Here is a 129,263-nt window from a genome sequence, read left to right on the forward strand (position 1 = left end):
ACCTGTACCCCTCAAGCAGAGAAGGTACTTCAAATGCAGTTTTCGGTTGATGAATACACTGGAACATTGTTTATCCTGAACTCTCTTAGGCTGCAAACACTAAAAAGGCATAGTGGGTTAAAATAAAACCATTCCCTCTTCGTGGGTGTGATTTCTTTGTATTTCGTTTGGAGCTTGTTTTAGTGAGAAAGAGAACTGGGGATTCGGGAGATTCACTGGACCGATATTTCCAACTTGTACTGAAGAAATCAGTGGGCTGAAGACAGAGATGAAACTTCATGCCAACTTCTGAAATTATTAATGTGTTATGGAAGGAAGAAAAAGTAATTTTTGCACAGATGGAGTCTTATTTCATATTAATTCCAGTGCTACATTTGAAATATTCATGTGCACCATTTTCAATGGTAGAAAGTTAATAGCAATATTCAGACCTAAGACTAAGTCTGTCTTATCTATACTCTTTCTACTGAAGAAAGAAAAACAAACTAGGGCCCATAAAAAGAGATGGGGGTCAAAAAATAATAAATTTAATCTAGAACGATCTGAATGTCACGAAGTTCATGTCAAAAAATTGAGTCGATTGTGGAACCATTGTTTGGAGTCAGCTCCCCATAGTCCACATTAGGTTAGAAAATGTGTTGTAAATTTGATTTTTTTTGTGTGTTTGGTTTCAAGCATAATTTGAATGCAAGTTACAGGGTAACATATGTCACTTCTTACAGTTCAGTGATCAGAGCAATTCATTTTGAGTTTAATTAATGATGCTGATTTGAAAGTATAAAGATCTGACATCTTTTTGGCATGTTCCTCACTCTGTGATGCCACATAAATTAAATGTGGGTGGATTTCATAGCAGAAGAGTGATGTGCTTTTTATAGATACTATTCAAATCTTCCAGCTTTTCCTGCATCAGCACTTTTTCACTGGGGGCTGAAAGCAGATGAATTCAAATTCATTTTCTTCCCATTTACCTTTGAGACTGGCAATGGGAGGGATGCCCTGCTGGTTTAATAGGTATATATTCAAACTTTCTGTGCAGATTCACATTACAGATCTTTAACATTCCTGGTTTGTGCCCAGATTGTGGAGTGCATTTGTTTTTATTCTTTTGTGGAAGTGGGCGTCACTGGCTGGCCAACATTTATTGCCTGTCCCTAGTTGCCTTTGAGAAGGTGGTGGGGAGCTGGCTTTTAAACTGCTGCAGTCCACTTGCTGTGATTGACCCACAATGCCCTTAGGGAGGGAATTCCAGGATTTTGACCTAGTGACAGTGAAGAAATGGTGATATATTTCCAAGTCAGGATGGTGAGTGGCTTGGAAGGGAACTTGTAGGGGGATGGTGTTCCCATGTATCTGCTGCCCTTGTCCTTCTGGGTGGAAGTGGCTGATAGTTTTGGAAAGTGCTGTTTAAGGACCTCTGGTGAATCTTGGGCTGCGAATGAGAAACAGTCCACTTAATCCTGGCTGAACTGTGTGAGAACATGTCAAATAAGAACAAATTTAAAATTGGCTATGATGCTTCCCCCCCCAATGGTTACAAAGTTAATTGATACTTGATACCTAGATGCACTTATTTAAAGCACTTATTTTCTCAGTGTCACTGTTCTGTGCGCATTAGCGATGTCTGAAACCTATGTTTGAGCAATGAAGGAGTTGCTCATGATGCATCTCAGTTGTGTTGAAAATTCTGGCTGTTCATTGAAAGGCACCAGACTTTCACACCATTCAATATGATTGGGGGCAAGTGGAGTCCAATCACCTGGCTGAACTCTGGATTGTTGGTTGGCACCAAGGTGTCCATGCTTCCAGCTTCTCCACATGATACCCCCAAATAAGAAGGAAACCGTTGTTAACATTTTAAGGAGTTTATGAAAGGAATGAACACAATTACTAAGAAAGAGACTGATGATGAATGTGATATATCATTTGGCAGTTGTTGATGGACTGAAAGTAGTGGGTGATAAAATTGCAGTCCTCTTTCCATTTTTCCAGTGAACCTGATGGAGATGGTGGATGTGGTGATTGTTGTAGGATCTGTGTGGGCAGGATCATCCCAGTTTAACTGGAATGGTTTGGTAATGTGAAAGCTCAAAAATCTGAGCTATCTTTAAAGTTTGCAAGAAAGTGGATCTATTTGCTGGAAACGTACTTCTTTAATCTCATCATTTTCCTTTTGTTTAATATAGTCTTTCTTTAATTTTTTAATAGGCAATAAATAACAAGGACCAACACAGTATTTCATATACACTCTCACGTGCTCAGACAGTGGTGGTAGAATATACACATGACAACAATACAGATATGTTCCAGGTAACTTGTGTTTTGTTTTATTAAGCATTAATGTTCTCGTACAAGTGAAACATTACAGGTAGTTGAATATGACTTTGGCCTAGTTAAAATTCCACAGCTGATTATCTTTTATGTATTTTCATATGAATCAGCTAGGCTGCAATATTTTAAATGTTTTTAAAATAGGATCTTAAAAGGATGTACGTAATTTAGATTAAAGGCTCAACATCTTCATGGTACAGGATGTGCTGATCTCTGACATTTGAGGTTACCAAGTGTAGTTTTTTTTTGTGAAATAAACTCATTATAAAAGCAGCTTTTAGAGTCATAGAGTCATACGGCACAGAAACAGATCCTTTGGTCCAACCAGTCCATGCGAAGCATAATCCCAAACTCACCTAGTTCCACCTGCCTGCTCCTGGCCATATCCATCCAAACCTTTCCAGTTCACCAGTGGTGTGCTACAAGGATCAATGCTGGGTCCACTACTTTTCATCATTTATATAAATGATTTGGTTGTGAACATAGGAGGCACAGTTAGTAAGTTTGCTGATGACACCAAAATTGGAGGTGTAGTGGACAGCGAAGAGGGTTATCTCCGATTACAACACGATCTTGATCAGATGGGCCAATGGGCTGAGGAATGGCAGATGGTGTTTAATTTGGGTAAATGTGAGGTGCTGCATTTTGGTAAAACAAATCTTAGCAGGACTTATACACTTAATGGAAAGGTCCTAGGGAGAGTTGCTGAATAAAGAGACCTTGGAGTGCAGGTTCATAGATCCTTGAAAATAGAGTCGCAGGTAGATAGGATAGTGAAGAAGGTGTTTGGTATGCTTTCCTTTGTTGGTCAGAGTATTGAATACAGGAGTCGGGAGGTCATGTTGCGGCTGTACAGGACGTTGGTTAGGCAACCTTTGAAATATTGCATTCAATTCTGGTCTCCTACCTATCGGAAAGATGTTGTGAAACTTGAAAGGGTTCAGAAAAGATTTACAAGGATGTTGCCAGGGTTGGAGGATTTGAGCTATAGGGAGAGGCTGAACAGGCTGGGGCTGTTTTCCCTGGAGCGTCGGAGGCTGAGGGGTGACCGTATAGAGGTTTATAAAATCATGAGGGACATGGATACGATAAATAGACAAAGTTTTTTCCCTGGGTTGGGGGAGTCCAGAACTAGAGGGCACAGGTATAGGGTGAGAAGGGAAAGATATAAAGGGAACAAAGGGGCAACTTTTTCACCCAGAGGGTGATGCATGTACGGAATGAGCTGCCAGATTGGAGGTAGTGAAGGCTGGTACAATTGCAGCATTTAAAAGGCGTCTGGATAGGTATATGAATAGGAAGGGTTTGGAGAGATATGGGCCAAATGCTGGCAGGTGGGACTAGATTAGGTGAGGATATTTGGTTGGCATGGATGAGTTGACCGAAAGGTTTGTTTCTGTGCTGTATGTCTCTATGACTCTATCCATTCAAATGTCTTTTAAACATTGTAATTGTACCCACATCCACCACTTGCTCTGGAAGTTTATTCCACATGCGAAGCACCCTCTGTTTTAAAAAAAATTGCTTCAAGTCTTTTTTAAAATCTCTGTCCTCTCACCTTAAAAATGTGCCCCTGATCTTAAAATTCCCATCTCAGGAAAAAGACAACTGCCATCAACGCTGTCTATACCTCTCATTATTTTATAAACTTCTGCCAGATCACCACTCAACCTCCTATTCTCCAGTGAAAAACATTCCAGCCTTTCTTTGTAACTCAAACCTTCCATATCTGGTAAATCTCTTCTGAACCCTCTCCAGTTTGATAATTTCCTTCCTATAACTGGGGGATGAAAACTGGACATAGTCCTCCAGAAGAGGCCACACCAATGTATTGTACAACCTCAACATAATGTCCCAACCCTTATGCTCAAAAGGACTGAGCAATGAAGGCAAGTATGCCAAACATCTTTTTAACCACCCTGTCTATATGTAATGCAAATATTAAAAAATAATCCACCCTGTACTCCTAGGTCCCTCTGTTCTACAACACAACCCGAGGCCCTACCATTAATTGTATAAGTCCTACCCTTGTTTGTTGTACCAAAATGCAATACTTTGTATTTATTCAGATTGAACTCCATCTGTCATTTTTCAGCCCATTGACCCATATGATCAAGGTCCTTTCGTAACCTTAGAAAATCTTCTTCACTGTCTGCTATACTACCAATTTTGGTGTTATCCACAAACTTACTAACCACACCTTCTATGTTCTCATCTACATCATTTATATAAATGACATACAAAAGAAGACATTGAATGCTGTGAAGACTAGATGTATCTGTCACCAATTTTTACCATAAATTATGTCATGTTGTTAATTATTACTGATGGGATGGAATTCTAAGTGGCAGTAGGAAACAGCAGTATTCCTAATGTAGATCATAAGATCTGAGTGAAGAAATCTGAATTGTGAAACATTTCAAAATAACTCCAGATTCTGGTGTTCATTGTTGAAAATAATGTTGAACTTGGTGTTCGACTTTATTTTACTTTTATGTAAATTTATCTTGCAATATGTGTGATTTGATTTGTGTTTTAGTCTGAAATGTACAGTCAGTCAGCATTTATTTTCAGTGCTATAAGGAGGTAAATAGGATAATGTATTGCAACTTTTCCTCATACCATCCTGAAACATCTCCTTCTCTGCGGGTGTGTATATTTACGTTTTTAATGCTACAGCCCAACCAATCAGAGGCTGATCATCAAACAGAATTTCCTTAACTCAAGGACTCCATCTAGAATTCTCCTTGAACTATTTCAAAAACCAACATTGTATTTCACAGATTAAAAGTATGTCGCACTTGATTTTCAAGTTGCAAAACTCTCCTGATATTTCAATTGCATAGTAGTCCAACTTCCATTCAATTTATAGTCACAAAAAAGAAAAGAAAAACTATGGTCTCTTACAAATGGCTATCTGAATTATTAATTCTGTTGTCCAGTAAGTTGTTCATTTGATGAATGATGTAAAATGTTCAGCTCACTGATAACAATTAGCTGCACTGTTCCTGTGAGCACAAGTAGGGAGACTCCAATTCACGGGTTGTTGTTTGCTCTGTTGCATGCTATCACTGAGACTAGGTCCAGTTTGATTTTGATGAACAATGTAAATGGTAATATAGTTCTCAATCCCATGTGGCTACATCTGTAAGGAATTGTAGTTGAAGCGCATAGCATTGGGCATTTTTAAAAAGAATTCTGTGAAAGATTCCATGAAAGGTGTATTGCAAGAACGTTATCCATGTTAAAAAGATGGATTATCACGCAACTGATAAGTTTGTATGTTGTAAAATATTGACTTGATCACAAAGTTTCATGTATCAAGAGTTCTCATTCATGTGAAAAATTCCAAATGGATCCAAATATTGCATTCAGAAGACTGGCTATCTGTCTTTGGGATGGACGCTTTTATATTGGTCTTCAATCAAAAGTAATTCTAGTTCAGTGTGCATACAATAATTCATCAAGTATGCAACTGGTGATGAGCATGCTTATCATCAAGAATAAGATCCTTCTGACTTCTGTGCATTTTAATACTTTCTAGTGAAAGATTGGTTCAGTGGTGCTTCGTCTCAACTGTGCAAAACCCAGTGTTCTGGATTGCTTGCCAAGTGGGTAATTCCATCATGGCCTGTGTCCTGGATCTTGGTTCAAAATCCTTCTTGAGTATAGTCTTGACAAAGTTTTGTTTTGTTGTCTTGGAACAGATTGTGGTAGTAACCTTGCAGTGCCACATATTGTATCTAAATTATCATGAGGAACTTTCAAGTTTCCTAAACTGCCGCTCTCTGAATTCAAATTTATTCTTCGAGGTGGCTGATCCCAGTTGAACTTTCTAACTAGGTTCTCCATCTTGGCAGGAAAACTGGGAATGGTCAGTCCTTCCAGTTAAGACTGGTGTTGCACTTCCATGGTGTAAATGGGTTGGAGCACACAGCTTTGCTTGGATCATTTTATTCTGCATTGGTTTCTGAAGAATAAGCATTTTAATTCAAAAGAAAATGAGAATAGTTTGAAAAAATATGGAAAGTACCTTCTGTTGGATACCCTGCACGAAATGTAACCTGTCAATTTTCTTTTTCAGATGTTGTATCTTGCTGTATATTTTTGCTTCATTTTTCATTCTTGTTTAATTTCTAAACTTTGATTTTTTTAAGATCTACAATGTATGTTGCGATTGAGCTTGTGCTTTACCTTTGCCTTTGTATGCACCTCCCCAGTTTTCAAGTATCATTCTTGTGCTCAAGCATTTAAGGGACCCATGTCACAACTAAGTCTGTGCTGCTTAGAATTAGCCTAATGGTTACTGTCAGTTCAACATCTAATACTAACAAGTTTGTAGGATGATAGTAATGACTGCCGATGGAGGGAATTGTATTTATGAAATGTTTTGTCTGTTGTTGTCTTTTATTAGATTGGCCGTTCAACGGAGAGCCCAATTGATTTTGTGGTGACGGATACTGTGCCAGGAAGTCAGAGTAATGCTGATACCCAGTCTGCTCAAAGCACTATATCCCGATTTGCCTGTCGTATTATATGTGAAAGGAATCTTCCTTACACTGCCAGGATATATGCAGCTGGATTTGACTCATTTAAGAATATTTTTCTTGGAGTAAGTCAAATTGAAAGTAAGCTGTTGACTGTATGATATTGGGTTTGAAGTGCTTTTGCCCAGTGGAGATTCATTTTTGTTTTCTCCTGCTCCTCTTTCAGGAGAAGGCCGCCAAATGGAAAACCTCTGATGGTCAGATGGATGGTTTAACCACAAATGGTGTCCTTGTTATGCATCCAAGACTTGGTTTTACAGAAGATTCCAAGCCAGGAGTCTGGAGAGAAATATCTGTCTGTGGCAATGTTTTTACCCTGAGAGAAACTAGGTCGGCACAACAGCGAGGAAGAATGGTTAGTTACTCAGAAAAAGCTTAGAAAAAGATATTGAGACAATAAGGAGGACTTCTTGAATTGAATGAAGTACTCAGTTAAAGAAGTAGGATTTTAAACTTGAATAATCCACACACTCTCTGCCACTTGTTGACCACCATACTGCTGGCTGGGGAGCCACTGTTTCTTTAATACTGAACTTTTTTCCACAAGCCTAGATGCATTTTAACTTTAGATTCGGCTTTTTGCTGACTTGTGTTTACAATCAGTTTCTTTATGCCAGAGTATGATATGGCAAATTACCTCTCCACAATATGTTCTTCTGATTCCCTTTTTGTTTTTATTTCACAGGTTGAGAATGAAACCAATGTATTGCAAGATGGTTCTTTAATAGATCTGTGTGGAGCAACTCTACTTTGGCGCACGGCAGAGGGACTCGCTCACACTCCAACTGTTAAACATCTGGAAGCCCTTCGTCAGGAGATCAATGCAGCCAGGCCACAGTGTCCGGTTGGGTTTAATACACTGGCCTTCCCCAGTATGAAAAGGAAAGATGTAGATGAGAAACAACCATGGGTGTATCTTAACTGTGGACATGTACATGGCTTTCATAACTGGGGAAACAAGGATGAGCGAGATGGAAAAGAGAGGGAGTGTCCTATGTGCCGATCATTGGGCCCATACGTTCCACTGTGGCTGGGGAGCGAGGCTGGATTTTATGTTGATGCAGGACCTCCAACTCATGCGTTCAGCCCTTGTGGACATGTTTGCTCAGAAAAGACTACAACTTATTGGTCCCAAATCCCTCTTCCTCATGGCACCCACACTTTCCATGCAGCCTGTCCTTTCTGTTCCACTCAACTCACTGGGGAACAAGGATATGTTAGACTTATCTTCCAGGGACCTCTTGACTAAGAACACAACTTTATTAACTGCAGGGGAAAACAGATCGTAGAAAGACATTTGATATCTTTGAGAATTATAAGCTAGTTTTCTATAATGAATTCCATGGGTTTTGGATTTTGTCTGTTCTGGAACATAACCTGACTTCGTAGTTCTTCTTGAGGAAAGAAACCTCGTTTTCATTGATGTTGTCTACAGAACTGCTTTTGATATGTCTGCATTTCTTAAACACAAGTATTTTGAAATACAGAAACTTGTTGCCCAAATATTTAAAACAAACGAACAACTCTTATGTTGGTCCTCTTCACAAATACAGTACCAGTTATAAGATTTGGAGATTGTGTTGCTTTAATAAAATATGGATTCATTTTTAGCTGATTTGACCTAATTTGTAATGGGCTGAATAAATCTAATGCAACTTGATAAGATAGTCTATTAGTCATAGAAGCTGCAGTATGATCCAGTAAAATACACCTTGTTTCAACACCATTTGTGTAAAGAATTTAATCCTAAAATTTAGGAACAAAAGGTTTGATTTCTTACTTTGAGCTATCATTATAAGATACTGCAATACCCTTGTAGTATCTGTGTAAGAGGAGTTGGGCAGAATAATTACCTCTAGCTTCCAAAGGAATATCAGCAGAGTTAATTACAGGTAACATTAACAGATCTTTGATCTGTTGATTACAGTTGAGACCCAAGGTAGATGCAACTTCACAAAGCCTCATGTGTTTTATTCAGTAGCAGTAGGCTAGGGGTAAGAATGCGTGTGAATTGGGCACACTGAATATTTTGTAGCTATTTACTACAAAGTAATAACAGGCTACTGTAATGTAATTGCATAAAGCTAGCTCTGTGCAAGTGTCTGCATTTAACATCCCAATAATGGCCAGTGCTCCATGTCATTGTGCCAAAATAACATTTGACATGCTGTCACAGTGATAAAGGTGTACCACCTTGAATTTCATTACAGTAATTGTTTACACAAGCTTACCTGTTAAACTACTTCCAAGCTGTAACTGAGGATGTGTGAAGCTGGCTTATTTTACTGTATTGCAGCTTTCAAGTTCTGTCGGGTCTTTTGTACTAAATTATTGCCTGAAATGTATGTAGCTTTAGGTATTTGTAGGGGATGCTTAGCATATATGGAATGCTAACTTATAAAGTCTTGATTTTGTGGAGTCATATTATCTTGGGATGTGCAAAACTGTTCTCTGATTCTGGTCAACTAACTTGTACCCTGAGCAATGATTAACTTTGTCCCTTTAACTTGATGATATTGCTGCCCTTTAATTCAGTTTACTGTATAGAATAAACCTTCTCATTACAGAGCAAATTTTAGAAGAAAAGAAATGCTGAATCAGCTCCTTTTGTTAACATAAATGAGTTAAATAATCTCTCAAATTTGAGCTGATTTACTTGATGCATTTTTTAATGTATTGTGTTCTCTACCTTGTCTGATTCCCTTACTTGTTTTCTCACCCTCTCAATTTACATCCACTGCAGAAAAAGGGACAAATATGTAAATGTGGCCACAACATTACCAGTTACTTGTAATGCAACGTTTCCTAGCTCTGATGGATAATACTGACAGTAGTGCATTAAACTGTCTCAGGGTTTAAGATGTGGATTCCGTACTCATTCATGAATTCTGTTTGACCATAAATTTGGTAAGTGATTCTATGTTGCACAAATATATGGATTTTAAAAAAAACTTGATTGCAGTCATGTTTATTTGTTGCTGTTGGCATAAACAGTTCTATTAAGGATATAAATCATCTGGTTTTTAATCAACGTGCTTGTGTCTTCACAAGTCACAAGGTCAATTTCAGGTGCAGCTGATTCTGTAGATTACCACCCTCCTTTCACAGCAACACCCACTTCCACTGTTTAATGAATGCTATGTCAAACCATCCACTAGAAGAATGAATTAAGTAGAACATTCTGAACTTAGAAGCTGACGTTTGCCATATCATTAATGCCTTCGATAGACTGGCCTAATTGTAATAAAAGAGAATATAATGTTGTTGAACTTTGCCAAAGAAGCAGAAGCTTTCAAAAACTAGATTTTCAAGGCTACAGGGAAAAGGCAGGACAATGTTATGAGATAAGTTGTTCAACCTAAATAAAAATAGAAATTGCTGGAAAAGCTCAGCAGGTCTGGCAGTGGGAAACCAGTTTTGGGGAAGGGTAACTGAACTTGAAACATTAACTCTGATTTCTCGCCACACATACTGCCAGACCTGCTGAGCTTTTCCAGCAATTTCTATTTTTGTTTCTGATTTACAGCATCCATAGTTCTTTCGGTTTTTATTTGCTCAAGTATAAGGCTGACATAGAAATGATGGGCTGAATGGTCACTTGTGGCCATTCTGTGATTCTATTAAACTAAATTTACACAGTTTGAGCTGCAGACAATTTTCTCCAAAGGTGGCAATTTCTAAGTATTAGACCATGTTTTCTGTTTTTGTGGTGGGATTATAAAGTGAAGTGCAAGTCTGGCTGCTATAGCTGGAATAGCAAGAAAGTTTTGCAACTTGAAGATCAAGTGTTATATATTATTGAGCTGTGCAGTACAATGTTTTTTGGAAGCAATGAGGAAGAATTTGAAACTGAACAGCATTGAGAATCTTGACTTGAGGAAATTCTGCTTGACAACGGCCCTCTGATTAAGCTGCAGCGAGTTAAGAAGCTGCAAGTTCCAAGAGCAACAGACTGAAAGAAACGTCCAGAGCCTGCAGACAAGAAATCTCCATTTCTCTTTAAACTAAGAAAGCTTAAAAGGTCTTGTCTTGGATGAATTTGAAATTCACTTGATTAACCATTTGAATTGGAAGACAACCATCACTATACAGACAACAGCATCTCATCTTTGTGATCTGGACTTTTGAGCTTCAGAATTCTGCTTGCCCTGCTTCAGTCTTGTTACACACACCTATGTTAAACTAGTTGTCTGTTGTCAATCTTATTCGTATGTGTGTGTTTTTGTGTGGTGGGAGGAGTGGAGTGGGAAGTGGAAATGGTTGGAGTTGCCGAAATTCTTTTCATGGTAAGTCAAATAACACTTCAGTCCTACCAGATCATAGGGCTACTCTCTTGATCAAGAGAGATGACTGGAGGTGGTTTAACCTGAGGGTCACCATGCCTCAGGTGAAGGGAGAGCTTGAAAAGGAGGATCCTTCATGGTAACCTCAGCTGGTGCAAGAATTGAACCCATTCTGTTGGTGTCACTTTGCATCACAAACCAGCTATCCAGCCACCTGAGCTAAGTGGCCCATCTCTGTTCCACTTTCCCCTTAATGTATGTTGCAACAATTGCTTTTGTCCTGAGTAGCAGTCAGTCTGGCAAGTTTCATTGGGCTTTTATATATCCACAATCTGATTCACACATTTGGTAACAGTGAGGACAATTATTGGTATACACTTACTAGTTAGGTCATGATGTTACAGCTTGTTTGGGTTTAGTAGTGTATATTTTTACTGGAGTTGTGACTGCATTTGAAGAAATGTTAAATAAAAAGATCCCTTTATCACAGTTCATCCCAAATGCTTCTGCAACATCTGTAAATATTTAAAAAACCTCAAACTGATCCATTGACATTGGAAGATATGGGGGGTTAAAGTGCTACTGCGAAGTAGCTGACATTAAGTGACATAACCTTTGAATGACAAATAGAGGATGACCTGGTTGAAGACTGAGTGAGAAACTAGTCGAGAAAAATAGAGAAAACCAGGAGAGTTTCTCAAAGAATGGGAAAAGCAACAAAAGCACAGATAAAAATGTTATGGGACTGAAAGAGTGAGTGGTTGCAGGTGACAAAAAAATAGTGGAGCCAATTGCTGGAATTCTTTCAAAACAAAACTAAATGAATACATAAAGTGAAAAGGGAATAGAGCAGGAGGTGAAAGCCTGAGACAAGTTGGATGGAATGGGAAGGAGACTGAGCTGGACTGTATGTCCTATCGCTGATGAGTTGGGCTGAATGACCGATTTCTGTGCTGTACCTTCTATGTAAAAGGAAAGGCTGACTAGAAAATTGTTTTAATGATTCTAGGCAAGGATTGGGAGAGAGTGAGACATGCCATGTTTTTCTGATATTATGCTCTAAACTTCTGTTCAAATATTAATGAAGATTTTCATATATCTCAGTGTCAGTGATTTGATATATAACTTGTCTGTCAAATGCAGTGATCCAGCTGAATTCATGTGTTGCTTAAGTCCTGTTTAGGCCTCTATGGAACTGCAATAACATTCCAGAACTCTATTCTTCAAAATCCAGACCTGAAGATGGTACAGTTAAACTCTAATGCCAAAAGTTGATTGTTGTGAAGCATTTGCTGTGGTTATGTCCACAGAATGTGCCAGACCTGCTGAGTATTTCCAACATTTTGTGTTTAAGTTCAAAATGATTTGCTTAGCGCTTTAGTATTTCCTAAACAGGCATTTTTCTTTTTGCATAATATATGGCATGATGGGTATTAGTTTGATGTCTTTAGAAATAGTTCGACATGAACCAGTTACTCAATTTTCTGTAATTATTGCATTGTAACACATTTACCAGATTTGCTCTTATGTTAGATATCAAATTAGTGTCTGCAGAATTAACTATACACAATAGGATGGGGCAGCTCTCTGAATAGTTCCTTCCAATGACCATGAAACCTGATAAGCAGGCAGAAGTAGTGTAAATAATTGGATTCCTGCAGGCACAATGCACCATGGACTACTCCCTGAGTGGCTGCAGTGAGGAACCAGCTGTTTCTCAACAGGAACATTCATGTGATGTTCAGCTCACTTTTAATATTTTTAGGCAAGTTCGTGCCCAGTTTCCTGGCTGTAGTTATGTTGCACTCATACTGCACTGGTCCTCTGTATCCCCCCAGTTCCACCCCGTTCATTGAATGACTTTTATTGAATGACGACCCCATCTTCAACTTGCTCAAGGAGCTTGAACAAAACCTGGGCATATGTTCAGAACAGGAATCCATCCCAACAACACCCAAAGCTCTCAGAATGCAAAGGGTGAGCACCTGGAAACAAAATCCACTTTAGTCCATTCAGGTTGATCTCTTTCATTCAGAGCATCCATGGGCCAGCACAGACTCATGATGGTGAATGATGTTGGTGGAGGCAAGATGGCATCCAAGAATGGCAGCCTGGTTGCAATGACAGCAGTGCAGGGTGTAAGCTGTGCCAGGACCTAGGTACCTGATGGCCGGGGCAGTGATGTTCTAGCTGCAGCTGCGTGTGGGGACCCGGGGCACCTGAGTGTTCGCAGACTGAAGGATGGGCTTTATTGCTTTGTTTTTCTGGCAGCGAGGACTCATGGCAAAGGGTGGGGGAATGGTCTGGATTTTCTTTTTGTGACTGTTTTTAACCCTGTTTTGTATACTAAGATGCCGCTAGAGAATGGTGACTACTTTTTACTGTACTCCAGTATTCCTGTGCACATGACTCAATCTAAATTAATTAATATTAGTTGCATGCTGAACTGCTTTGCCCATTAACTGGAAGTAGTAGTGGAACCCCAAGAGATAAATGGGGTTGAGAAAGAGGACGATGCGGTCTCAGAGCAATAATGTGAGCTGCCAGAGATGAGCAACAGGAAGTTGACATTTCTCAAAATTATCCTTTGGTTAAGGACCAACTCTTTCTCTTTCTTTGTCCCAGTTCTTACAAGCATTATTTCAATATCCTGCTTTGGAGTCAACTTCACAGGTTTCCCTGCACTATTGTGAGGATTATGAATAGCAACAGATACTGACAAAAAAAAATTACTTCATTGTTCAAAAATATACACATTGATTTCACCAATTCATCTATTTATGTTCATTAACAAAGCAGACTTATGCAAAGCTTCTAATGTTTGGCCTGTAAATCCCAACCCATACTGCTGCTGGTTTCCCACTGAATACACTCGAAGGTGCAGAGTCCATGCAATTCTAATGAAGGCATCTGAGATATCCCTGGTTTCTGATGTCAAGGAGCTCAAGCTGTTTAGGATCTTCTGGGAAAGGTCTGCATCTGAACTTGGGCTGGAGCAGTTTGGTCCTGCTGGTTATCGATGGGCAGGCTGATGAGTAAGCAGCATGGCGACACACTGAGAAAGGACAACTATTAACCAGATCCATTCTGTTGACCTGAGTGCTAACATAGTGCAGGCAGGCTTGGAAGTTCTCAAAGCTACTTCCCAAGGCACCTTTCAGCTTCTGTAAAACTGCCAGGGTAGCAGCGGTCTTCATTTGCAGACCTCACCACCAGAGGCTGTAACCATACAGAAATCCCCTAATGCCTCAACAATTGATCACTTGATCCAGGCAGGCTATATAGCCTTATTGTCATTTGCAAAGAGAGTTTACTAGTGGAACTGTGAACTCCAATTCCAGTCAACTCCATATTCCCACTGACCAGTAATAAACTTTCATTATTTTGTTAGTCAAAAATGTATTCATGTCGACAGCATAGAAAATACTCAGTGACCCATCCTCCTTTGTTCTGTGGGGAAGGGTGTTCCAAAGACTCATGACCCTTCGAGAGAAATAAATTTTCTTCAGTTCAGTCATACGTGTCTTTTTGAACTGTATCCTCTACTTCTAACTTCCAGGTCAGCCATGATCTCATCGAATGGTGGAGCAGATGTGAGGGGCTGTATGGCCTACTCCTGTTCCAGTGCCTCTTTCATGAGGTAAATATTTCCTCAGCATCGGGTCACCTCTTGTTCTTCTAAACTTCAATGGTTAACAGGCCCAGTCCAAACTTTTCTCCTAAGCTCATCTCCGCAAACCCCCAACTCAGAGATTTTTCAAACGAACCTTCTTTGAACTGCTTTAATGTTTTTACACCCTTTCTTAAACAAGGCAACCAAAACTTTAATCGTCTTCCACATGTGCTGTGTAACAGTAGTAAAACATGTCCACTTTTAAATTCCATTGCCCTGGCAATAAGCATGAAATGGCAATCCTCTGCAGAATTCCCTCAGTAATTCAGTGCGTAGGTTTTGTAGTTGAGTCATAAGATCGTAAGATTTAGGAGCAGAACCCTGTTGAGTCTGCTCCATATTTCAATGAGATGAGTTTCAACTCCTGTTTCCTGTTTCCTTTCCCTGTAAGCCTGGATTTCCATACTGATTAAAAAGCTATCTCAGCTCTGAATATATTTCATGACCCAGCTTCACTAGCCCTCTACAGGAAAGAATTACCATTAGATATAGGAGCAGATTTTGGCTATTTGGCCCATCGAGTCTACCCCGCCATTCAATCATGGCTGATATGCTTCTCAAGCCCATTATCATGCCTTCTCCCTGTAACCCTTGATCCCCTTACTAATCAAGACTCTGTCTCTGTCTTAAATACACTCAATGACTTGGCCTCCTCAGCGCTCTGCGGCAATGAATTCCACAGATTCACCACCCTCTGGCTGAAGAACGTCCTCCTCATCTCACTTCTACAGGATCCTCCATTCACTTTGAGGCTGTACCACCAGGTCCTAGTTTCTTTTATAATTGGATACATCTCCATGTCCCATCTATCCATGCCTGTCAGTATTCTAAGTTTCAATCAGATTCCACCACCCCCGATCCTTCTTAATTCCATCAAATACAGACCCAGAATCTGCAAACACTCATTTCACAAAGCCTTTATTCTCAGGAACGATCTTGTAAAATTCCACTGGATCCCTCTGATGCCAGGACATCCTTTCTTAGATACGGGGCTCAAAACCCTTCACAACATTCCAAATACAGACTGAACAGAGCCTCAACAGTACATCTCTGCTCTTATATTTTAGTCTTCTTGAAATTAATGGCATAATTGCATTTGCCTTCCTAACTGCCAACTAAACCTGCATGTTAACCTTAAGAATTATAAACTAGGACTCCAAATCCCTTTGCGCTTCAGATTTCTGAAGCCCCCTTTCCCCATTTATAAAAAAAAAATGCATCTTCTTCCTACCCAAGTGCAGAACCTCACACTGTTGTGGTTCTGTTCGCCGAGCTGGAAGTTTTTGTTGCAAACGGTTTGTCCCCTGGCTAGGCGACATCATCAGTGCTTGGGAGCCTCCTGCGAAGCGCTTCTTTGATGTTTCCTCCAGTGTTTATAGTGGTCTGTCCCTGCCGCTTCCGGTTGTCAGTTTCAGCTGTCCGCTGTAGTGGTTGGTATATTGGGTCCAGGTCGATGTGTTTGTTGATGGAGTTTGTGGATGAATGCCATGCCTCTAGGAATTCCCTGGCTGTTCTCTGTCTGGCTTGCCCTATGATAGTAGTGTTGTCCCAGTCGAATTCATGTTGCTTGTTGTCTGCGTGTGTGGCTACTAGGGCTAGCTGGTCGTGTCGTTTCGTGGCTAGTTGATGTTCATGTATGCGGATTGTTAGCTGTCTTCCTGTTTGTCCTATATAGTGTTTTGTGCAGTCCTTGCATGGTATTTTGTACACTACATTCGTTTTGCTCATGTTGGGTATCGGGTCGCATTCCTGAAGAAGGGCTAATGCCCGAAACGTCGATTCTCCTGTTCCCTAGATGCTGCCTGACCTGCTGCGCTTTTCCAGCAACACATTTCCATCTCTGATCTCCAGCATCTGCAGACTTCACTTTCTCCCCTAGGGGTCGCAGTAGTCTGGCTGTCAGTTCTGAGATGCTCCTGATGTATGGTAGTGTGGTATGCTAGTGATGGTACAGAGAACACCGAACAGAGAATTCACTACAAGAGTATACAGGAAAGCCACACACACAGACCAAGTCCTAAACTATGAAAGTAACCACCCCAACACACACAAACGAAGCTGCATCAGAACACTATTCAAAAGGGCCACAACACACTGTAGTACACCAGAACTGCAAAAAGAAGAGGAACACCTATACAAGGTATTCGCCAAAAACGGATACCTGCGCAACTTCATCAACAGATGCCTAAGAGAAAGACCACGGAACGAGGACATACCACAACCAAAAGGACTAGCCACACTACCATACATCAGGAGCATCTCGGAACTGACAGCCAGACTACTGCGACCCCTAGGACTCATAACGGCTCACAACCAACAGCCACGCTCAGACAACAACTCACCAGAACGAAGGACCCGATACCCAACATGAGCAAGACGAATGTAGTGTACAAAATACCATGCAAGGACTGCACAAAACACTATATAGGACAAACAGGAAGACAGCTAACAATCCGCATACATGAATATCAACTAGCCACGGAACGACACGACCAGCTAGCCCTAGTAGCCACACACGCAGACAACAAGCAACATGACTTCAATTGGGACAACACTACTATCATAGGACAAGCCAGACAGAGAACAGCCAGGGAATTCCTAGAGGCATGGCACTCAGCCACAGACTCTTATCAACAAACACATCGACCTGGACCCAATATACCAACCACTACAGCGGACAGCTGAAACTGACAACCGGAAGTGGCAGGGACAGACCACTATAAACACCGGAGGAAACATCAAAGAAGCGCTTCGCAGGAGGCTCCCAAGCACTGATGATGTCGCCTAGCCAGGGGACGAAACGTTTGCAACAAAAACTTCCAGCTCGGCGAACAGAACCACAACAACGAGCACCCGAGCTACAAATCTTCGCACAAACTTAGAACCTCACACTTCCCACATCGTATTCCATCTGTCACTTCTTTGCCCACTCTCCCAGCCTATCCAAGTCCTTTTGCAGCCTCCCTGCTTCCTCAACACTCCATCCATGTCTTTGTGTCATCTATAAACTTAGCAAGAATGCCCTCAGTTCTTTCATCCATGAACAGTCATAGTCCCAACACAGACCCCTGTAGAACTCCACTACTCAATAGTTGCCATCCTGAAAAGACCCCATTCTTCCTATTGTCTGGCCTCTGACAGTACCTTGTCCTTAACACCACAGGATTTACCTTATTTCGTAGCCTCCTGTGTAGCACCTTTTTGAAGGCCTTTTGGAAATCCAAATAGATTGTGTCCACTAGCTCCTTTTTTTTGTCTAACTTGCTTGTTACCTTCTTAAAAAAAATTAAGATTTGTCAGGCATGACCTCCCTTTGACAAAGCTGTGATGGTTGAATCCTATTTCGCCATGCACTTTCAAGTACTCTGCAATCTCATCCCAAAGATTCGCTATCCTCTGAGAGAAATTCCTGCTTATCTCTGTTTTAAATGTGTGCCCCCTTGTCCTGAGATTATGCCCTACAAGAAAACACAGAGGAAGAGGTCTGCTATTCAGCCCATTGAGTCTATCCCACCATTCAATGAGATCATGACCAATCTGATAATCTTCAACTTTATTTTCCTGTCCTTTCCCCATAACTCTTACTTCCCTTCCTGCTGTGCCTATCTCAGCCTGAATATACTCAACAACCCAGCCTCAACTGCCATCTGCGATAAAGAATTCCACATATTCGTTAGCCTCTGAGAGAAGAAATTACTCGTTATCCCCGTCTTAAATGAGCGACCTCTTACTCTAAGAATTTGTTTGCCCAGGTGGGAGAGTCTGGGATTAGAGAGCAATCTTTCCACATCTCTAACCCTGCTAAACCCCTAGGAATCTCATGTTTCAATGACCCTTTGTGCAGTGGAATATGAATCCTTTGGGACCCGGGGGTGAATAGAGATCTACTAAACCACAACTGAAACCCAAGTTAGCAGAATTTGATAAGGGGGGGCAGGTTGACATATCAGCCTTGTTTTTCAGTTGTGCCTGTGAACAGATTAGTTTGACAGCAGTGTCCAGTTGCCCCGCTGTGCGTTTGTAAATCCATTTCTTCCATTCACAAGAACAGCTGCAACATGCCTGCACCCCAATTGGCTGGTGTCACTGTCAATCAGATCGGGTGACGTAGCGGGCCCGGGTCCCGCCCCTGGCGCCTACGCGGCGCCTGCCGGGACGGGCCGGGGGGAGTGGGAGGACTGACTGGGAGGACCGATGGTGGCTCCGGGCGGCAGCAGGAGCAGGTGAGGGTTCGAGGCGCTCGCTGGCTCGGCTCGGCTCGGGGCGGATGAGGGATGAGGGTGCCCAGGTGAGGGGCTACTCCCTGACCGGATGCCGATCTCCTGGTGGTTGTGGGGCCTGGTTCCGGACAGGACCGGCTCGGCTCGGCTCGGGACGGGACGTTAGGCCGCGGAGCCGGGGCTTCTGGTTTCTCCGGCTTCGTGTAGGGGGGAGAGGGTCAGCGGACACCGCTTCCAGATACCCCCCAATACCACCCCGCCCCGCCTTTCCCCAGGGTTAGACACACACCGGGCTCGCAGAATCAACACAGAGTGACCGCTCAGCCCATCCTGGCTATACTAGCCCCCCTCCCCTCCTGATCAACAACAAAAACAGGCAGGTCTGTGCAGAGAAACCAGGGTTAACCTTTCGGGCCGGGTGACCCTCCCCATCCTGATGTCTTCCTCCTATATCTTATTCTTCCTGTTGTTGTAATCTCTCCCCTGAGCTGGTGCAAGACCCATATACTGTGTTCCTCCTGATTTGGGATTTGTTTGGATTCTTTGGAAGATATTCTTAATAAAATATCCAAATGGTTCATGCAATGCCGCAGTACACAGGAGGCCATTTGGTCCATCATACCTGTCCAGGCTCTTTTGAAGAGGCAGCCACTCAGTTGTGATAATGGATCCCCAAAAGATGTCTCCTCTTCCGGGAGAGACTAGAACTGGGGAGCACAGTTTCAGAACAAGTAATATAAGCAGAATGTGTTGGAGAAACTCAGCAAGCCCAACAATATCCCTGGTGAGAAAGAAACAGGTAACATTTTGAGTCCAAAGATTTCTTCAGAGCCAAGAGATCTCCCGTTTAAAACCGATGAGGTTCTTTTTGTCTGTCAGCAGACTATTAGTCTGTGGAATTCTCTCCCCCAGAAAGCAGTGAAGGCTGGAATATCGAATGTATTCAAGGCTGAGTTAGATAGAGTTTTGATAAACATGGGAGTTGAGGATTATGAGCGTAGATAGGAAAATGGAGCTGAGATCACTTGTTAATGAATGGTGATGCAGACCCAATTAGCCTAATTCAGCTGCTATATCTTATGGTCTAATGGATACTGGTTTCCTTAGCAATGCCTTAGTTTTAAAATTCTCTTCGTTGTTTTCAAATCTATCTTGACCCTCCCTTTCTTGGAAATCTCATTCAGCCCTCCAGATATGACGTCTTGAACATCCTGATTTTAATTCCTTCCTATTGGCAGTCAGACCCATTTGATCATGGCTGTTATTAGATTCCCTTTGGCCCAACAGGTCCACACCGACCCTCCGAAGAGTAACCCACCCAGATCCATTCCCCTACCCTATATTGTACCTAACACTATGGGCAGTTTAGCATGGCCAATTCATCTGATCAGCACATCTTTGGATTGTGGGAGGAAACCAGGGCACCTGGAGGCCATTCCTGAAGAAGGGCCTGTGCCCGAAACGTCGAATCTCCTGTTCCCTGGATGCTGCCTGACCTGCTGTGCTGTTCCAGCAATAAAGTTTCAACTTTGATCTCCAGCATCTGCAGACCTCACTTTCTCCACCTGGAGGAAACCCATGTAGTCTTGGGGAGAATGTACAAACTCCACACAGACATTTGCCTGAGGTGAGAATCGAACCTGGGTCGCTGGCACTGTGAGACAGCAGTGCTAACCACTGAGTCACTGTGCTGCCCCTGGTTTTCAATGCCTTCCACATGCATCAGAGATTTACCTGCACTTGTCATTTACTGTATCCATTGCTCCTGATGCGGTCTCCTCTACACTGGAGAGACAGGACGCCTATCTGCAGAGTACTTCAGAGAACATCTCCAGGACACCCGCACCAACCAACCCCACTGCTCCATGGCCGAACACTTCAACTCCCCATTCCGCTCTGCCAAGGACATGCAGGTCCTGGGCCTCCTTCATCACCACACCCTAACCACCCGACGCCTGGAGGAAGAACACCTCATCTTCTGCCTTGGGACCTTCCAACCACACAGCATCAATGTAGACTTCACCAGTTTCCTAATTTTCCCCTCCCACACCTTAACCCAGTTCCAACCTTCCAACTTGGCACTGCTCTCATGACCTGCTAATCTTCCTTCCCACCTATATGCTCCACCCTCCTCTCTGACCTATCACCTTTACCTCCATCTCCGTCTACATATCGCACTCCCAGCTACCTTCCCCCCAGCCCTACCCCCCTCCCACTTATCTCTCCACCCCCTCTGCTCACAAGCTCCCTTCCTGATGAAGGGCTTTTGCCTGAAATGTCAATTTTACTGCTCCTCGGATGCTGTTGGGCTTTTCCACCACCACGCTCTTGACTCCAAAATGTTTCTCAACTCCATTCTCCTGATTTCTCCTTGTAACCCTTGATCTTCCTAATCAGGAACCCACCTGTCTCTGTCTTAATGACATTCAATGACTTGGCGCCCACAGTCTTCTGCAGCAATGAGTTCCATGGGTTCACCACCCTCTTCACTCTAAATCTTTTATGCGTCATATTCCTGTTTAGAAAATAGTTTACACCTCTATTCTTCCTACCAAAATGCATAACCTCACAATTTCTCACATTGTATTCCATCTGCCACTGACCTAACCTGTCCAAGACCTGTAGCCTTCCTGCTTCTTCAATGCTATCTGTCCCTCTACCTATCTTTGTGTCACCTGCAAGTTTAGGAATGTTAATGAGCTTCGAGATGATGGGGTGAACTGGATTTGGTCCACATTAGGACATGTATAACTGAGCATTGGGTGAGCATGAAGGCTGGAAGTTAAGAGGAGTGTGTTGGCATAGTCATGTCTAAGTTGCAAAAGTCACAGAGAAAGGTTTAAGTTACTGAGGAGCTGGATGTTGTTACAGAAATGAAATTGTCTGTTTCTCTGATGATGTGAATATGTGATTCAAGTATTAATTTAATCAAATGTTGTATTATAAACTTGTGATGGATATATGTTTGTGTCCAGAAAAAATTTAGTTAAAAATCATGTTAAATGAATCTTTCTTCTTTTGGATTTTTCTAAATGAATGGTACATAGCTGATATCGGTTGACTTTCCATCTAATTGGCTCAAGCATAATAGGCTGAATGGCTGCCCGCTGTTTCGTATCTTTCAAATATCACAAGGTGATGCTAGGCTAATCCTGTTTATTTTCAGGCAGCTTGTGAGGTGAATGTATTATTAATAATGTAAATTGTTGATGCCAATTCTGGTTTTTTAAATGATTTTAAATGAGAACAATTGATGAAGGTACTATAGTTCTGTAGATGGTGCCTGTAAGATTAACATCTACATTTTAATGCCTGCTTTGAGCAATTAACAGTAGGAGCAGGGACTACACATATTGCTTCTGAAGTGTACGCAGCTTATAAAACAATGTAAGCAGTGGAAGCGGGGCGACTATTCAGCTCTTTGAGCCCACTTCTTATTTTGAATCCTGTGTGGAGGTCACCCTGACGTTTAGTTCCTGTAGTTGAGATGAAATGTTGATTACATGCAGCTCCTTGATAGTGTCATTCTGCAATTTGCCAGAATCCATGTGGCAACATGGCAGCCAAGAGCTGAGGGGAGCCACCAATGTGGCAAGCATCTGGCAATCTGTTGGCTTTGGTTTGATTCTTAATAATTAATTAATTATTTGGAATTCTGCCAATGTTTTACATAATGTCTTGTCAAATTTCCAGTGAGACTTATGAAATATGTTGCAAGTCTGCTATTGTGGCCATAGATTTATTCTGTCCTCTGCAAAAAAAAAGAGTCCCAGTATGTCTGGTCTCTCCTCTCGGCCAGAGCCCCTTATTCCTGATATCATCCTGTGCACACCTTCTCAATGACCCTTGCGTTCTTCATGAAGGAAGACACCAAAAACTGAACAGCATATGCATATTGAAATAATGAATGAGTTTCTATTAATACGGTATTCTAGCTAAAGTCTAACAATGATTTGCATAGATTTAGCATAACTTATCGCTTGCTTGTGCAGTCTGACTGTTTTTGAGACTTCATAAGTTTTTAAAACAGCTTTACCAATCTACCATTCCAGCCAAAGGTTAACTATGTGAACTATCTCCCACTTTTAAAGTCCTACCCTTGAGGTTGTTCATCCTTTCTTTAATCTTTCATATAAAACATAACATTCTTTATTCCAAAGAGCAATCATAATGGACTCAGTGTTAACCTTGTTTCTCTCTCCACAGCTGCTGACAGACCAATGGCGTTTCTTTCACACTTTCTGTTCTTATTTCAGATTTTCAGCACTGGCAGTATTTTGCTTTTATTACCACTCCCACAATTAATTTCATCATTTATCTGCCTGACTGGATGAGATGTCAGTATCTTCCTGAAATTGATTACAATCTGCTTCAGTTCGTCATGTTTCTTATTTGTGTGACATCTGCAAGTGCTGCAATGCTTCACCAAGTACGCAGGTTCCAAGGATTAATGTATGTTAACTAAGAAGGGGAATGGTCCCAACGCAGACTGCTGGTGTGCCTCACAGCTTACTTTGTAAACTGTGACAATGTTGCTATTTTGTCAGCATAGATAGTGTGAATATCAGGCTTACTGATGGCTGACTTACTATCCCAGTGGTTTTGGTTTCAGTTTGGCTGATATGGTTCTGTTTTTAGTGTACTGGGCACGCCTAACTGTGTCTTATAACAGCTTAATTTTGCATGAATTTTGGCTTTTGCTCATTATTAATTTACCAGATTACTAAGATCCAGAAAGTGTGTTTCTGAAATTAAAAAAATAATTTCAATAAATTGTCAAACAAAATTATTTAGAATTTAATGTTTTTTTGAAGGATTATGTTTGGCTACATTAGGTTTTGTTTTCAATGACTTGTTCGAGAATGTGTTGCTCCAAGTGTATTATTTTTCTGAAGCTACTAAATATAATGTTTTCGTTTGATATAATTCCCTCTTGCGGGGTGTGTTGAGAAGCTAGTGAAGGAAGCAGTAGGTTCCTGGGTACGTTATTTTGAAATCCTCTTGTTCATAAAAGGGCCAAGTCTCTCTCTGAGGCAAGTTCAATGATATAAAGTCGTTTCCAAGTGTCGCTTGTTTTCTCTCAGTTTATACATTGCAGTATGGACAGAGAAAGTCAATAGGCATTAAGGTACCTTTAGTTGTTTTTAGGTCTTACGAAAATGTCCTAGGCAAGTTGCAACTGAGAGGCCATATTTATCTCTCAATATTGAGCAGGATTGGAGCTCTGTTCTCTCGAAAAGAGAAGACTGAAAGGTGACCCTGAACAAAATATTTCAGATTATGAACAGTTTTATTAAAAGCCTCCACTTGCAGTCAAGGTCAAAACCAGAGCTTAGAAATACAAGAGAGCTACTAATAAGTCCAGTAAGAAATTTGGGAGAAATTTCTTTACCCACATAGTGATGAGAATTTGCAGTTCACTTCCCACAAGAGAGTAGTTTAGGTAATTAGTACTGATACTGTACAAGATGTATTTAAGAAGCTGCTAGATAACCAGATGCCAGCAGTTGGAATGTAAGGATGAAGTAGAGTGTTGGGAGGTTCATGTGGCGTACAAACACCATTTGGGTCAAATGGCTTGTTGCTTTACTGTAAATGCAGTGTAATAAGGTGAATCTAAATTCTTTGAGGAGAAAGTGAGGTCTGCAGATGCTGGAGATCAAAGTTGAAACTTTATTGCTGGAACAGCACAGCAGGTCAGGCAGCATCCAGGGAACAGGAGATTCGACGTTTCGGGCACAGGCCCTTCTTCAGGAATGAGCAGAGAGTGTTCAGCAGGAGAAGATAAAAGGTAGGGAGGAGGGACTTGGAGGAGGGGAGTTGGAAATGTGATAGGTGGAAAGAGGTCAAGGTGAGGGTGATAGGTCGGAGTAGGATGGAGGCGGAGAGGTCAAGAAGAAGACTGCAGGTCAGGAAGGCGGTGCCGGGCTGGAGGGATTCGGCTGAGACAAGGTGGGGGGAGGGGGGATGAAGAAACTGGTGAAGTCCAAGTTCATCCCCTGTGGTTGGAGGGTTCCCAGTCGGAAGATAAGACGCTCCTCCTCCGACCGTCGCGTTGTTGTGGTTTGGCGGTGGATGAGTCCAATGACCTGCATATCCTCGGTGGAGTGGGAGGGGGAGTTGAAATGCTGTGCTACAGGGTGGTTGGGCTGGTTCGTCCGGGTGGCCCAGAGGTGCTCTCTGAATCGCTCCGCAAGTAGGCGGCCTGTCTCCCCAATATAGAGGAGGCCACACCGGCTGCAGCGGATGCAGTAGATGATGTGGGTGGAGGTGCAGATGAATCTGTGGCGGATATGGAAGTTTCCTTTGGGGCCTTGGAGAGAAGAGAGGGGGGAGGTGTGGGCGCAAGTGTTGCACCTCCTGCGGTTGCAAGGGAAGGTGCTGGGAGTGGAGGTTGGGTCGGTGGGGGGTGTGGATCTGACAAGGGAGTCGCGGAGGGAGTGGTCTCTACGGAAAGCTGATAGGGGAGGGGAGGGAAATATATCCTTGGTGCTGGGGTCTGTTTGGAGGTGGCGGAAGTGACGGCGGATGATGCGCTGTACATGGAGGTTGGTGGGGTGGTAGGTGAGGACCAGTGGGGTTCTGTCCTGGTGGCGGTTGGAGGGGCGGGGCTCAAGGGCAGAGGAGCGGGAAGTGGAGGAGATGCGGTGGAGGGCACCGTCGACCACGTCGGGGGGGAAATTGCGGTCCTTGAAGAAGGAGGCCATCTGGGTTGTACGTATTTTGAACTGGTCCTCCTGGGAGCAGATGCGGCGGAGACGAAGGAATTGGGAGAATGGGATGGCGTTTTTACAGGGGGCAGGATGGGAGGAGGTGTAGTCCAGGTAGCTGTGGGAGTCGGTTGGTTTGTAGTAGATGTCCGTGTTGATTCGGTCGCCTGAGATAGAAACAGAAAGGTCTAGGAAGGGGAGGGAGGAGTCCGAGACTGTCCAGGTGAATTTGAGGTCGGGGTGGAAGGTGTTAGTGTAGTGGATGAACTGTTCAACCTCCTCGTGGGAGCACGAGGTAGCGCCGATACAGTCATCAATGTAGCGAAGGAAAAGATGGGGGGTGGGGCCAGTGTAGTTGCGGAAGATGGATTGTTCCACATACCCTAAGAAGAGGCAGGCATAGCTGGGGCCCATGCGGGTGCCCATGGCTACTCCTTTTGTTTGGAGAAAGTGGGAGGATTGGAAAGAAAAGATGTTCAGGGTGAGGACCAGTTCGGTCAGTCGAAGGAGGGTGTCGGTGGAAGGGTACTGGGTGGTACGGCGGGAAAGGAAGAAGCGGAGTGCTTTGAGTCCTTCGTGATGGGGGATGGAGGTGTACAGGGACTGGATGTCCATGGTGAAGATGAGGCGTTGGGGACCGGGAAAGCGGAAATCCTGGAGGAGGTGGAGGGCGTGGGTGGTGTCACGAACGTAGGTGGGGAGTTCTTGGACTAATGGGGACAGGACCGTGTCGAGGTATGCCGAGATGAGTTCGGTTGGGCAGGAGCAGGCTGAGACGATGGGTCGTCCGGGACAGTCAGGTTTGTGGATTTTGGGCAGGAGGTAGAAACGGGCGGTGCGGGGTTGTGGGACTATGAGGTTGGAGGCGGTGGATGGGAGGTCCCCCGAGGTGATGAGATTATGGACGGTCTGGGAGATGATGGTTTGGTGGTGGGGGGTGGGGTCATGGTCAAGGGGGCAGTAGGAGGAGGTATCTGCGAGCTGGCGTTTGGCCTCAGCGGTGTAGAGGTCGGTGCGCCAAACTACTACTGCGCCTCCCTTGTCAGCTGGTTTGATGGTGAGGTTGGGGTTGGAACGGAGGGAGTGGAGGGCTGCGCGTTCCGAGGGTGAGAGGTTGGAGTGGGTGGGAGGGGTGTGGGAGTTCAGGTAGCGGTTAATATCGCGGCGGCAGTTTGCTATGAAGAGGTCGAGGGCAGGTAGGAGGCCAGCACGGGGTGTCCAGGTGGACGGGGTGTGTTGGAGGTGGGAGAAGGGGTCGTCAGAGGGTGGGCGAGAGTCTTGATTGAAGAAGAAGGCGCGGAGGCGAAGGCGGCGGAAGAATCGTTCAATGTCACTCCGTGTATTGAATTCATTGACCCGAGAACGTGTGGGAACGAAGGTGAGACCTCTGCTGAGGACTGATCTTTCATCCTCAGAGAGGGGCAAGTCTGGAGGGATGGTGAACACACGGCAGGGCGGGGAGCTAGGACCTGGTGTGGGACTGGAGCTAAATTCTTTGTTAACTTGATATGAGGTAATTGTTCGTATATATTTATACAAACAAAACACACAATAAAAGCTAGCGGATACCAAACTTGGAGGTGTAGTGGACAGTGAAGAAATTTACCTCCGAGTGAAGGATGGTTTCCTGAACCAGCACGTAGACAGGCCAACAAGGAGTGAGGCCACATTACATTTGGTACTGGGTAATGAATCTGGCCAGGTGTTAGATTTGGAGGTAGGAGCGCTTTGGTGATAGTGACCACAATTTGGTTATGTTTACTTTAGTGATGGAAAGGGATAGGTATATAACATAGGACAAGAGTTATAGCTGGGGGAAAGGCAATTATGATGCAATAAGGCAAGATTTAGGATGCATTGGATTGGGAAGGAAACTGTAGGGCATGGGCACAGTTGAAATGTGGAGCTTATTCAAGGAACAGCTACTGTGTGTCCTTGATAAGTATGTAACTGTCAGGCAGGGAGGAAGTGGTCGAGCGAGGGAGCCGTGTCTACTCAAGAAGTTGAATCTCTTGTCAAGAGGAAGAAGAAGGCTGATATTGGGTTGAGACATGAAGGCTCAGGGTGCTTGAGAGTTACAAATTAGCATGAAAAGACCTAAAGAAACAATTAAGAGGAGCCAGGAAGGGACGTGAGAAGTCATTGCCAGGTAGGATCAAGGAAAACCCAATGCTTTGTATTGGTAAATCAGGAATAAAAGAATGGCTATAGAGAAAGATTAGGACCAATCAAGGACAGTAGTGGGAAGTAGATAGGGGATGAGCTAAATTTTTCATCAGTATTCATGCTGGAAAAAGACAATGTTGTCGAGGAGATACTGAGATACAGGCTACTAGACTAAACAGGATTGAGGTTCACAAGGAGGAGGTTTTAGTAATTCTGGAAAGTGTGAAAATAGATAAGTCCCCTGGGCTGGATAGGATTTATCCTAGGATTCTCTGGGAAGCCAAGGAGGAGTTTGAAGAGCCTTTGGCTTTGATCTTTATGTTGTAATTGTCTACAGGAATCGTACCAGAAGACTGGAGAATAGCAAGTGTTGTCCCCTTGTTCAACATGGGGAGTAGAGACAACCCTGGTGATTATAGACCAGTGAGCCTTACTTCGGTTGTGGGTAAAGTGTTCAAAAAGGTTTTAAGAGATAGGATTTATAATCATCTAGAGAGGAATATGTTGATTAGGGATAGTCAGCATGGTTTTGTGAAGGGTAGGTCGTGCCTAACAAACCTTATTGAGTTCTGTGAGAAGGTGACCAAACAGGTGTATAAGGGTAAAGCAGTTGATGTGGCGTATATGAATTTCATAAAGGTGTTTGATAAGGTTCCCCATGGTGGGCTATTGCACAAAATACGGAGGCATGGGATTGAGGGTGATTTAACGGTTTGGATGCGAAATTGGCTCACTGAAAAAAGACAGAGGGTGGTGGCTGATGGGAAATGTTTATCTGGAGTTCACTTACTAGTGGTGTACTGCAAGGATCTGTTTTGGGGCCACTGCTGTTTGCTATTTTTATAAATGACCTGGATGAGGGCATAGAAGGATGGGTTAGTAAATTTGCAGATGACACTAAGGTCGGTGGAGTTGTGGATAGTACTGAGGGATGTTGCAGGTTACAGAGGGACACAGGTAAGCTGCAGAGCTGGACTGAGAGGTGGCAAATGGAGTTTAATGTGTAAAAGTGTGAGGTGATTCACTTTGGAAGGAGCAATAGGAATAAAGAGTACTGGGGTAATGGTAAGATTCTTGGTAGTGTGGATGAGCAGAGGGATCTCAGTGTCCATGTACATAGGTTCCTGAAAGTTGGCACCCAGGTTGATGCGGTTGTTAAGAGGGCATAGGGTGTGTTGGTTTTTATTGGTAGAGAGATTGTGTTTCAGAGCCATGAGGTCATGCTGCAGCTGTACAAAACTCTGGTAGGGCTGCGTATAGGTCTGGTCACCACATTGTAGGAAGGATGTGGAAGCTTTGCAAAAGGTTCAGAGATTCATTAGGATGTTGCCTTGTATGGAGGGAAGGTCTTACGAGGAAATGTTGAGGGACTTGAGGCTGTTTTTGTTAGGGAGAAGGTGATTGAAAGGTGAATTAATTGAGATATATGAGATAATCAGAGGGTTTGATAGGTTGGACAGCGAGGGCCTTTTACCTTAGATGGTGATCGCTGGCATGAGGGAACATAGCTTTAACTTGAGGGGTGATAGATATAGGACAGAGTCAGAGATAGTTTCTTTACTCAGAGTAGTAGGGGCGTGGAATGGCCTGCCCACCAACTTTAAGGGCATTTAAATGGTCATTGGGTAAATGTATGGATGAGAATGGAATAGTGTATGTTAGATGGGCTTCAGATTGATTCCACAGGTCAGTGCAACATCCAGAGCCAAAGGGCCTGGACTGCGCTGTTATGTTCTGTATCTTTTCCTCAGGGTTGAGGAGTCCAAAACTAGAGATCATCAGTTGAAGGTAAGAAGAGATTGAAGGGGCAATTTTTTCAAGCAAAGGGTGGTGTGTGTAAGGAATAAGCTGCCAGAGGAAGTGTTGGAGACTGGTACAGTTACAACATTTGAGAGATATCTGGATGGGTACGTGATTAAGAAGTGTTTAGAAGGATATGGGCCAAATGCTGGTAAATTGGACAAGATTAATTTAGGATATCTGATTGTCATGGACAATTTGGATCGAAAGGTCTGTTTCTGTGCCATACATCTCTATGACGCTGTTAAAAAGAAATGATTTACATTTTGGTCAATTTACGATTTTGTAAATATGTATGTTCCAAATTCTCATCAAATACCAATTGGCATTTTCCTGTTGCCCGCTGATGAAGTAATATAGCTGTAACAATAAAATGAGGGTACAGTTATAGTATAGGTTGCCTAATTGTAGAGTATATCTAAACTGTCTGAATCCCAAAACTATTGTTTGTTTCTGATTTTCCTTTTAAGTCAATGCTACGTTGAGTTTGATTGAGTTTCTGCTTTTGCTGAGCCAAACAAGGCAACTTGTGTTAAAGGAGAAAGTGAGGTCTGCAGATGCTGGAGATCAGAGCTGAAAATGTGTTGCTGGAAAAACGCAGCAGGTCAGGCAGCATCCAGGGAACAGGAGAATCAACGTTTCAGGCATAAGCCCTTCTTCAGGAATCAGTGTTAAAGAGATGCTGAACTCTTCAAACCCTTAATCCCTTTAAAACACTGGTTCAAAGTTTGTTTTCCTTGAGTATCACAAGTGTTTGGAACTCTTCTGAAAAGCTGATAGCAGGCATTGAATATTGGTAAGACAAAGGTAGATGGTTTCTTGTTAAGCAAAGGGGTGAAAAGTGTCAGGGTGAGATGTAGATTTCAGATTACATTCAGGTTCGCCATGGTTTTATTGAATATGGAGCAGGCTTGGAGCTGAATGACTTACTCCTGCTCCTTGTTTCTATGTCATGTGATGGATGCAGAGGAATATCAATCAAACTTTATTGTAAAAGAATTGTGATCTGATTGCAGATATATATTTAGTTTTAAAGAAGACTGCATGGAGAAAAATTCAGATGCACTTCTAGACAGGTCACTAACCACATTGGATTTATTAATTCAGTTTTATCTTTGGTTGGTTTTATCTTCCTGAAGAAGGGCTTATGCCCGAAACGTCGGTTCTCCTGTTCCTTGGATGCTGCCTGACCTGCTGCGCTTTTTCAGCAACACATTTTCAGCTTTGGTTTTATCTTCTGCCCTGCAAATAGCTTCCTATGTGCTGTAAATGTTGTACATTTTCTGTGATTCAATCCAAACATCATATAAGAACATAATTTTTTCTTATTTCACAAATCATCATACTTCCCTCTCTGTAAAATATCTGTATTCGATTATTTCTAGACTTGAGGTCAATGAACACCTCACTTAAAACTCCCCATTTGTACAGCTGATGTGATAAGCAGTATCATTGAAACCTATCAATATTTTGAAAATCTGAGTCACGTTTTTGAAATGCGAGCAAATTTGACATCCTTAAGTTTGCAATATAACTGAATAATGGATACTGCTGTCACTTTCACATAGGGAATGTAAAGGGCTTGACTGACTTCCTTTGTTTAAACATTGTCAAAATAAATTCTATTTCATGTCATTTGGTGAAAATTAACAATAAAACAAGACCGTTACACCCACTAAAATTTTACTTTAGATGTCTTCACCCAGAGAATGGTGGGCCTGTGGGATTCACTGCTGCAGAAAGTGGTTAAGGCCACTCGAGCAGGAGGTAAACATAGCACTTGTGGTTAAAATGATCAAGCAAAATGGGGGGGGGGGATGGGGAGGGCAGGATTAGTGTATTGAACTCAATGAACAGCAATGATCATAATGAATTCTGGACCAGGCTTGAGAGGTCGAATGGCCTACTCAAGAAATTGCTATCAAGAGAAACTGTAAATGCAAGATAAGTTTGTTATTTTTAATTAAGTTATTTTTCTTTTCTATCTGTACAGCTAGGCACCTTCTTGTGATGCCCAAGTACAATGGCTTCAAGCCATAGTTCTCCACCAGTGCTCCGACCAAGCAGCAGTGATGGAAAGTTCAAAAAGGAAATGGACCCATCTAAAAAGTCTTTCAAAGCTATTCGATCATTACCAGATGTCTGTCCCAAGGAGCCAACAGGTAACCCCAAGACTGCAGCAATTCAAGAAGGCAGTTCACCATTACCACCACCCCCAGGGCAATTAGGGCTGGCCTTTCTGGCAACATGTGCATCCTATCATCTAATTTTTAAGAAAATCTTATCATTCCCTTTGCTGTCTGTCTGTTTGCTACGTACTGAAAGCACACCCTGAATCATATGGATAATTTGGGGTACTCTGTCGGGAATTTCCAACATAAACCTATATTTTTCCCAGAGGTTTGAAAAAGGGGGTAGGGTAGGAGAATTAGAATGAGAGGAAATCTCTTTCAGACAGCTGGCCCAGGATCAGGATGAAGCTACCAGTCTGTGGTGTTGGTTTGAATCAGCAAAGGCACAATGAGATTAATCAGCAAATCACTTCGGTGGTGTGTCCTTCTAGTACAATATGAACGTACTTAAAAATTTAGTACTGTCTGTAAATATTTAGTAAGCTTACTTTGTGTAGATTTTGTGAACTTATACGGAGGGGAAACCGTGTTCCTGAAATTCTGCAGGACAGAAACCTTGAGGATTTAGAGGATTTGGGTGAAGAGCTCCATTTTTAATAACAGTATTGCTGTAGAATCTATTGCTCCATTTGCAGAATTTGGAAATTGCCCTAAAATTGTACCATGTTTGGCCTCATTCAATATAATTGGACTTAAGAGTCGAAGAGTGTGGTGCTGGAAAAGCACAGCCGGTCAGGCAGCATCAGAAGAGCAGGAGAATCAATGTTTTGAGCAAAAGTCTTTCCTCTGGAATGAGGCTTGTGGGCCAAGGGGGCTGAGAGATAAATGGGATGGGAATTGGGGCTGGGGGTGGAAGGTAGCTGGGAATGCGACAGGTAGATGAAGGTGGGGGTGAGGATGATAGTTTGGAGAGGAGGGTGAAGCACATAGATGGACAGGACAGTTCAGTAGGACAGTGCTGAGTTGGAAAGTTTCAGAGAACATCTCTGGGGCACATGCACTAAACAACCCCACCGCCCTGTTGCCAAACACTTTAACTCCCCCTCCCACTCCACTGAGAACATGCAAGGCCTGGGCCGCCTCCACTGCCAAACCCTATGCCTGGAAGAAGAACAGCTCATCTTCAGCCTTGTCTCCCTCCAACCACATGGGATCAATGTGGATTTCACCAGTTTCCTCATCTCCCCTCCCCCCACCTCATCACAGGTCCAACCTTCCAACTCGACACTGCCCTCTTGACCTGTCCTACTGCAACAGTAGTATACTTGTCAACTTTAAGGGTATTTAAATGGTCATTGAATAAATATATGGATGATAATGGAATAGTGTAGGTTAGATGGGCTTCAGATTGGTTTCAGGGTGAGAGCCTGTACTGCGCTGTAATGTTCTATATTCTGTGTTCTATGCACCTGTCCATCTTCCTTCCCACCTATCCGTTCCATGCTCCTGTCCGACCTATCATCTTCACCCCCACCTCTATCTACCTATTATATTCTCAGGTACCTTCCTTCCCAGCCCCACCCCTCTCCCATTTATCTCTCAGCCCCCATGAGCCACAGGCTTCATACCTCATGAAGGGCTTATGCTTGAAACATCGATTCTCCTGCTCCTCGGATGCTGCCTGACCGGCTGTGCTTTTCCAGCACCACACTCTTCGACTCTGATCTCCACCATCTGTGGTACTCATTTTCTTATAATTGGACTCAAAATGGGACTGTAAAATACACTGACTTCTGTCTTGAGTTTGTAACCGTTGGTTGCCATGTCACTTCATCTGCTGTTCACAATGTTCAACTTTCATTAGATGTACAATTGTCTTGCTCCTTCAAGAACCAGTCTGGTGAGAGATCTGATCAGATCATGTCTGAAATGATAGATTTCCCTACTTCAATTAAATTTGTCACAATTTTCAATCCATTATTTAAAATGTGCTTGACGTTAACAGTTTCTGCACAAACACAAATATTTTGATTGCTGCTAAAACACTGTTTTAGTTCAGTAACAATATGCATAGTTTGAATTATTGCTCATTAGAATCACAGACGTACAGTATGGAAACAGGCCCTTTGACTTGTCCATGCTGACCAGATATCCTAAATTAATCTAGTCTCATTTGCCAACACTTGGCACATATCCCTCTAAACCTTCTTATTCATGTACCCTTCCAGATGCCTTTTAAATGTTGTAGTTGTACTAGCCTCCCCCACTTCCTCTGGCGGCTCATTCCATATACGCACCACCCTCTCCGTCAAAAGGTTGCCCCTTAGGTCCCTTTTAAATCTTTCTCTTTTTCACCCTAAACCTATGCCCTCTAGTTTTGAACCAGAGGGGTACCAATATCTTGGGGTGGGGGGGATATTTGCTAACGCTCTTCAGGCGGGTTTAAACTAATGCAGCGGGGGGGGGGGGGGGGGGGGTGACACCTAAATTGTAGCTCCAGTGTCTAGGAGTTTGAGACTACTGAGGTGAGAAACATGGTTTCAAGGTTGCCAGAGTGTACCGCCAAGCAGGAAGGTGTGTCTACTTCAACACCAGGAGCATCTGGAATAAGGTAGGTGAACTTGCAGCATGGGTTGATACCTGGGACTTCGATGTTGTGGTCATTTCGGAGACATAGAGCAGGGACAGAAATGGTAGGTCCGGGATTTAGATGTTCCAGTAAAAACAGAGAAAATGGTAAAAGAGGGGGAGGTGTGGCATTGTTAGTCAAGTACAGAATTACGGTAGCAGGAAGGACGTTTGAGGACTTGTCTACTGAGGTAATATGGGCTGAGGTTAGCAATAGGAAAGGAGAGGTCACCCTGTTGGGAGTTTTCTATAGGCCTCCGAATAGTTTCATGGATGGAGAGGAAAGGATTGCAAAGATGATCCTCAATAGGGGTGAGAGTAACAGGGTAGTTGTTATGGGGTCTTTAATTTTCCAAATATTGACTGGGAATACAGTAATTCGAGTACTTTAGATGGATCAGTTTTTGTCCAATGTGTGCAGGATGGTTTCCTGATACAGTATGTAGACAGGCCAACAAGGAGCAAGGCTACATTGGATTTGGTACTGGGTAATGAACCTGGCCAGGTGATAGATTTGGAGGTAGGTGAGCACTTTGGTGATATTGACCACAATTCGGTTATGTTTACTTTAGCGATGGAAAGGGTTAAGTATATAACCCAAGGGCAAGAGTTGTACTGGGGGAAAGGCAATTATGATGCAAGTAGGCAAGATTTAGGATGCATAGAATGTGGAAGGAAACTGCAGGGGATGGGCACAATTGAAATGTGGAGCTTATTCAAGGACCACCTACTGTGTGTCCTTGATAAGTATATGCCTGTCAGGCAGGGAGGAAGTGGTCGAGTGAGGGAGCTGTGGTTTACTCAAGACGTTGAATCTCTTGTCAAGAGGAAGAAGAAGGCCTATGTTAGGATTCGGTTCGGTTAAATTCCCTCCAGTGTGGAAACAGGCCCTTTGGCTGAACAAGTCCACACCGACACTGCAAAGAGTAACCCACCCAGACCCATTACAGTACATTTACCCCCGACTAATGCACCTAACGCTATGGACAATATAGCGTGGCCAATTCACCTGGCCTGCACATTTTTGGATTATGGGAAGAAACCGGGGCACACAGAGGAAATCCACGCAGACACGGGGAGAATATGCAAACTCCACACAGGCAGTTGCCTGAGGATGAGACGTGAAGACTCAGTTAGAGTTACAAGTTAGCCAGAAAGACCGAAAGAGAGAACTAAGAAGAGCCAGAAGGAACATGAGAAGTTGTTGGCAGATATGATCAAGTAAAAACCGAAGGCTTTCTATAGGTATATCAGGAATAAAAGAATGACTAGAGTAAGATTAGGGCCAATCAAGAATTGAAGTGGGAAGTTGTGCGTGGAGCCCGAGGAGATAGGAGAGGTGCTAAATGAATATTATGCATTGGTATTCACATTGGAAAAAGACAATGTTGTCGAGGAGAATACTGAGATACAGGCTACTAGGCTAGACAGGATTGGGGTCCACAAGGAGGAGATGTTAGCAATTCTGGAAAGTGTGAAAATAGATAAATCCCCTGGGCCAGATGGGATTTATCCTAGGATTCTTTGGGAAGCCAGGGGAGAGATTGCAGAGCCATTGGCTTTGATCTTTATGTCGTCATTGTCTACAGGAATAGTGCCAGAAGACTGAAGGATAGCAAATGTTGTTCCCTTGTTCAACAAATGGAGTAGAGATAACCCTGGTAATTATGGAGCAGTGAGCCTTACTTCAGTTGTGGGTAAAGTGTAGGAAAAGATTATAAGAGACAGGATTTTTAATCGTCTAGAAAGGAATAAGTTGATTAGGGATAATGAACACAGTTTTGTGAAGGATAGGTTGTGCCTAACAGACCTAAATGAGTTATTTGAGAAGGTGACCAAACAGTTAAAGTGGTTGATGTGGCGTATATGGATTTCAGTAAGACGTTTGATAAGGTTTCCCACGGTATGCTATTGCAGAAAATATGGAGGCATGGGATTGAGGATGATTTAGTGGTTTGGATCGGAAATTTACCAGCTGAAAGAAGACAGAGGGTGGTGGTTGATGAGAAATGTTCATCCTGGAATTCAGTTACTAGTGATGTACAGCAAGAATCTGTTAGGGGCCACTGCTGTTTGTCATTTTTATAAATGATCTGGATGAGGGCATAGAAGGATGGGTTAGTAAATTTGCAGATGACACTAAGGTCAGTGGAGTTGTGGATAGTGCTGAAGGATGTTGCAGGTTACAGAGGAACACAGGTAAGCTGCAGAGCTGGGCTGTGAGGTGTCAAATGGAGTTTAATGTGTAAAAGTGTGAGGTGATTCACTTTTGAAGGAGCAACAGCAATAGAGAGTACTGGGCTAATAGTAAGATTCTTGGTATATGTCGATGAGCAGAGGTGTCACTGTCCATGTACATAGTGTAATTAGATTCCCTACAGTGTGGAAACAGGCCCTTCAACCCAACAAGTCCACACTGACCCTCCGAAGAGTAATCCACCCAGACCCATTTCCCTCTGACTAATGCACCAAACACAATGGGCAATTTAGCATGGCCAATTCAAATAATAATAATTCCTATCATAGATCCTGAAAAGCTGCCATTTAGGGTTGTTAAGAAGGCTTGTAGTGTGTTAGCTTTTATTGGTAGAGGGATTGAGTTTCAGAGCCATGAGGTCGTGTTGCAGCTGTACAAAACTCTGGTGTGGCTGCACTTGGAGTATTTTGTACAGTTACATTATAGGAAGGATGTGGAAGGTTTGCAAAGAGTTCAGAGGAGATTTACTAGGATGTTGCCTGGTATAGAGGGAAGGTCTTATGAGGAAAGGCTGAGGGGCATGAGACTGTTTTTGTTAGAGAGAAGAAGGTTGAGCAATGACTTAATTGAGACGTATGGGATAATCAGAGGGTTAGATAGGTTGGACAGTGAGAGCCTTTTTCCTCAGATGGTGATGGCTAGCACAAGGGGACATAACTTTAAACTTAAGGGTGGTAGACATTGGACAGATGTCAGAGGTAGTTACTTTACTCAGTAGTAGGGGCGTGGAACGGCCTGCCCACAACACTAGTAGACTCGCCAACTTTAAGGGCATTTAAATGGTCTTTGAATAGACATATAGATGTAAATGGAATAGTGTAGGTTAGATAGGCTTCAGATTGGTTCCATAGGTCGGTGCCAAGGGCTGAATGTCCTGTATTGCACTGTAATGTTCTATGACTCCCCCACCCCAGGGAAAAGGCCTTGTCTATTTACCCTATCCATGCCCCTCATGATTTTATAAACCTCTATAAGGTCACCCCTCAGCCTCCGACGCTCCAGGGAAAACATCCCAGCCTGTTCAGTCTCTCCCTGTAGCTCAAATCTTCCAACCCTGGCAACATCCTTGTAAATTGTTTCTCAACCCAAGCATTGTAAGAATCTTGTCTAATACAAATCAGTAATTTCTGATAAAGTAATGTGTATTGGTTCCTCTGCTCTAGTTTTCCCGTCCATTTTAGTGTTGCCATAAGCCAGAGTGTCTGCTTAACTGGCAAGTGCTATCACATGGGGAGAAAAAGTGGTTTGAAGTATGCAGTTTTCTTGTTAAAGTGCAATGATGGGTTCAATCTCTGACAACTACTTTCTGTAAAATTATTCAAGTTCTTAATTTGCTATAACGTCAGTAACACGTTCTGTCTTTACAGGCGATTCTAGCAGTTTATGCGACAGCCCATCAGTGGTGGCAGATCAGCATCGGTGGACTGTGTATCATTCCAAAGTGAACCTTCCAGCAGCACTGAATGACCCAAGACTGTCCAAAAGGGAATCTGATTTCTTCACAAAAACATGGGGACTGGATTTTATGGAGACCGAAGTTATGCCTTCCTTCTACCTCCCACTAATCACCAAGGATCACTTTGCTCCCTACCTACACGATATGACTTTGGTAAGGATTGGTAGCAGTCAGAACCTTACTTCAGCATTTTGCAACACTTGTATCTTGAGTACTGCTGAAAAAGACACATTTTGTTGAATTTATATGTTTTGCATTCATCAGAGAAATTCACAAGCTATATCAATGTATAGAGAAAACAACATGCATGAGAGGAGAATGCTGGCTGATTGGCAAGAGTATTCTAATTGGTAGAACTATTGCCATGGAGAATGTACGAGTTTGCCATTGACAGGATGTGTCTGTCAAGCCAAAGAGGCATTCTGCCTACTACGCATACTAATTTCAGCATCATCTAAGCTATGTATTCTCAAAAACTGGCGATTGTATAAAATGGCATATTCCCTTAGCCATTCACAACAGGCTTACTGATTTGTATCCAACTAACCCATGCTTGCAAACACAGTATTAAACATTAGGTATGACTGTGCAATTGGACAACATTGGCAAAATAATCCAGGGTGTGCTAAGGATAATGCTGACAACCAATTTAAGATAATCAGCAGGGCTCACAGAGTGGCACAGTTGCACATACCAGAAGCTGCTTACATTAATACACACAGCCTACGTTCCTTCTCAAGCTGCGTGCTCCAAGATTCCATGCATGGTGATTGGCATTGGCATGCTTATGGCTGTATTAGCTTCTGTTCTGGAAGTTGCTGCCACCCATGGACCTCTGAGACCTATGCAGTCAGATAGAAAAGTACATCACCTGTGTAGACTGAAAAAAAAACACACTTTGTGCCATGGTACACCTCAGCACTACAGGTGACAACCATTCGGTGGTTCATTTCTCAATCAGAGTCAACCTACCTAATTTTAAACAAAGCTTGACAGCTAACTATAAGTAGTTATCTAACAGCTGCATTCTCCATGCAACGCCTCTATCTATCATAGGTAGAAAAGCTAAAAGATCTAAAAATTGATAAATCTCCTGGCCCCGATGGGCTACATTCTAGAGTTCTGAGGGAGGTGGCTGAGGAAATAGCGGAGGCGTTAGTTGTGATCTTTCAAAAATCACTAGAGTCAGAGCAAGTCACAGATGATTGGAAAATCGCTGCTGTAACCCCCTTTTGTTCAAGACAAAAGATGGAAAATTATCGGCCGATTAGCCTAACCTCGGTTGTAGGTAAAATTCTAGAATCCATGATTAAGGATGAGATTTCTAAATTCTTCGAAGTGCATGGTCAGCATGGATTTAGTAAGGGGAGGTCATGCCTGACAAACCTTTTAGAATTCTTTGAAGAGGTAACAAGTAGGTTAGACCAGGGAAACCCAGTGGATGTTATCTACCTAGACTTCCAAAAGGCCTTTGATAAGGTGCCTCACGGAAGGTTACTGAGTAAGGTGAGAGCCTGTGGTGTTCGAGGTGAGCTACTGGCATGGATTGAGGATTGGCTGTCTGACAGGAGGCAGAGAGTTGGGATAAAAGGTACTTTTTCGGAACGGCAGCCGGTGACAAGTGGAGCCAGTGTTGGGGCTGCAGCTGTTCACTTTATATATAAATGATCTGGATGAAGGGACTGGGGCATTCTGGCGAAGTTCGCCAATGATACGAAGTTAGGTGGACAGGCAGGTAGTACTGAGGAGGTGGGGAGGATGCAGACAGATTTAGGAGAGTGGTCCAGGAAATGACTGATGAAATTCAACGTGAGCAAATGCGAGGTCTTGCACTTTGGAAAAAAGAATACAGGCAAGGACTATTTTCTAAACGGTGAGAAAATTCATAAAGCCAAAGAGGTATCTGGGAGTGCTAGGTCCAGGATTCCCTAAAGGTTGATTTGCAGGTTGAGTCCGTGATTAAGAAAGCGAATGTAATGTTGTCATTTATCTCAAGAGGGTTGGAATATAAAAGCAGTGATATACTTCTGAGACTTTATAAAGCTCTAGTTAGGCCCCATTTAGAATACTGTGTCCAATTTAGGGCTCCACACCTCAGGAAGGACATACTGGCACTGGAGCGTGTCCAGCCGAGATTCACACGGATGGTCCCTGGAATGGTAGGCCTAACATAGGATGAACGGCTGAGGACCCTGGGATTGTATTCATTAGAGTTTAGAAGGTTATGGGGAGATCTAATAACAACTTACAAGATAATGCTTGGCTTAGAAAGGGTGGATGCTGGGAAGTTGTTTCTGTTAAGACGGGGAGATTAGGCTCTGTGGGCTCAGCCTTAAAATTAAAGGGGGTAAATTTAGAATGGAAATGAGGAGACATTTCTTCAGCCAGAGTGTGGTGGGCCTGTGGAATTCATTGCCATGGAGCGCAGTGGAGGCCGGGATGTTAAATGTCTTCAAGGCAGAGATTGATAAATTCTTGATATCACAAGGAATTAAGAGCTATAGGGAGAGTGCCGGTAAGTGAAATGCCCATCAGCCAAGATTGAATGGTGGAGTGGACTCGATGGTCCGAATGGCCTTACTTCCACTCCTATGTCTTATGGTCTCATCAGGGTGCCCCTTGTCAGCCAATCAGCACTGTGTTGTGATATAGTATGAAATGTCGGTTCCTCATCACACTGGCCTGTGTTTGCAAATTGTGCCAATGAATGCATGACGAAAGGTCCTTGTGGTCCAGAAGGATCAGATTCAAGTCCGACCTGCCCCAAAGGCGTGTTAGTCTAACCTCAGTGGTGGGTTGACTATTAGAAGCACTTCTGAGAGACATAATTAATCTGCATTTGGAGAGGCAGGGATTAATCCAGAACAGTCAGCATGGTTTTGGTAAGGAGAAGTTATGTCTGACCAACTTGATTGAATTTTTAAGGGATATCCAGATGTGTAGATGAGGGCAATGCTTTTGATGTAGTCTCCCTGGTCTTCAGCAAGGCTTTTGATAAGGTTCCTCCTGGAAGATAGTGAAGATAAGAACCCATGCGATCCAGGGAAATGAGGCAACTTGGCTCCACAGTTGGCTGAGTGGCAGGAAGCAAAGGGTGAGTATTGAGTCTTTTTTTTTGTCTGGAAGTCTGTGTCCAGTGGTGTCCCACAGGGGTCAGTGTTGGACCTTTTGTTGTTTATGGTTGAAATCAATGATTTAGATGTGAATGTGGGCGGACTGATCATTAAGTTTGCATATGATACAAACATTGATGGGATAATTAAGTAGTGAGGAGGACAAATTCAGGCTGGTCACGATCTGATCAATGGCAAATGGAATTCATTGCAGATAAATGTGAGGCAATGCACTTGTGCAGGACCAACAGGCAAGGGGATACATGATGAATGGTAGAGTTCTGGATTGCTCGGAGGTTCAGAGAGACCTTGTGTGCATGTACACTAGTTTCTTAAGGTATCAAGACAGATGGGTAAAGTGGCTGAGAAGGCGTATGGGGATACTGGCCTTTATTAGTTGAGGGGTAGAGTTTAAGAGCAGGGAGGTTATGGTGGAACTATATAAAACATTGGTTAGGCCACATTTAGATTATGCAGTTCTGGAATCGATATGATGGGAGGGGTGCGATTGCAATGGAGAGGGTATGGAAGAGATTTACCAGAATGTTGCCTGAGCTGGAGAGTTTCAGTTATGAAGACAGATTGGACAGACTGGGGTTGTTTTCCTCAGAGCAGGGGAGATGGAGGAAACTCATGATTGAGATCTACAAAACTAGTGACATCAAAGAATAAACAGGAAGTAACCTTTCCCTCTGGTGGAGGGATCAAAGACCAGTGTGGGGCAGAGATAGAAGGTAAGGGTCAGAAGGTTTAAATGAGATTTGAGGAATTGCTTTTTCACCCAGAGGCTGGTGAGAATCTGGAACTCACTGCCTGTAAGGGCAGGAGAAGCAGTAACCCTCATCACATTGAATAAGTATTTAGATGTGCCTTTGCAATATCCAGTGTACAAGGCTACAGGCCAAGTTCTGGAAAATGAATTAGGATAGTTAGGTGGTTGTTTCTGACCAATGTGGACATAATGGGCTGAAGGGCTCTCTTTGTGCTATAAATCTGTGTTTCTCTGAACATGTCCAAACAGATTGATGTCAAACCGAAAAGGTGGCACCGTGGCTCAGTGGTTAGTACTACTGCCTCACTGTGCCAGGGACTCAGGGTTCAATTCCACCCTCAGGTGACTGGCCCTGTAGAGTTTGCATATTCTCCCTATGTCTGCGTGAGTTTCCACCAGGTTTCCTCCTGAGAAGTGGCAGATGGAGTTTAATTCAGATAAATGCGAGGTGCTGCATTTTGGGAAAACAAATCTTAGCAGGACTTAAACACTTAATGGTAAGGTCCGAGGGAGTGTTGCTGAACAAAGAGACCTTGGAGTGCAGGTTCAAAGCTCATTGAAAATGGAGTCTCAGGTAGATAGGATAGTGAAGAAGGCATTTGGTATGCTTTCCTGTATTGGTCAGAGTACTGAGTACAGGAGTTGGGAGGTGATGTTGCGGCTGTACAGGATATTGGTTAGGCCACTTTTGGAATATTGTGGGTAATTCTGGTCTCCTTCCTATAGGAAGGATGTTGTAAACCTTGAAAGGGTTCAGAAAAGATTTACAAGGATGTTGCCAGGATTGGAGGATTTGAGCTACAGGGAGAGGCTGAACAGGCTGGGGCTGTTTTCCTTGGAGCGTCGGAAGCTGAGGGGTGACCTTATAGAGGTTTATAAAATCATGAAGGGCATGGATAGGATAAATAGACAAAGTCCTTTCCCTGGGGTCGGGGAGTCCAGAACTAGAGGGCATAGGTTTAGGGTGAAAGGGGAAAGATATAAAAGATACCTAAGGGGCAACGTTTTCACGCAGATGGTGGTGTGTGTATGGAATGAGCTGCCAGAGGAAGTGGTTGAGGTTAGTACAATTGCAACATTTAAAAGGCATTTGGATGGGTATATGAATAGGAAGAGTTTGGAGGGATATGGGCCGGGTGCTGGTAGGTGGGATTAGATTGGGTTGGGATATCTGGTCAGCATGGACGGGTTGGACTGAAAGGTCTGTTTCCATGATGTACACCTCAATGTGCAGGTTAGGGTGGATTGGCCATGCTAAATTGTCCATAGTGTCCAGGTATGTGCAGGCGAGGTGGATTAGCCATGGTAATTGTAGGTAATATGGCCAGAGTGGAGGGATTGAGTCTGGGCGGGATGCTCTTCGGAGGATTGGTGCAGACTCGACAGGCTGAATGGTCTCCTTCCCACACTTCAGGTATTCTATGATTCAAAAAGTGGTTTGACAAAGTATCGTTTTTCAGCAGTACTAAATCTGTAGTGCCCAGCAATTATTCATTAGGTATCTGTAGACACACACCCGCTTGAATAACTCTTTCTAACAAACAATATTTTTGAAAAAAAGCTTGCAGAATATTAATGAAAACAGCTTGTTTGACAGAATTAAATTCTATGATTCTCTCAAATCATTCAAATCTGGATCCAAAAACAAAACGTAATGTTCACTAAACCAACAATATTACTTACCTTGTCAAGATTTTAAATTTTGAGCATTGTTTTGTGGAATTGTTTAATCACGTTTAATGTGATTCTCATTTCTAGCGACAAAAGATTCATGAGAAGTGCAAGAAAATCTGCCCACTGAAGGATGGACTAAACCAAACACTTGCACCAGTTGTACACAACCACGGTAAGAACTTGTCTAATAGAGCCCTTTGTTGAATAGTTGAGAAAATTTGTACATTTGCTCCTAATGGCTGTGAACTTGCTATTTCTGCAAGCAAGAATTCAGCTGCAGTGATGTGAAACGTAGTTGAATTGCCAGCTCTCTTACCCTTTTACTATTGTTAGAAGTAATATCCTCATATTGTGCAGATTGTGTTCAAGTTATTTGAAATAATCAACTTTTGAATACAGCAAGTTAAAGCGTAACCTGAGCAAATGTTCATTTCTGACAGGTTGATCTTTTTAAATTCTTGGACAACTGCCTGTGCTACACCTTTTGGGATCAGGCAGGCTTGTTTGAAACAACCATGCAGATCAAGTCCTTTCAGCTGGTCTGCGATTTTCATATTTTTCTGCACAATTTTCATCCTCATAAGTTCATAAGGTATAGAAGCAGAATTAGGCCATTCTGGCCAATTTAGTCTGCTCTGCCATTCAATCATTCACTCTGCTCCTCACTCGCATTTTCCTGCCTTCTCCCCATATCCCTTCAACCCATTACCAATTAAGAATCTGTCTAACTCTTCCTTAAATTTATTCGCTGTCCCAGCATCCACCGTATCCACTGTCCCAGTTACTGTTTGATCTGTTTAGTTGTTGTGAATCAATATTTAATTTCCATCCCCTCCCAACTGTAGCATTTCTTCTACTAAACCTGATAACTCCTTTATAAGCATCATGCATTATAAGAATCATACAGTGTAGAAGAAGCCCTTTGGTCCATCGAGTCTGCACCGACAAAATCTTCTCTAAATCTCAACAAGTTGCACTTTCCATTCCTAGGCCTAGAACCTCGAATAGGCAAAAGTGAGGACTGCAGATGCTGGAAATCAGAGTCTAGATTAGAGTGGTGCTGAAAAAGCACAGCAGGTCAGGCAGTATCTGAGGAGCAGGAAAATCGACGTTTTGGGCAAAAGCCTTTCATCAGGAATGAAGGCAGGGAGCCTCTGGGGTGGAGAGATAAATGGGAGGGGGTTGGGGCTGGGGAGAAGGTAGCAAAGAGTACAATAAGTGGATGGGGGTGGGGATGAAGGTGATAGTTCAGAGAGGAGGGTGGAGCAGATAGGTGGGAAGGAAGATTGGCAAGTAGGATAGGTCATGAGGGCAGTGCTGAGCTGGAAGGTTGGAATCGGGGTGAGCTGGGGGAAGGGGAAATGAGGAAACTGGTGAAGTCCACATTGATGCCCTGGGATTGAAGTGTTCTGAGGCAGAAGATGAGGCGCTGTTCCTCCAGGTGTCAGGTGGTGAGGGAGCGGCGGTGGAGGAGGCCCAGGACTTGCATGTCCTCAGCAGAGTGGGAGGGCGAGTTGAAATGTTGGGCCACAAGATGGTGGGGCTGATTGGTGTGGGTGTCCCGGAGATGTTCCCTAAAGCGCTCTGCTAGGAGGCGCCCAGTCTCCCCAGTGTAGAGGATACTTCATCGGGAGCAACGGATACAATAAATGATATAGGTGAATGTGTAGGTAAAACTTTGATGGATATGGAAGGCTCCTTTGGGGCCTTGGATGGAGGTGAGGGAGGAGGTGTGGGCGCAGGTTTTGCACTTCCTGCGGTGACAGGTCTGGGTGCCAGGAAGGGAGGGTGGGTTGTTGGGCGTGCGTGGACCTGACCAGGTGGTCACTGAGGGAACGGTCTTAGCGGAAAGAGATGGGGAGGGAAACGTAGCCTCGAATGTTATGACATTTCAAGTGCTCATCCAAGTACTTTTTAAAGTACTTCCTTCTTTTCAGTTTTTTTTCTTTGTTTTGCTTTAACTGTCAAGATGTGTTCTTTCTTCGCTGTGTCTGAAGTTTAACTTCAATTAGTACTGCCTTCACTTTACTTCTTGTTCTCTTGAATTATTGGCCCCTTAAGATCTGGATATTAAATAAGTTTTCCATTATTTTGACTTTGCTCCACTGTTCCCTTTACCTTGGTCTGCTTCTAAGTTTAACTAGTTTAAAGGTCTGCAATAGTGATCTATAAAGCCCAGTCCCCTCACCTTGGAATGACGATGTTTAAAATAGACAGCTGATAATGCTGGGTTAACGAAAACCTTGATCATTGTCCATAAACATTGATTTCAACATTGTTGGTTTGAGCATCTTGCTGTTTCGCACCTTGTTGATGTGATTGTTGAATTAATTTATGAATTACTTGTGAAAAATGGGATACATCTCTTAAAGTTTGTATCTGTATTTAACAAAAGTAGTATGTTCTTGGACCATAATTACTGCAGCAGAAATTATGTTCAGTCATTAGGGTCAATTACACCAAATTGTGTATTGAATCTACAGCACATAAGTGGGCCAATAACCTGTGCTGGTGTTAGTACTCCATGACCAATAACCTGCGCTGTGTTAGTACTGCATGACCAATAACCTGCGCTGCCGTTAGTACTCCATGACCAATAACCTGCGCTGTGTTAGTATTCCATTACCAATAACCTGCGCTGGTGTTTGTACTCCATGACCAATAACCTGCCCTGGTGTTAGTACTCCATTACCAATAACCTGCGCTGGTGTTAGTACTCCATTACCAATAACCTGCGCTAGTGTTAGTACTCCATGACCAATATCCTGCGCCACTGTTAGTACTCCATGACCAATAACCTGCGCTGGTATTAGTACTCCATGACCAATAACCTGCGCTGGCGTTAGTACTCCATGACCAATAACCTGCGCTGGTATTAGTACTCCATTACCAATAACCTGCGCTGCTGTTAGTACTCCATGACCAATAACCTGCGCTGCTGTTAGTACTCCATGACCAATAACCTGCGCTGGTGTTTGTACTCCATGACCAATAACCTGCGCTGGCGTTAGTACTCCATGACCAATAACCTGCGCTGGTATTAGTACTCTATTACCAATAACCTGCGCTGGCATTAGTACTCCATTACCAATAACCTGCGCTGGTGTTTGTACTCCATTACCAATAACCTGCGCTGCTGTTAGTACTCCATGACCAATAACCTGCGCTGCTGTTTGTACTCCATGACCAATAACCTGCGCTGGTGTTTGTACTCCATAGAGATCTCCTCTCTTTCCAACCACTTCTCAACTTTTCAGTCGATCTCTCTCTCCATTTCTCTAATGTACTCATCTAGTTTCCTCTTGAAATGATCTACAGTATTGCCAAACTAATGTCCATGGTCGCAAGTTGCACATTTTAAACACAAAATAAAGAGCTTTTGTTTCCTAATTTCTCAGATGGATGTATTAGTCACTGTCTTGTTTATTGACCTAGTTTGGATCTCTCCCAGAAGGTCAATAGAGTTTGGCTTTGGGATATTGGTAGGTCTAGGGTCAGGCAATCACTCAGGCAGTGGCTCAGGAAGCTGCAAAAACCAATGTGCAATGACAATGTTTTGGTTTATGACACAGTATTACTCTAGGCACTTGTGTTAACCCCAAGTATGTGTTTTGTTATTGTGGAGTGGATCTTGTTTGTAATACAGATTCATACCAAAGATAAAACAGTGAATGGATGTCATGCTGTTGGGTGAGGTAAGGAGAAGGTGAGGACTGCAGATGCTGGAGATCAGAGTCAAGAGTGTGGTGCTGGGAAAACACAGCAGGTCAGGCAGCATCTGAGGAGCAGGAGCCTGATATATAGGGCTTATGCCTGAAACGTTGATTCTCTTGTTCCTTGGATGCTGCCTGATGTGTGCTGTCCTTTGCCAGCACCATACTTGTGGCTCTGTTGAGTGAGATAAGAACCGTTATGATAACTATCTGAATTATTTGAATGCTGGTTCCAATGCAATTAGTATTTTTATTTTTCCTTTTACTCAGCTGCATAATATACCTCGATTTTAATTGAATTGATTCATGTCATTGCAGACAGATCAAGGACAGATTTGGATCAAGTACCTAAGGTAACACACAATAGTTATGTTTTCCTTTTTTTGTTTCACTAATATGTGCAAATGGATCAATGCATTTTATAAGTACAAAAATGTCGCCTTAATGCCTCCTCTGGCATTGGACCAAGTGTGAATTAATTACTTGTTCTTTGCTGGATAATGCTGACTGGGATTGTTGGTTGGATTTGTATTGTGACGCTCTTGTGTGTTCTGGAAGCTAAATTGTTTTGCAGAAAGACAGAACTTGTACACACACTGCACTTTTTCAGCTCAACAAAATAGGTGACAACTTTTCTTCGGGGCAAAGTCTTGTCTAATTAGAGTCAATCTGCCTGGTTTAGAATTTAATCAAATATTGACTGTCAACTGTCCCCTTTAATTTTCTTTCTGGTTGCCTGGGCCTCCACGGTTTGTGCGTGGCAGCAACTTCTGGAACCAGAGTCAATGCCATGATTGGAGTGCCCATTGCTGTGAGTAAAGTCTTGGAGCAGTGTGCACATGCACAGCTTAGAGGGAATGTTGCTATTAGTCATCATCCAACTGGTGCATTCTCCATGGCAACCACTTCCTAGATATCATAGAATTCCTACAGTGTGGCAGCAGGCCGTTTGGTCCATACTGACTCTCGGAGCATCCCACCCAGACTCGCCCCCCCCACTCTCTGTCCCTATAATTCTGCATTTCCCATGGCCAATGTACCAAGCCTGCACATCTCTAGACTATAGGAGGAAGCCGGAGCACCCAGAGGAAACCCATACAGTCATGGGAAGAATGTGCACTCAGACAGTCGCCCAAAGGTGGAATCGAATCCGGGTCCCTGGCTTTAGCTGACAGCTAATCACTGAGCCACCGTTCCACTTCTCTTGTGTGGTACAAATGTTGTCTTCTCTATGTATTAGACTTTCTTGCTAAAGCTAGATTGAGGATTGCAAATTGAAAAGCTTTTTTCAGCAAAAACTGAAATTCTGTATTGGTGGGTGGCACGGTGGCACAGTGGTTAGCACTGCTGCCTCACAGCGCCAGAGATCCGGGTTCAATTCCCGCCTCAGGCGACTGACTGTGTGGAGTTTGCACGTTCTCCCCGTGTCTGCGTGGGTTTCCTCCGGGTGCTCCGGTTTCCTCCCACAGTCCAAAGATGTGCCGGTTAGATGACATGGCCATGCTAAATTGTCCGTAGTGTTAGGTGAAGGGGTATGTGTAGGGGTATGGGTGGGTTGCACTTCGATGGGTCGGTGTGGACTTGTTGTGCCGAAGGGCCTGTTTCCACACTGTAACTAATCTAATGACTGATTGTGATTTTATAGAGCAACTACTCACCAAATAGTCAGCGCTGAGGAGGGTTTCAAAGAATCCCTACATTGTGGAAATAGGCCATTTGACCCAACAAGTCCACACTGACCCTCCGAAGAACGTCCCACCCAGACCCGTTCCCCTCACCTATTAACCTACATTTCCCCATACTGATGTACCTAGCCTACACATCTTGGATACTATGGATAATTTAGCATGGCCAATCCACCCTAACCTGTACATCTTTGGATTGTGGGAGGAAACCCACACATACATGGGGAGAATGTGCAAACTCCACACAGTCACCCGAGGCTGGAATCGAACCTGGGTCCTTGGCGCTGTGGGTAAGCAGTGCTAGCCACTGAACCACTGTGCTGCCTACGGTTTGTTAAGATGCAAGGCATGTGGTTGCATGTTGCAGTTTGGAGAGGAAAATAAATAATGTATTTTTAAAATTCAAAACTATAAATTGCATTTCTATTTAGTATTACCTAATGGTTATTTCAGTTGTTGTCTAGGACTCCTCCCAGCTGTTTTCTTTGATATTTAAACAGAATCTGAACTATGGTTTTGAGAAAAATTTATTTACTTGTTTTATTTCTCTCCTTTACAGATATTTTTGAAGTCTGACTTTGCTCTGGAAGATCCTTTAACATTTTCTACTGTTTTGCCTTGGTCACATTTCAGTGGCCAACATGGAGCCAGTGGGAAGGGGGCTCGTGATGGAGCATCGTCAAGGTTATTGCAAGAAAAGGTATCCAGATACACAGCTCATGATTTTTTTTGTAAGGTTCTCCTATGCTATTGCTCTGTTGTATTTCAGATGCGGAAATTTGCATCAGTAGGAATCAAGAGAGATTCCAACTTGCCCGTTCATTTGAGTTAAATAGTTACAGACTTGAAACATCTCTGTTTCTGTCTCCACAGATTCTGTCTGTACAGCAGAGTATTTTCAGTATTTTGTTTTCATTATACTGGAATGAGCATGCTGTTTTTATGTAGAGGTGGTTTAAATGATGTCATCTAGTTCGATTTTCGTGAGAAGTTTAATGAACTTCAATTGAATCAACTCCAAATGTACTGTATTGAGTGCAGGCAAGTGATTAGTGTTTGACTTTGCCTATCATTAAGGATTCAGGCCATCAAGCCAAAACAGCCCTCCCCAAAATACATATTATGTACTGTACTTGAGGAATCATTTGATTATTTTTATAAGCCGTTGTAGTATTGCATTCAAGTAGTCCATCCAATAGATCTAGTAAGTATTCCGAAATGATTTTGCAGTTATTTCTCTTGCCTGTGATGCTTGTAATTTGATGAGGTCAGGTGCAAGACCAATTTATGGAACTTCTGTTGAGATCAATATACAGTCTATAAATTAAAGAAACTCTGGCTTGGATTTACTGGTTTTATTTGGAACTAGGATTCCTCAGATTGAGCTGACCCACCTCTTCAAAGTAAGGACTTTGGTTCAAAGTTGGAAAGGTCTGTTTTCAGCATAACTTATCATTTTGCCCACAATGTATAGTGGAAGGTGCCCAGTATCTGGGTGATGCACTTTTTCCTCTTTGATTATTCATTACCATAGGTGTTTAAAGATTGTAAATTTGTAAACCTTTCAGTGGGCGTCCCACAATTATTTCCATGTATTCATGCATAGAAAACTCTATGCTAGCTGGTCTGCTTAGCAGGTGAGAAATCTGTGCTGCAGACCAGATTTGAGGTGTCCGAAATGACAAAGATAGGGGGTGATGCTGAGGAGGAGAACCATTGACAGTTCCAGATAGAATCAGAAACCAAAGGAGGATCTATAAACTGGATAGATAGTTCAAAACTAAACATTTATAGCAGAGTATGGAAATACACAAAAAGCTGTTGAACATAATTGTGATTAACCAGATGCCCACATCCAAGTTGTAAAATTCTGAGATTTAAATTCTTAATGGATTTTATTTTGCAGCTAACACATTATTTAGATGTTGTGGAAGTGAATATAGCCCACCAGATTTCTCTCCGATCTGATGCCTTTTTTCACGCTATGACTTCTCAACATGAACTGCAGGACTACCTCACCAAAACCTCGCAAGCCGTAAAAATGCTTCGTGATAAAATTGCCCAGATTGACAAAGTAATGTGCGAAGGATCTTTGCAAATTTTGAGACTTGCTGTGACTAGAAATAACTGTGTAAAAATGTACAACAAACTAAAGTTAATGGCCACTGTTCACCAAACACAGCCCACAGTACAATTATTGCTGTCAACCTCAGAGTTTGTTGGGGCACTGGACCTAATTGCAACAACACAGGAGGTGCTACAACAGGAACTTCAGGGGATTCATAGTTTCAGGTAAGTGATGGTGCAAAGTTCATTTTTCATTAACTCTTTTGCAGATATTTCCTGCATTCTTGAATCTTCTGATGGTCTGAAATGAAAATTTGCATATAGAAGTTCTGATTTAAAGACAGAAAATGGTGAGAATGCAAAGCAGGGCTATTAGCATTTCAATGAGGTAGGCTGATCAACAGTTGAAACTTTATTGCTGGAACAGCACAGCAGGTCAGGCAGCATCCAGGGAACAGGAGATTCGACGTTTCGGGCACAGGCCCTAGATCAACAGACCAGGTTTGAGACCTCTCCCCAGAAAAATTCTGTCGGGCTGGAGAAGTCCCCTTATAAAATATGATTAAAAACTGGAGAGAGATTGTTTTGACTGCAAGTCTTACAGCAGAATCTTTTTTTTCCCAGACATGTTTGTGCTTTGTAACAGAATATTGATCAGTTCAGAATCTCTGCGTAACTTCAGTTTTCATTATTTTCTGTCAGATGGTCACTTTGGCCTTTTTTAGCAAACTAATTGCAGATTAACGCACCATAGATTAGCAACCTAGATTAGATTAGATTACCTACAGTGTGGAAACAGGCCCTTCGGCCCAACAAGTCCACACTGACCCTCTGAAGAGTAACCCACCCAGACCCATTTCCCTCTGACTAATGCACCTAACACTACAGGCAATTTAGCATGGCCAATTCACCTAACCTGCACATCTTTGGACTGTGGGAGGAAACTGGAGCACCCGGGGGAAATCCATGCAGACACTGGGAGAATGTGCAAACTCCACACATGATGGTGTGTCTCAGTACAACAGATGGGAGAAAGTGAGGTCTGCAGATGCTGGAGATCAGAGCTGAAAATGTGTTGCTGGAAAAGCGCAGCAGGTCAGGCAGCATCCAGGGAACAGGAGAATCGACGTTTCGGGTATAAGCCCTTCTTCAGTACAACAGATGGCAATAAATGGTGCAATTACTTGTTGAGTATTGAGAGTTGAGATAATATTTTCAGGGGAGTTCTGAGCAGCAGTGTGCAGGAGATGAGAATCAGATCTTATAATTTCTCCTCCTGGATTTCCCCTGGTTTGTTTATGGGCTGTAGGTGTTGTTGACCTTTGCTGCCCATCCCTAACTCCTTTTGAACTGAGTGATTTGCTGGGCCATTTCAGAGATAAGTTAAGAATCAAGAACAGAAATTGCTGGAAAAACTCAGCAGGTCTGGCAGCACCTGTGGAGAGAAAAACAAAGTTAATGTTTCACGTTCAGTGACTTTTGATCAGAACCTTCTCTCCACAGATGTTGCGAGACGTGCTGAGTTTCTGCTGCACTTGGATTTTGTTTCAGATTTCCAGTATCCGCAGTTCTTTGTTTTATATGACAATCAATTGCATCGGGTCTGGAGTCACATGGAGGCCAGACCAGGTAAGAATACCTTGCCCACCACCGATGTCAGGCTCGCCAGTCTATAGTACCCTGGCTTTTCCTTACCACCTTTCTTAATTAATGGCACCCTTCCTGCGTTCTTGAATCTTCTGATGTTCTGAAGTGGAAATTTGCATATAGAAATTCTAATTTAAAGACAGAAAATGGTGAGAATGCAAAGCAGGGCTATTAGCATTTCAACGAGGTAGGCTGATCAACTGACCAGGTTTACGTCGATTTCACCTGATGCTGCCTGACTTGCTGTGTTCTTCCAGCCTCCTGTCTGTCTAACCTCCCACAAAAGGCATTTGTGAATTGAAATCAATAGATATTTCATGACCCTATTACTCAGACTAGCTTTCACTTCCATTAATTGAATCAAAATTCCATGACCTGCGCTGTGGGATTTGAGCCTGTTTAGCAGGGTATTAACGTCTGGTTTATTCATCCATTACCAGTGGGCCATGGTCTCCACTTGTAGAGTTTATTTGGAATGAGGTGCTTATAAATAAGAAACAGGCAGCATTGTGAGTCTTGATTCAAGATTTTCTGGCACAGGAAGAACCATTTGTCTCGTGTTGTGTGGGTTTCTATAAGTTGTTGCATCGAGCTCCTTACCTCTCCCATTTGTTATTACTTATCTTTCAAATATTAGTACATTTTCTTTCCAGGACCTGTTTGGATCCTATTTCATATGGGTTATTTTTAAATTGTGCAAATCTTCAGCTGTGTTTATTTTTGCACCAAGAAATTGTTGCCAAATTTTAATATCTTTCCTTCAGTTCCACATTGAGAATTATGGAATGGGGTTAAAGGGCATCAGTCCTTGTTTGTTGTCATTGAGGCTGCTTCATTTATAATTATTTATTCAAAGTTTGGGTGAAGATTTGTAGCTCGGGTGCTCGTTGCTGTGGTTCTGTTCGCCGAGCTGGAAATTTTTGTTGCAAACGTTTCGTCCCCTGTCTAGGTGACATCCTCAGTGCTTGGGAGCCTCCTGTGAAGCGCTTCTGTGGTGTTTCCTCCGGCATTTATAGTGGCCTGTCCCTGCCGCTTCCGGTTGTCAGTTTCAGCTGTCCGCTGTAATGGCCGGTATATTGGGTCCAGGTCGATGTGCTTGTTGATGGAGTTTGTGGATGAGTGCCATGCTTCTAGGAATTCCCTGGCTGTTTTTTGTTTCGCTTGCCCTATAATGGTAGTGTTGTCCCAGTCAAATTCATGTTGCTTGTCGTCTGCGTGTGTGGCTACTAAGGATAGCTGGTTGTGTCGTTTCGTGGCTAGTTGATGTTCGTGGATGCGGATCGTTAGCTGTCTTCCTGTTTGTCCTATATAGTGTTTTGTGCAGTCCTTGCATGGGATTTTGTACACTACATTAGTTTTGCTCATGCTGGGTATCGGGTCCTTCGTTCTGGTGAGTTGTTGTCTGAGTGTGGCTGTTGGTTTGTGTGCTGTTATAAGTCCTAGTGGTCGCAGTAGTCTGGCTGTCATTTCAGAGATGTTCTTGATGTATGGTAGTGTGGCTAGTCCTTTGGGTTGCGGCATGTCCTCGTCCCGTTGTCTTTCCCTTAGGCATCTGTACCATGCAAGGACTGCACAAAACACTATATAGGACAAACAGGAAGACAGCTAACGATCCGCATCCACGAACATCAACTAGCCACGAAACGACAGACCAGCTATCCCTAGTAGCCACACACGCAGACGACAAGCAACATGAATTTGACTGGGACAACACTGCCATTATAGGGCAAGCGAAACAAAGAACAGCCAGGGAATTCCTAGAAGCTTGGCACTCATCCACAAACTCCATCAACAAACACATCGACCTGGACCCAATATACCGGCCACTACAGCGGACAGCTGAAACTGACAACCGGAAGCAGCAGGAACAGGCCACTATAAATGCCGGAGGAAACACCACAGAAGCGCTTCACAGGAGGCTCCCAAGCACTGAGGATGTCACCTAGACAGGGGACGAAACGTTTGCAACAAAAATTTCCAGCTCGGCGAACAGAACCACAGCAATTATTTATTCATTTATGATCATCTAATAAAACAGAAAGCTGAAATTCTAATAAATTGTTTAATACTGTATTTATTAACAGTTTCCAGATTTCTGTTAATGGTCCACATAATGAAAGTTTCACAATGGTTGTTCATTTCCGTTGGTGCATTGAAAGTTGCTTCTCGTCTGCTAAGGGACTATTAAATTTGTACATGTTTATTGATGTGAATACTCTGTATATCCACTGAACATAATAACACATTGTATACTGCTCAGGATCACCTTTTGATAGAAATATTGTTTTACCAGTAATGGTTTGTAACTAATGGACATGGCCAAAAGACCCTTTCTAAAACACTGATCACAAAATAAATTGTTACATATTATATCGAATGAATTATTACTAAAAAAAATGTTATACAATGTAGACAGGAATGCTTCCTATATAATCCCTGAGTGTGTTTAATTGTTTGAGGTATGTTTGTTTCAGAAATATTTCTACAATTGCATTTTTCAGGCACCTTGGTTCACAACTGTGCGAGTTGGAAAGACTCATAGATAAGATGATGATAGCAGATTTTTCTACATATGCTCATAGTGACTTAAATAGGCCCTTGGAAGATGATCAGTTGCTAGAAGAGGTATGTGAAAGTACTTATTGAATTACAAAGTGTCGCACTAAATGTTTGATTTTACAACTAGATGTGTAGATTCTGTGTTATAATTTCAGTCTGTGAATATGCAAATTCATCCACAGAGTGATGTATTATTAACATTTCACCCTTTTTAAAATCATTCAATCCCTCCAGTATGGAATGTGGCCATCCGGCCCTTCGGGTCTCTACCCACCCTGTGAAGAGCTTCACTCTCAGACACAGTCCGCTACCTTGTCCCCATAACCCTACATCTACAATGGCTAATCCACATAGCCTGCACGTGCTTGGACGGTACGGGACAATTTAGTATGGCCGATCCACCCTAACCTGCACAGCTTTGGACTGTGGGAGGAAACCGAAGCACCAGAGGAAACCCACATAGATACATCAGGGAGAATGTGCAAACTCCACACAGACAGTGACCCAAGGCTGGAGTTGAACCCGGGACCCTGGTGCAGTGAGGCAGCAGTGCTAACCACACTGCTACTATCCTGCAACAGAAAGCAGTTGATGTAAAAACGGGTGCCTGAATGGATATCACTAAATCCTGAGCTTATTTCACAAAAACAGAAGATAAGTACACAAGGCCATAAGGAATAGGAACAGGAGGAGGTTATTTGGCTCCATGGGCCTGCATCTCCATTCAACAGGATCATGTCTGATCCAGTATTCCTCACATCCACTTTGCTGTGTTTTTCCCATAAACCTCAACACCCCTATTGATCAGCAGGACCCTGCCCACACAGTTCTCTGTGGCAAGGAGTTCCAAAGGCATGTAAACCTTCCAAGAGAAGAAAAACCTCCTCATCCCAATCTTCACTTGGCACCCCTTAATTCTGAGCCCATGCCTAGACTCTTCCATGAGGGGTGAAATCCTCTTAACATTTACCCTATCAAGCCCCTTAAGCATCCTATGTGTTTCAATGAGATCACTTTTTTTTTGTATTCACTCATAGGCTGTAGGCGTAATGGCTGGCCAGCATTTTTATTGCCTGCCCTTAGCTGCCCTTGAATTGAGTAGCTTGTGAGGCCATTTCAGAGGGCAGTTGAGAATTATCCACATTGCTGTAGGTCTGGAGTTACATGTAAGTCAGACCAGGTGAGGGTGGCCAATTTCCTTCCCTGAAGGATGTTAGTGAACCAGATGGGTTTTTCTGACAATCAACAATAGTTTGATGGTCATCAGTCTTCCCTCATTTAGCCTGAGATGTTACAAATTCAGCCATCTAAATTTCTCTGCAATGTCATTAGTAATTGATCTTTTTTTTTCTTGCAACCAGAAGAGAATGCCATGTTTAGTCAAATTTTAAGTGTTCAGTTATGTTTGAGGATTTTCAGTACAAGTGCTTCATCCTGCTGGGTTGGAATTGAGTAGGAATGTTGTGCGATTAATAGAATTGCTGTGACACAGTAATTTGGAGCTGCGTTGACAAACACATTGTGGAAATGTTGGAAAATAGTCAAAAATGTCATTGTATGTTGTTATAATCATTGACTTCACGAAGCGGAAACAGTAGCAAAGATATAATTTAATGAACAATGTTCATGTGAAGGAGGACATTTTAAAAGCTTTATGATCCTGCTCGACTTAGGTTTGTCACAGGCAGGCATTAATAATTTTGGAAGTCCGTAATTTTTAGGTTTTGAAAATAAAATAACAGAAATTAAAGATACTTCATTGTGCATTATAAGAAAAAATGTTGTTGCAGTCATGGGGATTGTCCTGAGATTTGATTTAAGAGACATGGCCAGCAATAGGTTTTATTTGCTGTGTAACCTGCTGTCTATCTAACTTGTAAGTGGTTGAAATAAACAGGGAATGTGAGTGTTCTTTTTCCAGCACTGCTAATCTCTTCCTCCATTTCACTCCGTTAACTGATAATGCAGGGCTGGAGGAGGCTGTGTCTAGTGATTTATTTACCCAGCCACCAAATGAAATAAGCTATTTCTAATGAAATTTTGTAATTGCACAATATTTAAACTTGTGTTATCCAATAAGGAAGGGTGCAGCATGTGTTGGGGTGACCGTCCCCATACTCCTGACTGCACATTTGCCCTCTGCTCCCAGTGTCAGCAAATGAATATGTGGGCAATGACTAGAATAAAATGGTTTCAAATCAAGATGACGTTTCTTCGTACTTCAGTTTCAACTTGAGATTTTCCAAATTTCATCACGTATAAATTCTGGCTTTTTGTGTAGTCACATTCCAAATATTGAGCATTTCGCTATATTTTCTCTCATATCTTTTTTTTACTAACTACCTTTGCTGTTAATAAATTTAAGGTAAATTATGTGCTACCTGATTGTGAACTTTACAGAACAGCCTGTTCACAATAAGAAAAGGTTATGTTGCTTTGTAAATGTATTTATTCTCTCTTAAAGGAACGGTTGATTTCTTTGGTATTTGGGTTACTAAGACAAAGGAAGCTCGACTTTCTGGACATCTATCATGAAGAGATGATTGCAGCTGCAAAGAACATAATTAAACAGGTACACTATGTTCCCATTAGTATCTTACTATTGTGGGATTTCTGGTACTATAGTATTTTAGATCAAGCTTTTAATGGAACATATAACTTTTACATCAGTTGATGTGTATCCAATTCATTGAAAGAAAGTCTTCCATAAGAAAGCAGAATGGGCAGTTTGATTTGCAGGTTTTCAAAATCAAAACTAAATTGAACAATTTTGTAGGAAATGATGATTAGACCATAATATAGAACATTACAGCGCAGTAGAGGCCCTTCGGCCCTCGATGTTGCGCCAACCTGTGAAACCAATCTGAAGCCCATCTAACCTACACTATTCCATTATCATCCATATATTTACTCAATGACCATTTAAATGCCCTTAAAGTTGATGAGTCTACTACTGTTGCAGGCACTGTGTTTTGCGCCCCTAATACTCTGAATGAAGAAACTACCTCTGACATCTGTCCTATATCTATCACCCAGAGAAAGTGAGGGCTGCAGATGCTGGAGATCAGAGCTGAAAATGTGTTGCTGGAAAAGCACAGCAGGTCAGGCAGCATCCAAGGAACAGGAGAATCGACGTTTCGGGCATAAGCCCTTCTTCAGGAATCCTGAAGGGCTTATACCCGAAACGTCGATTCTCCTGTTCCTTGGATGCTGCCTGACCTGCTGCACTTTTCCAGCAACACATTTTCAGCTATATCTATCACCCCTCAATTTAAAGCTATGTCCCGTCGTGATAACCATCATCATCTGAGGAAAAAGGCTCTCACAGTCTACCCTATCTAACCCTCTGATTATCTTATACGTCTCAATTAAGTACTCTCTCAACATTCTTCTCTCCAACGAAAACAGCCTCAAGCCCCTCAGCCTTTCCTCAAGACCTTCCCTCCATACCAGGCAACATCCTAATAACTCTCCTCTGCACCCTTTCCAAAGCTTCCATATCCTTCTTATAATGCAGTGACCCGAACTGTACACAGTACTCCAAGTGTGGCCCCTCCAGAGTTTTGTACAGCTGCAGCATGATTTCATAGTTCCAAAACTCAATCCCTGTACTCATAAAAGCTAACACACCGTATGCCTTCTTAACCACCCTGTCAACCTGGGTGGCAACTTTCAGGGATCTATGTACATGGACACCGAGATACCTCTGCTCATCCACACTACCAAGAATCTTGCCATTAGCCCAGTATTCTGTATTCCTGTTGCTCCTTCCAAAGTGAATCACCTCACGCTTTTCCGCATTAAACTCCATTTGCCATCTCTCAGCCCAGCTCTGCAGCTTACCTGTGTCCCTCTGTAACCTGCAACATCCTTCTGCATTGTCCACAACTCCACCGACCTTACTGTCATTCGCAAATTTACTAACCCATCCTTCTACGCCCTCATCCAGGTCATTTATAAAAATGACAAACAACAGAGGCCCCAAAACAGATCCTTGCAGTACCCCACTACTAACTGAACTCCAGGATGAACATTTCCCATTAACCACCACCCTCTGTCTTTCAGCTAGCCAATGTCTGATCCAAACCGCTAAATCATCCTCAATCCATGCCACAGTATTTTGTGCAATAGCCTACAGTGGGGAGCCTTACCAAATGCCTTAATGAAATCTATATACATCACATCAACCGCTTTACCCTCATCCACCTATTTGATCACCTTCTCAAAGAACTTAATAAGATTTGTGAGGCATGACCCACCCTTCACAAAACCGTGTTGACTATCCCTCAACTTATTCCTTTTGAGATAATTATAAATCCTATCTCTTATAATCTTTTCCAACACTTTACCCACAACCGAAGTAAGGCTCACTGGTCTATAATTACAGAGTTAGCTCTACCCCCCTTCTTGAACAAGGGAATAACATTTGCTAATCTCCAGTCTTCTGGCACTATTCCGGTAGACAATGATGGCATAAAGATCAAAGCCAAAGGCTCGGCAGTTTCCTCCCTGGCTTTCCAGAGACTCCTAGGAGAATCCCACAATCCAAAGCTGTGCAGGTTACCTGGATTGGCCCAAGTTAAATTGCCCATAGTGAAAGGTGCATGAGTAGGGGAATGGGTCTGGGTGGGTTACTCTTTGGAGGGTCGGTGTGGACTTGTTGGGTCGAAGGGCCTGTTTCCCCACTGTAGGGAATCTAATCTAATCTAAAAAAATCCCATCTGGCCCAGGGGACTTGTATAGGAGCAGAATTAGGGCATTTAGCCCATTGGTTCTGATCTGCTGATATGTTTCTCAGCTGCACTCCCCTGCCTTCTCCCTGTAACCTTTGATCTGCTTACTAATCAAGTACCTATCTACCTGTGTCTTAAGTACACTCAGTGACTTGGCCTCAACATCCTTTTGCAGTAATGAGTTCCACAGATTCACAAGCCTCAGGCTGAAGACTTTCTTCCCCATCTCAGTTCTAAAGGGTTATCCCTTCACTCTGAGGCTATGCCTTTGGGTCCTGCAAGTGGAAGTATCTTGATATCAGTTTGTCGATGCCTCTCGGTATTCTTGAAGTTCTGAACCCTCTCAAAGGCTCAGCACATTCTTTCTTCGATATGGGGTCCAAAACTGCTCTCAGTATTCAACATGCAGTTTGACCAGAGCCTTATACAACCTCAACAATACATCTCTGCTGTTGTATTCTAACCCTCTTGAAATGAATGCTAACATTTTATTTGTCTTCCTGACACAATGGGCTTCAAATGCCTTCTGAAAATGTAAATAAATCGCGTCAACTGCTTCTCCTTTGTCTAACATGCTTGTTACCACTTCCATTATTGGTGTATTTTAAGCCATTAAATAAAATTTGTGCAATTTTACGCATCAATCTGGTTGATTTCTTCATGCCTGCACACTGACACGACTCGTAAAGCCAGGTTGAGTTTAGTGTGTACTGTCAAAGTGTGGGTCATGCGAAGCTGGTGGTAAGTGTGAAATGTACTTGCTGGGTATGCTGTGCTCAGCATGGCCACTGCACTTTGACAGCTGGGCAGCTTTATTTTGTAATAAAATAAAGAACTATGGATGCTTGAAATCAGAAACAAAAACAGAAATTTCTGAAGAATCTCCAGTCTGGTAGCATCTGTGGAGAGAAAGCAGTGTTAATGTTTTGAATCCAGTGACTCCTTCAGAAGTTCTTAATAAGGGTCAGTGAAATCAAAACATTAACTCTGTTTCTGTCTGCACAGATGCTGCCAGACCTGCTGAGTTTCTCCTGCAATTTCAGCTTTTATGTTGTGGTTGCTTCTGTCTGCATGAAACCATATGCTTAGAGCTGGCCTGTCTAAAGCTCAGTTTAACCCAATATTAATTTACAATGCAAATACATAACTGTTCTCAGTTTTTACAACTTGAAGAACTGAAGTATTTTTTTCTGAATGTAGTATGTATGAGCAGATCTGATGATGGGCAACGCCATTTTGTTCTGTTCTGGTGAGACCACAACCCCATGCCCATTCACACTACTCCAGCCCTTCACTGTCCAGACATGATGATGTGAGTTGAGGCATCTGCTCAGAGAGGTTAAGTCTCCTCTGCCTCCCCTAGTAGCTTTCTGTAGTTGGTTGTTGGGATATCCAGTTTAATTGCCATATAGGCTTTTTTTTTCCTCTTGTTCTGTAATCTTTTTAGTTTAAACAGGAAGAAACTATACATTCAAAATTCTTATCTGCATCTGGCACAGTTCTGTTTCTTCAAATAAACTGGGAAACATTGCTGCAAAGGGAACAACAAACTGGTATTTGTGGACAGGACCCTATCAGTGTTTTGAGCTTTTAACGGGCTCTGACCTCAACCTGCAGCTGCTGACCTTGCATCCTGTTGAGTTGCTTTTCAGCTGTGTCCAGTGAGGAGTGAACAAATATTGACAAGTTCTAACATTCTTCAGGTTCTACTAATCCAGTCCTTGGAGCTTGGACTGAAGATGTCCCTTTTTATTGAAATTATTGTGAACTTTGCTCCTCCCTGTCATTCTCAGGCAGCTACAGGCTAGCGTGATTTTCAACCCCTTCAATTCTGTCTGCTTTTCTACATTGCTGGTGCTACATAAATGCAAGTTGTTAGTATTAGTCATGCTATAAATCAAAATCATGTGGTGCTTTGGGATGTTTCCAGGATTTTATGTATGATCCAACCAATGCATAATGTTGCTATCCACTGGCAACTGAAATGTCCACCATTTGGTTTCCAGCATTAAATCCAGTTCTGATGAACGGCCATCAAACTGATACATTTACTCTTCCTATCTCCAAAGATTCTTCTTGACCTGCTGAATAATCCTAGCATGTTCTGTTTTACTTTGTATTAAATCCATTTGGTTCACCTGAAGAAGTGTTTGGATGTTACCATGTTTGAACGAGCAGGGATCCAATCTTCCTTTCTCATGCATCAGGAATGCTTAGCAAGCTGTGATTTCATTTTCTTTCCCTTTGTTTTCATTTAGAATAACGTATGATCCATAGCTTTGAGCACCAAAAGGATGTTTCATTGATGTATCCACTATTTGGGATATTGTGTGAGGTTGTAAAATAAATCCATGTGTACCTACGGTTATTTTTGTTGAAAACTTTACAGAATATTTTACCTTTGCAGCATGTTTATGTATCAACCATAAGCTAGGCCTGTAAAAGCAACAGTAAACTTCACTCTTTATTGAGTATTCAGACTATATTTTTATTTCTAAAAATCTAGTTGTGCTAAAACATTCAGCCGTGATTGTTTTTCTATTAAAATGAGTGAGATGTGTCAATCATTTGTACCATCTTCTGTTGAGAATAGATACTACAGCAGAATGGTTTAAAGGAATTCTCTGCACTGTGCCACTGAGTTTGTTTTTTTGATTCATTCACTGGATGTACATATTTCTGGCTAGGCCAGCATTTATTGCCCATCCCTAATTGCCCAGCGGGCAGTTAAGAGTCACCCACTTTGCTGTGTGTCTGGAATCACATTTAGGCCAAACCAGGTAAGGATGGCAGTTTCCTTCCCTAAAGGATGTTAGTGAACCAGGTGGGTTTCTTCTGACAACCAACAGTGGTTTCATGGCCTTTGTGCTTTATTGAATTTAAATTCCACCATCTGCCCAGGCAGGATTTGAACTCAGATCCCAGAACATTAGCTGAGTTTCTGGTGATAATACTACTATGCCGTTGCCTCCCTCTAGAAGTGGTGCTTTTGTATAAGTTTTACAGAATTCTGAGGCCACCTACAGGTTATCGGCAAGGTCTCCATTCTCTCCAAGTTTAAAGTTTGTATGGAGATTATTTGCCCTGAAATTCAAATGGCTGTAATATAAAACTTGGCATGATGTCAGAAATATGGAGAAAAGAACAATTCAAAGTTAATGTCGATATCTGATGTACAAACCTGATGGTTAATTTTTCTTTGGGTTGAAAATTTCCATTTCTTGTTCACTCTTTCCTCACTCCTCCCTCTTTTACCCGTCTGTTTATTTAGTTAAGGATTCTCTAGTGACAGGTTGGAACATAAGACCATAAGACATAGGAGTGGAAGTAAGGTTATTCGGCCCATCGAGTCCACTCCGCCATTCAATCATGGCTGATGGGCATTTCAACTCCACTTACCCGCATTCTCCCTGTAGCCCTTAATTTCTTGTGACATCAAGAATTTATCAATCTCTGCCTTGAGGACATCTAGCATCCCAGCCTCCACTGTACTCTGCGGCAATGAATTCCACAGGCCCACCACTCTCTGGCTGAAGAAATGTCTCCGCATTTCTGTCTGAATTTACCCCCTCTAATTCTAAGGCTGTGTCCACGGGTCCTACTCTCCTCGCCTAATGGAAACAATTTTCTAGCGTCCACCCTTTCCAAGCCATGTATTATCTTGTAAGTTTCTATTAGATCTCCCCTTAATCTTCTAAACTCCAATGAATACAATCCCAGGTCTAACATACGAGCCGTTCCTCGTGCCAGTATGTCCTTCCTGAGGTGTGGGGACCAAAACTGGACACAATACTCCAAAGTCTCAGTAGCACAACGGTGCTTTTATATTCCAAACCTCTTGAGATAAATGACAGGATTGCATTCGCTTTCTTAATCACGGACTCAACCTGCATGTTTACCTTTAGAGAATCCTCGACTAGCACTCCCAGATTGAATTTTGCATTCAGTTTGAAGGCTAAGGAAGCTGGATCTGAAATGAGTGTCTTAAACTTAAGTAAAGACAATTGCCAAGGTATAAAGACACAGTTTGTTACAATGGACCAGAAAAATGCATTAAAGAGTGAAACAGTGGTTAAGCAGTGACAGATGCTTCGGGAGATTTTCATAACTTTCAAAGAAGATCTGTTTCGTTGAGGAAGAACTCTGAGAATGATGAACCACTTGTGGATAACTGAGGAAGATAAGTATGGGATCCAGTTGAAAGATAAAAGTACAGTTCTGTGAGGGTTAGTGGCAAGCCAGAAGATTGGGAAAACTTTCGAGACCAGCAGAAAAAATGTCAGAAAGATTAAACTTTGATATTAGAATATGAGAATAAACAAGCAAATATTATAAAACTGAGAGAACTTGCATAAAGCACATTTTAATATGTGTTGGTACTTCTTAAAATGATTGGATGTGTTCTAAAGTTACATTTGGAAATATTTGACAACACTGGCTTTCTGCCTCTCACTTTTCTTTGGTTTGTTTTACAGTGTGTGGTTGAAACAATTGCACAAATGGAAGAAATTGACACAGAAGTTGTCCTGAAGTGAGTCTATTTGCATTTTCTTTGTAAAAATACTATAAAATTAGTTTGCAGATAATGTGCAATAAATGTTTTAGTGCTTAAAGAATTTCCCATCTACATTTTAGAAAGTAGAAGCAGTTGTAAAAACAAAACCAAGTAAAGGCATCCCTTTTACAGTTTGCAAGTCATAATTTACTGTGATAAACTTAACCAAGCACTTTTATTATAGCCTTGTATAACAGTGTGAGTGGAAATAGCAAGGTGTTATTTGACTGATATAGCTCATCCTGTTGTAGTAACTTGTAAACACCCTATTGTAGCATTTCTAGCATTTGTTTCTGATGGGCATTCTGCAGTCAGCTATAGTAACTACTAGAATTGAAGCAATTACTCCAGGTGTGTGCCTCCACAATCTGTTAGCTTAGGCGCTGCTGCTGCTCAAAAGGTCAGCAAGCTAAATGAAACCACTGCCGTTTTCCCCACTGGCTTACCGACTTCACCGGCTCCAAGCTAAATGAAACCACTGCCATTTTCCTCACTGGCTTACCGACTTCACCGGCTCCAAGCTAAATGAAACCACTGCCATTTTCCCCACTGGCTTACCGACTTCACCGGCTCCAAGCTAAATGAAACCACTGCCGTTTTCCCCACTGGCTTACCGACTTCACCGGCTCCAAGCTAAATGAAACCACTGCCGTTTTCCCCACTGGCTTACCGACTTCACCGGCTCCAAGCTAAATGAAACCACTGCCGTTTTCCCCACTGGCTTACCGACTTCACCGGCTCCAAGCTAAATGAAACCACTGCCGTTTTCCCCACTGGCTTACCGACTTCACCGGCTCCAAGCTAAATGAAACCACTGCTGTTTTCCCCACTGGCTTACCGACTTCACCGGCTCCAAGCAGCCAAGTATGTTGCCCATGTTTCTCTGACCTCAATTAAGTTTAGAAGCGTAAGAGGCAATGTAATTGAAATACACAGGATGCCGAGGAGTCTTTACAGGATAGGGTGGAGAGGGTGTTTCCTCTTGTAGGAGAATCTAAAACGAGGGGTCCCTGTTTCAAAATGAAGAATTGCCCTTTTAAGACAGAGGTAAGGAGAATTGTTTTCTCTGAGTGATGAATCTTTGGGAGCAGCCTTTGAATGTTTTTAGGGCAGAGGTGGATAGATTCTTGATAAGGTGAAAGGTTGTCTGGGTTTGTGAAATGGTCAGATCAACCATAATTCTGCTGAATGGCTCAAGGGGCCGAATGGCCTACTGCTTGTCCTAATTCACTGTTCATACGTAATCTATGTCTGCACAAATGTACTTAAATAAAACAGCCAGTAATTTGTCTATTTCTATTTACTTTTTTAAGGCTTGCTGACCAAATGAGAATGCTCAATTTTCCTCAGTGGTTGGACCTTCTGAAAAACATCTTTGCAAGTTTTATTCACTTCCTGAAGCGGGTTAAGGCAAGTCTTGACTACATTTAGGATTTAACAGAACCCCAAATCTGTCCTTACAAATCATGCTCGGGGGCACAGTCGACAAAAGGGAAGTACCTTACTGGGGTTATCTATTTACAGAGTAGCACTAACCTTGGTGTTCTTTCTTCTACCCAATCCTACCACGTTTTGAGCTACTACTTGTTTGAATGTACAGTTTGGTAAGGCTCAACATGTGAAGAAGACTGTACTTAAATAGTAAATGTTTTTGTTTTAATGGATTCTTAATTGTTGTTGAAAATAGTAATTGGGTAAACTGATTAAAATTTGCAACCTTTGTAATTGCATATTTTATTCATCTCAGAGCAGTTTTGGAACTTTATTTTCAAACTGTGAAAAATGAATACGTGCTCTACATTAACTTTGATCCAAATTAAGTAATTTGGAGGAACCCTTATAACAATTGTTTGCATGATAATTTTTGTATGTTTGTCTCTAAAAACTTTGTACAGGGAACAGTGAGTACCATTCGCAATGTCGTCTTCCTGGTATTGGATAAGAGCCGGGAAAAATGCAGAGAACTAGAACTTGTAACTAGTCAAAAGACTCCTGTTTTGGGTCACACTTTGGATACAGAAGTGGCCTATTTGACTCATGAAGGCATGTTTATTAGTGATGCGTACAATGAGAGAGAACTGTCTTCACCTGGAGTAGAAACTGAATCACAGAGGACAGCTTACCAAAGTAGTGACCCATGTGGCAGTGATTCGACATCGGAAGCAGAGTGTGCAACTGATTCCTCCTCCAGTAAGGAGCAAACATCATCTTCAGCCACACCAGGAGGGCTAGACATCTTGTAAGTTCTATTGTTGTTGTCACTATTTCGAAAGAGTCATTGCATGCAACAGTTAACTTGACTTTCTCTCCCTTTAGTTTCTGCAGTTGGTATTTTAACGTGCTACATATGAAATTCAAAACAGAATAACTTACAAAATGTTACTGTGGAGGAGGAGGCCATTCAGACCATTGTACTTGTCCTAGCTCTTTGAAAACATTGTTGAATTAATCACACCCATAAGGTCATAGGACATAGGAGCAGAAATTAAGCCATTTGGCCCATCGAGTCTGCTCCACCATTCAATCGTGGCTAATACGCTTCTGAACCCTATTCTCCTGCTTTCTTCCCATTACCCTTGATCCCTTGACAATCAAGCATGTATCTATCTCAGTCTTAAATATGCTCAGTGACCTGGCCTCCACAGCCTTCTGTGGCAGTGAATTCCACAGATTCCCCACTCTCTGGCTGAAGAAGTTTCTCCTTATCCCCATTCTCAAAGGTCTTCCGTTTACTCTAAGACTGTGCCCTTGGGTCCCAGTCTCTCCTGCAGATGGAAACATCTTCCCAACATCCACTCTGTCCACGCTGTTTAGTATTCTGTAAATTTCAATTAGATCACCCCCTCATCCTTCTAAACTTCATTGAGTATAGACCCAGAGTCCTCAAACTTTCCTCATATGTTAAGCCTTTCATTTCTGCGACCATTCATGTGAACCTCCTCTGGACCCACTCCAGGGCCAGTACATCTTTCCTGAGATATGGGGCCTAAAATTGCTCACAATGCCCCTCACTATTATCCCACAGCCCCACAAACATTCCACTTCAAGTTGAATCAAATTTGTTCCTGTATTAGAAATAGTTTTTAATGGCAACTGTGTGAAAACTATATTAATTTACCAAAATCTAACTGATTTTGAGCTTTATAGACCCTTGCTGAGGGCACACTTCAACTTTTTCTGAATTTGTTTCAAAGTCACCAGCAGTTGCAGTATTTTGCTTTGAGTTCTGTCATATAATTGAATTGTATTCTTCCACTGCTCAGCCTGCTGAGAAGTAGCAGATGGAGTTTAATTTAGATAAATGCGAGGTGCTGCATTTCGGCAAAGCAAGTCAGGGCAGAACTTAAACACTTAATGGTAAGGTCCTAGGGTGTGTTGTTGAACAAAGAGACTTTGGAATGCAAGTTCATAGTTCCTTGAAAATAGAGTCACAGGTAGATATGATAGTGAAGGCGGCGTTTGGTATGCTTTCCTTTATTGGTCAGAGCATTGAGTACAGGAGTTGGGAGGTCATGTGCTTTTGCCCAAAAACGTCGATTTTCCTGTTTCTCGGATACTGCCTGACCTGCTGTGCTTTTCCAGCACCACTCTAATCTAGACTCTGGTTTCCAGCATCTGTAGTCCTTGTTTTTACCTAGGTCATGTTGTGGCTGTGCAGAATGTTGGTTAGGCCACTGTTGGAATATTGCGTGCAATTCTGGTCTCCTTCCTATTGGAAGGATGTTGTGAAACTTGAAAAGGTTCAGAAAAGATTTACAAGGATGTTGCCAGGGTTGGAAGGTTTGAGCTACAGGGAGAGGCTGAACAGGCTGGGGCTGTTTTCCCTGGAGCGTCGGAGGCTGAGGGGTGACCTTATAGAGGTTTATAAAATCATGAGGGGCATGGATAGCATAAAGGTCTTTTCCTGGGGTGGGGTTATCCAAAACTAGAGAGTATAGGTTTAAGGTGAAAGGGTAAGGATTTAAAAAGAACCTAAGGGGAATATTTTTCACGCAGTGGGTGGTGTATGCACGGAATGACCTGCCAGAGGAAGTGGTGGAGACAAAAAAAAAACTGCAGATGCTGGAATCCAAAGTAAACAAGCAGGAAGCTGGAGGGAACAGCCAGTCACGCAGCGTCAGAAGGTGGAGTCAACATTTCAGGTGTCACCCTTCTTCCTGCTTGTCTACAGAGGAGGTGGTGGAGACTGGTACAATTACAACATTTAAAAGGCATGTGGATGGGTATAAGTATAGGAAAGGTTTAGAGGGATATGGGCCAAAGGCTGGGTAAATGGGACTACATTAATTTAGGATATCTGGTTGGCATGGACAAGTTGGACCGAAGGGTCTGATTCTGTGCTGTACATGTCTGACTCTATGACTTCGACCTTGCCGTATATCAACTATTTAAAAATACAGACAGGAGATAAATTAAACAAGTGGGATTTACTATTAACAGCTTTTCCATGGCCAATACATGCGGTCACTCAGCTGAACAGCTTGGGTAAGGTGTATAGATTTCCCAGCATATGAGAACTGGCTATAGGGCTTCTCAAGCTGGCTGTGCCATCCAGTCAATCAGCCAAGGAGATGTGTGACCAATAACAATACGTCAGATACCCAGGCAGCTTATCTTACTTTTTTTAAGAGAATCTGGATTGTAAATGTATGCTACCAAAAGGAATATTTTAAATAGGAATGGTAATGTAGTTAGAAGAGTTTATGGATTACTGCAGCTTGACTGTAGCACGATTGAGGGAACACACTCGAGGTCCATTGTTATAATTTGCCCTGCCAACCTCCTTCATATTTAGCAGTGACCTGTGCTGTTGGTATATCATTTTAGAATCCCTGCTTGTTTATCATGCCTTCGCTTTAATAGCATGCATGTCCTAATGGTTAATTTTAATATATTTAAAAACAATGCTCAATTTTAACTTCATAAAATCTTATCTTTTGTTTTAACCAAAATGATTCTGCAGAACAGAGTTTCTCCATAGAGGCAATAGTGTAGAGACTTGATTTTTGTTAGATTACTTAGTGTGGAAACAGGCCCTTCGGCCCAACAAGTCCACACCGACCTGCTGAAGCGCAACCCACCCATACCCCTACACTTACCCCTTCACCTAACACTACGGACAATTTAGCATGGCCAATTCACCTAACCTGCACATTTTTGGACTGTGGGAGGAAACTGGAGCATCCGGAGGAAACCCACGCAGACACGGGGAGAATGTGCAAAATCACACAGCCTGAGGTGGGAATTGAACCCGGGTCTCAGGCGCTGTGAGGCAGCAGTGCTAACCACTGTGCCACCGTGCTGCCCACTAATTTTGGGGAGCGAGCACTTTTTACTATTTACTCATGGGATCCAGGCATCACTGGCTGAGCCAGCATTTACTACCTGTCTCTGGTTGCCATTGAGGAGTGGGTGGTGAGCTGACTTCTTGAACCACTGCAGTCCATTTGCTGTTCAGTACTCTCATCCTCCTGTTAGGGAGTTCCAGGATTTTGACCCAATTACACTAAAGGAACAGTATACATTTCCAAGTCAGGATGCTGAGTGGCCTGGAAGGGAGGCAAGCTGCCTGATCCCGCCCCCAAATATTTCACCCCAGGCCTGTCTGCAGGTTCTTTAAGGCATGAGCAGGTGGTGCAGGATTTGTGGTGTCCACTAGATGGCAGTAGAATCCCATTTCTTTATCAAAGTTGCTGAGCTTTCTCCAATTTACTCAGGATTAACAACAACATATGACAGTAATTGCTTTGTTATTGGTATTTCGGAGATGATTTATCATACTATTTTTGGAGAGAGATTTTTATGATGCCCAAACTAATTCACTCCTGCAGGGCCTGTCTCTGATATTTAGTCCCTCCCTCCCCTTCCCTACCCCTTTTCCATTTCCCTCTATCTCTCCTCTCCACCTGCATTACCCCACCTATCCTCACCCCTGCCTCATCTTCTCCCTCTTTCCCTACACTCCTTTTCCCTTTCCTTCTTCCCTACTTCTAAGTCCTTGAATCCCTAACAAGAGGATGTGATTTGTCCCAATTTACACTTTGTTCCCTTTTCTATCCTGATTGTTTTGTACGTCCGTGTGGTAGTAACATTTGGGTGATAAATTAATGCAAGTGATTAAACTTGTTAAGGTATAAAACTGTTTAACCACATTCAGTTTAGTATAAGCTATCAAATGTTCAGTGTTTGCATCTTAGAATCATGTCTTGTTAAATTGTACATCTGCAGAACTTTATTCTCTCGACCTGGGTTTAAGGGAAAATGTGTAATTCAGCTTGGTGTGGCATGTCATTACTGGTGGAATATTAATGTGCAAAGCAATCCCATATTGCACAGTTAGCCCAGTCACAAAAGCTGGAGTGTGACACGTGAGTGCGGTGGGTGGTGAATTAATTCCAAGACAAGAAGTCTTTGATAAGTGAGAAAGACTTAGATGAAGAATTGACCACATTCTTGTTTGTTTTTAGAGTCGGTGATGATTTGCAACTGACAGATTTAGAACTTGGCAGAGTTGCCAATAACCTTCAAGAGCTTCTCTACAGTGCTTCTGACATCTGCCATGACCGATGTGTTAAGTTTCTTATGGCGAGAGCTAAGGTACGCTAAATTGCCGTTCAGTTCTGATTTATCAGTTGCTCGGTTTTGGTGTGTAATTTGACAATGTATTCTGTCTTTTGTCGATTGGTTGATTACTAAAGGTTTCACTGATTTTGCAAATTGTGTGAAATGTTATTTCTAAACTGCATAAAATGTCCAGATAATGACATCAGCCACTTCATTTTCCCTCCTGTTGATGAGCTTTAAGCCTTTCCGACTTTCTCCTTTCAAACAGATTGCTTTCTGTTATTGTTCACCAGTCGAGTTAGGTAAAATCCTTACGCTCAATTCGATCAGTTTACTCTGAAAAACTGTGTACTGTTATTCTTTAGTCAATTCTTTAACAGTGTGTAGTTGCCACGACTGTTACTATGCTGTTTTAAACTGAAAGGAAACTCCTGAGAGTAGCAGAAGTTGTGAATCCTCCGGTGAGTGAGTTGTCCCAAAGCTGCAAAGTCTAAAATGGTATAAATCAATTACTCGAAACCTGCATATCTTATTGCAAATATCTGGGCCTCCACAACTTCCTACATTAATATTAAATGCGCCTGCATCCCCTCCATGGTTGTTTGTAGCTAGACCCATTTCCTGGGCATATCTCTGCTCTCTCTTTCCTCTTATCAGTTTGGTTGATTGCCTGTATTCAGTCCTGTCAGCTCCAGGCTCCATCCTGCAGTTCTCAAGCTGATGACTGTGTTTGTTCCAACCTCGGGTGATATACAAAGTTGGAGTAAGCTAATGGAAATGCCTATGAGCTTTGTAAATAGAGGCACAGAAATCAGAAGAAAGGACGTTATTATAAACCATTATTAATTGTTGATTTTATAATATTGGAATATGAAGTCCAATTCTCGGTGCCTCCCATAAAGAGGAATGACAAAGCCTTGGAGAGGGTGCAGAGGAGATTTTGCCTTCAACACCATAATTCCAACAAAACGTATCTCCAAATTCTGAGACTTAGCACTCTGCTCCCCCCTCTGCAACTAGGTTCTTAACCCGCAGACTACAGTCAGTAAGGATAGGCAACAGCACCTCCTCCACAATAATCCTCAACACCACTGCCCTGCATGTCTGCAAACGCAACCCCTTACTATACTCCTTATACACTCTCAAACGTGTGGCCAAATTCAGCTCGAATGCTATTTACAAATTTTCTGATGATACAATCATAGTGTGTCAGAACTCAAATGATGATGAGACCGAGTCCAGGAAAGAGATGGACAGCTTTGTGACGACATGATCTAAAGACAACAATCTTCCCACCAATGCCAGTAAAAACAAAGGAGTGGGTCAGTGACTTCAGGAAGCAGAGTGGAAGACATGCCCCTGACTGCATCATTGGTGCTGAGGTGGAGATAGTCGGGAGCTTCAAGTTCCTGGGAGTAAATATCACCAACAATCTGTCCTGGTTCATCCACACCGACTATATTGCCAAGAAACCATACCAACATCTCTGTTTCCTCAGGAGGTGAAGGACATTTGGCATGTCCGCAATGACTCATCAATTTTTATAGATGCACCATGGAAAGCATCCTATCCCGGTGCATCACAGTGCGGTATGGCAACTGCTCTACCCAAGGCTGCAAGAAATTACAGAGAGTTGTGAACACAGCCCAGTCCATCACACAAACCAGGCTTCCATCCATTGACTCTGTTTACACTTCGCGCTGCCCGGGGAAAGCAGCCAAAAGGATCAAAGACCCTTTCCAACCCTAGTTAATACTCTCTTCTACCCTCGTTAATCAGCCAGAAGATACAAAAGTTTGTAAACACGTATCAACACATTCAAGAACAGCTTCTTCCCTGATGTTATCAGACTTCTAAATGGATCTCTGATATATCAGAGTTGATCTCTCTCAGCATCTTCTTTGTAGCTGTAACACTGTATGCTGCATTCTGTTCTATTACCCTGATGTACTTATGTAAGATGTGCTTTGATTGGTTAGCACACAGAACAAAACTTTTCGCTGTATCTCAGTATATGTGACAATAATGAATCAAATCAAAGTTACCAGCACAGTTCCAGGGAGGAGGGGTTTCAGCAAATGTGGAGAGAATGGGAAAGTTGAAAATGTTTTCCTTGGAGGAGGGCAATTTGGGTGTTAGGAATTGATGTTTTGATTGAGTAAATAATGAGAAACTGTTTTTAGTGGCAGGAGAGCCTATAATCAGAGGATGCAGATTTAAGGTAAATGGCGAAAGAAAAAGAGATGATTTGATGCAGTGAGCTGTGATCAAGAATGTGCTGTCTGAAAAGGCAGTGGAAGCTGATTTAATATTAACACTCAAAAGGAAATTAGAATTTGCAGGTGAAAGCACTGCACAGGCTACAAGGATAGAGCAGAGAGACGCTGCATTAACTGAGTAGCTGTTTCAGAGAGCCAGCACAAATGGCTGTGTTGAAATGGTGCTACATTTGGCATTGCTCTGGGTTCAATCCTTCTCCATTACTCACCCTCTTGGCAAACCTGTTGTTTGGGAAGATGTGATTTTGTTTTGAAAGTAACTTGGGGTAAAATTGTTCATGCTGCAATGTGTCTTGGACATGTTTCCATGGGATAAAAGCTCAAACTCCAGTTATATTCTCCCCTGGTAGAAATGATTTGCTGAGTGGCTCCATTATGCAGCCTTCTTTCTGTGTTAAAGGTGGGGGTTAGACACAAATGTAACTCACAAGCTGAATGTCTTGTATGCTCCATGACTATCCAGTTCTAAAATTCTCGCAGTAGTACAGATACTTGTGGGGAGTGCCACTATCCTATGTCTATATAGTTGGCTGTGACAGTCTCCAAAGCTGTACAAATTCCAGTTGTAAGGTTCTGATATAGAAACATGACAGGAGGTGGTTTCTATTATTGAAACTGTTAATGTATTGGTAAGTATAACTCTCTGGTAAGGTTTGCAGCTTTACAATCGTTGTAACAGTACAGAATGAACATATAATTCTGAAATTTTTAAAATTCAATTGGGTCAAGAACATAAATACCTAAGAACAGCTCACACATGTCTGTATAACTAACCCATTAAAGTCATTTCTCAAATCCCTAGCAGATTTTTGCACAAATCTATATTATGAAATTCAAGTTGTATTGTATTAGCAAACATGTTCAAACAAGATCACCAAAAAGGTATTTTAAAATGAAAAATGCATTTCAAACATTGTACTGCATTCTGAATGTTATAGTTGGGATTCTAAAATTGCAGCATCTTTCATTCTTTTAAATTTGAGTTTTCAGAAGTTAATCAAACCATTTTTTTCTGAAGTGTAACAGTTTTCTGTCACAGGAAAGGTAATGCGTGAGTTCTCCAACAGAAGTCTGTTTTCAAACTATCCTAACTTGTTCAAGTCGCATTTGTGTAGTTTTTGTAATTCCTGTTTAAACACAAAACAACACGCTCTACAAGGGCAGAATGTCTCAGCTGGGAAAAATGGAACGTTTAAGTGTGTCACTGAAAGCTGTGATGGGGCATCATTTATTACGGGCAGTGTAATCGTTTCATATTGTCGACTCCTTTAGTCAAAGTGAAACACTTTCCTGGTTTGGAATGCACCAGGTATTTTTACTGGCCTCAAATGTCTTGGAAAATGTTGGTGTAACTCCAAAGAAAGATGGCCTTATTCCTTCTGTTCTGTTAAATACAACTTTCCTCATTTGTTTCCTGGAACCCCAGGCTGATTATTTTCTTTCCCTGCTTTAGTTCAAAAGATCAGTCCATGCAAATTTCCTCACTTTGTGATTAATGTGCAAAAGTAGGTTTCAGCCTAAACATTTATGGCTGTAAGCTTTAGTTTTATCTTATCTTTAACTTTATTGTCACATGTAGACCATGAGTACAGTGAGATGTTTAAACCTCACCACTTACAGCACAGTCTTAGGATCAAAGGTACACAAATACAGCTTCCTTAGTTATAAGGTATCAGAAAGAGAAATAAAATGTCCAGCATTGCGAAAATGAAGTCCAGACAGTGGTCTTCACCCCATACCAAGCTGTCACTTAGCCTCCAGTCTGCCCTGGCTCCAGACCATGTCAGGCTTCACCTGGAGGATCATGCGGCTGGGAGATTGCTCCAGACTGCCATGTCGGAGAGCTGCCCTGGGAGGCTGCTAATCCAGGCCCGGAGGCCCCTTGTCGTGTCTGCACTGAAGTTGGGAGTCATTGGAGGCTGGGAGAGAAGACGAATGGTGCAGCAGACAGTCTGTGGCTGAAGATCCCTACTCTGCCGCTGTCTTGACCTCAAGTTACCTGCATTCGTGTTGCTGAGATTTTGGTCATTTTCTTCTGTCTTTGTCATTTTACCTACTGTGACTTCATTAACCCAACTGTTGGTGCACCTGAAACTTTCCAGGTATGCACTTGACCCATTACCACCAGTTGTGAAGGATGCAGCTGCTGAGCTTCCTTTACACTGGCTGTGTGCCAGCTCTGCTCAAAGAGGAGCTGGAGACGAACAAGCCTTTTCGTGACAGACCAAGGTGACACTCCCACTCCCTGTTTCTTGTTGAAGACAGTATCTTTGCACTTGTTATTTTACCGTGTTAACAGTATTAAATATGGCCTCCTGGAGGAGGCAGTGGCCTAGTGGTATTATCGCCAGGCTGTTAATCCAGAGACCCAGGTAATGTTCTGGGCATCCGGTTCAAATCCCGTCACGGCAGATGGAATTTGAATTCAACAAATATCTGGAATTAGGTCCATGAATCCATTGTCAATTGTCGGGAAAGAGCTATCTGGTTCACTAATCTTCTTTAGAGAAGGAAATGGCCAGCCTTACCTGGTCTGGCCTACATGTGACTCCAGACCCACAGCAACATGGTTGACACTTAAGTGCCCACTGGGCATTTACAGATGGGCAATAAATGCTGGTCTGGCCAGTGATATTTTCATCCCATGAATTAATTCAAAACATGTGCATTGGCAAATGAACCCCACAAGCAGTTCTCACTATCCAAAAAACCTGGGGCCATTAACCTCTCTCAAACAAGTTTTGTGGGTGACTCTTCACTATATATAGAGATGTATTCAATGCCTTCTTACTAAGCCACAGGATGCTCACATGTAATGTTAATAATATTGCTACCTTGTTATAAATTGTTAAACTGGTCAGACAATGCAGTATAAGACTACAATAGGTGTAATGATGCTGAAAGAGATGCCCTTTTGAAGGTTAAACTCAGATTATTCTTCCTCTTATTTCCTTTCTCCTTAATTGACTTACTGGAATGATCCTCATTTCCTTGAACTGTGTAAGTGCTGCTCATCTTAATTATCAACTTTATGTATTGTTAAGAAACTGGCAGTTTTAAATGGAAAATAACAAATTGAAACCTTTTCAGGATTTTTTTACCTTTTTGTTTGCTGACGGGATGTTTGATAAGGTTCCCCATGGTAAACTAATTGAGAAAGTCAAGTTACATGGTGTGTATGGTGTTCTAGCTAGATGTATAAAGAACTGGTTGAGCAACAGGAGACAGAGAGTAGTGGTTGAAGAGAGTTTCCCGAAATGGAGAAAGGTGACCAGTGGTGTTCCACAGGGATCAGTATTGGGGCCACTGTTGTTTGTGATATACATAAATGATCTGGAAGAGGGCACTGTTGGTCTGATCAGTAAGTTGATGACACGAAGATTGGTGGAGCAGCAGAAACCATAGGGGACTGTCAAAGAATACAGGAGAGTATAGATAGACTGGAGAGTTGGGTGGAGAAGTGGCAAGTGGAGTTCAATCCAGGCAAATGTGAGGTGATGCATTTTGGGAAGTCTAATTCTATACCGAACTATACTGTAAATGGGAAGAGCCTTGGGAAAAGTTGATGGGCAGAGAGATCTGGGAGTTCAGGTCTTTGTACCCTGAAGATGGCTGCACAGGTGGATAGAGTGGTCAAGAAAACATATGGTATGCTTGCCTTCATCGGATGGGATATTGAGTAGAAGAGCTGGCAGGTCATGTTAAAATTATATAAGACTTTGGTTTGGCCACTTTTAGAATACTGTGTACAGTTCTGGTCGCCACATTACCAAAATGATGTGGATGTTGCCTGGTGTGGAAGGTGCTAGCTATGAAGAGAGGTTGAGTAGGTTAGGTTTGTTTTCATTAGAAAAAAGGAGATTGAGGGGGGACCTGATTGGAGGGTTACAAAATCATAAAGGGTATAGACAGGGTGGATCGAGACAAGCTTTTTCCCAGGGTGAAAGATTCAATAACAAGAGGTCACACTTTCAAGGTGAGAGGTGAAAGGTTTAAGGGGGAATACATACAGCAAATACTTCACACAGAGGGTGGTGGGTGTCTGGAACGCGTTGCCAGCAGAGGTAGTAGAGGCAGGCACGGTAGATTCATTTAAGGTGCGTCTGGACAGATGCAGGAGTAGGTGGGGAGCAGAGGGATACAGATGCTTAGGAATTGGACGACAGGTTTAGACAGTACATTTGGATCGGCTCAGACTTGGAGGGCGAAGGGCCTGTTCCTGGGCTGTAAATTTTCTTTGTTCTTAGACTTAGGTGGTCTGGAAGATGGTGTTTTGTTTTGCTGTCCAAACAGTTTGGAACCTATGTTGAAATGAGTTGCAGTTGTCTTCATGGGGACTGGCCATATTCACATTGCTTCAGTGATGGGCTTACCTATTGTAAAGCATTAAGTTTATTAATATTGGTATTCTCCATTTGCGAATCTCTACAACTCTGCAGTATCAATGATACTGAATAATGGTTTATGTTAATTTTCAGACTAGTTCAGCCCATTGTTTTAACTGACAAGTGATTAAGTTCCAATTCTATGTTTTCTGATCATGTTGGGAATGCACAGGCAGTTGTTAGACCTTTGGCATTTTGTAAAATATAAATGTTCAGTGTTGATACAGTCAGTAGTTTTTCTGGTTTATGCCAATTCTCTCTGTACTTTGGACTCAGCAATACTTGGAGCTGAGTGAGCTAATCGGCACATTAAGCAGAACACAGCAGATACTGTGGGGGAGAAGTAACAAGCAAACAGCATGAGCCCTCTATTGTACTACCCTGACTAGTGTGCCAGTTGAAGCCACAGTCAAGTTTAAGATTAGCTTGCAGAGATTGACATTGTGCTGAACTGTAGAACCACAGTTGGTGGGAACATGGCTGAAAACATCTAAACTCATTTCACATTGAAACTTTACTATTGTCAGGGAGAAGCAAGTTTCATTTTTTAATATTCCCTTCTGGCTATTCTCCCTCGAATTCACATTCCTCGCACTTTATTTCTTTATTGCTGATTGTTATTGACATCTTACATTGTCCGTATTACATCATGAATCATTTTTCAGATTACAAGCACTATGTTCAGGCCCTCTTGTCTCTTAGTGACTGGACTAAATAACAACATGTTCATTTATAAAAGAGAAATTCTACAGATGCCAGAAATCTAAAGCAGAGAAAGCTGGAGAAGCTCAGCGTTTCTGGCAGCAGCTGGGAAAGAGAAACAGTGTTAACACCTTGAGTCTGTTTTGGCTCTTCAGAATTCATTTTCATTTTTCATTTTCAATGTGACCTTCAGTGAAGCAGTAACAATCATTTTTTGTTTTAATTTCTCCAGGTCACCTGCATGTATAGCAGACAGGTATATGAATGTCATTGGGACCATCTTCAGTCTTCATTCATTAGTTATCATCCTGTTCTCACTGATCTTTTCAGCCTTGTTAGTGCTGTTTTCCTCAGCTTGGAAAACCTGGGATGGGTTCAAACACAGCCACTGTGAGGACATCATGCTAGTGTGCTGTGCTGCTCCATCCACTGTACATGGTTAAATAATATATAAGGATAGGACAGAGCTCGAAACCAAGGTAGTTGAATGGAAGATAATTCAAGAAGGGCAAATAGATAAATATTTGCATTAGTTATATGGTAATGTGTCTGTGCTTTGTTGCATTCATTTGTCTTCATGGTTTCTTTTTACTGTTTCTTCTTTTAAGGATGGTTTTCTGGAAAAGCTGAACTCCTCCGAGTTTGTGGCACTGTCACGAACAGTGGAAACGTTTGTCCAGGAAACAGAAAGGATATGCAGCAGACGCAGCATGTCCCTCCGAGGAGCCCTGCAAAGCCAGGCCAATAAATTCGTCAACAGGTTCCATGAAGAGCGGAAGACAAAACTTGGGTAAACCATGGTGGGATGGAAAAGCAGTCTGAGCTGATCACTATAGTGACAAAACTGATTTCAAATCAGAGGAAAGTTAAGGTCGACCCAGACTAAAAAGGGCTGAGCATTCTTTTATTCCTGATATACCTGTAGAAAGCCTTCGGGTTTTCCTTGATCCAATCTGCCAATGACTTCTCATGTCCCCTCCTGAATCTTCTTAGCTCTCTCTTTAGGTCTTTCCTGGCTAACTTGTAACTCTGAAGCGCCCTAGCTGAGCCTTCACATCTCCTCCTAACATAAGCCGCCGCCTTCCACTTGACAAGAGATTCAACTTCCTTAGTAAACCATGACTCCCACGCTCAACAACTTCTTTCCTGCCTGGCAAGTACGTACTTATCAAGGACCCACAGTAGCTGGTCCGTGAATAAGCTCCACATTTCAATTGTGCCCATCCCCTGTAGTTTCCTTCCCAATCCAATGCATCCTAAATCTTCTGGATGTAGGTTTGCTCGCTGAGCTAGGAGGTTCATTTCCAAACGTTTCATCACCCTACTAGGTAACATCTTCAGTGGGCCTCAGGCAAAGCAGTGTACATGATTCCTGCTTTTTATTTATATGTTTGGGTTTCTTTGGGTCAGTGATGTCATTTCCTGTTCCATTTTTCTCAGAGGGTGGTAGATGGGGTCCAACTCGATGTGTTTGTTGATAGAGTTCTGGTTGGAATGCCGTGCCTCTAGGAATTCTTGTGCGTGTCCCTGTTTGGCTTGTCCTAAGATGGATGTGTTGTCCCAGTCGAAGTGGTGTCCTTCCTCATCTGTATGTGAGGATACTAGTGAGAAAGGGTCATGTCATTTTATGGCTATTTGATGTTCATGTATCCTGGTGGCTAGTTTTCTGCTTGTTTGTCTAATGCAGTGTTTGTTACAGTCCTTGCACGGTATTTTGTAAATGGCATTAGTTTTGCTTGTCTGTATAGGGTTTTTCAATTTCATTAGCTGCTGTTTTAGTGTGTTGGTGGGTTTGTGGGCTACCATGATGCCAAGGGGTCTGAGTAATCTGGCAGTCATTACCAAGATGTCTTTGATGTAGGCGAGAGTGGCTAGGGTTTCTGGACGCAATTTGTGTGCTTGTTTGTGTTTGTTGCTGAGAAATCAGCAGATTGTGTTCATTGGGTACCCATTCTTTTTGAATACATGGTATAGGTGATTTTCCTCTGCTCTGCGCAGTTCCTCTGTGCTGCAGTGTGTGGTGGCTCGTTGAACTAATGGTCTGATGTACTTTCGCTTGTGGATCTTGGGATGATTGCTTCTGTAGTTCAATATTTGGTCCATGTGTATTGTTTTCCTGTAGACGCTGGTTTGAAGTTGCCCATTGGCTGTTTGCTCTACTGTGACATCTAGGAATGGCAGTTTGTTGTTGTTTTCCTCCTCTTTAGTGAATTTTATGCCAATAATGGTATTATTGATTGGAGGGTGATGAAGCGTCTGGAAATGAACCTTCCAGCTCAGCGAGCAAACCTACATCCAGAACCTCAACCTTCTCAAAACTCCCTAAAATCCTAAATCTTGCCTAATTGCATCATAGTTGCCTTTCTCCCAGCTATAACTCTTGCCTTGCGGTATATACCTATCCCTTTCCATTACTAAAGTAAACCTAACCGAATTGTGGTCACTATCACCAAAGTGCTCACCTACCTCCAAATCTAACACCTGGCCAGGTTCATTACCCAGTACCAAATCTAATGTGGCCTCTCCCCTTGTTGGCCTACCTACATACTGTGTCAGGAAACCCTCTTGCATACATTGGACAAAAACTGACCCATCTAAATTACTCAAACTATAGTATTTCCAGTCAATATTAGGAAAGTTGAACTATTTGGAGGCCTATAGAAAACGCCCAACAGGGTAACCTCTCGTTTCCTGTTTCTAATCTCAGCTCATACTACCTCAATAGACGAGTCCTCAAATGTCGTTTCTGCAACCGTAATGCTCTCCTTCAATAACAGTGCCACACTACCCCCTCTTTTACCATTTTCTCTGTTCTTACTGAAACATCTAAATCCCAGAAGCTACAATAATAATTCTTGTCCCTGCTCTACCCATGTCTCTGAAATGGCCACAACATTGAAATCCCACGTACCAATCCATGCTGCAATTTCACCCACCCTTCGGTCCAACTCATCCGCATCGACCAGACATCCCAATCTGACCAAGTCCCATTTGCCAGCACTTGGCCCATATCCCTCTAAACCATTCCTATTCGAATACCCAAACAGAGGCCTCTTAAATGTATCCGAAAGTAGAGCGTTCCTGTGAAACCTTTCGTAAGCTGAAATGGTGTAAAACGAACAAGTATTAATTTAGATTAGATTACTTACAGTGTGGAAACAGGCCCTTCAGCCCAACAAGTCCACACTGACCCGCCGAAGCGCACCCACCCAGACACATTCCCCTACATTTACCCCTTCACCTAGCATGGCCAATTCACCTAACCTGCACATTTTTGGACTGTGGGAGGAAACCGGAGCACCCGGAGGAAACCCACACAGACACTGGGAGAATGTGCAAACTCCACACAGTCAGTCGCCTGAGGCGGGAATTGAACCCGGGTCTCAGGCGCTGTGAGGCAGCAGTGCTAACCACTGTGCCACCGTGCCGCCCATTTATATGGGAAAAGTTTTGCCATTTTTTGTAAAATCGAACATCATCTTTGGATTCTTTTGGTTAGCGAAAACAGGTACTAATGTACGTCTTTCTTAAAAGCGAAGTGGCATAAAGCGAACTTTCGAAAAGCAGGGAATACTTGTAATTGTACTCACCTCCATCTCCACCTCTGGAAGCTTGTTCCATACATGCACCACCCTCTGCATAAAAAAAGGTTACCCTCTTCCAGGAACAGTCCAGCCATTTTGTGCAAAAGTAGTGAATTATAAAAAGTAGGAGCAAGCATAGGCCATTCAGCCCTTTGAGCCTGCCCCACCATTCAATATGATCTTGGTTGATTGTCTAACTCAGTACCTTGTTCCTGCTTTCTCACCATAGCCTTTGATCCCTTTGGCCCTCAAAACTAAGTCTAAGTCCTTCTTGAAAACATTTAGTGTTTTGGTCTCAACTGCTTTCCATGGCAGAGAATTCCAGATGCTCCCTGCTGTCTGGGTTAAGAGATTCCTCTTCATTTCATCTCAGTCCTAAATTGCCTATCCCACCCCTGGATCTTGTCTCCCCATCATTGGGAACATCATCCTTGTGTTTATTGTGTCTACTCCTATCAGAATTTTTTGCGTTTCTATGAGACCCTCCCGATTCTTCTAAACTCCAGTTAATGTAGAGTCATAGAGCTGTACAATGCATCCTTTTCATATACCCATCCAGTTGCCTTTTAAATGTTATAATTGTACTAGTCTCCACCACTTCCTCTGGCAGCTCATTCCATACTCTCACCACCCGTTGCATGAAAAAGTTTCCCCTTAGATCCCTTTTATATATTCCCCTCTCACCTTAAACCTATGCCCTCTCGTTTTGGACTCCCTTACACTAGGGAAAAGACCTTGACTATTCACCTTATCCATGCCCCTCACTATTCTATAAACCTCTATAAGGTCACCCCTCAGCCAGGGAAAACAGTCCCAGCCACTCATTGTAGCTCAAATCCTCCACCCTGGCAACATCCTTGTAAATCTGAGTCCTTTCAAGTTTCACAGTATCCTTTCTGTAGCAGGGAGGCCAGAACTGCACGCAGTATTCCAAAAGTGGCTTAACCAATGTCCTGTTCAGCCACAACATGACCTCCCAACTCCTATACTCAATGCACTGACCAATAAAGGCAAGCATACCAAATGCCTTCTTCACGATCCTATCTACCTGAGAGCCCACTTTCAAGGAGCTATGAACCTGCACTCCAAGGTCTCTTTGTTCAGCAACACTCTCTAGGACCTTGCCATTAAATGTATAAGTCCTGTCCTGATTTGCCTTTCCAGCATGCAGCACCTCATGTTTATCTAAATTAAACTCCACCTGCCACTCCTTGGCCCATTAGCACATCTGATCAAGATCCTCTTGTAATCTGAGGTAACCGTCTTTGTTGCCGCTACACCACCAATTTTGGTGTCTTCTGCAAAAGGGCAGCACGGTGGCTCAGTGGTTAGCACTGCTGCCTCTCAGTGCTAAGGACCGGGGTTTGATTCCTGCCTTGAGCAATTGTCTGTGTGGAGTTTGCACATTCTTCCCGTATCTGCGTGGATTTCTTCCCACAGTCCAAAGATGTGCAAGTTAGGTGAATTAGCCAAGCTAAATTGTCCATAGTGTTAAGTGCATTAGTCAGTGGTAAATGTCAGGAAATGGGTCTGGGTGGGTTACTCTTCGAAGGATCATTCTGGACCTGTTTGGCCAAATGGGCTGTTTCCATGCTGTAGGGAATCTAATTTAATTTAACCATACCTCTTATATTCACATCTAAATCATTTATATAAATGACTAAACCATTTTTTTACAGATCTTTTCTGTACCAGCTTAAGAAAGAAGTCTTTTTAAAGCTTTCAATGGTTTGAAAGTTTTGAAGCAACAAAGTTTTCAGATTATCCTTGTTTGAGTACTGACCTCAGTCGATTGTAAGGGATGCTGTCCTTGTAACTGCCATGGTAATTCTCTGTGAATACAATCCAATTTTCAGAGGGTTTCTTTAACTTCACTGGGGGAAGAGACTTGTTCATCTCGTCTCTAACTGTGCCTGAGGGTCCTATTCCTTTGTCCATCGCTTCCAGATCATGGGTGACATTACACACTGGCTGTGTCTCACTACACAGAGATTAAACAGTGGAGGAAGCACTATTAAAAACATTCTCAAGATAACAATCTTAGCTGCTGTCTGTTCACAGATTTCTATTGGGCATGTTTTTTTTTACTATACCAAAGATGTCATTTCACTATCAGTTTCAACATCAGGATCTACTTTTAGCAGTCTCAGTGTTGTATCTATCCATAGCCTTTTCCTGGTATAAGGTACAGCGCCTTCCATTAGGTTAGCGTTTTTACCAATTCCTGCAGCTTTCTATTTTCTTTATTCAACTGTAAAATACACAAATGAGCAACGTAGGCTCACTTACTATGGATAGTTTCTAACTCAACTGTTTGTTCCTTAACCTCTAATCCTGATTGAACTGGTCTCTCTTTAGTATGTCAAATTATATCAAAGTGGAGCAATTCCATAAAGGTCAGATTTTTATAAAGTAGTTAGGTACATGTATAATTATGGAAATCCTACTGTAGGGGTTTCTGATCAATCATTTCTTGATGTGTTGTAGTCTTCTGTTGGATAATGAGCGATGGAAACAGGCTGAAGTTCCAGCTGAGTTTCAGGACTTGGTCAATTCCATTGAGGATGGAGTGATTGCTTTACCAGAGAAAAAAGCAACAGGTCAGTGCTTTGTAGATTATTGGTTAAAAAGAAGAATCAACTTCTTGTCGGATCCTTCTTGTTGGAGGAAATGTCTTAACTTCTAAATATGGATAGGAATATATTTCTTTGCTGAAAAAACATTGGTTGAGCTTTCATCTTGGACTCATCAGGACAGTTCGCAAGAAATACCAATAAGGGGGAAAATCAGCATTTACACTGTTTGAGTGTAGGGTACTCATTGGTTGGCAATTGGACTCTGCGTAAAAGAATAAGGAAGAGGGGTTGCCCTGGGGAATGCAGCAGTTGATGATGATTGACTGTTGACTGCTTTTGTTGGATTTCAAACAGACAGGTTGTCTCTTATTGGTCATGACATTGACCTTTCAGCGCTTCTCACATTTTGTGCTACCAAACAGCTAAACATATTTCTGTATAATTGTAAAATTTTAAGTGGTTTAAATGTTGAATGTCTTGTTAGTTAGCATGTGAAAATGTTCAAATGTCTGAGAATTATACTAGACTGAGCCACCTACAAGAAAGAAAAAACATCTATCTCTCCTAGCCTGATTTCATTTGCATTCATAAAAGTGTATACACTCACTATTTTTCTCTTTTTTTTGGTTTGGAACTGAGAGTTGAGGTTGAATTGAACTTTGAACAGCAGCTTGTTTTAAAAGAGAACAAAAACAGATGTTGGGAACTGACCTGGAAGGTAATGCAACTTAATGTTTTGAGGACATTGGAGATGAATCAGCACCAAGCTGTTGCAATGTTCAAGGCTGGCAACCGATTGGATGTTGAATTGGCCAATTGAGGAAGAACTGGCGCTGGCCAACCAATCACAGAGACTGTTTAGTGAAAGGAGAAAGAGAACAGTTCTGACTTGGGTTTGGCAGGAGAGCGATTTTCAGAAGCTCCAGATACTGCTGTTGTATTTGGCGCTCTCTAGTTTTCTGTCACATTACAGAACAACCTGGTTATCCAAGCATTAAGTATCTGAATTTCAGATTATCCGAACAAGATCTCAAGGTCCCGTAAGCACGTTATCCGAACAATCAGTTATCTGAACAAAATACTCCCTGCCTGTCTCATACGGATAATCGAGGTTGTTCTTTATTGAACCGTTGAATGTTCTGAGAAATAAAAGAGTCTCGGTCTGTAGGAAATGGTTGCATATTTCTGGGTGTCTGCTGAAACTGCTGTTATTTGGAACTCAGGCAAAACTTCTATTATGAATATGTGTTAAGAATTGTATTCTTGCCTGCGGAATAACCGTTGTCCAAGGATTTCATGAAGGCCTGGTATCCATAATTTGAAATGGTTTATTAAACTGGAAAATTATGATTTTGTTTATTTTTTAATCTACTTCTTAACTGAGTAGGGGTTATGATCGAAGAAGACTGGGCTTTAGATTGCAGATATTAATTAAATTAACTTGTTTGTCTGTGTTCTTCTAAAGTTACATTATTCATAATAAATTGTTAATTTTTCTTCAGTTATAAACTTATTATCCAAGATCTGTTATTTGTAAAGATTAGTTAGGAACAATTAGCAAATTTTGAGGGCCATTTACTTTTAATTTCACTGTGTTGTGAATCCAATGCTGGTGAGACCCTTTTGGTTTGACTTGCTATCTCTGTATCACAAAAAAAGGGATTGACAAGAGGCTGAGGCTGCTACTTCTGGTGCTGAAGGTGCTGAGTCTAACTCAATACAGTGATACCAGAAGGTGTCTCAAATATTTGATCAGTAGGCGAAGCTAGCTGTCTCACACTGTGACTTTGCAGTGAGCACGCACACAATATTTTGACTAACCACCTGCTACCGTCAACCCAGAAATAAGTTTTGCCAACCACACAAATGAGTAAAGTAGTAAGTGAGTTTCAGTTCCGGTGTAATGCCAGGAATGGAGGCTGTACACCCAACAATATATCCATACATGGCAGATTTTCTCATCGAGCAAGTGTATATGAATATTGCCAGAGTCTACCTGCCTGGTAGTTTAGCCAACCAGCAAAAACTGTCAGTTAAAGTTTCCTGATACATCACTCTGAGAACCGTGATGCAACCAAATCAAAACACTTTTCTCATGCTGTTGAAATTGGTGCTGGATTTCATGTTCCAGTCTTGAAGAGAGCCAAACAAAAAGCTTTAACTGTCTCTCTTTCTAAAATTGGTAGTTTCTGAGTTATAAAGCAGTTTTGCACAATCAGTATTTATCAAAATATAATTTCGGTAGAAACAACTTGAAATTTGAAAATATTGCAGAAATTACTATTTCATAATGTGAATAACAATTGCTATTTCATCATATGAATGACAATGACTATTTCATCATATGAATAACAACTTGTTTACTCCTTAGTTCCACAAGAAAGAAAGCCGGCTGATTTTCTGTTTGTTGATGGGCAGAAATATGCTGTAGTAGGGTAAGTGCCATTCACTATAGTGTGAACTATAATTGGGTAAATGCCAGTTTTTGTAGTATAAACTAGCTGGGTAAGTGCCATTCATTATGTTGAGGACTGTAATTGGGTAAATGCCAATTATTACCCAATTACAGTCCTCAGTATAATGAATGGCACTTAACTCAGTTTCAGTCCTCACTACAATGAATGGCACCTACCCGGATAAATGTGCCATTTATACTGAGGACTGTAATTGGGTAAAGGTCATTCATTATCGTGGGCTGTAGATGGGAAATAGGCATTCATTATACCGTGGGCTGTTGTTGGATAGATACAATTCATTGTTGTGTGGGCTTCCCCCCACCCCCCTGTTCGTTCTTCCATCAGATTAACAGGTTTCATAAAGTTCATAACCATTATTTGCATTGTGGGCGGGAAACTCTGCTGTCTCTCAGTGGCTCGGGTTTATTTTATGAAGCTCTGGAGGTTGTTTCCAGCCTTTTCCCTGTTTTGTGATGCTTAATAGCCCATTCTGAAAAGACTAATATGATTAAGTTTATTTGAGAGTTAGAGAATATACAGAGTTAATGAGCGACAGGAAAAGCAGAATAGTGTTTAAAACAAGGCTTTGCTTCCTGGTGATCATAGCCCAGAAGAAGGGTCACTTCTGCAATGTTGGTGGTGAGGTTAAATCCTTGGTTTTCAATTAATGGCCATTGCCCCTCTGCCCAATCCTGGAAGCTTGCATTTTCTGAAAAATCCAGTGGAAAACACAAGATGACTTTTTATTTAAAATGCCCTGCTGATTGAACAGCTACCAATCCCCCCTGTTACTGTTGAGGTCCTTCGTGCCTTCACCTATACCACCACCGATGTCACACTTGTCTTACCCTCTAATCCCTCCTACATCCAATTCCTTACCATTCCCCTTTAGGCATGGGGTCCCATCAAATCGGGTCACAATGTGAAACAGATTTGGAACTTTTGTATAAAACAATAGAACATCCTGTTAACATGTTGACTTGTACATTGTGAGACCCATCATTAACCCTGAGGTCAGAGATCCTGCATATAGACTCCTAAGCAGATCTTGCACAATTCAATCTGTTTGACATGGAGTTGTTTTGAAACTTTATGGTGGAAAAACCAGTTTTAAAAACTGCCCTCAAATACATTCATTTAAATAAAAACAGGAAATGATGGAGAAACTCGGCAGGTCTGGCAGCATCTGTGGAGAGAAAGCCGAGTTAATGTTTCAAGTCGAGTATGACTCTCCAGAAGTGGAATGATCGTTGTCCCTACTGGAGTCAGGCTGGAGGTGCTGCTTTCATACCACACTTCACCATCAATCACAAAATATTTGTCAAAACAGTTTCATGATTGACAGGATATATTTTTGTAATAATCCACAGACAAATTAGTAGAGAATAATATCGATATACATTTAACAAAGTAAATAATTCAGACTAAAATATCAGTATATTACTGCATCATGCAATAACTTAGTGCAAATGCCCACATATCATTAAAACTATTTCCATTTTTGAGGAATTGGATGATTTTAAACAGGTGGCCATTGACCACTTGACATCATTGCACCAAAAATTGATCATTTATGAAGGGAAAGCTTCTCCAGCAATTTGTCATTGAACAACCTTCCAATTTTACCAGAGTTGTTTGTGCTGTCCAAAGTGAGGACAGAGCAAGGATCAGTCAGCAAGCTGAGTGTAGATCACCTAGCCAGCTAATTAGCAATGAAATGAGGGACTTAAGTGAACTGATGGAGGAGAGATACTGCAGGGTTTCAGAGTAGGCAGCATCGTGTATATTGAGGTGCTGAGAGAGCAGTACCTTCACGTTTCCAAGTGCATGAGTGTGCCAAATAGACATGAGCAAATGAAATTGCTTTGGTGTCAGCACAGGTACGGAAAACTGAAAATGTTATTCTTTTTAAAACATGTATGTTGGAAATATAAATGTGATACTGTGCCATACTTTAAACTGTGTTTTACTGAACAAAGACATGTTTTGCCAAGTCAGCACATGGGTGTCACCTATTTTGTTGAGTTGAAACAGGCACAGTGTGAGAATGTGTTATTTCTGTCTGCAAAGGACAAGATCCTGTTAATAATGCAGGGAGTTTCCAGGATATGCAGACAGAAAAAACATGTGAACACAATATGCCTGTTTCAACTCAACAAAATAGCTGAGCCATTTGTTGGCTCACCTCTCATGACAATGCCCTGACTAATCATAGTCAAACTATTTTAAGGTGTAATCAAAGCCTGGGAATTAAATATTAGTCAGCATTAAAAGAACGAAGAACAATACAGCACAAGAACAGGACCTTTGGCCCTCCGAGCCTGCACTGGTGCATTTTGCCCTTCCCTGCTAAACCTGTCTTCACTTACAGGCTCTGTATTCCTCTATTCCCTTTCTATTTATGTATTTGTCCAGGTGCTTCTTGAATGCTATTACTGTGTCTGCTTCTATCACCTCCTCTGGCAGTGTGTTCCAGGCACTCACCACCCTTTGTGTGAAGAACTTGCTTTGCGCATCTCTTTTAAACTTCCCACCTTGCATCTTGAATCTGTGTTCCTGAGTAATTGACCCCTCCAACCTGGTAAATAGCCTCATACTTTCCACTCTATCCATAGCCATTCACAATCTTATGAACTTCTGTTAAGTTGCCCCTCGACCTCATGCGTTCCATTGAAAACAAACCCTGTTTACAAACCTAGGATGCATTCTCCATGGCAATACCCTACTTACCAGAGTCACCACTTGCCAACCAATCAGTACTCTGTTCTCATGCATACAAGTGTTGAGCTTCCCCTCTAGTTAGTATTCTTGTGAATAATCCTGATGAGTGGAAAACAAAAAGCTTCAACAAAATGTGTCCTTCACTAATACACGTTCTGTATTACAAAACCATTACTTATAGTTCAGCCTCTGGAACCTGGACTTTCATGGAATCCCTTTGATAAAATGAAGGCTCCTCCTTCATCTATAGCCTAGCCTTGGCAATTTCCATCAGAGCTTTTATAAATGCAAAATGATCCTTCTGAACATTCGTCTAGAAATCTTTAACATGGATCTTTGCCAAGAGCCACAGCAGCTTATTGTTTCTGATGCAGCAGGATCAGTGTTTTTGTGTTTAGAAATGTTTGTTTGAATTGAATTTGCTCTATCTGTATTTTGCTCATAGTGATAAAAGTGCCCTGTAGTCACTTTGTCACATGTAAATGATTACCTTAGTCCCATTGTATTCCATCTGCCACTTTTTTGTCCCACTTTCCTAAATTCTCCCAAGTCCATCCACAGCCTCCCCACTTCTTCAGCATTACTTGTCCCTCTACCCTATCATCGTGTCATCTGCAACAATGTCCTCAGTTCCTTCATCCACTTCGTTACTTTATATCGTGAATAGTTGTGGTCCCAACATGGACCTCTGGAACTCCATTCGACACCAGCTGCCATCCTGAAAAAGATCCTTTTATCCCCACACTCTGCCTTCAGCTATTCCTCTCTCCCTGTCAGTATCTTAGCTTATTGAGCAGCCTCCTGTGTGGCATCTTGTCAAAGGCCTCCTGGAAATCCAAATAGATCACATCCTCCTTTGTCTAACTTGCTTGTTACCGCCTCAAAGAATTTAAAACATTTGTCAGGCATGACCTTCCTTTGAGGAAGCTGTGCTGTCTGAGCCCAATTTTACTATGCACTTTCAAGTACTCTGCAATTTCAGCCTTATTAGCGAATTCTAAAATCTTATTAATGATTGCGGTTAGGCTAACTGCCTCCCCTACCCTCCTTAAACTGGGGTGTTAGATTAGTAATTTTCCAGTGCTCTGAGATCCTCCCTAATTCCAGTGATTCCTGAAAGCTTACCACCAATGCCTTAGTTGTCTCCTTCAGAACCTGGGGTGTAGTCATAGTATCATAGCGATGCACACGCACGGAAACAGACCCTTCGGTCCAATTCGTCGGTACAAACCAGATATTCTAAATTCATCGAGTCCCACCTGCCAGCACTTGACCCGTATCCCTCTAAACCCTTCCTATTTGTATACCAATCCAGATGCCTTTTAAATGTACCAGCCTCCTCCACTTCCTCTGGCAGCTCATTCCATACACGCACCACCCTCTGCGTGAAAAAGTTGCCCCTTAGGTCCCTTTTAAATCATTCCCCTTTCACCTTAAACCCATGCCCTATAGTTCTGGACTCCCCCACCCATGGAAAAATACCTTGTCTACTTACCCTATCCATGGCCCTCATGAGTTTATAAACCTCTATCAGGTCACCCCTCAGCCTCCAACGCTCCAGGGAAAACAGCCCCAGCCTGTTCAGCCTCTCCCTGTAGCTCAAACCCTCCAACCCTGGCAACATCCTTGTAAATCTTTTCTGAACCCTTTTAAGTTTCACAATATCCTTCCTATAGGAGGGAGACCATAATTGCACACAGTACTCCAAAAGTGGCCGAATTAACATGACCTCCCAACTCCTATTCTCAATACTCTGACCAAGAAAGGAAAGTATACCCAACGCTGCCTTCACTATCCTATCTACCTGCGACTCCACTTTAAAGGAACTGTGAACCTGCACTCCAAGGTCTCTTTGTTCAGCAACACTCCCTAGGACCATACCATTAAGTGTATAAGTCCTGCCCTGAATTGCCATTCCACTTATCTAAATTAAACTCCATCTGCCACTCGGCCCATCTGATCAAGATCCCGTTGTACTCTGAGTAACCTTCTTCACTGTCCACTGAACCTCCAATTTTGGTGTAATTTACAAACTTGCTAACCGTACTTTGTGCTCACATTGAAATCATCTATATAAATGCTGAAAAGTAGTGGACCCAGCACTGATTCTTGCAGCATACCACTGGTCACAAGCCTCCAGTCTGAGAAGCAACCGTCCATCACCACCCTCTGTCTTCTACCTTTGAGCTAGTTCTATATCCAAGTGACTACTCCCTGTATTCCATGCAATCTAACCTTACTAATCAGTCTACCATGAGGAACCTTGTTGAATGCCTTACTGATGTTCATATAGATCATGTCCACCTCTCCACCCTCATCAATCCTCTTTGCTATTTCTTCAAAAAACTCAATCAAGTTAGTGAGCCATGATTTCCCATGCATAAAGCCATGTTGACTATCCCGAATCAGTCCTTGCCTTTCCAAATACATGTAAATCCTGTCCCTCAGAATTCCCTGCAATAACTTGCCTACCACCGGTCTATAGTTCCCTGACTGTTCCTTACCGCCCTTCTTAAACAGTTGCACTATGTTTGCCAACCTCCAGTCTTCCGGGACTGCACCTGTGACGATCGATGATTCAAATATCTCAGCAAGGGGCCCAGCAATCACTTCTCTAGCTTCCCTGAGAGTTCTCGGGTGCACCTGATCAGGTCCTGAGGATTTGCCCACTTTTAAGCGTTTTAAGGCGTCCGGCACCACCATCTCTGTAATATGGATATTTTTCAAGATGTCACCATCTATTTCTCCACATTCCATATCTTCCATGTCCTTGTCCACAGTAAACACTGATCAAAATCCTCATTTAGTATCTTCCCCATCTCCTGTGGTTCCACACAAAGACTGCCTTGCTGATCTTTGAGGAGCCCTATTCTCTCCCTAGTTACCCTTTTGACCTTAATGTATTTATAAAATCTATTAACCATCTTGAAACATTTCAGCTTCTGCAGTACCTGCTCCATGGCAATGGCCACTACACTCACCTCTTCATGCCAATTAGAATACTTGTTCAGACTATAAAATTTATTAATGGGTTTTCAGCTGTGGTTATGATTGGGGTTACTTTAAATTTTAAGAGCTACACATATTCTTAAACCTATAAATAAAGTTCAAATGTCCATAAGCATCACTGTAGCACCTTGTCATAGAGTCATACAGTGTTTAAACCAACCCTTCGTTCCAACCAGTTCATGCCAACCATAATCCCAAACTAGACTAGTCCCACCTGCCTGCACATGGCCCATATCCTGCCCAAACCTTTCTTATTTAGATAAGTACATGAATGTCTCTTAGCGGTTGTAACTGTACCTGCATCCACCACTTCATTTGGCAGTTCACTCTACACATGAGCCACTCTTTGTGGGGAAAAAACATTGCCCCTCACTTACTTCTTAAAACTTTCCCCCCTCATCTTAAAAATATGCGGTATATTTGATCTGCTTGGATTCTGGTGCATTGGCTTATGAAGCAACATTGTACAACAGTTATCTTGTATATATGGTTATACTTCTTATACAAGTAAGCAATTAATATTGTAAACATTAGATTCATAATTATCTATTTCTTTTCTCTTTTCAGGACTGTTTTGCTGTTAATAAGAATTATATTTGAATACTGTCAGTGTGTAGATGACATTCCTTCCATTACTACTGACATGCTTACTCGCCTCTCAGATTTATTAAAGGTATTTGTTATTTAGTGAAAAACTATTTATTATAATAATGTATCTTAGCTGTGATGCTATCCATGGTTGATTAGCTTGCCAGCATGCGTGTAAACAATGATAGCCTGGACAAGCGTGAGCTCCTGACTACAAGGGTGGAGAAATAAGGTGACATAAATGAAAGTGAATCTTTGTGGAAATCCTTTAGTTTTCTTGGACTAATGCTTACTTTTTATTGGAATGAAATTTGTAATTGCTGATGACCAATATGCTTCTTCCAGTTGCAACTACATGGATTGAATACAGATATAAAGGTCTCCCTACCTGCAACCTTCTCTGTTTGGTTTGAACATCTGTTGCACTGATGTGAGTTCTTTTGCATTTCTTGAATGAGCTACCTGGCTGGTATCCGTGGATCCAGTTGACAGTGCTAACTCCTGTTCAGTTCCAGACAGATCATCAGGAAACACTTTGAGATGATTCTTTCCTGACAGAGAGAAACAAACATGTTGTGGGCCCCATTGAACTCAAGAGGGCCGAACTCAATTATCCAATATCCTCAAATATATTTCTTCATACCTTTCTCACCTTTAATGTACCAGCTGCTAGAACTTGTTTTATGGTTTACAGGCTCTTTGTATCTGTATCAATGTTCAAGTGAAGCTTCCTTTTGTCATTTATTAATTATTTTGAATGGTAATTAACAATTTAGATATCATTGGTTATCATCTGGAAAGTTATTCCAAGCAATAATACGTAAATTTAAAGCGTTTCCATAAACACGCTCTTACGGTGTTTTCCTTATTTTCTTTTAGCATTTTAATTCTCGAAGCTGTCAGCTTGTGCTTGGAGCAGGTGCCTTGCAGGTGGTAGGATTGAAAACAATAACTACGAAAAACCTAGGTATTATTTCTGTCTTTCTTAAGTAATTGATCTAGCTTATTTTTCTGTGTATTTGTTATGTATTCAGTGAACTTGGCTGTATTCTAGTTAAAATCTTCGAGGAGAAAGTGAGGACTGCAGATGCTGGAGATCAGAGCTGAAAATGTGTTGCTGGAAAAGCGCAGCAGGTCAGGCAGCATCCAAGGAGCAGGAAAATCGACGTTTTGGGCATCTCCTGCTCCTTGGATGCTGCCTGACCTGCTGCGCTTTTCCAGCAACACATTTTCAGCTGTATTCTGGTTGTAAATTTGTTCGCTGAGCTGGAAGGTTTGTTTTCAGACATTTCGTCACCATGCTAGGTAACATGATCAGTGAGCCTCTGGTGAAGCACGGGTGTTATGTCCCACTTTCTATTTGTGTGTCTTGGTCTCTTAATGTGGGTGATGTCACTTCTAGTTCTTTTTCTCAGAGGTTGGTAAATGAGGTCCTAATTGATGTGTTTGTTGATGGAGTTCCAGTTTGAATGCCAGGCCTCTAGGAATTCTGTTTGGCCTGTCCTAGGATGGATGTGTTGTTGCAGTCAAAGTGGTGTCCTCTTTCGTCTTTATGTAAGGATACTAGTGATAGTGGGTCATGGCTTTTGGTGGCTAGTTTTCTGTCTGTAGTGTTTGTTACAGTTCTTGCAGAGTATTTTGTAAATGACATTCGTTTTGCTGTTTGTTTGTATAGGGACCTTTAGGTTCATCAGCCGCTGTTTCTGTGTGTTGGTATGTTTGTGGGCTACCATGATGCCATGGAGTCAGAGTAGTTTGGTAGTCATTTCTGAGATGTCTTTAATATATTGTAATGTGGCTAGAATTTCTGGCCAAACTTTGGGTCCGCTATATGGATGACATCCTTGTCATCACAAAACGGAACAAATGAGAGGAAACCTACAACATCATCAGCAATACCCTTACTGGCATAAGAGTCACAAAAGAGGAGCACAACAACCTCGCCTTCCTAGATGTCACAGTGAAACGACCAGTTAATGGAGAGCTGCAGACCAGCATCTACAGAAAATCAACACACAGACCAGATACATAACTACAGGAGCAATCAGCCCAACACTGACAAACAGAGCTACATCGGGACATTATTTAAATGGGCCACAACACACTGCAGCACAGAGAACCTATGAGTCGCAGAAGAAAAATACCTATACAGCATATTCAAGAAGAATGGGTACCTAATAAACACAGTCCGTCAATTCCTAAACAGCAAACCCAAATAAGCAGACATAACACGCCCAGAAACTCTAGCCACATTACTATACGTCAAAGACATCTCTGAAATGACTACTAGACTACACCGACCCCTTGGCACCACGGTAGTCCACAAGCCTGCCAATACACTTAAACAGCAACTGATGAACCTAAAGGACCCTGTACAAGCAACCAGCAGAACGAATGTCATTTACGAAATACCATACAAGGACTGTAACAAACACGACATCGGACAGACAGGCAGAAAACTAGCCACCAAGATTTACAAACACTAACTAGCCACAAAAAGCCATGGCCCACTCTCATGAGTATCCTTACAGACAGATGAAGGAGGACACCACTTTGACTGCGACAACACATCCATCCGAGGACAGGCTAAACAGAGACATATATGGGAATTCCTCAGGCCTGGCATTCAATCTGGAATTCCATCAATAAACATATCGATTTGGACCTCATTTACCAACCTCTGAGAAAAAGAACCAGAAATGATATCACTCGGGTTAAGAGACCAAGACACACACATAGCAAGTGGGACATAACACCAAGCGCTTCACCAGAGGCTCACTAATGATGTTACCCAATATGGTGACGAAACGTTTGAAAACAAACCTTCCAGATCAGTGAGCAAACTTACAACCTTTACCTCAACCTAAGCTACAAATCTTCAGAAAAATTGGCTGTTTTCTATTGGGTGCAGAATCCATTGAATCACTTATTTGACGACAAGCAATAATGGGAACTGCTTTTGAAAGAGTTTAAAGGATGTAGTTATAACATAGTTAATGTTTAGTTGCTAGTCAATCAGGTAATATTTTTGTTCAACGTGAAGGGAAGATTACAGCATTTACAGAAGGAAGTATTTCTTCAATTGCAGTAATTAATTACTCAAAGTCTGGTTAGTCTTTTGGTCCTTAACTTATTTTCATTTCTGTGAAAGCCCATAATTGATACCCTTCTCATCACAGTTCCCTGATCATTAGACTTTGCTTTGATAGGTCCTAGTTGGGAAGTTTGAGAACTGAGTGACCAACATTAACCATCCTGTGTTCTCATTCAGTGCTAACAGTGAATTGGCTGTCGGTCCTGTTAGTACACAAGGGAACAGCACGTGTTGCTATGAAGAGCGGAGGTCAGATTTGTACTCCAGTACTTTTTCTGTCAGTATAGCTTCTCTGTAACCTCTCCATACTGAATGCAGCCTTTGTTTTCCAAGTGTTATTTCTGAGCAAATACCATATTTGCCAATGTTGAGGCCAGTGCTACAGCAAATAGTTTCAATACTGTCTGCCTTTAACAAGGAAGGTGCTGTATGGTCAAGATGTACTAATAGAACCTTCTCTATTCAGCCATCCTTCTGTGACAGAGCAGCAATGTAAACTTCATCCGTAAAGGCTATTTCTTCTGATTTTGCAAATGCAAACATTTAATCAAATCACAAGGGAAATGGCCTTGTTTTACTTCTGCCTACTGCAAATTGTATAGTGTGATGCTTTACACCAGTCTTGCTTAAATTAGATATGAGTGGTGTAACTCTGGAAGGAATGAGAGACATCAGATAATGGCAGACTAAATTTACACCGCATTGTATTGGATAAAATTAAAGCAAACCAGAGACTGAGAGAATTGTACTCTATTAACAGACGCATGATTTGGTTTTAAGTACGATAAAGTACCACACAGAAGATTATAGGGATGGGACTGGAAGAAGTATTTTGAAGAGAGGAAATGGTGGGAGTGAGAATGGTTGTGGTTGGGGGTTAGGGTTTGATGGCACAGTTCCTTGAGTATTAAATTGAGATGTAATAGTAAAGCTATAAAATCCAAGTAAAATCACAATTGGATTTGTGTGTACAATCTAGAATGCCGTATGAAGGATATTAAGACAGGACAGAAGCTGCAGTGCAGGTGTCCTAAGGTGCTGCTTTCTGAGGCAATACAAAGCAGGATGTGTAAAAACAGGTCCTGCTTGTTTTTGTCAGAACAGATGGCATTGGATGTAGTTTTCATAGAGATGTTTAAAAATTATGAAGGCAGTGAAGAAAGTTCTTTGGAACAAGATTTTCCAATAGGCCTGAGAATCCGAGGTTCCTTTTGTTTCTCAGTTTGAGAGACTGAGCAATGCATTATGAGAATTAGTGTGTGAAACCAAGACCATTCGTGTTTAAAAATAGGCTCAAAAGGTGGTTAAGGTTAAGGTAATGGAATAGGCCATTGGTGTTGTGATTTGTGCTTTTCTTACATGAGAATGGTTCAGTCCAGTGGTTTGTTTCTGATCAACACTGAATTAAATGAAAATTGCCTTGATGTCTATTAAAATGTTAGACATTTCCATTAATAATCTTCATTTAATTTTATCTGTGTAGCTCTTGCCTCTCGTTGTTTACAGCTTATTGTGCACTACATTCCCAAAATTAGGCTGCACTTTGAAAGTCGGCTCCAGCCAAAGCAATACAATATGCTGAGGCACTTTGACCACATCACAAAGGTAAGATTGTGAAGCTTCATCTAAAGTGTAATATGTTAAATGTGAACTTAAAATAAGACAGTCGGTTATATGAAAATTAGTTACAGGTATTTATTCCTGGATTTGATTAATGAAGAGCACAGGAAAAGGTGAAGGGCTTTTTTGGGCCATCCATGTGAATCCAATTGTATTTAGTAATCTTGCATATATATGACATTTTTATTTCTACCTGTCAGACAATTACAATCTCCACTTTGACATTCTTCCTGATAATCTATCTTAATTTTGGTTTCTACTTGTTTACGATTTATCCTCTGGTCAAACAGAATACTAATAATTATTCAGATAACTTTTGCATACAGTTTATTATTTTAATGGTTGAATTTACTTCTATATTAACCAGTTCAGCTTTGGTCTGTACACCCAGTATTTCAAGCTTTCCTTAAGATTGTGGTTAGTCTACTTGTTCTTCTCTGTATACACCTCTGGGACACCCGGACCAACCAACCCAACCACCCAGTAGCTCAACATTTCAATTCCCCCTCCCACTCCACCAAGGATATGCAGGTCTTTGGACTCCTCCATCGTCAGACCACAGCAAAACGACGGTTGGAGGAAGAACGCCTCATCTTCCGGCTAGGAACCCTCCAACCACAAGGGATGAACTCGGATTTCACCAGTTTCCTCATTTCCCCTCCCCCCACCTTGTCTCAGTCAAATCCATCAAATTCAGCACCGCCTTCCTAACCTGCAATCTTCTTCCCGACCTCTCCGCCCCCACCCCAGTCTGACCTATCACCCTCACCTTGACCTCTTTCCACCTATCACATTTCCGACGCCCCTCCCCCAAGTCCCTCCCCCCTACCTTTTATCTTAGCCTGCTGGACCAACTTTCCTCATTCCTGAAGAAGGGCTAATGCCCGAAACGTCGATTCTCCTGTTCCCTGGATGCTGCCTGACCTGCTGTGCTTTTCCAGCAACACATTTCCAGCTCTGATCTCCAGCATCTGCAGACCTCACTTTCTCCTTCTCTGTATACGCCAAGTGTGATATGGCTAATGCATTGTATTTACATAATCTTATCATCTAAGTAGTTTCATATTCTACCTTTGAATTGCTTTATCACATTGTGCACTGAAAATAATTTATATATTTAAGGTTCCTCATTCTAATAATTCAGTAATTTACCTTGTGACATAGTTTTATTGTTCTGTGCATCATTCTGGAGTGTGTTTGCACCAGTTTACAGTCTTCAGAGTGAAGGTTTACATTACATTACAGTGTGGAAACAGGCCCTTCGGCCCAACAAGTCCACACCGACCCGCTGAAGCGAAACCCACCCATACCCCTACATTTACCCCTTTACCTAACACTACGGGCAATTTAGTATGGACAATTCACCTGACCCTGCACATCTTTGGGCTGTGGGAGGAAACCGGAGCACCCGGAGGAAACCCACGCAGACACGGGGAGAACGTGCAAACTCCACACAGTCAGTCGCCTGAGGCGGGAACTGAACCCAGGTCTCAGGCACTGTGAGGCAGCAGTGCTAACCACTGTGCCACCGTGCCGCCCACTAAGGTGATGCAGCATGAGAGAGAGATTTTCCAATGATCTATATAGTTGTGTAATAGTCTTAGATTAGTTCACGTTAATTGTTTGTGGACTAGCAGCCATTGGTAATTTATGGGCTTGGATCTAGGTTATTTCTTCATGAAACTCTTGATCTATTGGGTCAAAAAAGCAACTTTGTATTAGATATATGGCTGCTGATTCTGTCCCTTCACTTGCAATGCGCCATACCCAGCTTTTAGTTGGTGAATTGAAACTTTCCATAATTATAATTTATCTATCCCTTGCTCATTCCATGATCAATGGGACTTGGATTGTGCTATAGAACCTGTTACTAATCCTGACCACCATGTATGGATTGTTCCCAGCAAGACTCTTCATCCTGTGTCTTTTCCCCACATTAGTCCAATTAGTTTCCCCTTTCTCATTGAATAATACATTATGTTCGCTGCCAGCTGGTTTTGCCTTTTAATGGAATGCTGTAAAACCTTGCAAAATTATTTGCTGAAAGATGTAAAAGTTTTTTTTTGGTGTAGAGTTAGTGAGGGTGAAAAACATAGGCATCAGACATAGGAAAGCACTTGGGAGAGCTCTTAAGGTTTGAGTGGCTGCAAGTAACACTCTGACACCACTCGAGTTATTTCCCCGAGTTCACGACAGTAAATTGCCTCTGAGCTGTTGAGAAATATTTACTGTTTTGAGATCAAGTCATAGTATTAATACTGAGTTTGAATTATTTATGAGGTCAGCAGCTACTGCAGTTTCTGCTGACCGTGCTGTCATGAGCAAATACGAGTTTCCTTTCTTCCACTGTGGAATCTCATTAATTTTCCATGCTCTTTCTTTCCCCTCTCTGTCCTTATTAAGTTGAGATACATATAGTATACCTGTAGCTCTAATAGACCCGAGTGTGTTAATATTCTGCCGTTTCAGGTTTATCTAAAATCCAAACACTGTTGGGTGTTTCAACCTCTTTCAACCAAGCAGAAAGTTAGGGCCACTCTGTAGCTAGTTTTGATGCATATGGTATCATTGTATATGAAATAAATGCTAACTTCTTGTTTTAAAGGATTATAATGACCATATATCTGAGATCTTGGCAAAGCTTGTTGCAATCATGGATAGCCTCTGTGACAAAACGTTGTCAAAGGTAAAATTAGCAGCTTTAGTTTTCTGGGTATATTTTTGTTGTGTTTAAGAATCTACTGTCTTTGATCCTAATTAGCTATTATGATAGCCAAGTCATGGACTACAGCTGTTCATGAGAGTGGTTCACCACCACCACTATCTCCAGGGTGATTTGGATGGGGCAATAATTCTGGACAAGCTAGTGATTCTCTCATCCTGTGAAAGAATACAATTAAAAAAAATTGAGATGTGTTCCAGTTAACTTTCGTTGTGGAGTGAATCAGTAACGACATTCTGGTCAGGTACCATGTTTCTAATTCCTTTTCTCCTTTAGCTGAAAGGACCATCTGTGGATCTGCTTCATGAGGCTCCAGTTTCTGTTAGTCACTTAGCTGTTAGGGCCGGTGAGAATTTGTTGTAACTGCAACTTACTTTCCTTCTTTCTCAAGTGTGGGATGATTTACAGGATGTTTTGGGCTGGTTAGGGTGATGTGGAAGATGGGTGAAGAGGATGTGATGTGAGAGCTGTTAGTGTGAAAGAACTCAGGCTGTCAGTGCACAGAGTGGCAGTGGCGGGTGGGAGTAAGAGGATGAATGTGAGAAATTTAATATTTATTCTTTGAATGTGGCCATCACTGACAAGATTATAGTTGGTGGTGAGCTGCCTTGAACTATTTGATTGTTCCATTTAGGAGGTGAGGTTGGAGTGGGTCAGGAGGGCAGGAAGGCAGTGAATTGATGTTACATGAACTGTTAGATGGGCGTTTGAAATCACTGAGGACTAGGAGGAATTTTCCCTTTTTTTTTCCCCTGAGGACCATATCCAAGGTCAAGATTGTAACTGAGAGCTGGTAACGTTTTTCTCTTCCTCTGCAATGTCTGAATATTTGAGAAACTTGTTTTATTTTGGTATGATTGGAATAGTGTCACACAAGATTGAGTGCAAGATTTTATGATGCAGAATAACTGCGTGGGGAATTGAATCCAAGGATTGAGCTTTTATGTCTTCTAATGAAAGTTTTAAAAAAATCAGTTGGCAGGAAGAGTAAAAACACTTCAACAATGAAGAAGGAACTTGCTAAACTGGAGGATCACAGAATAATTGCATGTAGATGGGAGAAATGTTTAAATTTGGTATGCTGGAAACACTGGCTAACTTTTCCCCTCAAACCTGAGAGTTTAACAAGCAGCTATGTAGATTGTTTTAATTCGTTGTACATAGTAAATTGCCATTATTCCGAGTGAAAGTTTGGTTTTTATTTTGCCTGCAGTATGAAGTGAAAGCACCAGTGCCATCTGCTTGTTTCCGAAATGTCTGCAAACAAACAGCTAAAATGCATGAAGCTATACACGATGTCTTACCTGCGGAACAAACACAGGTTGGCCATTTTCTACAGTAAATGTTTCTATTCTACAATGAAAAGTTGGACATTAAAATAGCCCATTAAATAGAAGCATAACAAATAGTTCATTTCTTTCCAGATGAGAAGAAGCAATATTTATTTAACGTTTTATTAAATTACAAAGTGTTATATTGGTCCATTATTCCTTTTGGGTGTCAGAATTTAAATAGTTATTTCACTTTCTCTAATGATGGTGACACTCCACTGATGGGGCTCTGTTGTTTAATTCTTTATAATGGACTCTAGCATTTCTCCATCATCAATGTCAAGTTAGCCACCTATAATTCCCTTCTTTTCTCTCTGCCTTTTTTAAATAGTGGGTTACATTAGCGATCCTCTAATCCACAGGGTCTGTAGAATCTTGAAAGGAGATCACCAATGCATAAACTATTTCTAGGGCCACTTCCTTAAATACACTGGGATGTAGATTCTGTCCGTGGGGATTTATTGGCCTTTAACTCTATCAATTTCCCCAACACCATTTTCATACTAATACTGATTTCCTTCAGTAACTCCTTTCACTAGACCTTATGTTCCCCAACTTTTTTGAAACACATTTTGTGTTCTCCATTATAACTTCTCTCTTTCTGACTGTAAGGGACCTATATTTGTCTTCATAAATCTAATTCTCTTCACGTACAGAGTGATTACAAAAGATTTTTTATGTTCTCTGCAAGATTTCCCCCTCTTCTTTCTCAATCCCTTTCTCTTTTTTTGCTGAATTCTGAACGTGCTCCCAATCCTCACATCTGTTACTTTTTTGGCCAATTTGCAAGTCCCTCGACAGCCTGAAGGATAAAATATTTTAATGTGCCCTGGTTGAATTGATATTATTTGAGGCATGGTTCCAACAGCAGAAACTAACATGGCTGCAGGACAAGTTTGCACAATTACTTAAGTTCCAAAACTCTGGTAAATTGAAATGATGGTTTTTCTTCCTGTCTAAACAATTAATATCTATTGAAATATTTAAATAAGATTAATCTACCAAAGGCCACTGTAACCTTGGTTGCTCATTTACAAGCAAAGGTTGTGTAAGAATTTCTAGCTGTATGTTAGTTGTGTGTATGTAAAAAGCTTTTAAAATTGTTCCTGAAACTTCACTGCAAGTGTTATTCGTCTGAAAAATTGCATACTGATTTGTTTCCATAAAGAAGCCATCATTTTGCAGCTTGACTTACTTCCGTTCAAAGACCATGATTGTTTCTAAACATTAGCCCCAAGGTCTTGGGGGTCTTCATGGTCTTGGAAAGGTTTTCATCGATTGATTCAGAGACCTTTCGGTCATAAGAAACTATTAATGGCCTTCTGCTAATTTCAGTCAAACTTCAAAGGAAAGTGCACTAAAGCTTTGCTGAGGATGGTACTTGTGCTGTGGCTCTCCATGGACTAAGAACATGATTATCCACTAGCTGTAAACATTTGGCTTGATTCATTCAGCAGATTAGACTCAGTGCAGCTTGAGAAAGTGAATTATTTAGCTGATCCTGGCATGGCGTGGCCTGGCACCTAGTTGTGTCAATGTTCAGAGCTTCTCTCCAGCCCTTGTGTAGAGTGTGGAACCTGGCAGCACTCAGGCTAGTGAGTGAAATGTGTTGGTGATTAGCAGGGGGCGTGCCAAACAGGGCACGGTTAAGAAAGAAGGGGATTAAATCCAACATTCTTCACCAATCACATTGTCACTTTCCTGAGATAGATGTAGATAGCAGCATGGCAACCTTGTTCTTTGTTTTTTGTTGTTGCAGATATTTATGCACTGGTATGAAATAATGCATAGAATCATCCAGTATGGAAGAGGCTCTTTGGCCCATCTAGTCTGCATTGACAGAAACTATTTTAAATCTACACTGATAACATGGGCCCATTTGTTTAGTACAACTCTGTTCAGTTGCAAACTACTCCACAGAGCATGGAGATATGCTAAACGTTCTTTTTTTTACAACTAGGCATTTTTATTATAAAGTAAAAGCAGTCTCCAGGTATTACATTGGATTCTCCAGATCAGCCATTTAAATGCACTTCATTTGTAAGATTAATTTCAGCAATTATCTATTCAGTGTAGTGTAACAACGCGACTTCCAGTGTTCACATGAAGGGTTGGCGTAATGCATATTTTATTCTTGAGTTATTTGTGTATTTGCAGTCAGTTCCTCTTCAGTATAATTCCTTTCTCTGATGTAGCACTGCTCGAATCTCTAAGAGACCTTATTACGCATGAATCCACATTTCAAAACTGGTGCAGTTGTGGCCAAAGCAAATGAATCTTCCCTCACCTACTTGCCCATTCCTTAAGACATTGATGCTGATTGGGTTTACATTCTTGTGGGTGAGACCCACACCTGCCACACAGGTTCATATCCTGATGATCTCTGAAAGCTGTATTTACGAAAAATGCATAATTACATTGAATTGCTTGTGGAATCTAATGTTTTCTTTAATTTTTAAGAACATTTGTGAATAAATTTTGATTGATTGAGTTTTTTGAAGTAACAAAGAGGATTCATGAGGACAGAGCAGTAGATGTGATCTATATGGACTTCAGTAAGGCGTTCGACAAAGTTCCCCATGGGAGACTGATTAGCAAGGTTAGATCTCATGGAATACAGGGAGAACTAGCCATTTGGATACAACTGGCTCAAAGATAGAAGACAGAGGATGATGATGGAGGGTTGCTTTTCAGACTGGAGGCCTGTGACCAGTGGGATTGGTACTGGGTCCACAGCTTTTCATCATTTACATGTACAGTTTTGATGTGAATCTGGGAGGTAGTATGGTTAGTGGTGTTTGCAGATGACACCAAAATTGGAGGTCTAGTGGACAGCAAAGAAGATTACCTCAGATTACAAAGGGATCTTGATCAGATGGGCTAATGGGATGAGAAGTGGCAGATGGAGTTTAATTTAGATAAATGCGAGGTGCTGTATTTTGGGAAAGCAAATCTTAGCAGGACTTATATACTTAATGGTAAGGTCCTGGGGATATTGCTGAACAAAGAGACCTTGGAGTGCAGGTTCATAGCTCCTTGAAAGTGGAGTCGCAGGTAGATAGGATAGTGAAGAAGGCGTTTGGTATGCTTTCCTTTATTGGTCAGAATATTGAGTACAGGAGTTGGGAGATCATGTCGCGGCTGTACAGGAAATTGGTTAGGCCACTGTTGGAATATTGCGTGCAATTCTGGTCTCCTTCCTATCGGAAGAATGCTGTGAAACTTGAAAGGGTTCAGAAAAGACTTACAAGGATGTTGCCAGGGTTGGAGGATTTGAGCTGAAGGGAGAGGCTGAACAGGCTGGGGCTGTTTTCCTTTGAGTGTCGGAGGCTGAGGGGTGACCTTATAGAAGTTAATAAAATCGTGAAGGGCATAGATAGGGTAAGTAGACATAGTCTCTACCCTGGGGTGGGAGAGTCCAGAACTAGAGGGCATAGGTTTAGGGTGAGAGGGGAGAGATTTAAAAGGGACTTAAGGGGCAAGTTTTTCATGCAGAGGGTGGTACGTGTATGGAATGAGCTGCCAGAGGATGTGCTGGAGGCTGGTACAATTACAACATTTAAAAGGCATCTGGATGGGTATATGAATAGGAAGGGTTTGAAGAGAAATGCTGGCAGATGGGACTACACTAATTTAGGATATTTGGTCGGCATGGACGAGTTGGACTAAAGGATCTGTTTCCAGCTCTGTAATTCTAGTTTGCATCAATTGTAACTATTACATTTTTCTTGAAAACTGAAAAACACTGCTCTGTGACTCAGCAGTCTTTGACATGGAAGCAGTACCAACATGATGGAAGTGAAGTAGACACAAACAGGGATATGAGCAGTGGGCGAAGTCCGCAGATGCAGAGATCAGAAGAAAACAGTCAAACAGGACGAGGAATACTGACTTCTTTTGAGAAGAGGAGGCACATGACTCGCAGAAAAGGTTTAGTTTTTCTGAGAGACAGTAAAGGAGACAGGAACTCTCGGTGGCTCATTGGAAGCTAGCTTCAAAGTGCAGAAAACTGGGACTAGCTCAGGCTGCTGAAACCTGGGTGTTTTCTCAGAAACAACCAACCTGTGAATTGGGGTGTTATTGTTAGTCAGTCATAGAGTCATCCAGCACGGAAACGGACCCTTTGGTCCAACCAGTCCATGCCGAATATAATCCCAAACTAAACTAGTTCCTGGCCCATATCCCCCTAAACCTTTCCTATTCAAGTACTTATCCAAAATGTCCTTTAACCATTGTAATTGAATCCACATCCCTCAGGAAGTTCATTCCATTCACAAACCACCCTCTGTGTAAAGAATTTGCCCCTCGTGTCTTTTTAAAATCTCTCTCCTCTCACCTTAAAAATGCGCCCCTTAGTCTTGAAATACCCATCTTAGGGAAAAGACAAATGACATTAACTCTATTTCTACCCCTCATTATATTATAAACTTCTGGAAGGTCACCTCTCAAACTCCAACACTACATTGAAAAAAAGCCCCAGCCTTTGTTTATAGCTCAGATCGTCCATACCCGGCAACAAACCTGGTAAATCTCTTCTGAACCCCCTCCAGCTTCATAATAACTTTCCTATAACAGGGCAACCAGAACTGGACGCTGTATTCTAGAAGAGGCTTCACCAATGTCCTATGTAACCTCAACATGATGTCCCAACTCCTCTCCTCAATAGGACTGAGCAATGAAGGCAAGCATGCCAAATGCTTTTTTCAATCCCACCCTGTCCACATGTGACACAAACTTCAAAGACTTACGTACCTGCGCCCCTAGGTCCCTCTGTTCTACAACACTACCCAGGGCCCTACTGTTAATTGTATAAGCCCAGTCCTTGTTTGTTGTAGCAAATTGCAATATCTCGTATTTATCCAGATTGAACTCCATCTGCCATTTTTCAGCCTGTTGACCCATTTGATCAAGATACCTTTGTAATCTTAAAAAAAACAGTCTTCACTGTCTACTGTGCCACTAATTTTGGTGTCATCCGCAAACTTCCTAACCATGCCTTCTGTATTCTCATCTAAATCATTTATATAAATGACAAACAAAAGAGGATCCAGAACCGATCCCTGTGGAACACCGCTGGTCACAGGCCTCCAGTCCAAATACTGTCTCCTGCCATTAAATCAATTATGTTTCCAATTGGCAAGCTCGCCCTGAATCCCATGTGACCTAATTTTACTTATCATAGTTGAAAAGTAACTTTGAAGAGCTACACCATCAAGACTGTTGTGACCTATGGATGAGCGGCCTTGCAACAGTCACTGATGGTAATTGTACCCTGAAATTCAAATGTGAAATGGATTAGTCTCCTGACCTACTCTGCACCAGTAACAACCAGCAGCTGTGTAGCTACATAGTGCCACACTTGTCTGGGAGCGATGCAGGTAGGTGTGTCTGTGTGTGTAGTTGACAAAGACCTATCTTTGTATTGATTTGGAGATGCTGGTGTTGGACTGGGGTGGACAAAGTTAAAACTCTAACAACACCAGGTTATCGTCCAACAGGTTTATTTGGAAGCATAGAACATAGAAGAATACAGCGCAGTACAGGCCCTTCGGCCCTCGATGTTGCGCCGATCCAAGCCCACCTAACCTACACTAGCCCACTATCCTCCATATGCCTATCCAATGCCCGCTTAAATGCCCATAATGAGGGAGAGTCCACCACTGCTACTGGCAGGGCATTCCATGAACTTACGACTCGCTGAGTGAAGAACCTACCCCTAACATCTGTCCTATACCTACCCCCCCTTTATTTAAAGCTATGCCCCCTTGTAATAGCTGACTCCATACGTGGAAAAAGATTCTCACTGTTGACCCTATCTAAACCCCTAATCATCTTGTACACCTCTATCAAGTCACCCCTAAACCTTCTTTTCTCCAATGAAAACAACCCCAAGTGCCTCAGTCTTTCCTCATACGATCTTCCTTCCATACCAGGCAACATCCTGGTAAACCACCTCTGCACCCGTTCCAGTGCCTCCACATCCTTCCTATAGTATGGCGACCAAAACTGCACACAATATTCCAGATGCGGCCGCACCAGAGTCTTATACAACTGCAACATGACCTCAGTACTCCGGAACTCAATTCCTCTACCAATAAAAGCCAGTACGCCATATGCCTTCTTCACCGCACTATTTACCTGGGTGGCAACTTTCAAAGATTTGTGTACATGGACACCAAGATCCCTCTGCTCATCCACACTACCAAGTATCCGACCGTTAGCCCAGTACCCCATCTTTTTATTACACTTACCAAAGTGAATCACCTCACACTTAGCTACATTGAACTCCATTTGCCACCTTTCTGCCCAGTTCTGCAGCTTATCTATATCCCGCTGTAACCTGCCACATCCTTCCTCACTGTCTACAACTCCTCCGACTTTCGTATCATCCGCAAACTTACTCACCCAACCTTCTAACCCCTCCTCCAGGTCATTTATAAAAATGACAAACAGCAATGGTCCCAAAACAGATCCTTGCGGAACACCGCTAGTGACGGCACTCCAAGATGAACATTTGCCATCAACTACTACCCTCTGTCTTCTTCCAGCCAGCCAACTCCTAATCCAAACCTCCAACTCACCCTCAATGCCATACCTCCGTATTTTTTGCAGTAGTCTACCATGGGGAACCTTATCAAACGCTTTACTAAAATCCATATACACCACATCCACTGCTTTCCCCTCGTCCACCTCCTTAGTCACCTTCTCAAAGAATTCAATAAGGTTTGTGAGGCACGACCTGCCCTTCACAAAACCATGCTGACTATCCTTGATCACATTATTCCTATCCAGATGTTCATAAATCCTATCCCTTACAATTCTCTCTAAGATTTTGCCCACAACAGAAGTGAGACTCACCGGCCTATAGTTACTAGGGTTATCCCTACTCCCCTTCTTGAACAAGGGAACCACATTTGCTAGCCTCCAATCTTCTGGCACTACTCCTGTAGACAACGAGGACATAAAAATCAAGGCCAATGGCTCTGCAATCTCCTCCCTTGCTTCCCAGAGAATCCTAGGATAAATGCCATCAGGCCCAGGAGACTTATCTATTTTCACCCTTTCCAGAATTTCCAACACCTCTTCTCTACATGCCTCAAAGCCATCCATTCTACTTAATTGTGACTCAGTACTCACATTGACAACAATGTCCTGTTCCTGATTGAATACTGACGAAAAGTATTCATTCAGTGTCTCCCCAATCTCTTCAGCCTCCACACGCAACTTCCCACTACTATCCTTGACTGGACCTATTCCTACCCTAGTCATTCTTTTATTCCTGACATACCTATAGAAAGCCTTAGGGTTTTCCCTAATCCTACCAACTAAGGACCTTTCATGTCCCCTCCTTGCTGCTCTTAGCTCTCTCTTCAGGTCCTTCCTGGCTACCTTATAACTCTCAATCGCCCCAATTGAACCTTCACGCCTCATCTTTCATAGGCCGCCCTCTTCCATTTAACAAGGGATTCCAATTCCTTATTAAACCACGGCTCCCTCACACGACCCTTTCCTCCCTGCCTGACGGGCACATACTTATCAAGGACACTCAATAGTTGCTCCTTGAACAAGCTCCACATATCAATTACACCCTTGCCTTGAAGCTTACTTTTCCAGGCCACACATCTAAGTCATGCCTCACAGCATCATAATTTCCCTGCCCCCATCTATAACTCTTGCCCTGTAGTGCACACTTATCCCTCTCCATCACTAGAGTAAAGGTCACCGAATTGTGATCACTGTCCCCAAAGTGCTCACCTACCTCTAATTCTAACACCTGGCCTGGTTCATTACCCAGAACCAAATCCAGTATGGCCTCACCTCTTGTTGGCCTATCTACATATTGTGTCAGGAAACCCTCCTGCACACATTGGACAAACACTGACCCATCTAACAAACTTGAGCTATAGCTTTCCCAATCAATATCAGGAAAGTTAAAGTCCCCCATAACAACCACCCTATTACTTTCACTCTTCTCTTGAATCATCCTCGCAATCCTTTCTTCTACGTTTCTAGGACTATTAGCACTAGCTTTCGGAGCTGCTCCTTAATCAGGTAGTTGTGGAGTACACAATTGTAAGACACAGAATTTATAGCAAAAGTTTACAGTGTGATGTAACTAAAATTACATATTGAAAAAGACCTGGATTGTTTAAGTCTCTCATCTTTTAAATGACCATGTTGATTTCAGTTCTTTCATTTGTGTAGCTTTTTTAAAAGTTACATTCTAAAGTGAACTTTAACACTTGGTGTCATTTCTGCCGAGATCATGCATTGAGGGTGTGAGACTGTGTGTGAGACTGTCTGTGCCCCAATGTTCAGACTGTTTCTAATCATAAAAATGGATTTACAGAATCATATATGGATTCATGCAGTTTTTGAGGAAAATAAAGTATAATTCTGCAAGTACAAATTCACCTCACAAACTTAGACATGTGTGTATGTGGGTATGAGTGAGGGGGAGTTTGAGTATCTATGAGTCTGTGTGTGTGAGAGAGAGAGAGAGTATAAAGGGATATAAGTCTGTGAGGGGGTGCGTGTGAGCGTATGAGAAAGCTTGTGTATGAGAGAGGGTCTGCGTGAGTGTATGGGTCTGTAGGAGTGTGTGTGTGTGTAGTGCAGTGGGGTCACCTGTAGTGTGACATGAACCCAAGGTCCTGGTTGAGGCCCTCCCCATGGGTGCTGAAATTGATTATCAGCCTTTGCTTGGCCACTTTTTATTGTTGGCTGTCCTACCATCAAACTCACCATGAACTACTCTCTAGTATCTGTCTTATTCTTGGACACATGCATCTCTAAAAAGGATGGGCACTTCAGCACCTCACTCTACTACAAACCCATAGATAACCTCACAATGATGCACTTCTCCAGCTTCCACCCGAAACATATTAAAACAGCCATCCCCTATGGACCAGCCCTACACATATACAGGATCTGTTCGGATGAGAAGGAACATGACGGGCACTTTGAAGTACTCAAGGATACCCTCATAAGATGGGGTACGATGCTCAACTTATCAACCGCCAGTTCCGACGTGCGAGAGCAAGAAACCGTAATGACCTCCTCTGGAGACAGACATGAGCTGCAACCAACAGCGTACACTTTGTTGTCCAGCACCTCCCAGGAGATGAAAAACTACACCATGTTCTTCGCAGCCTGCAACACATTATCAATGAGGATGAGCACCTCGCCAAGACCTTCCCCGCACAGCCACTTCTCGCCTTAAACAACCACCAAACATCAAACAGATCATTGTTTGCAGCAAACTGCCTGGCTTTGAGGACAACACCATACGTCCTTCTCACAGCAGATGCTGCAAGATGTGTCAAAATGTCGACATGGATACCACTTTTACATGTGGGGATACCTCCCACCGTGTACGTGGCAGGCACTCGTGACTTGGCCAGTGTTGAGTGTCTCATATCTCATCACATTCATAGAACATTACAGCGCAGTACAGGCCCTTCGGCCCTCGATGTTGCACCGCCCTGTCATACTAATCTGAAGTCCATCCTACCTACATGATTCCATGTACGTCCATATGCCTGTCCAATGACGACTTAAATGCACTTAAACTTGGCAAACCTACTACCGATGCAGGCAAAGCATTTCATACCCTTACTACTCTGACTAAAGAAACTGCCTCTGACATCTGTCTTATACCTATCTCCCCTCACTTTAAAGTTGTGTCCCCTTGTGTTTGCATCCCCATACTTGGAAAAAGGCTCTCCCTGTCCATCCTATTTAACCCTCCTGATTATCTTGTATGTCTCCATTAAGTCACCTCTCAACCTCCTTCTCTCTAACGAGAACAGCCTCAAGGCCCTCACCCTTTCCTCGTGAGACATTCCTTCCATACCTGACAACATCCCAGTAAATCTCCTCTGCACCCTCTCCAAAGCTTCCACATCCTCCTTATAATGCGGTGACAAGAACTGTACACAATACTCCAAGTGTGGCCGTACCAGAGCTTTGTACAGCTGCAGCATAACCTCCTGGTTCCAGAACTCATTCCCTCTATTAATAAAGGCCAAAACACTCTATGCCTTCTTAACAACCCTGTCAACCTGGGTAGCAACTTTCAGGGATCTGTGTACCGGGACACTGAGATCTCTCTGCTCATCTGCACTCCCAAGAATCTTACCATTAGCCCAGTACATTGCATTCCGATTACTCAGTCCAAAGTGTATCACCTCACACTTGTCCACATTAAACTCCATTTGCCACCTCTCAGCTCAGCTCTGCATCCTGTCTATGTCTCTCTGCAACCTACTACATCCTTCGTCACTATCCACAACTCCACCGACCTTAGTGTCGTCCGCAAATTTACTAACCCACCCTTCTACGCCCTCATCCATTCAACCTCAGACCTTCGGGTGACCGTCCTCCAAGGTGGATTTCGGGACATGAAAAGTGGCTGAGCAGAGGCTGATAGCCAAGTTCAGTACCCATGGGGATGGCCTCCACTGGGACCTTGGGTTCATTTCACACTACAGGTGACCCCACTGCACTATATACACACACACATAATTTTGTGGGGTGAATTTGTACTTGCAGAATTACATTTTACTTTGCTCAAAAATTGCATGAATCCTTGTAAGATTCTGTAAATTCGTTTTTTAGATTAGAATCAGTTTGACCATTGGGGCACAGACAGCCTCACACAGGGCACCTCACACCTTCAATGTATTATCTGGGCCGACATAGCACCAATTGTTAAAGTTCATTTGAGAATGTAACTTTTAAAAAGGTTTTGAGAGTTACATATGAAAGAAGCAAAACTAACATGGTCATTCTAACAGAAGAGAGACTTAACAATCAAGGTATTTTTCAAAGTATAATTTCAGTTACATCACACTAAACTTTTGCTATAAATTCTGTGTCTTACAATTGTGTCCTCCACAACCACCTGGTGAAGGAGTGACGCTCCGAAAGCTAGTGCTTCCAATTAAACCTGTTGGACTATAACCTGGTGTTGTGTGATTTTTAACTTTGTATTGACTACTAAAGTGAAATTTATCTTTCTGTTTGGACATAATGTAATAACTAGGAACAGGAGTAAGCCATCTGGCCCTTCGAGCCTGCTCCGCCATTCAGTAAGGTCATGGCTGATCTTTTCATGGACTCAGATCCACTTACCCACCCTCTCACTGTAACCCTTAATTCCTTTCTTGTTCAAAAAAAATCTTTCTTAGCTTTAAAACGTTTACGGAAGTAACATCAACTACTTCCCTGGGCAGGGAATTCCATAGGTTAACAACCCTCTGGGTGAAGAAGTTCCTTCTCAATTCAGTCCTAAATCTGCTCCCTCTAATCCTGAGGCTACGCCCTCTTGTCCTAGTTTTGCCCACCAATGGGAACATCCTCTCTACTTCTATCTTGTCTATTCCCTTCATAATTTTATATGTTTCTATAAGATCTCCCTGCATTATTCTGAATTCCAATGAATATAATCCCAGTCTTCTCAGCCTCTCCTCATAAACCAACCCCCTCTACTCTGGAATCAACCTAAAGAGCCTTCTCTGCACCCCCTCCAGTGCCAGTACATCCTTTCGCAAGTATGGAGATCAAAACTGCACACAGTACTCCAGGTGTGGCCTCACCAACACCTAGTATAGCTGTAACATAACCTCCCTGCCTTTTAACTCAATCCCTTTAGCAATGAAGGATAAAATTCCATTTGCCTTCTTAATTACCTGTTGTACCTACAGACCAACCTTCTGTGGTTTATGCATAGGACACCCAGGTCCCTCTGCGTAGCAGTCTGTTGCAACTTTTTAACCATTCAAGTAATAGTCCTTTTTACTGTTTCTCTTACCAAAATGGGTGACTTCATATTTATTAGCATTGTGTTCCATCTGCCAGACCTTTGCCCACACACTCGATGTTTAGATTAGATTAGATTAGATTAGATTTAGATTAGATTAGATTAGATTACAGTGTGGAAACAGGCCCTTCGGCCCAACAAGTCCACACCAACCCGCCGAAGCGAAACCCACCCATAACCCTACATTTACCCCTTACCTAACACTACGGGCAATTTAGTATGGCCAATTCACCTGACCCTGCACATCTTTGTGATTGTGGGAGGAAACCGGAGCACCCGGAGGAAACCCAAGCAGACACGTCTCCACACAGTCAGTCGCCTGAGGCGGGAATTGAACCCGGGTCTCTGGCGCTGTGAGGCAGCAGTGCTAACCACTGTGCCACCGTGCCGCCCACAAATGTGTCTATGTTCCTCTGCAAAGTATCCCTGTCCTCTGCACACTTTGCTCTGTCATTCATCCTAGTGTCATCAGCAAACTTTGACACACTACACGTGGTCCTCGACTCCAAACCATCTATGTAAATTGTGAATAATTGCGGTCCCAACACCAATCCCTGATGAACACCACTAGTCACTGATTGCCAACCAAAGAGCACTAATTTATCCCCACTCTTTGCTTCCTGTTAGTCAATAAATCCTCTATCCATGCTAATACTTTACCATTAACCCCATGCATCTTTAACATATGCAGCGGCACTTTGTGTGGCCTTTTGGAAATCTAGGTTCACCACATCTACTGGGTCCCCTTTGGCCACCTTGCTCAAAGTGTCTTCATAGATTTCGTCTGTTCGACAGGACAATTTCTATCGAGATACCTTGGTATTTCTTCCTTAATAATAGACTCAAGAATCTTCCCCACTACAGAGGTTAAGCTCACTGGTCTATAATTCTCCATCTTTTGTCTACCTTCCTTTTTGTAAACAGTGGCATCATCCTCGCTGTTTTCCAATCTGCTGGAATGCCCAGAGTCCAGTGCACTTGCTATTTGAAGTATCATTTGGCTGTTAGTTTGTGTGCAATTTCCATTGATTCTGATTCACATTGAAGTTAAAACTGCAAAAAATTTAGAATTTTTTGGTTTCTGGTTTCATCAATGGTTCTGTCACAATATTGATTTAACAAGAAATGTCAGCAAGTAATTGGACCATGAAAATCACGTGTGCTGAATTCAATCCTCTGCTTACCTGATAGTCCACATTCTCCGTTTTAGTGCACATTGCTAATGGTGATCAAGAGAGGGAACGATAGGAAATTCTCCCTAACCCTGGCTCTCTTGGTCTGCAATGTGGAGGTGCCGGTGTTGGACTGGAGAGAACAAAGTCAGAAATCACATAACACCAGTTGTAGTCCTGCAAGTTTATTTAAAATCACTAGCTTTCAGAGAACTGCTCTTGATCTGGTGAAGTCAGAACTGAGTTAAGAAATTCCTGGGGCTGGAACTTCTTGTTAATCCTTCTCCTGTGTGTGTGTGTGTGAGAGAGAGAGAGAGGGAGGGTAAGATGGTGCAGGGTACACATTGAAGCTGTCTGCAGATCTAGAATAGCGCTGAAAATGTGTTGCTGGAAAAGCGCAGCAGGTCAGGCAGCATCCAGGGAACAGGAAAATCGACGTTTCGGGCATAAGCCCTTCAGGAATGAGGAAAGTTTGTCCAGCAGGCTAAGATAAAAGGTAGGGAGGAGGGACTTGGGGGAGGGGCATCGGAAATGCGATAGGTGGAAAGAGGTCAAGGTGAGGGTGATAGGTCAGACTGGGGTGGGGGCGGAGAGGTCAGGAAGAAGATTGCAGGTTAGGAAGGCGGTGCTGAGTTCGATGGATTTGACTGAGACAAGGTGGGGGGAGGGAAAATGAGGAAACTGGTGAAATCCGAGTTCATCCCTTGTGGTTGGAGGGTTCCTAGGCGGAAGATGAGGTGCTCTTCCTCCAACTGTCATGTTGTGGTCTGGCGATGGAGGAGTCCAAAGACCTGCATATCCTTGGTGGAGTGGGAGGGGGAGTTGAAGTATTGGGCCACAGGGTGGTTGGGTTGGTTGGTCCGGGTGTCCCAGAAGTGTTCTCTGAAACGCTCCGCAAGTAGGCGGCCTGTCTCCCCAATATAGAGGAGGCCACATCGGGTGCAGAGGATGCAATAGATGATGTGTGTGGAGGTGCAGGTGAATCTGTGGCGGATATGGAAGTTTCCTTTGGGGCCTTGGAGGGAGGTGAGGGGGGAGGTGTGGACGCAAGTCTTGCACCTCCTGCGGTTGCAGGGGAAGGTGCCGGGAGTGGAGGTTGGGTTGGTGGGGGGTGTGGATCTGATGAGGGAGTCACGGAGGGAGTGGTTTTTACGGAATGCTGATAGGGGAGGGGATTATTTAAGTTCAGTTTATGCAATGCACTGATAACATAACCTCTCAGCATTCTCAACGTTGTTTGACAGCCTCATAGTGACCAGATGGTAAATAACTAATCTTACAATATTCCACAAACACACACTAACACTAACATTGCTGAAATATTCAAGGATTTTGCTCTCTCGGGCAGCCAGTTGGTAACTTCACAGTCAATCAACTCAGTTGTCATAACAAAGCTCCTCTGATATGCCATTCAGTGGTTTCACTGCTGTAATAATTCTAAGCTAATTGACTAAGCATGATGTGGTGTAGGAAGCTGTTCATCCTATTGTGCTTTACCAGCTCTTCCAAAACTCCGTCTTACTCTTTCCTTCTATCTTTACGATTCATCCAATTCTCTCTTGACAGTTACAATTTAAGTATTGTAAAAGATCATTTTTTAATTGTTTTTGATCAATGTGTCATGGCTGCATTATACTTTGAAGAATAAATCCAAATCTAGGTTAAGAATTGAACAGCTGCTGTGGATTTGATGACCAATTCATTGTTATTGATGATTGAAGTGGTATTGAAGTTTGGCAGTTGCATTAAGTTCTCTGTGGGTATTCAGAATCATTGATGCTTACTAGGGCAAACTGTCTACTTTGACTTCAAGTATAAACGTGAATTTCCCATCCTGCCTCCCAGTGGCTGCTCAGTAACATCCACTAAAGGTGACCTGAAGGTTGTGGTACTGGTTTTAACTGTGTCCTTGTCCTCTCGTGAACTGTTTTAAGAATATTTAATACAACAAATATCAATTGAGGGTGGTGCAGCTCATCTGTGATATTATGCCGAGGATTTGCCCAGTTGTGTGACTCTATCCTTCTGCAAGAAACTTAACTTTGTATTTGACAGTAGCTATAGCTATAACACGCACTTCTTTTTATCTCTCTTCTTCCCCAGATGCTGTTCTTGAGAATTAATTCCAGTTTTAAAATTCACCTGAAGAGACAGCTAATACGTTTAAATGTTGTGAATGATGGAGGACCTTTGCATGGGTTTGTGCCTTTGTGGTTTTGTGAACACCTAGTTTGACTCTAACTGGGGTTTGTTTGGACCCACTTTGAGATGTGTTGTTTTTCTCTTTTCATGTTTCTACTCAAACTAACTTTCATTTTAAAAGTGTACAGTAGTCCCCCTGAGCCCATGGGGGATACATTCCATGATCTACCACGGATAGGTGTGAACCTATTCATTTAAATAGGAAACCTACCTTGCCAGCAGCCTCCTGGTTCTGGAATGTTTCCTGTAATATGTTCAGGCCATGGTAAACCGCGAGGTACTGAAACTGCGGAAAACAGTTCCGCGGATACAGAGGTTGTCCTGTATTTATTGTTGATATGCAGATGCTGCTGACTGGAACAGTATCCATTGCCCATCCCTTAATTAGTGCTCTAGAAGGTGGTGGTGCCTTGAACTGTATCACACTGAATATATCTGCCAGGAACCAATTCAAGTGGCCAGTTTGAAAAATAACTGAAATACAATTTACTGCCTTACAGAAAAACCCCATCATCTATTTGTGTGATAATGTTGTACTCGGTTAGTACAACTGAAAATGGATTTATCACAAAAAAGTTTGTTAATAATTCAGTGCTGAGCTCAGCATCTATAACTAAGCAGATTTTAACTCACTTTAGCTTCTTATATTGGGATACCAATCATTGTTTTGTTCAGTAAATCCAATGTAACATTCAGAACATGCTTATAATTCCTTGTGCCCAAAGGAACCAGCTTAATTCTTAGAGACTCCTCATTGTAATGTCTTAGTAACAGGACATGAAGTTAATAATGGCATTGAAGAGTGTTATTGTTCCTGGTTGTGTAAAGGTTGGCCACGGGGAAGTGTTTGGGTGACCTAGGCCCTGGGATCAGATGTAGGCCACTCTGCTGTTCGATAAGATCATGGCTAATATAAATGGAGTTTGAACTGCGCTTCCCTTGTTGATTGCAAGTCTGTGTAATTCAGCCTTGAATATATTCAACAAACCCTTCCTGAAGAAGGGCTCATGCCCGAAACGTCGATTCTCCGGCTCCTTGGATGCTGCCTGACCTGCTGAGCTTTTCCAGCAACACATTTTCAGCTATATTCAACAAACCCCAGTCTCTACAGCTTGCTCTAGGAGTCCAGTGAGCTCAGAGCAGAAATTCTTGCCTGTCTCTTTCTGAAACAGGAAATGCATTTTTAAACCATATCCTCTCATTCTAAATTCAGCCCCATAATGACCAGCGCGGACACAATAGGCTGAAGGAGCATTTTCCATGCTGTAAAACTCTATGAAATATTCCTGTCAAAACAGCTCATGATCTTTTACCTTTCAATGAGATCCGCTCTTATTCTTGGAAATTCTGCCTAGCCTGTGGGACCTTTCCTCATAAGAAAAGCACCTCCCACCTGCCTCAACTCCTCATTATAGGTACCAAACAATGAGCAAATGCTAATGCGATTATATTCTTTTGTTAAACAGAGAGGCCAATACTGTATCCAGTATTTCAGATGTGGTCTCACCGATGCTCTGTACAATTGTAGCATCCACTATCTCAGCAGTTACTCATGTTAACATCTGAATCTGAAATTCAGCAGGGCCAAAGACTTGTCAGGTTTTAGTTCTAATCATTTTCTCTGTACCCTTTCCCTGGTTACTAGAATTGGTTAAAGTTCCCTGCTCCCGATCTAATTCTGATTTACTATTATTTCTGTGATGTTCTCTGTGTTCACTGTTACTGACAAAGATGTGAAATATCAGTTCATTTCCTTATTCTGCTAGTTCCTTATTTTCCATCATTACTTTCCTAGACTCCCTCTAAACTAACTTTCTATCAGTTCAGTACAATTTTAACTTATACCATTAGCCACATAACCTTCCCTTAGAATCTTTTTTCTCACTGGGATATATACTTGCTTAGTATTCTGAGATATATCTTTAAAAGTCTGCCAGTATATTTATACAGATTTATCCTTTAATCTAGTTTCCCTGTTTGTTCTAGCCAGCTCAGGCTTTGTAATAGTTTAAGTTTACAACAGTAGAGTGTGATCCACTTTCTCTCCCCCAAACTGAATGAAAAATTTGCTGTTTTATGAACTCTCTTTCCTGGGGTGCCTTTACAATGAGGTTATTAATTATTCTTATCTCGTTTCACATGATCCAATGGTCAACCTTAGAACACATTGCTGCAGGAAACTGAATCCAAAACACACGATGAACACACTATCTGAGCTCCCCTAGCCAATTTGATTCTATTTCTTAAGAATAGATTAAAATCACCCATGATTATTGTGGTACTTTTCTTACAAGTGAAGGGAGAGGAGTTGCTCTAAGATTTATTATTAAGCAATGTAGTAGTTGTGGGAATCACGCTGTTGAATGCTGGAAAGATGATCGGGAAATTAATCTGTTTCATCTGCAGGCTAGTTACATCAGATCTTGCTTTTTACACTGGAAATATCCAAGCATTAAAAGGTCTTGAGAATTTGGACGTTAATATGATAGAAATTTGGGAACCGAAGAGGTGACATTCTGAAGGACGCTGCTGTGCACACACACAACCTTCATGATGATCCTAGGCCTTCACTGCCGTGAACTTCGTAAAGACAGTACTTCACTGAAACAGCATCTCGACAGGCCAAACTGGGCAGTGTGCTGCTGCAAATGTCCTTGTGACGGCAGTCATCAACTGATCAATCATCATTTTTCAATCGTTTCAAACCTAAGCTCAAGTTTCTATGGACCAAATGCAGGACTATACATGACCTCTGGCTTTACTGGAAGACGGACTGTAGCACTAAAGGATGCTTCGCATCGGATTATTTGTATGTTAAACCTCATGTGCAATCACACTATATGTTTAGAAGAAAGCATAGCTAATGATGGTACGGTTTATAAAATATCTTTTAAACAGTTGTAAGTTCTTGCAACATTAACAATTCATAAAAATGGATTGGTTGTTTCTTATCCATGTGGGGTTGCTAATTATCTAGGAGCTTTATTTTTTTACAGACCTTTCTATGGATTTTAAAAATCTTTTGGAGTGGTGGTTGCATATCAAATGTACATTTTCCTATACCCCACAGCTTGCTGATAACCCAAACTTTAAAATCAAAGCATTTCAGGGTTTATTTTAACTATTCTATCCTCAATGCACCTTTGTTAAAACAACAGAAGTCAGTCATTATGATATATTTGTAATAAAAGCTTATTTCCCTGTTTGGGGCACATTAACAAATTTCCTTTTATTGAACGTCAGCTTCTGGTTTCTGTTTAGAAGTGCTTACGGGAAGTACTTTATGTTTAAAATGCCTCACTGGGTTTTTATGTAATGGTTTGGTTAAGATGTGTTTATTTTATCAGTTTCAGACCTTTCCATAAAATTGTGTTGGATTGAGATTTGTTTCTATCAGTTGTGTGGGAGGTTTGCACCATTAGTAATCAGAGTCAGCAGTGAATGCCTCGATACAGTCAAGTGCCTCGGTTGATTTCTCTTACAGTCCAACAAGCTACAGTTTGGGCTGTGAGAGTGAAATCCTTATTTACTGAGAGTGCCTAATGAAACATTGGTGGCACTGAAGACTGACCATATCTCCATTTGTGCTGCTATTAAAAATTTATTGAAATCCAAGCTTGCTGAGGGGTTTATTGATATCTAATAGTAATATTTCTCCAATCCTAATGTTTTTAATTTGAAATCTCAAAATAAAAGTTAATTGGAAGTTATTTAGTTTTGATTTTTGCTTTGCAGTCTTGTAACATGATGATTTTTTGTTCCCACACTGAATGTCCAAGTTCTTCTGCTCTGCAGATCTTTGATTTGAAAGTTAAATTTGCCTCAGCTGTATTTACATAGCCAGAAACCATGTTTACTTTCTCTTCAAACCTGCAATCTGACCTTTGGTTTGCTACCAGACTGGAAATAAAGCTTAATGCTCAAGTTAGAGTTTATTTATAATTACATGTTCAGAAATGAACATAAAACAATACAGCACAGGAACAGGCCCCTCAGCCCACCATATCTGTGCCAATCATGATGCCATTCTAAACTAATCCCACCTGCCTGCATTGGTCATTATCCCTCCGTTCCCTACCTGTTTATGTGTTTGTCTAAATGCCTTTTAAACATTGCTATTGTATCTGCTTCTGCCACCTCTGGGTTATACCCGAAGTGACGACTTCTCCACCTCCTTATGCTGCCTTGCTTGCTGTGTCCTTCCAGCCTTCTGCTTGTCTACCACCTCCCCTGGCAGTGTGAGCTAAGCAGCTACCACTCCTCTTAAAAAAAACCTTCCTGCACATATCTCCTTTAAAACTTCCCCCTCTTAAATCTATGCCCATAGTAATTGACATTTTTTGGGGGGGAAAAAGCTCCAACTATCTATCCTATCCATGCCTCTTAGAATTCTACAAACTTCTATCAGGTCACCCCTCAATCTCCAGCACTAGTGAGAAAAACTCCTTATAACTAATATTCCAATTTAGGCATCTCTTGGTAAATCTCTTTTGCACACCTTTCCATAGCCTCCATATTCTTCCTCGAGTGTGGCGTCCAGAACTGCACACAATACCCCAAGTGTTGTCTAAGTAAAGTTTTATACAGCAGCAACATGACTTAGCAATTTTTACACTCCGTGTCGGAAAGTGGAAACCAAGCTTGAGTTTTCTTTGCCATCTTATCCACTTGTGTTGCCACTTTCAGGGAGCTATAAACTTACACCCCAAGATCCCTCTGTACATTAATGTTCCTAAGGGCGTTCTGCTCTTTATTGTATACTTTCCTCTTGCATTTGATCTCCCAATATGCATCATTTCAACCTCTCTGGATTCAACTCCATCTGCCATTTCTCCGCCCAGCTTTCCAACAAATCTATATCCTGCTGTATCCTTTCACAATCTTCCACGTTACTCATAGCTTCAGTTGTTGCATCCACCAATATCCAGTGTTTGTGGTCAAAAAGCAAGTTTAACTGATTATTTGTAAGCAGCTAAAAACTTAAATTGAAAATCCATTTCAATTTTAATCCAGTCAGAAATCTTTCGTGATGTTGCTCCAGTTTTCATGTGACCTGTCAGTGGGCAACCTCTTTGCTGACACTGACTTCATCATTGACTCAGTCAGTCCTCTGTTTATATTACTTTAAAACTACTTTTCAGAAAGATAATCCAGTGATTAATCAATAAGATATTGTTTTTGTTTTCAATGCAAATTCCTACAGACTGTTGTTTTCATATTCAGAAGTCCTGTGCACAAAATCTATTAAAAAATCAACATTATACTGAAAAACTTCATTAGAGATTACAGCACTTGTAGTCAGATGTACCTATTTTAACTTTCAAAGTGTTAAGACTTCTACAGGAGTGTATCTACTGAATAACCTTGTTAACCAGCTTTCTGTTTCTATCCGAAGTTGGATGACAATTTGTGAACCAGAGGCCAGCAATTTAAAGTGAATAAGAAACAAATCTTCAATCTTTTGGAACAGTCATTTAGTATAATTTGGACAACCATTCAGAATTGTAAAATGTTCCATCCTATCAAATCTGTACAACTTTCCTCCTTTGATTTGATTTGACTTGACTTATTGTCGTCACATGTACCAAAGTACAGTAACAAATTTTGTTTTCTGAGCAGTGCAGGCAGATCATTAGCAAACAAGGACATGCAGGTCATAGGGTGCTTAAAGTCAGACAGGGTTACAACTGCATAGGAGGTACGCAAAAGCAAGATCAACGTTAGGTTTGAAATTAGAGAGGTCCGTTCTACAGTCTAATAGCAGGGAAGAAGCTGTTCTTAAACCTGCTGGTGTGTGTGTGTGTGTTCAAGCTTCTGTATCTTCTGCTGATGGAAGAGGTTGGAAGAGAGCATTACCGGGGTGGAAGGGGGTCTTTGCTGATGATGGCAGCCTTGCTACAGCAATGAAAATGGAGTCTGGATGGGTTAGCTTCTGTGAGGGTCTGGGCTGTGTTTCCAACTTTGTGGTTTCTTATTGCAGAATCTCTCTGCAGTTACCCTTTATTTTTCAGGGGACAGTAAAATTCTCATAATTTGTGAACTTTTTTCGGTCAGCTTAACCACAGAATTGTAGAGAAGTTACAGCATACGAAGAGGCCATTCAATCCATTGTGTCTACTCTAGCTGAATAAATTTATGATTTGGACATGCCGGTGTTGGACTGGATTGTACAAAGTTAAAAGTCACGCAACACCAGGTTATAGTCCACCAGGTTTATTTGGAAGCACTAGCTTTTGGAGTGCTGCTCCTTCAGCAGGTGGGTGTGGTGTATAAGTTTGTTTCTTACAATCTTATTGCAGAATTTGTGATTTTTTTTAAACTGAATAAATTTGGTCACCTATTCCAACCCCACTTTCCAGTACCTTGTTCATATCCTTGCTGGTTCCAGCATTTTAGGAGCAGATGCAGTTTCCTTTTAAATGAGTTGGGAGTTTGCACCTAAGCCACCAAACTGGGCAGTGAATTGCAGACTCATCCCACTCTCTAGGTGAAAGGTTTTTCCTCATGTCCCCTCTAATCCTTCCACCAACCATTGTAAATGGGCGGCACAGTGGCTCAGTGGTTAACACTGCTGCCTCGCAGCACCAGGGTCCCAGGTTTGATTCCAGCATCGGGGGACTGTCTGTGTGGAGTTTGCACATTCTCCCTGTGTCTGCGTGGGTTTCCTCCGGGTGCTCCGGTTTCTTCCCACAGTCCAAAGATGTGCCAGTCAGGTGAATTGGCCATGCTAAATTGCTCACAATGCATTAGTCAGAGGGCAATGGGTCTGGGTGGGTTACTCTTCAGAGGGTTGGTGTGGACTGGTTGGGCCGAAGGGCCTACTTCCCCACTGTAAGTAATCTAATCTAAATCTCCAGGGATCTCTGGATATGCATTTCTTCCACTAGAAAAAACAGGTCCTGTCCACCCTTTCCATGTCCTTCTCTATTTTGAGGAGAAAGTGAGGTCTGCAGATGCTGGAGATTAGAGCTGAAAATGTGTTGCTGGAACAGCGCAGCAGGTCAGGCAGCATCCAGGGAATGGGGGAATCGACATTTTGGGCATAAGCCCTTCTTCAGGAATGAGGGAAGTGTGTCCAGCCGGCTAAGATAAAAGGTAGGGAGGAGGGACTTGGGGGAGGGGCGTTGGAAATGCGATAGCTGGCAAGAGGTCAAGGTGAGGGTGATAGGTCAGTCTGGGGTGGGGGCGGAGAATCAGGAAGAAGATTGCAGGTTAGGAAGGCGGTGCTGAGTTCGATGGATTTGACTGAGACAAGGTGGGGGGAGGGGAAATGAGGAAACTGGTGAAATCCGAGTTCATCCCTTGTGGTTGGAGGGTTCCTAGGCGGAAGATGAGGCGCTCTTCCTCCAACCGTCGTGTTGTTGTGGTCTGGCGATGGAGGAGTCCAAAGACCTGCATATCCTTGCTGGAGTGGGAGGGGGAATTGAAGTGTTGAGCCACAGGGTGGTTGGGTTGGTTGGTCCGGGTGTCCCGTTTTTACAGGGGGCAGGGTGGGAGGAGGTGTAGTCCAGGTAGCTGTGGGAGTCGCTCGGTTTGTAGTAGATGTCCGTGTTGATTCGGTCGCCTGAGATAGAAATAGAAAGGTCGAGGAATGGGAGGGAGGAATCTGAGACTGTCCAGGTGAATTTGAGGTCGGGGTGGAAGGTGTTGGTGAAGTGGATGAACTGTTCAACCTTCTCGGTGGGAGCAAGAGGCGGCGCCGATACAGTCATCGATGTAGCAGAGGAAAAGGTGGGGGGTGGGGCCAGTGTAGTTGCGGAAGATGGACTGTTCCACATATCCTACGAAGAGGCAGGCATAGCTGGGGCCCATGCGGGTGCCCATGGCTACTCCTTTCGTTTGGAGAAAGTGGAAGGATTGGAAAGAGAAGTTGTTCAGGGTGAGGACCAGTTCAGTCAGTCGAAGGAGGATGTCAGGGAGTGGATGTCCATGGTGAAGATAAGGCGTTATCTTCACCATGGACATCCAGTCCCTGTACACCTCCATCCCCCATCACGAAGGACTCAAAGCCCTCCGCTTCTTCCTTTCCCGCCGTACCAACCAGTACCCTTCCACTGACACCCTCCTTCGAATGACTGAACTGGTCCTCACCCTGAAATCTTCTTCCTGATCTCTCCGCCCCCACCCCAGTCTGACCTATCACCCTCACCTTGACCTCTTTCCACCTATCGCATTTCCGACGCCCCTCCCCCAAGTCCCTCCTCCCTACCTTTTATCTTAGCCTGCTGGACACACTTTCCTCATTCCTGAAGAAGGGCTTATGCCCGAAACGTCGATTCCCCTGTTCCCTGGATGCTGCCTGACCTGCTGCACTGTTCCAGCAACACATTTTCAGCCCTTCTCTATTTTGTAAATCTCAATAAATCAGCTTCTTCTAAGGAAAACAACCCAAGCCTATCCAATCTTCCCACCAACCTGCAATTTTCAAGCCCTGGCAACATTCTTGTTAATCTCCTGTCTGCTCTCTCTAAAGCGATTATGTTCTTCCTGTAATCTGATGACTAGAACTGTACACAACTCCAGCTGTGGTCGAACTAATGTTATATAGTTACAGCATTGCATCCTGCTTTTGTATTCAATACCTCACCCACCTGAAGGAAAGAATCCCTTTTACTACAGGCAAATTACTGCAAATGCTGGAATCTGTTCTGAAAACAAAAAGTGCTGGAGATCACAGCGGTGCATCCCTGGAGCAAAAGCAAGCTAATGTTTCAAGTCTAGATGACTCTATCAGAGCTGAAATGAAGCGAGGACGGGACAGCATTTACGCTATAGTGGGGTGGGTGGAGTGCTAGGGGAGAAAGAATGTTGACAATTCACATAAGTGATCTGAGTGTGAGAATGGCAGAACAATGGTGTGTCTAACTGCCAGACTGGAAAGGTCAGACAGTCCCATTGATGTGGGGGAGGGGAGAGAGAGCATGGTGACAGAGAATGTAAAAAGCAAAACTAAAAGGAATGGGTTCACAATTTGACGGCATGTACTCAGTATTGAGTCCAGAAGGTGTAAAGTGCCTAGTCTGAAGATGAGATGTTGTTCCCCCAGTTTTCACTGTGATTCACTGGAGCATTGCAGCATGCTGAGGACAGACGTGGGCATGTGAGCAGGAATCCCTCTTACTATTTTATCCAGTACTTTCCTTAGTCATCCTCTTGCTCTGATAAAGCATCTTTGCATTTTCTTTAATTATACCAATCAATTTTTAAAAATACTTTCTTTGCTTTCTTCATTTCCTTTTATTATTTCATGCTTGTACTTTCTATACTCCTTCAAACTTCCCAAGTTTTTTTTAAATTTGTCATAAGCTCCATTTCTCTGCTTTGTCCATACTTCTGGATAATCAGGGGACTCTGAATTTGGATGTACCATCCTCATATTTGCAGTGTGCTCTTTTGAAGGCCTCCCACGGATTTTCTTACAAGTAACTAACACTATAGATCATCTCTCAGCTTTGCAAAGATGGCCTTAAGCCCCAATTTAGAATATTTACTTTTATCTTTGACCCTTTCAAAATAATGCTCAATTTTCTCTGTAATTATGATCTACTACAATATCCACCTGTCCCCTCATATCTTATTCCCTTCAATAACCTGCTTGAAAGCTCTATATCCAGGGAATGTTGAGTTGCCACTCTTGCTTCTCTTTAAACCAAGTTTACGTGATTGCAACGATCTCGTGCTGCTATGTGTCAATCTGTGCCCTCAGCACATTGGCCTTATTCTCTGTACTATTTATATTTACATTATATATCTTTTAATGCTGCCACTTTTCTGTGGTGTATATTTTACTAACCTCTGCTTCATCTGTCTTTCAGAGTCACTCACTTTAAACTTCTGTCTCCCGATGCCTGCTCTGAATCTGCCTACAGTTTCCTATCCTATGCCAATTAACTTTAAATCCTAACCTACAACAGAAGTAAATTTCCCTACAAGGATATTTATCCTGCTGCAGTTCAGATGTACACCATCTGGCTTGTACAGTTTCCATCTCCTCCAGAACCAGTACCAGTGCCCCAGAAATCTGACACCCACCCTCTGACATCAGCCTTTGAGTTCATGTTCAATGGCTCAGTTCTGTGATTACCAACATGTAGGACGACCCAATCCCAATCCAATTTCTGAGACTAACTGGATTGGGTTTCTTGGGTATTTTTGCAACAAACTGTTGCTTAGAAATAAAGAGAAATGAATAATTAAAGGAATTTGAATGTCTGGAGGGGTTTCTGTAAAGGAAGTCTGAAAATCTCTGCTATGATGGAATGTCTGGAACTGTATGTTATTTACTTACTAATGATCTGCACAAATTCAGTTGTTATTTGAGATTTGATAAAAGGGCTTTGTTGTTAACTCTATTTTTCTCTTCACAGATGCTCCCAGATCTGCCCAGTATTTGCAGCATTTTATCTATAATTCAGATTTCTTTGTTTTCCGTGACCTGTTTTTGTTGTCTGTCTCTATCTAATGTTGAAGACTAACAATTTTAATGATAATTGGCATCCTTTGTGCCTAAACATTCAACATTGAATTAAGAGACTGATATTGTGGTAATATCACCAAACTAGCAATAGGGACCTAGCATTGTAGACATTGTAAACTCAAAGTAAAGCTTCATCAACATTCAGTTTAAAAGAAGAGTAGAGACCTGACCTAATGTTCTTGGGACATGGGTTCAGTTCCAGCTGGTGGAACAAATTTCCACATTTGATTAATGGAACCTGAAAGCTGATCTCGGTGGTGAGAACCATGAAATTATCAACTGTCATCAAACTAATTCTGTTTGGTGAACAGAAGGGAATCTACCATCCTTACCCTGGTCTGGCCAGCTACTTGGTTCTCACTGAGACTTTAACAGCACCTTCCAAATCACTACATCCAGAATGACTCGGAACACCACCACCTGCGAGTCCCCTTCAAGTCTCACACCATCCTGACTTAAAAATCCTGAATGAAATCCTTCAATTCCTTTCCTCACAGCATAGTGAGTGTTCGTACACACTGGTTCAAAAAGGCAGCTTTCCATCACTTACTTGAGCACAATCAGTGCTAGGCAATAAATGATGGCCCAGCCAATACTGCCCACAAGCCATAATGATTTTTTAAAACATAAATCAGCAATTCACTAATTGCAGTTGCAAAGCACAATACATGTGTCTTGCTGAGCAATCAGGACAGGCAACAATTTATGTATCTCTTCTCCCCTGCATTACCTATAACTCATTATACAGCTACTCTTGTTTGCAATAATTTAAACCATGTGACCTCAAAGTTTGAAGGATGTTTGATATTATTAGCTAGTAATGCCCCTTCCTAATCTAAAGCTTCAGTGCCCCACATGGTTTGCTTTACATAGAGCTCCTTGTGACTGTCCTGAAATCAGATGTGTCTGAGGAAATTGTAATTATTAATAGTACCAAGTTTCATAAAGATTATGGTCTGCAAAGAATTCTAGTACTGTATATGAAATTGTGGTTAGTTTTCTTAATAAGGTGTTGTAGTGGTACCTCTGCTCGTGTAACATGCATTCTTTGACAGCTCTGCTGTGATCCACATTAAGGTAAAAGTAAAGGTAAGTCGCTGTAGTCCTTAATGGACCGTAGGGCTGCTCTCTTCCTGGTGGTCATTCAGCCAGAGGGTCACAGGTGAGGGAAGATGTTGAGGAGAGTCCTTCATTGCAGCATCAGCTGGTGTAGAAATTGTACCCACTCTGTTATTACTCTGCATTATGAACCAACTGTCCAGACCCCCATGTCAAGATCAGATAAGCAACACTTCT

General features: G+C 42.2%; 2 protein-coding genes and 1 long non-coding RNA gene across 7 annotated transcripts in view; 2 read left to right on the forward strand and 1 right to left on the reverse strand.

Annotated features, from left to right (window-relative positions):
• The window catches only part of peli1b (pellino E3 ubiquitin protein ligase 1b), a 48,334-nt gene extending 38,597 nt beyond the window's left edge, over window positions 1-9,737 (forward strand). For all 3 annotated transcript variants that reach the window (XM_043696709.2, XM_087991705.1, XM_087991707.1), the window contains 5 exons: window positions 1-24; window positions 2,209-2,310; window positions 6,746-6,943; window positions 7,045-7,233; window positions 7,564-9,737. The exon at window positions 1-24 is cut by the window's left edge and continues 106 nt beyond it. In XM_043696709.2, coding sequence (XP_043552644.1) covers window positions 1-24; window positions 2,209-2,310; window positions 6,746-6,943; window positions 7,045-7,233; window positions 7,564-8,127 — 1,077 coding nt within the window. In that variant the 3' untranslated portion in view covers window positions 8,128-9,737. The remainder of the gene's footprint in view (window positions 25-2,208; window positions 2,311-6,745; window positions 6,944-7,044; window positions 7,234-7,563) is intronic.
• A 9,233-nt stretch (window positions 9,738-18,970) lies between these two features.
• Window positions 18,971-121,200, forward strand: vps54 (VPS54 subunit of GARP complex). Of its 3 annotated transcripts, none has more exons than XM_087991701.1 (23): window positions 18,971-19,057; window positions 31,724-31,892; window positions 38,055-38,296; window positions 43,787-43,874; window positions 47,734-47,768; window positions 49,660-49,800; window positions 51,007-51,392; window positions 55,316-55,439; window positions 57,838-57,945; window positions 64,582-64,637; window positions 65,975-66,071; window positions 66,557-66,900; window positions 71,129-71,258; window positions 79,200-79,381; window positions 84,663-84,775; window positions 87,123-87,186; window positions 93,505-93,610; window positions 94,405-94,492; window positions 98,103-98,224; window positions 100,845-100,925; window positions 102,175-102,282; window positions 117,392-117,486; window positions 119,897-121,200. In XM_087991701.1, exons 2-23 carry the CDS (start codon window positions 31,754-31,756, stop codon window positions 120,000-120,002), a joined length of 2,955 nt encoding a protein of 984 aa, XP_087847827.1. In that variant the 5' UTR covers window positions 18,971-19,057; window positions 31,724-31,753; the 3' UTR covers window positions 120,003-121,200. The 3 variants fall into 3 exon arrangements, with proteins under 3 accessions (XP_087847827.1, XP_087847828.1, XP_087847829.1); XM_087991702.1 differs by having other exon boundaries at window positions 79,218-79,381; XM_087991703.1 differs by lacking the exon at window positions 117,392-117,486.
• LOC148149066 (uncharacterized) lies at window positions 77,293-94,051 on the reverse strand. The gene is made up of 3 exons (XR_015758546.1): window positions 93,914-94,051; window positions 83,959-84,156; window positions 77,293-77,877 (listed from the first exon to the last, which is right to left on the reverse strand). It is a non-coding gene; the product is annotated as an uncharacterized LOC148149066 (long non-coding RNA).
• Window positions 121,201-129,263: the final 8,063 nt, after the last annotated feature.

The sequence above is a fragment of the Chiloscyllium plagiosum genome, unplaced genomic scaffold (genome assembly GCF_037043375.1).
Source record: "Chiloscyllium plagiosum isolate Xiang-an unplaced genomic scaffold, Cpla_swu_hap1 HiC_scaffold_10, whole genome shotgun sequence".
Taxonomy (NCBI): Eukaryota; Metazoa; Chordata; class Chondrichthyes; order Orectolobiformes; family Hemiscylliidae; genus Chiloscyllium; species Chiloscyllium plagiosum.

Bases quoted from the DNA above. Each gene is read 5' to 3' on its own strand.
- vps54 (XM_087991701.1), top strand. From the start codon at position 31,754: ATGGCTTCAAGCCATAGTTCTCCACCAGTGCTCCGACCAAGCAGCAGT. The intron at 66,901-71,128 runs GTAAGTTCTATT...GTTTGTTTTTAG, and splicing joins CCAGGAGGGCTAGACATCTT to AGTCGGTGATGATTTGCAAC. The intron at 79,382-84,662 runs GTAAACCATGGT...GATGTGTTGTAG, and splicing joins GAGCGGAAGACAAAACTTGG to TCTTCTGTTGGATAATGAGC.